This window comes from Eubalaena glacialis, chromosome 2 (genome assembly GCF_028564815.1).
Source record: "Eubalaena glacialis isolate mEubGla1 chromosome 2, mEubGla1.1.hap2.+ XY, whole genome shotgun sequence".
Taxonomy (NCBI): domain Eukaryota; kingdom Metazoa; phylum Chordata; class Mammalia; order Artiodactyla; family Balaenidae; genus Eubalaena; species Eubalaena glacialis.
In genome coordinates this window covers 76,779,986-76,898,457 of record NC_083717.1, presented here as the reverse complement: position 1 = coordinate 76,898,457, position 118,472 = coordinate 76,779,986, and the positions used below count along the sequence as shown (strand labels likewise).

Here is a 118,472-nt window from a genome sequence, read left to right as displayed (position 1 = left end):
TACTATGATTGCGTTGCTGTTGATTTCCCCTTTTATGGCTGTTAGCATTTGCCTTATGTATTGAGGTGCTCCTCGGTTGGGTGCATTAATGTTTACAATTGTTCTATCTTCTTCTTGGATTGATCCCTTGATCATTATGTAGTGTCCTTCTTTGTCTCTTGTAATAGTCTTTATTTTAAAGTCCATTTTGTCTGATATGAGAATTGCTACTCCAGCTTTCTTTTGATTGCCATTTGCATGGAATATCTTTTTCCATACCCTCACTTTCAGTCTGTATGTGTCTCTAGGTCTGAATTGGGTCTCTTGTAGGCAGCATATGTATGGGTCTTGTTTTTGTATCCATTCAGCCAGTCTATGTCTTTTGGTTGGAGCATTTAATCCATTTACATTTAAGGTAGTTATCGATATGTATGTTTCTATTACCATTTTCTTAATTGTTTTGCTTTTGTTTTTGTAGGTCTTTTCCTTCTCTTGTATTTCATGCCTAGACAAGTTAGTTTAGCATTTGTTGTAAAGCTGGTTTGGTGGTGCTGAATATTCCTAGCTTTTGCTTGTCTGTAAAGGTTTTAATTTCTCCATCAAATCTGAATGAGATCCTTGCTGGGTAGAGTAATCTTGGTTGTAGGTTTTTCCCCTTCATCACTTTAAATATGTCCTGCCACTCCCTTCTGGCTTGCAGAGTTTCTGCTGAAAGATCAGCTGTTAACCTTATGGGGATTCCCTTGTATGTTATTTGTTGCTTTTCCCTTGCTACTTTTAATATTTTTCTTTGTATTTAATTTCTGATAGTTTGATTAATATGTGTCTTGGCATGTTTCTTCTTGGATTTATCCTGTATGGGACTCTCTGTGCTTCCTGGACTTGATTGATTATTTCCTTTCCCATATTAGGGAAGTTTTCAACTATAATCTCTTGAAATATTTTTTCAGTCCCTTTCTTTTTCTCTTCTTCTTTTGGGACCTGTATAATTCGAATGTTGATGCATTTAATGTTGTCCCAGAAGTCTCTGAGACTGTCCTCAATTCTTTTCATTCTTTTTTCTTTGTTCTGCTCTGTGGTAGTTTTTTCCACTATTTTATCTTCCAGGTCACTTATCTGTTCTTCTGCCTCAGTTATTCTGCTATCGATTCCTTCTAGAGAATTTTAAATTTCATTTATTGTGTTGTTCATCACTGTTTGTTTGCTCTTTAGATCTTCTAGGTCCTTGTTAAACGTTTCTTGTATTTTCTCCATTCTATTTCCAAGATTTTGGATCATCTTTACTATCATTACTCTGAATTCTTTTTCAGGTAGACTGCCTATTTCCTCCTCATTTGTTTGGTCTGGTGGGTTTTTGCCTTGCTCCTTCATCTGCTGTGTGTTTCTCTGTCTTCTCATTTTGTTTCATTTACTGTGTTTGGGGTCTCCTTTTCTCAGGCTGGAAGTTCGTGGTTCCCATTGTTTTTGTGTCTGCCCCCAGTGGCTAAGGTTGGTTCAGTGGGTTATGTAGGCTTTCTGGTGGAGGGGACCGGTGCCTGTGTTCTGGTGGATAAGGCTGGATCTTGTCTTTCTGGTGGGCAGGACTGCGTCAGGTGGTGTGTTTTGGGGTGTCTGTGACCTTATTATGATTTTAGGCAGCCTCTCTGCTAATGGGTGTGGTTGTGTTCCTATCTTGTTAGTTGTTTCTCATAGGGTGTCCATCACTGTAGCTTGCTGGTCGTTGAGTGGAGCTGGGTCTTAGTGTTGAGATGGAGATCTCTGGGAGAGCTTTCACCGTTTGATATTACATGGAGCCAATGGTGGATATTACGTGGTCTCTGGTGGACCAATGTCCTGAATTCGGCTCTCCCACCTCAGAGGCACAAGCCTGACACCCAGCTGGAGTACCAAGACCCTGTCAACCACACGGCTCAGAAGAAAAGGGAGAAAAATGAAAGAAGGAACGAAGGAAAGAAAGAAAGGAAGAAAGAAAGAAAGAAGGAAACAAAGAAAGAAAGAAAGGAAGAAAGGAAGGAAGGAAGAGAGAAAGAAACTAAAATAAAGTTATTAAAATAAAAGTAAATTATTAAAAATAAAAACAATTAAAAAATAGTAAATAAAAGAAAGAAAGAAGAGAGCAACCAAACCAGAAAACAAATCCACCAATGAAAACAAATGCTAAAAATTATACTAAAAAAAAAAAAAGAAAAATAGACAGACAGAACCCTAGGACAAATGGTAAAAGCAAATCTATACAGACAAAATCACACAAAGAAGCATACACATACCCACTCACAAAAAGAGAAAAATATATAAAATATATATTAAAAAAAAGAGAGCAACCAAATCAATAAACAAATCTACCAATGATAATAAACTCTAAATACTAAACTAAGATAAACATAAACCAGAAACAAATATGATGCAGAAAGCAAACCCCAAGTGTACTGTTTCTCCCAAAGTCCACCGCCTCAATTTTGGGATGATTCCTTGTCTCTTCAGGTATTCCACAGATGCAGGGTACATCAAGTTGATTGTGGAGATTTAATCTGCTGCTCCTGAGGCTGCTGGGAGAAATTTCCCTTTCTCTTCTTTGTTCACGCAGCTCCTGGGGTTCAGCTTTGGATTTGGCCCCATCTCTGCGTGTATGTAGCCTGAGGGCATCTGTTCTTCGCTCAGACAGGACAAGGTTAAAGGAGCAGCTGATTAGGGGGCTCTGGCTCACTCAGGCTGGGGGGAGGGAGGGGTACGGAATGTGGGGCGAGCCTGCAGTGGCAGAGGCCAGCGAGACGTTGCACCAGCCTGAGGCGCGCGGTGTGTTCTCCCGGGGAAGTTGTCCCTGGATCACAGGACCCTGGCAGTGGTGGGCTGCACAGGCTCCCAGGAGGGGAGGTGTGGATAGTGACCTGTGGTCGACCACAGGCTTCTTGCTGGCTGCAGCAGCAGCCTTAGCGTTTCATGCCCGTCTCTGGTGTCCGCACTGATAGCCGTGGCTCGCGCCCATCTCTGGAGCTCGTTTAGGCGGTCCTCTGAATCCCCTCTCCTCGCGCACCCTGAATCAACGGTCTCTTGCCTCTTAGGCAGGTCCAGACTTTTTCCCGGACTCCCTCCCGGCTAGCTATGGTGCACTAGCCCCTTCAGGCTGTGTTCACGCAGCCAACCCCAGTCCTCTCCCTGGGATCTGACCGAAGCCCGAGCCTCAGCTCCCAGCCCCTGCCCGCCCTGGGGGGTGAGCAGACAAGCTTCTCGGGCTGACGAGTGCTGGCCGGCACCGATCCTCTGTGCGGGAATCTCTCCGCTTTGCCCTCTGCACCCCTGTTGCTGCGCTCTCCTCCGTGGCTCTGAAGCTTCCCCCCTGCCCAGCCCCCATCTCCACCAGTGAAGGGCCTTCCTAGTGTGTGGAAACTTTTCCTCCTTCACAGCCCCCTCCCAGAGGTGCAGGTCCTGTCCGTATTCTTTTGTCTCTGTTTTTTCCTTTTTCTTTGGCCCTACCCATGTACGTGGGGAGTTTCTTGCCTTTTGGGAGGTCTGAGGTCTTCTGCCAGCATTCAGTAGGTGTTCTGTAGGAGTTGTTCCACATGTAGATGTAGTTCAGATGTATTTGTGGGGAGGAAGGTGATCTCCACGACTTACTCCTCCGCCTCTTGAAGGTCTCTTCCTCCTTACTTTTAACTGTGACTTCTGCATCTCTCCCCTGGGGCTTTTTCTTCTCTTTATCCTTTAGATATTGGTGTTCCTCAGGACTTTATCTTTGGCTTTATCTTTTCATTCTTCACTTGCATGATTATTTTTTACTACCTCCAAATATCTATGACTCACTAGGCTGTAAACTCCATGAAAACAAAGCCTGGGTCTGTCTTGTTCTGAATTCTACCCCACTGCCTAGCACATAGTCAGCACTTTTCCTGCACCTGTGCCCCAAGCACCAGCCCTATATCCTAGTTGCATCATGTGCCAGCTGTGCAACCTTGAGTAAGTTAAGGCATCTGTACAACAGTTTCCTAATGTTTACAATGGGGAGAGTAGTAATACCTACCTCAGAAGTTTGAGAGTTACATAAATTAATAGAGGTAAGGCACTGAGAATATTGCAAGGCATATAGCAAGCACTGTAAAATTTTAGGTGTTGTTACATATCTAACTTATACTAACCAATGCCTTCCTGTCTTTACATGGCCACACCAAATTCGATATCTTTGCATATTTTATTCTCTCCATGTGGAATTTCAATAATTCATTTTAAGACACTTTTTTTTTGTTAGGATTTTGCTTTCTGTATAAAAGAGGGATCAGAGAGGAAAAGCACTTAGAAAATCCACTTTTGGGGAAAAGAGAACAGTGGAAAATGGTATTTACAACTTAAGGCATTTAGAAGGCATGTAATAAATGTCACTTTCCTTTCAAATGTAAAGGAATAGATATTGTTAAACATACGGCTCAGGTTTCTACTTTGTAAAATCTTCACTAACTTCACCACTAGACAAACTTAATATATACCATGTCCATACTTATAAAGTAGCTATATCAAACTGTATTGCATTTGTTTATTTTAAATCTTCCCTAATTCTTAAAGATAATAATGAATCACATGTTATAGGGGTTTCGAAAACAGAACCTCAGAGAGTTAAGCAAATATATATTCAACAAATGTTTATTGAATCTTAATGCCAGAATAGGATCCATTTTACTAATTTATTCAAAACCTAGGAGTGACCCCCCTCCCCACTTCCTATAATCCTGATATCTTATTCTAACATTCAAGATGCTCCACAAAATTCATTTGTCCAAACTTTTCTCTCTTCTCCTTTCAATGAAACTTCTACTCCACACTATCAAACTACACTTGGGAACTCCAAGCTATCTTCAACTTTCCCCCTTCCATGCTTTTTGTCACCTCGGTTTCCTTTCTGCTTATAGAGTATATTAAAAAAAAAAAAAAAAAAAAAAAGACAATGGACCAAAAATGGAGTCACTTATGCTAAGCCCCATGTCAACAAACCAAGATTCTTAATTGTTTCAGTTCTCCCAGAAATGGAACCTTTAACCAGTCAATCAGGAAACACCTGATCAGCACTTGTTAGGTAATGTGCCCAGTAGTGCCCTGCTATCCTGTAAACAAAAGTAACTTTGCAATAACCAACACCTTTTTTTGCCTAGTATCACTTCCTTGTTTTCACTCCCTTCTGCCTATAAAAGCCTTTCATTTTGTAGAGCTCCTCAGAGCTCCTTTCTATCTGCTAGATTGGATGCTTCCTGATTCAAATCAAATTTTGTTCAAATACACTCTTAAAATGTTTAATATGCCTCAGTTTACCTTTTAACATGTAATTCATATATAGTCTTAAAGTGCTGGTTACAACCTGGTAGCTCATAAACCAAATTAGACTCACAGACAAGTTCAGTTTCATTTGTAGTTAAATTTTTTTTTCTTAATTATATGTCACTATTCAACAGTTAGGAGCTTTCATGTTAAAACCTAGTGCCAGATTTTCTGTGAAAGCTGAAAGGTTAAGCAGACTTAAGTTGTTGCAAAACAGGAGTTGGCTAAAACTGAGTAGAGGCTGCCCTCCTTGGATGGGGCTGGTCTAATGTCACCCCAGTCTGCACTACCTCTGTCAGTATTTGACCTTCTGATGCTTGATTTAAGAATTAGACCAAGTTCCAAATAGTCCTGTTTTCCTAGATCCCTGGGGCCCCCTAATCTCAATCACATTTTAGTCCAAAACACCTATTATTTATATCCTTCATCTGCAATTAATCATGTTACTTTATAGAAACTCTCATATTATTATTTTGATGTTACAGAGGGCTTAGATAAAGAGGCTTTGAGGCAAAGCAGAGGGCACTCAAAAAACTTTACAGGGTGGCAATGATAATTATTGGTTATTCATTCAACAAATATTTGTTCTGCTCCTGGTTTGGGGTTTTGCAGACCACCAAGGCAATATTCCTGATGCAGTGCCAGGCACCAAGATAAGCAATTCTCATACATGATCCCATTTAACTCTTTGCAACAATGCTATGAAGTAGGTTCCCATTTTACAAATGAGGAAGCAGGAGCAGACCAGACTTCTAAACCAAGTATGTTTCACTCCGAATCTTGTTGTCTAGTCTTTTGAATTACTGGATAAATTCATCCTTATTATCACTGCCATGGTCCAGAATCTACTTCTTGGCTTCGAAGGTCAAGAAGCTTGATTTCTCTCACTGCAACCTGAGATGATCAGCTGACAAAGACTAGCTCATAGGAACTAAACCCTCAAGGGACTTATGTCTTGATCAAAATGTCACCTTATTGTTTTACAAGTGAGACATTCATGTTAGCAAGTCAATACATTCTTTTTTTTAAATCTTCGACGCTTCAGAAGGGAAGTCACAACTGAAAGTGGCTTAGGTAAGCAAGGCATCAGTGCAGAATAAATTAATTGAGTGATTTTACTGACTAGTTCATCCAACTATCCAACTGACTATGCCACACAAGAATCTATCAAGGTACCAGACAGGTACCAGGCCGTCCACCTGTTCAGGTGCCCCCCAACCTTAGATGGTGATTGAAGCATATTGTGACGAACCCTTATGTTTTGGGATCTTCTCTAGATTCCACGCAGACTACCATCTCCCTTTCTGTAATTATTATTTTCTTTCTTCAGTATAATATAATTGATTAGGCCACAAATTCTTATGCCTATTCAGACTTTGATTTAATTTCCAGGCCTTACTTTTGCTTCTTTTGGACTTGGAAAGAATTCCGTTTTCTAAGGGAACTATGACAAATAGCTAAACTGATTCATTTTTGACTGTTTTGGTTTTTTAATTCTCACTTTTCTGGGAAGCACCTTGTAGTAGCCCTTACGCACTGCTTCAGGTTCCCATTTTTATTTCATTTGCAAATGTTTATGTTTTGTCTTCCTAACCGGATTGTAACCAATTTGAGGGCAGTGACAACAATAATGTATTTGAAGAGCTTTACTATCTGTTCCCATTTTATTCACAAAACCACATAGCAGGGCTTCCCTGGTGGCGCAGTGGTTGAGAATCTGTCTGCCAATGCAGGGCACACGGGTTCGAGCCCTGGTCTGGGAAGATCCCACATGCCGCGGAGCAACTAGGCCCGTGAGCCACAACTACTGAGCCTGCGCGTCTGGAGCCTGTGCTCCGCAACAAGAAAGGCTGCGATAGTGAGAGGCCCGCACACCGTGATGAAGAGTGGCCCCCACTTGCCACAACTAGAGAAAGCCCTCGCAAAAAAAAAAAAAAAAAACCACATAGCAAAATCATTCATGCTAATATTTTTTCCCATGCTTTTTTTTTTCTTTTACAAAAGATGAAAACTGAAGTTAGGAGAAGTAAATTGACCTACCCAAGCTTATAAAATTAGTCAATGGCAAGACCAGGTTCTAGTCCCAGTTCTTGTAGTCTCTGTTCATCACACTTTCTACTCTTGGTTCGTTGGCCAAAAAGTTCTGTAACATCTTACGGAAAAACCCAAATGAACTTTTTGGCCAACCCAATACATTAGGCTGCTTCCGCATGACCATGCTTAATATTCTCTTCTGAGCCCCAGAACACCACATTGTAAATATTGAATAAATAATCACAGAGGTTTTTTATTGTAATTATAAGCCAGTGAGTCATAATTCTTATTATATGTATGTTAACATATCAACTATATGTCTCAATAATGCAAATGGTTATTATCTGATATTGTTCTAGATGAGTATTTCTCAACACATGGCCAGTGGCATATCAGCATCAGAGTCACTTAGGATGCCTGTCAAAACGGCAGATCCCTGGGTTTTTCTCCAATTTTGTTGAATGAGACTTCCTGGGGATGGAGTCCAGAAATATGCCTATCAACAGGTTTTCCACCTAAGAGTTAATCATGCTGAAGTTTGACAATCACTGTTCCAAATAAACATAATGAGGGATAGAGCGAATATAAAATACCAGGTTCTCTAGGAAAGGCAATGTCAACATATAAAAATATATATATTTCAACATATAAAAATAATAGAGAAGAGGATACATTTCCTTGATTCTAAGATAACCTCAATTGTGAGATACACCATCGATTCAATAATAGTTTTTGAAGAAAAGAGCATTAAATCCTCAAAAAATATTTAATTCCAAACCTAGAAAATTTTACATATTAAGAAAGTGAAACTTAGACCTGAGGAAATTCAGTACTTATATTTTAAATGGTGTAGTAAAAACAGAGGAGTTTGGCGGTGGGAAGTTGGACATGGTCTGAGTAGACTTTGAAAGCTAAGAAGAGAGAGGACACTTTAAATTAGGGAAACAAAATGAGCTAATGATTTGGATAGGTATAATTAGTGGAGTGACCAAACCAAATCTTATAGAAAGAAGGTTGCTATTACATTTTAGTAGCTGGTAAGGGTGGTTAAAAAGAATAAGGACAGATTAAGAAAAGCTTTTACTGCCAGGTCAACTCATGATATTCAGTAGTTAAGGAAGTGCCTTCAAAGGTTTTTCAGCAGTAGGTGGAACTAATGAAAGCACTGTTTAATCTAGCAATATCCACAATGTACTCAAAGGAAAAGAAATTGTAGAGAAATCAGTTAGCAGGTTTACCCCAACACTCTCACTAACCTAGAACAGCACCAGAGAGAATGGAAAGCAAGGCTTGGATAAACCATTGAAGAAAGTCAAATCCTGACTTGACTTGCACTTCTGGAAATATATCTGAGGAATATAATTATAAGTACAGATATAAAGATTCAGTTCCAGGGACTTCCCTGGTGGTCCAGCAGTTAAGACTCCACGTTCCCAATGCAGGGGTCCCAGGTTCGATTCCTGGTCAGAGAAATAGATCACATATGCCACAACTAAAAATCCCGTAGGTCGCAACTAAAAAAAGATCCCGCACGCCACAACGAAGATCCCGCGTGCTGCAACTAAGCCCTGGCACAGCCAAATAAATAAATATTAAAAAAAAAAGATTCAGTTCCAAGGACACTGATTGCGGTGAAGTTCATAATAGTTAAACAATGGAAATGATCTAAATATTTAAGAAACAGGGATTGGTTCAGCCACATAGTGGAATATTATTAATTCACTAGGAATGTTGCAGATGAATGGATATTAACGCATAAAAATGTTCACGATATATTGATAACTGAAACAAATGTGTTTAGAATGGTCTAATTCTTGTTTACAAAAATATGTGTTCAGATGCCTAGAAAAGTTTGGGAAGGATAGACATACAATGAAGTATCACTAGTGTTATTTCTAATACTTCATTCTACATAGTGCAACGAAGGGTGTTTTTTATTTTCCTCTTTTTGCTTATCTTGTTTTCTAATTTTTCTAAAATGAATATGTTTTGGTTTTCTACTAAAAAAGCAAAATTAATTATTTCTTTACATTAAGCATTTTATATTAAAAAATAGGACTTGTTGACCATGAGGAAACTAAAACAAAACTACTTGAATATTTTAAGCCTGGGTGACAGAGACTGATACTAATATGGAAAAATGTGGGAAGGACAAGAACAAAAAAGCATTTTGAGATCAGGATTATATACATATCTCAAGGGAGAGTGTATAGAGAAATGGCCAAAAGACTAACTTTGGAGCAGTGTGGCGTTCTGGGAGAGTAATGAAAAATAACATTGGCTATAGAAGATGAATTTAGAAACCTTTTTCTCTTGCTAAGGTTTATTTATTGGCAGTAGGAATGAGGAGGAGAGGCTTCGCTTAATGCTAGAATAGTAATTCTCAAACTTTGTCGTGTATCAGAATCACCTAGAGGTCTTGTTAAAACACAGGCCTCTTGTTGCTGGGCTTTACACCCAGAGTTCCTGATTCTGTAATCTGTGTGGGATTAGAGAATTTACATTTTTAACAAGAACCTAGGTGATGTTGATACTAATTCCCAAACCACATTTTGAAAACAATCATACTAGAGTTGAGAGAGATCTGGTAAATTGGTAGGTTGACAGGGGAGAAATTTGTTTGAGGAGAGAAGTCCTAAGGCATGAGATGTACTTGATTCAACAAGAAAACCTGAACCAGATGAGCAGAGCCACTTCCAGAGCCTCTTTCTCACAAGGCAGAAGAGCCCTGATCATGGAGGAGCAAGGGGGCTCTAGGGAAGGAAACTGGGTTGGGATGGTACAGTGAGAAAGAGCTGGAGTGTGGGGAATTTAAAAAAAACAAAAACAGAAACAAACCTTAATAGCTGGTGTAATACCAGGGGAGCAAGGATTCTGAGTTGAAGGTGATGGACTATATTCCTTTAATTCATTCCTGGTGAAACCTATCTGGACCCATATTTAGGTCCCACTTTTAAAAAAGACTACATAAGTAAAATTGAGAAAACTGTTTTATTAATACTGTAGCATTTTAGAGCTACAATAAAAGGGAAAAGAAGGTCATTTCCCTCCAGTCACCATCATACATCTTTAACACCACCAGAACAGACTAGCATCTGGTGAAACAGCATGTAGTAGAAGCAGCACCTGGTAGAATATCATAGGATTGAATTTGTTTCTGAACAGGTGTGGGACTCCTCATGGGGGCTCTCAGAAATAATTAAATAGGGGATGTACTTTACAGGAGGCTGGAGTTTCTGCATAGTCAGTTGAGGGCCAGAGCCAGGGCAATTTGAGTTACGTGGAAACCCTTGATTTTTTTTTTAATCTTCTTATTTAATTAATTTATTTTTTAACATCTTTATTGGAGTATAATCGCTTTACAATTGTGTGTTAGTTTCTGCTTTATAACAAAGTGAATCAGCTATACATATACATATATCCCCATATCTCCTCCCTCTTGCGTCTCCCTCCCACCCTCCCTATCCCACTCCTCTAGGTGGTCACAAAGCACAGAGCTGATCTCCCTGTGTTATTCGGCTGCTTCCCACTAGCTATCTATTTTACATTTGGTAGTGTATATATGTCCATGCCACTCTCTCACTTCATCCCAGCTTACCTTTCCCCCTTCCTGTGTCCTCAAGTCCATTTTCTACGTCTGCGTATTTATTCCTGTCTTGCCCCCAGGTTCTTCATATCTTTTTTTTTTTTTTTTTTAGATTCCATATATATGTGTTAACATACGGTATTTGTTTTTCTCTTTCTGACTTACTTCACTCTGTACGACAGACTCTAGGTCCTTCCACCTCACTACAAATAACTAAATTTCATTTCTTTTTTATGGCTGAGTAATATTCCATTGTATATATATATGCCACATCTTCTTTACCTATTCATCCGATGATGGACACTTAGGTTGCTTCCATGTCCTGGCTATTGTAAATAGGGCTGCAACGACCATTGTGGTACATGACTCTTTTTGAATTATGGTTTTCTCAGGGTATATGCCCAGTAGTGGGATTGCTGGGTCGTATGGTAGTGCTATTTTTAGTTTTTTAAGGAACCTCCATACTGTTCCCCATAGTGCCTGTATCAATTTACATTCCCACCAACAGTGCAAGAGGGTTCCCTTTTCTCTACACCCTCTCCAGCATTTATTGTTTGTAGATTTTTTGATTACGGCCATTCTAACTGATGTGAGGTGACACCTCACTGTAGTTTTGATTTGCATTTCTCTAATGATTAGTGATGTTGAGCAGTCTTTCATGTGTGAAACCCTTGATTTTAACTCAGAATTTTATCACTCTCTCTTGGGTAGAAAGCTAAGAGAAGAGGAGTAAAGGTATATATGCCCTGTACCTGTGCAATAATCTGCTCAGAGCCAATTTTGATTCAGCTAACAATAAAGAACCATCACAATTTTAGTAGAACCATCAACAAAATAAAAGCAAGATATTTGAACTATAGCTCTAATAGGTTTATGCAGGATAAAGTGAGGAACACAAAACCATAGGCTGGGGAATAACTAGAACGCTGTTACACTCTAGTAAGAAGGTGATAAGGACTCAGCTAGGAAGTGGCTATAGATGAATGAAATGGTAAAGGGGTGTCTAATATCAGCAAGACTTGATAGATGAGATGATAGTAAATAAATTAGGGTAAAAGTCAAATATAGCATCAATTTTTCTGTCATGGTAGCTAGAAAAGCTATGATCCAACTATGAAAAATAGAATTTTAAAAGAATTATCATTTTGAGAGTTAGAGATTTTTTTTGGATTTCTGAAGCCTGAGGTAATAATCAGTCTGTGATTTTAATTAGGGGAGTATAGCTTAATTCCTCTTTAATTATCTCACACTAAAAGATTTTTTCTCATCTGAATCTTTTTAAGTTACTGCTTGTACTACTCCTTTAGTATTAATTATTAATTAACTTGTATTCTCAATGACCAATTCATGTGACTGTCTTATTTCCCAAAGCAGAGTTTGCTCTCCCAAAGAATAAAACCAATGTTTTACACCTGTATCCCCCATATCTCATACTCTGGCACTGTAACTCCATACTGACTAAGTAATACTATTTTATATCACATGGTTCAGATATTCTTTGAAAAATATAAAGGATATATAAAAAATTATGATCAATATTCTGAGATGAAAGGTCAGGATGCCATCAAACAATATAAAGGAACTAGAAAGAACTCGTGTAAATTTAATATACAATAGTGTCAATAAACAATGCATTTAAAATAATTGAAAGATAAATTTGAGGAAATCTCTTAGAAAGAAAAGATAAATAAAATTAGATAAAAGATAAGATTTATAAAAGAAATGAAAAAAGAAATTTCCCAGAACTGAAGGACATGTTTCTACATTGAATGTGATCACCAAATACCCAGCCCAATGAATAAAGCAAGACCCACCCAAAGGTATATCAAATACTGAAATGTCAGAACACCAAGAAGAAAGAGAAGATCAAATAAATGTCAAAGAAATAGGTTATATACAAAGGATCCAGAGTCCAATAGTATCAGACTACTCTACAATCACCTAGAAGCTAGAAGACAGTTGATCAATGACTAAAATGAAGAAAAAGTATCTCCAATGTTGAGTTTTATATCCAGCCAAACTATAAAATGTAAAGGTAGAATAAAGGTCTAGCTATTTTCAAACAAACATGACCTACAAAAATGGGCTTCCTATGCACTCTTTCTCAGGAAGCTGAGAATATGTTCCACCAAATCAAGGAAAGAGGGAGACAGGAGATCCAAGAAAGAAAGTAATCAACATGTAAGAGAGGAAGAAGGAATTCCTAAAACAACAGTAAAGAGAAATCCCAGGATGACAGCTGTGCAGCAGGCCTATAAAACAACAAGTCCAGATCAGAGCAAGAGAAGTGAGTGTTCCAGGAGAGATGTACCCAAGATTAAAATGGGTGTGAGAAGTAACTTGATATGGTTGACCGTACTGGTAAGTCGGCCTGAGTTAGTGGTAGGTGAAGAGTAAAGCAAACAAACAAAATGATGAGGCAATTGTTAATTCCAGGGAAAACAAAACTTTAACAAAAAAAGTAAACACAGTCACAGTAAAATACCTGATTTAGTGGTGAATAACATATATATAACTCTAGTGCTTTAAATTTTGAGTACTTTGATCAAAAATTTGAAATAATTGGGAGGTTGGAGCAAGAGAAGGAAGAATGGTGTGAGAGAAAAGAACCAAATCCCCATCTTTCATGGGAATAAATCAGTAAACAATATCTACAATTTTTAAATGAAGAAATCAGAGTGTAATCATGTTACTCAGAAATATGGAGATAAGGAGCTAAAAATATCTAGGAGTCGAATGGGACTGCTTCAGTGTGGAGGCATAGAGCAGAGAACTGCTTTGTTTGTACATTTGACTTTTAACACTATTGCATCTGTAACTCTGAAAAATAATTTAAGAATTTTGGATAGTAACCAGCTTATTTTAAAATGGTATATTTTATCTCACAATTAACTAAAGATGCAAATACGCAAAAAAGAATGAAACATGGGCTTCCCTGGTGGCGCAGTGGTTGAGAATCTGCCTGCTAATGCAGGGGACACGGGTTCGCGCCCTGGTCTGGGAGGATCGCACATGCCGCGGAGCAACTAGACCCGTGAGCCACAACTACTGAGCCTGCGCATCTGGAGCCTGTGCTCCGCAACAAGAGAGGCCGCGATAGTGAGAGGCCCGCGCACCGCGATGAAGAGTGGCCCCCGCTTGCCGCAACTAGAGAAAGCCCTAGCACAGAAACGAAGACCCCACATAGTAATCAAGCAATCAATCAATCAATAAATAAAAACTTTAAAAAAAAAAAAAAGAATGAAACATTTTCCAGTTTATTATCTTCCGACATTTGTCCCTAGATGCCACTCCCCACCTCCCCTAGAAAAATACTATGTACATTTTCACAAACTTAAATACATACATTTGGTCATCTTGACTTACATAATTGCTGACAACATATGAAAAGAAAAACTGGTTCTGTTTCTTTGTTATAAGTTATTAAATTATGCATGTGAACATTTGAAACATATGCTAATAAAAACTACCAGAGCAAGAAGGTTTATCTAAGTAGCATCTTTGAAAAATGGTGAAAGGTCATTATTTGAGATGCTTGTTTCATGATTTTTAGCTCTGCTATGGTTTCTGGCCTATAAATGATTCATTCATTCAATTTTTTTCATGTAATACACCTTTACAAATTTCCTTTTTATAATCCAGGCACCTTGCTAAGTTCTGAATTTCCTGAAATCTGTAATATTCTCACTTGTACTTAATGATCTTAAATACTGTAAAGTGCTTAATCTAGCAACATATATCTTAATCTGTTAACATTTGCAATTTTTTCAGGGTAAAATTCTAATTTGAACAATAGTATTTATTGCTTACAGATTGACATGGAGACCTAAATTCAATATTCTGAAGAAGCTTTCTATTATCTCTTCTAATTTTCCTCGTTGCCAAGAGTTGGATAAATATCATAACATTGTGTCACTGTAAAAAGGTGGAAGGAAAGGCATTTCACCTTTTTACAGTGTTGCACCTTTTTCCTGCATTGTCAGGAAACTGTACTGCCCAAGCAAATATTTAAAATGTAGCAATAAGAAAAAACCTCTAGACAGCAAACCGCAAGAAGATATGAGCCCTTCCTCTTATTCACTATGGCATCCCCAGTGCCAAACATAGTATCCAGCAATATAATGGGTATTGAAATATGTTAAATGAGTGAATGCAACACTGCTTACTAATTTCGTCTATCTTCCCTAATCAAAAGAGATACAAAAAGACCACATTCTATTAGGTATCAGGAATTTATATATCTGACTACGAAGGAAGACCCATCTTGTCAAGTTTTGGATCCCCAGAACCTAGAAAATATGAAAAGACAATAAAAAAAAAAAAATCCCTTGTCGGGAACAGATCGCAGTGGGTTAGAGTAGCACCCAAATCCCCTTTTATTTGTCACCAACAAAACTTCCAGCCTACTCTGTCTGCCCTCTCTGAAAACTGAATGGCCTTAAGAGGAGTAGATTCTCAATAGAAAAGTCACTTTTTCAGGAACAGGCACTTCCCACTCCATGCAAAATGAGGCCAAGTCAACAAAACCGCAAAGACTTGGCTAATGCAAGCACAAGCTAATTTATTATGATTGGCCCAAATTACCCACTTTTTTTTGCCGCGCAGGCCAATATCCACAACCGCACTGATGCCTCATGTAGGGCGAACGTTTTCACCAGTAGCTGGTGAGGAGCACGGTGTTTCTCAGCCAAAACCGAGGGAGACTGGAAATTGTGCAGTGCAGTAATCCAAACACCTCGAGTGGATCCCAGCCTTTAAAATCTATATCTCGTAAGAAATTCCTTCCATTTTCCATATTACAAGCTGGGGAAACAAATCTCCGGAGCTCTTCAGGGATGAGCTCTTTTTCAAATACTACAACCACTGCCACCTCCCCATCCTTCAGTCCAAGGTTACACACACGACCCAGTTCTGAAGGGTCACATCTAGCTGACCGCCTCCCGGCGGGCCTTTAAAGAAGCCGCGCGCGGTCGAGCTGCCCCAGAGTCCAACTTCCGGCCACAAAATGAGAGGATGTTTTCCTCCTGGCCACACCTTCCTAGCCTCGCCCTCCACGCCCCGCGCGAGCAAGAGCGCGCGGGCGCGCGGGAGGGGCGGGGCCGCGTAGCCGCCGCTGCGAGTTTCGCCCCCCCTCAGCGGCGCGCAGGAACGCCCAGGGCCCACGGACGGCGCGGCGGCGCGCGCGCGCGCTCCCGGTGCCCTCCTCCGTGACGTGCCTGGCCCAGGCCGCGCAAGGGCGCTCTAGCTGCCAGTGCCGCTGTCATGGCGTCTGAGGCGCTGTCTGAGGAGAACCCGCCGCGGTCTCTTTAGAGCGAGGGGCGGGCGGCTGGGTATGGAGAGCGGCCCCGAGAGCCTGCAGCCGCTAGAACACGGAGTGGCCGCCGGGCCGGCGCCAGGGACAGGCTCTCCGCAGGAAGGGCGACAGGAGACCAGGCTCGCCACTGGGGATGGTCCTGGAGTATGGGCGGCGGAGAGCAGCGGCGGGAAGGGGCAGGGGGCGGCAGCCGCCGGGAGGAGCCTCTCGGACTCGGCTTCTCCCGCCGGCTCGCCTCGGGTTCTCGTACCCTGCAGCTCCCTCCCGGGCTTGGACTTGAAGGGAAGCGATTTGGAGAGTCCTGCTGCCCAGAAGGCGCCTCTGACAGGGCAGCACAAGGTGACCGCCTCCCCGGAGGCAGCCGAGGCCGGAGCCGACCATGAGTTGGGTCCGGCCGGAGACGCGGGCGCCCTCCCGGATCCCGCCGGCACCTGCCGGGCAGAGTCGGCGGCCGCGGGCTCCGAGGAGCCCAGCAGCGGCGGCGGCCTCAGCAGCAGTTGCAGCGACCCGAGCCCTCCCGGGGAATCGCCGAGCCTGGACTCCCTGGAGTCGTTCTCTAACCTGCATTCTTTCCCAAGTAGCTCCGAGTTCAATAGTGAGGAAGGAGCTGAGAACAGGGTCCCCGAGGAGGAGGAGGGCGCGGCGGTGTTGCCCCGGGCTGTGCCTCTGTGCCGAGAGGAGGAGCAGGAGGAGGGGGAGGCAGCCCAGGTGCTGGCGGCCTCCAGGGAACGCTTCCCGGGACAGTCTGTTTATCATATCAAGTGGATCCAGTGGAAGGAAGAGAACACACCCATCATCACGCAGAATGAGAATGGCCCCTGCCCTTTACTGGCCATCCTCAATGTTTTGCTTCTGGCCTGGAAGGTACACTTCGCAGCTTTCTATTTCCTACAGCTTTCGGGGAGGGGGAACACGGGGCGAGGGTGCTGCTGCCTGTCAGCTGATGGCTTCTTCCTTTTTTCCCCCTCATTCATCAATCCATCCCTTTTTCTTCTTACATGCAACTCATTCTGAGACTCCCGTGTTGGAAGAGTGTTCTCCTATGTATGTCAGAAAGAATTGCCGGCAACCTCAGGTCTCTCTTGTAGCGTTTAGTGATGAGCGTTCAGCATTCAGCTATGGCTGATATACTTGGAAACAGACGGGACTAGGAGCATCCTAAACCCTTTGATTTGTTTTTTTTAACCTATATTTTTCTGTGTTATTCCTTCTTACTGACTTTATCACGTATGCAAAAGAGTGAAGAAATGGGGAAGATCATCTTCAGAAGTTACCATCAATCCGTGATATCAGGGAGCAAGTTTTGATGGTTACGTTTAGTCTGTTTTCCAACTCCTGCTTGCTCCATTTGGGTGTGGATACTTAAGGACATGGTGATGGGGAAGATGTGGCCCCTTAGACAAATTCCATTTAAGGAAAAGCAGTGGCCTGAGACCTAATTACCGTAACTTCTTGGTTTTCAAAGATTGTTTTTATTTTATGCATGATTTTTACTTGCCTCATTTCTTTGACTCTACTTAAATAGTCTGGCATTATTACCAGTAACCACACATCAGAATGTGTGAAGGGAGCTAAAATTATAACAACTAAAATAAGAAAAGATATATTCAAGTTAAAGGATCAAAAGAGGGAAGGGCCCTTCAAAAGGAAGTATATCAAGGACTCAATATATTGAGGACCTGTAAATGAAGTGTCTTATTTAAGCTTGCAGTTTTAGAGTGCTGAGAAGATGCATCTTAGAGTACATATTTTACTTTTAAATTGGGAATTGTATCTATAGATAAAATGTTCCCTAGAAAAAAATAACCTGGATTATTGTGACTAGTTAGGAAGAAAATCAAGTAAAGGAAACAGTGTTTATTAAGTCCCTTCATCTTCCTTTCTAGCAAGGGCTAATGCAAAAGAAATAAGATTAGATCTTACCAGTATCTAGTACATAATGGCACTCAAATGTTTTGAGTGAAAACTGCCTGCGCTTAAAGAGCTGTTGAGCTATTTGGAGTTGCAGCATCGACTTACTTGAAATTACTAAAGAACAATACAAGACAATACACTATAAATACTAGGTTATAGGAAGCAGATTGAAATGCATTAGACATCCCCAAAGGTGAAGTTTTCCTTTGGTCTGGCATAGTCCCAGAGAGCTTCATGGAATTTTTAGATCTTGAAGGAAGCTTTTAAGGAAAAGTAGGATTTAAAATAACAGGAAAATGGAATTCCTGGGAGAGGGAAGGGTATAAATAAAAGGGATGAAAATAAAATGGATAATGTGTGTGTGTGTATGTTTTGGATGACAGGAGTGGTAAGTTCATATTGCAGGATAATAGAAAATAAAATTGAAAAGGTGAAGAGCCCCTTGATGAAAGCCCTTGAATGTCAGACTAGGGAGTTAAATTTCATCCTGTGAGCCAAAGTCCCCAGTATTTCTGTCAGAAGGAGTAACAGTTTCCTTTAGGCTTTTCTCACTTCCTAGTTTCTACATAGTACTGCAGCGGTTCAGAGGAAAGAGCAAGTACCGTGGTCTCAAATATTTGGGGATAGATGAGCATTGAATTGGTCTTTGAAAGACAGCATACATTTGGGTTCCCACTATATGTGAGGTACTAGAAATACAAAGATGAGTAAGATGCAAGTGTGCCCTCATGTAGCTCGTTAGTAATGGGGAGACAGACATAGAAACAATAACCACATTGCAATGTAGAAGTTCTAAATATGCTGTGGAATTACAGAGAAAAGTTTAATTGGGAATGGAACATGTCAAGGGAAAGCTTCATAGAAGAGGTAACCTGTGTACTGGGTCTGATGGATGAGTAAGAGAAGTTCCTTCCATGCAGAGGGAATAGTGTGTTCAAAGATGCTGAAGCAGAAAAAGGTTTGTTCTATTTGGAGACTCCAACCTTGCTTGGAGTGCAGTGGAGGAGGAGAAGGAAATGGCAGTAGCAGGAAATAAAATTGATAGGTGGGTTAGACTCTGAATGAGCAGGCATGCTAAGGAACTTCGAGATTGTTTTATAAATCTTTGGTTCTTAGCCTTTTTTCTGCCTCAAGGCTATTGATGCACACAAAAATTACTCATCAGTAATCATCAGTGACTGATGGGGAGATCAATTAAGAGAAGCAAGGTTGGCTAGAGCAGTGTTCTCAAAGTGAGCCAGGGCTTCTGAGGTCAGTACTGTTCATAATAGTACTAAGTTGTTTTTTGCCTTTTTCACTCTCATTCTTTCAGTGTCAGTAGAGTTTTTCAGGCTGTATGATGTGTGATGACATCATTGCTCTGACAGTTAACAGACTCTGTGCTCGTGCATTCTTGTGTTTAAAATTTTTCTCAATTTTTATTTCTAGTATGGTAAATCTTGATAGATATAATCCACTTAAACAAGAGCTCTTTGGGATCCTTAATAATTTTTAGGACTGAAGAGGGTCTTGAGACCAAAAAGTTTGAGAAATGCTATAGTAGAGAAAAATAGTAAATAGGGTATGAAGGTAGTTGTCAGATTTCAGAGGACCCATCATTAGGCATGTTTAGACTTTATATACAGCTGATAATAGGAAGCTACTATAAATTACTAGATAGAGGAATGACATAAAGAAAGGGGTCTTTTCATTTGAGATTAGACTGGAGGTGAGATTGTAGTGAGTGTAGCAGGAAGAATTGATGAGGATAGCTCTTTTGGATGGGAAATTCTCTGCCCCTTCTCTCTGATGAGGATAATGTCACAGCCTAAATGATGAATTGATTGCTATCTGGATATAGGAAATGAAGGATGTGATACTTTTTCTAATTGGGTAATAGAGATTGTTTGGATCATTCAAAAGGTAGAGAATGTGTTTTAGATGGGGAAGTTGATGTCAGAGTTTGGCTGTGTCAGGTTGGAATTGTCTGTTAGTGGGACATAAAAATATAAATGTTCATTGTGCCTCCTGAAACATAGACTGGGCCTCAGGAAAGACGTCAAAATTATGAGAAAAATTGAACTGGAGAATTATTGCATAGATATAAGTATGGTATCTGTGAGAATAAATGAATTCTCCAAAGAGAGTGGTGAATAGTTCTCAACTATTTGCCATCCCAGTATATGTGAGGAACTACAAATTGCTAGTATAAACATCCTCCCTCTATTTTCTCCCTCCCTCTTCTGTCCAGTTCTCCAGTAGACATAGAGAAAACAGAGGAATAAAGAGGAAAACAGAGGAATAAAGTTGTTGGGGAGAAGGGAATGCTAAGCCGTAAAGATGAGAGAGTGTAAAAGAAATCAGTATAGGCACAATTTGAGATGTAAATGAGAACTAGAGAGAGGACAAAGTCATGATAGTAGTGTGGGAGAGAAACTCTAATTTAAAAAAAAAAAAAAAAAGGTCAGTTATCATTGTCAAATGCAGCAGCATCAAGGAACTGGTGGAGTAGGAAAGATTTTGCCAAAAAGCACAGATATGAGAACAAGGTCACTAAAAAGTCAGGATAACATGGAATCCTCAGAATAGGTGGTAAAATTCTCTTCAGAGGAAAACAACAACAATCTTTTTTTCTGAAGTAATGGAAGGAAGATACAAAGACAAGGTCATGTTAAGATAGAGAGACATGAAAATTGAGGCCTCATTCTGCATTTTGGCAGAATAACAGATGAGCTCATCAGTAATAGCTATTGAACTTGCCAGTAATTAAGGAGAGAAGTTGTAAAGCATCGAAGGGTGAATTTCGTGAGAAAATTATGTTGTATTTTAAAGAAGTTCTCATCTCATTGAAGATTATGCCTAGGAATTTGAGGCATAAGCAGAAAGTAGTCAGTGGCCATGGATAAATTGGGGTATTCTTTTAAAACTTCTAGTATGTCAATTTTGCTTCCCCCCCGCCCCCCAAATAGTTCTCTCATCCCTGGAAATAGGAGCAGGAAGAATGACTGGTTAGGATTATCAAGTATTGGGCTTTTCAAGGGTTGATTCATGGAGTGTCAGTGGAATTAAGAATTGAAAGTAAAACAGTTGATCATCTTTTTTGGGGGAGAATGAAGTAATGAGAAAAATCAGTAAGGAATTTCCTAGCGGTCCAGTGGTTAAGGCTCTGCACTTCCACTGCAGGGGGCACGGGTTCGGTCCCTGGTTGGGGAACTTAAAAAAAAAAAAATCAATAAACTGAATACATTAGGAAGATTTGAGTGATTCAAAGGAAGTAAGTGCCATGATGATTCTGGGTGAGAGATGACAGTTAAAATTATCAAACATGGTAAGTACTGAGTTGGAAATGTTGGAGTTTTAATTAAAAGTGTTGGTTTAGGACTGATGGAAAGTAGGTGATTATTACTAATCTGTAAAAATAGTTGAGCTGTGATAATCCAACAAATCAAGAAAGAAGGAAATCTGTTCATTAAATTTAATTCAAGCTCAAATTTCTAACTCTCTTTAGCTGACACCAGGTAAATTGACCCAAATTGAAGTCTTAGAATACATTTTCATGTTGCTTCTTTATTTTAGACTGTTTTTGGTGTTTTTTAATAGTTTTTCTTTAATCTTTAATTTTATCTATCATAAAACAATGCCATTTATAGGTTTATTTGAGGGCTGTGGCCCAGTTAATCAGTTGTGTTTATAAAAATCAACAAGTCAGAAGATATATAAAATATAAAATTTACTTTCTGATGTTATTGGCCTATGTTACAAATACTGAAGCAGAGTGATGGGTACTTGGAAGTTCATTATGCTGTTACTTTTCGGCTGTTCCATATGATTCAAATTTTGCATTATGAAACATTTTTAAAAGCTTCTGCCTTAATATTTTTATGTTTATGAAGGTATTACTTTAATAATAGAGGGAGTCCCTGCTTTGTCACACTTTTGTTTTCTTATAGAAAGAATATAGGTTCTAAGGCCCACATACTCAAAATATATATATATATACACATACACATATATATATAACTTATACTGTACATTGTAATAGAAGACATATAGTATTGTAATATCTAATCATTATGTATCTAATTATTATGTAACATTTTAGTGGAAGACTGAATGCACTATTCTGATTTAAGATGCTGGAAGCACATCCCCTCTCCTCCCTAGTCCTTTGGGTGGGAAATTCTTCCTCTTCTTTCTTTGCTTAGCAGGCGCTGAGACGATCTCCTACTCCACATCAAGGGAGGAACAGCAGGATTCTTAAGCAAGTTTGTTTACCTTAGGTTTGTTGCTCCAGACATTAAACCTAGAAACTATCAATATAAAATAAAAATTGATACATTTGATTCAGTAAAAAACAAAAAACTTAAGGTTAAAAAAAAGAAAAAGGACAAAAAGATACCCCTTCCCCAAAAAAACTTCACCAGCAACTAAGTCAAGTCAAAACACACACTATAAACTAAGGGAATTATCTGCTAGATTACTGTATGTGTCTAAGGGCTAATTTCTTAATTTACAGAGAGCCCTTATAAATTAGAAAGAAAAAGATGAGTGACCCAAGAGCAAAATGAGCAAAAGGCCATTAGCAGAAAATTCAGTGAAGTTCAAGCGGACATATCCTCTGTCTCATTATCACCTGCAGAGGGTGAGCTTCTTACCAGAAAGCTTTTGCTCTAGTTCTCCCTCCCTCCTTGATGACTTTTCTTTTCTCATACCTTTTCACAGATACCTCTTCTTACTTTTGACTAGGTTTTACTTTCTTTTTTTACTTCCTGACTTATAGGAATATTGCAACTGCACAAATTTTCTCATATTCCCCTTTTCCTAAAGTAGGCACAAAGCTCTTTTGAGGATTTCCAAGTGTATTACCTATAAAAATGGAAAAACAGATGGTGAGCTGAAGATTCCATTTTAGCCTCTGCCCACCCTGTTTGTTTTTTAATATAGATCCTGTAAGAAGAGATTAAAAACTTCACACAGTGGTGGAGTTTTGTTTACACAAAAGGTGCAAGCAACACTTCCAAGGCTTTCATTTCCAGTCTCTCCTAAGAATTAGGATTGGTGTAATATCTCTGGGTTTGTCAGATAAAGTGGATATGGGCTGATGATATTATGAATACTCCCTGTGGTGGTTGTCCTATTAGTGATGTCCTCATTTTCTCCTCTCCCTTTGCTATGAGTAGTCCTTCAGTGGAAAACCTTCCCATTCTCCTTCCATCCTTATCTCTGTTAAGTCCCAGGTGAAGGGCATTTGAGCACAGGTGGTATCAGTAATCCTAGGGCTTTGAATAATAACAGTAAGTACTCGATTATTTTTATGTCCAGATACTATGCTAAGTATTCTACATGTATTATATGCATTTTCTCTTTTAATTTTCTCAACCACATCATGAAATCCTTGTGTAGATATTGTTCCTATTTTACATACATAGAAAATTGAGGTGCATAAAGTGTAAATAACTTACCCAAGGTAAGTTTATACCCACTCCAGAACCTGAGCTCTTACTTCAGATATTTGGTTGGAAAGTTAAAATTCAAGGTAAGAGTAAGCCTGGTGGACAATAGGCCTGGGACAAACCAGGGTGGAAGAAGAGCTAGTGATAAAGTCAGAGAAGCAGAAATAGACTTCATGATTCCTTAGAACAAATCCTGGGGATCTGTTCTTTGTACAGATTCCTTCTGTTTTTAGCCCCCTGTGTTTTATCCCATGTCCTCTCAATTGTCTGACACTTCCAATTTCAGAGCCTTTCTTGAGTTCTGTGGTGAACGAGCTTGCCTTTACCATCAAAGTTTATTAAGTATTTTCTTTGATATTTTCAGTAGTCAAGTTTTCTCTCTCCTGCCACTACCCTAGTTCAGGCCACTTTCATCTCTCTCCTGGACTACTTTAGTAGCCTTTTAACTGTTCTCTTGTCTTATCTTATTCTCATCTGTCTTTCAAGCAATTAATATAAATGTTTCACTGTCACTTTTTCTTTGGTTAGATTTTCAGCACGGTAAGCTTGCTGAGCTGCTTAAATATAAGTCCAGTGAAATTTGAACTAAAGATGCCTTTTTTTTTAAAGTTGTATTTATTTATATTTATTTTTATAAATTTATTTATTTTTGGCTGCCTTGGGTCTTCGTTGCTGCACGCGGGCTTTCTCTAGTTGCAGTGAGCGGGGGCTACTCTTCGTTGTGGTGCGTGGGCTTCCCATTGTGGTGGCTTCTTTTGTTGCAGAGCATGGGCTTTAGGTGCACAGGCTTCAGTAGTTGTGACTCGCTGGCTCTAGAGCGCAAGCTTAATAGTTGTGGTGCATGGGCTTAGTTGCTCCACAGCATGAGGGATCTTCCCAGACCAGGGCTGGAACCCGTGTCCCCTGCATTGGCAGGCGGATTCTTAACCACTGCACCACCAGGGAAGCCCCAAGATGTCTTCTTTTTTTATACATCTTTTACTGGGAAAATTTCACTGGAAAAACATTCTTCATTGTTCTAAAACCTTTGAATTGCGTATAAAATAGGACATTCTTGAAAATCTAATACATGTGAATATATCTGCAGTTTCTGATGGTTTTAGATAGTTTTAAATAGGCCTCGATATTACTCTGAGAATGGGGTCTAAGTTCTGATAAACATTGAGGGTAAGGGTGTTTCAAATTGGCCGAAGTTGAAAGTTGTCTCTTATTAAATTTTCCTGATTTGAAATACTGATGGCATGTAGAAAGTCAGTTAGATTTTTAGTATTTTTAAGTACAGTAATTATTCTTAATAATAAATGAATATTACCTATAAGAAATTAGAATATAAAGCATGATGTATAATAGCTTATAATACATGTTTATTTGCTGGAGCCAGAATTAAAGGCATGTTGAAAGGATCCTTAAGTTTTTTAGCCCTTAGTTTGAAAAAAGCTGCATTTCGTCTCTTTGATTCCCATTAATAATACTTACAATATAATTTCTTTACAATTTCAACTTAAAAAAATTACGAATACTATATGATTTGCCGCATATTCAAAATCAGTGAAACTTGAACTGAGAAGAAATTTTTTTTTGTGTGGACACGCTGTGCTGCTTGCAGGGTCTTAGTTCCCCAACCAGGGATTGAACTCACACCCCCTGCAGTGGAAGTGTGGAGCCCTAACCATTGGACCACCAGGGAATTCCCAAGAAATTGTGTTATTTAGTGATCCTTTTTACCATAAGTAATGCAAAAACAGACTACAGCACAGGAATCAAATAATTCACGGACAAATTAAAAATATTTGTCTCCTGAGACTTCCCTGGTGGCACGGTGGTTAAGACTCCATGCTCCCAATGCAGGAGGCCCAGGTTCGATCTCTGGTCAGGGAACTAGATCCCACATGCATGCCACAACTAAGAAACATGCATGCTGCAACTAAGGAGCCTGCGAGCCACAACTAAGGAGCCCATCTGGTGCAACTAACTAACTAACTAACTAAATAAATATTTTTAAAAAATTTTGTCCCCTGAGTTCCAACTCAACTTTCTGTTTGAATGTCAAACTAAATTTCACAGTTACGAAGCAGACATCATTTTCTTCTACAAACTTACCTTCCCTTACCAAATGTCTTATTTTTATTAAATGTATGGATCTTAAGTTTTAGAGTTCCCTGAGCCTTAGAGTCAACTTCAATTTTTCTTTTCGCATCATCCTCCACTTTTCACTGGTCACAAAGTTCTGTCAGTTCTTCATTTAAAATATATTTCACGGGACTTCCTTGGAGGTCCAGTGGTTAAGACTCTGTGCTTCCACTGCAGGGGGCACGGGTTTGATCCCTGGCTGGGGAACTAAGATCCCACATGCTGTGCGGCACAGCCAAAAAAAAAATACACACGCACACACATATATATATACATATATTTCAGATAATGTTTTATATAAGATTTCATTGAAAGAAAGTGTTGCTGTTTTTAGAAGTCTGTATATTAATTTTGTATCCTGCAGTTTTACCAAATTCATTGATGAGTTCTGGTAGCTTTTTGGTGGTGTCTTTAGGATTTTCTATGTATAGCATGTCATCTGCAAACAGTGACAGTTTTACTTCTTTTCCAGTTTGGATTCCTTTTATTTCTTTTTCTTGTCTGGTTGCTGTGGTTAAGACTTCCAATACTATGTTGAATAAAAGTGGTAATGGAAATTCCCTGGTGGTCCAGGGGTTAGGAATCCGCACTTCCACTGCAGGGGACACAGGTTCAATCCCTGGTCCGGGAACTAAGATCCTACAAGGCACACTGGGTGGCCAAAAAAAAAAAAAAAAAAAAGTGGTTGAGCATCCTTGTCTTGTTCCTGATCTGAGAGGAAATGGTGAAATGCTTTTCACCATTGAGTATGATGTTAGCTGTGGCCCTGTCATAAATGGTCTTTATTATGGTGAGGTATGTTTCCTCTATACCCACTTTGTTGAGAGTTTTTATCATAAATCGATGTTGAATTTTATCAAAAGCTTTTTTGGCATCTATTGAGATGATCCTATGATTTTTTGTCAATTTGTTAATGTGGTGTATCACATTGATTGATTGTTGCAGAGCACGGGCTCTAGGGCATGCTGGCTTGAGTAGTTGTGACACGTGGGCTCCAGAGCACAGGCTCAGTAGTTGTGGCACACGGGCTTAGTTGCTCCGCAGCATGTGGGATCTTCCCGGACCAGGGCTCGAACCCGTATTCCCTGCATTGGCAGGCGGATTCTTAACCACTGCGCCACCAGGGAAGCCCCAAACTGTGTATTTCTTGAGTACTTATTAATTGGTATTCTAATTAAACATTTAACGATGTTCTTTGGCTGGTCATTTTCATACTTACCATTAGCTATATAAACTGTTCCTTATTTCTTTGTTATTACTGGGTCCCCTGCATTTCTCTCCCCCCTCTCCCCTACATCAAAATTATAGGTATCAAAATCTTGGCATATCACTTTTGAGATGTTTTACATTTCTGTTCAGGATATTAACACTTTAAGCAGGTTTTGTTATTTTTATTTTTGGTCTCTCGAGTCTATTCTCAAGTACACTTCACTCTTCGAATGACTAAGAATTACAGAATAATTGGGCTGAATTAATGACGTTTTATCCTATAGTTGAATATTTGGAGTTGTAGTAGGTATTTCCTTTTGTTAATTTAAATATTCTTTTGTTAATTTAAATGTTTAATATTAAATATTTTATTTAAATATTAATTTTAATAGAAATCTAGTTAGAATAATAAAATATTTATAGGATAGGACATAATTTATTTTCCTAGATAATAAAAGCTTCATTTTATTTGGACTCTATTAATTTGAAACTGTGTGTTAATATGTACTGAGAGGTTTTGCTGAAATTTTAGGAAGAATATTTAAACTACTTAGAGTACCTTCCAGGTGTCCTTGAATACATTAATTTACTTGTAAATGATATGTTATAGATTATTACTAAAAGAGGACCATCTGAGAATCTAGGTCATACTTCATTTGTTTGTCTGTTTTTCATCATAAGATTTAAAATTTAGAGATTCAGACAGAATGCCACAATTTTAAATTCTGTATCCTTAGCTAGCTTTCCCATAACCTGTTTTTTCTTTAATAGACTCTAAAGAGACAAAGGAAAGAAAGTCTTAGGATCATTAACAAAATCTTCAGCATTTGCTTCTGTGGTGATGGTGGTAGAGGGAAGCAAAAAGAGAAGCAAGCATTCAGGAAGATCATTTCGTGGTTAAAAAAAATTAAGATCTGTTGATGGCTCCAAAGTATTAGTGGGAGGGAGGCAGGCATTTCTTCACTATTATACTCTTTTGTCCCTAGCTTTAGTGAACATCCAGAATATTTTGTTGGCTAAGATTCGGGAAATGAATATACCAGTCAGTATGCTTGGGAATAGTTAAAATATTTGCGTATTTGTTGTCCCACTTCTAAAGTCTCTTTAAAGGTTGTCATTTCCTATTTCAAATGTTTGAAGCAAGACATGATAGGCAGTTGTTATTATTTGGAAATTTCAAGACTAAACCCTGAAATCATCTATTTGTAGAAATCTAGGGTTGTAGAATGTATTTCCCAAATACATATATACTTGTTAGTGCCTTGGTTTCTTATTGACAATTTTATAGTGGGATTACTACATTGACCAAAAGAGGATAAGCTATTTGTTTATGGGATTTTCTGGTGAATATATTTCTGCACTGAATTTGTCTGGAGTAAAAGAATATATAGGTCTCATTTAAGAAGCATTGTTAGGTGAAAATTGGACTTTCAGAGTGGTCTGACAGTTATTCAGAATGTAAATATTCACAGTGTATATAAACTACTGGTTTAAATATCAGACCTTCAAAGTGGTATTGAAACACCTTGATAAAATATTATCTAAAAGCAGTTAAAATCATCTAAAGCAGGGATCAACATACTTTTCCTGTAAAGGACCAGATAGTAAATATTTTAGGCTTTGTGGGCCGTATTGTTTCTGTTGCAAAGATTCAACTCTGTTATTATAGTGCAAAAGCAGCCAAAGACAGTACATAAACAAATGAGAGTGACACCCAATAAAACTTTATTTAGAAAAACAAGCAGGGGACTATAATTTGCCAATGAGTTTCAATTTGAAAAATATACTCTTTATGGGAACTCTCTGTACTTTCTGCTGAATTTTTCTGTAAACCTGAAACTGCTGCAAGAAAAAAGTCTATTACAATTTCTGGGACTTCCCTGGTGGTCCAGTTGTTAAGACTCTGCGCTTCCACTGCAGGGGGCGTGGATTCGATCCCTGGTCGGGGAACTGAGATCCCGCATGCCATGCGGCGCAGACCGAAAAAAAAAAAAAGTCTATTACAATTTTAAAAAATGTCCTAGAAAATAAGAATAATTTAGAAACAAGTAATGATCAAAACCTCCACGGCAACTCTTGGTTTTCACTGAGTGATAAAGCCACTGGATGACTAACTCATAAGTACCAACTGTCATGTATGCTTTCAGAGGGTCTAAAACTGTTCTGTTTTACAGGGATCTTTTTTAGCACTTACTTTATTCATTGATTAAAATAAACAAAAAATTGTGACATACTGTTACTACATTTGGTAACATAAAGATCCAGAGCACCTTCTTCAACACATTGTTGGAGAAATTGCTGATTTAAATGATCCTGAAATAGTAATTCCTGAGGAATTTTTAATTATGCTGCTATTCTGTCATTGCTATGTTAATTATTTTGTTCAAGTTTGCATCCTACAGTACTTATTTTTCTTCCATGAATATACCAAGGAGTATGCTTTTCAATAAGTCAGCTAAAATATTTACAATCATTGGCTGTAATATCTGTGTAATTCATCTGATAATTCATTTGAAAAATTCATTTAGACTGTGTTGCAGCTGACTTAACTTTTGAAACTTAAATATGACTATAACGTATATATCTACTTTTAACCTTTTTATTGTGACATATAGCGCATACAGAAAAGTACATAAAACAGAGATGTCCAGTTTAACAAGTTATCATAAAGCAAACAGTGGAACTACCATGCAAGTCAAGATATAGAGCATTGCCAGCACACCAGAGGCCTCTTATATGTCCTGTTACAACTATAACTCCTTTTATCCCTAGGGTTAACCACAGTCCTAATTTTTATAGTATCCATTTTCTTTTCTTTATACATGTACAGCTCTAAACAGTAAAGTTTAATTTTGCCTGTTTTTAAATTTTACAGGTTGACTCATATAGTATGAATCCTTCAGTTTATGACCATCCTTTATACTGTATTCATTTTAGCTACTCAACAAAATAAAATGGCCCAGGTAGACTGAAGTAATGGAATATTGACCTGTGTTAAGCCTGTCTTCAGTAAAACTGCTGCATGGGTGACCTGTCAAAACATGTTCGGTGCCTCTTCCTGCCCTTAAACTGTATTTTCTATTATGCAGGACACTGTTGCAGGTGCATAATGACAATCAGGATGGGTGACGAAGGGCATAGCACTTGGCTTTGAAAATAGATTTCTCATTGACTCTCTGAGATCTTGTATCACCCTGTAAATTTTATGGTGATAAGATTGGCTTTGTTGTATTAAAGATTAGTTACAAAGATTTTTAAATGTGAGTGTTGTATACCTATAGTAGATACATATAATACACATACATACTTGTGTTTCTGACTGAAGAAACACTTTAATTATCTAAAACATTTGATTTTATAGAAAAAATACTTTGTTTTTCAGGTGAAACTTCCACCGATGATGGAAATCATAACTGCTGAACAGCTGATGGAATATTTAGGTTAGTGTTGAAAAGTGAATGATTTTTATATCTCTTTCAAAATAAACCAAAGTTTTCAAAGCTAATATATTACCAAATTTCACCTTTTTGAGGCTATTTTTAAGTTATAATTTTTAATCTCTTAATTAAAAATTTTTATCAGTATGTTTCTGTTCTTGGATGCCTTCTTTCTGACCAGCATTAAAATTCTTTAATATAAATAAAGAGACTAGTGACATCTAGAAAACAACAAGGTACATATCAATTCCAATAAACTACAGAATGGGAAATGGCACAAAAACTCTAATGTTGAATGTAGGGAGTGTTTTAAAATATTGAGTAGACTTGAATTAAAACCCAGGAGGTGATTTAGAGCAGTGCTACCCAAAATATGATTCATGGACCTCTGCCAGTCTATAAAATGTTAGTTACCAGTCTGCAGTGAAATAGAGGCTTATACTAGAGTGTACAACGTTTTAGTCCATCTGAAATTTTTTGATAGCCAATTTTTCTTGATGAAGGAAGCAGTGTATTGAATTGCATTCTTATGCAAGATTCTTATTTCAAAACAGACCATAATACACAGTTTGTAGACCAGTTGCATTGAGTAGAACTTGTTTACAGAGCAGGTTGTTGTATATCACCCTGCGGTCTTTTACAATTTAGCAAATAAGAATTTATATATTTATACTATTTATACTATTACCAAATTGGAAATCTTAATCCATATTCTTACAGTTGTTTAGTAATTAAATTTTTATTTTAAAAAATCTTATTAGCTGATTAGTTTATTTATGCCATTCCAGACAACTAGCTAACTGATTTTTTTTGTGTGAGGTGTAGGTTTAGTGAAGTAATTGAGATTAGAGCTTTTGGAAGACCTTTTTCTTTATGTGATTAATGTCATTTAATCCCGTTCACTGGCTAGGGAAACTCATAGTTAAGTGTAGATTACTTTGAATATCTAGATGTCTGGAAATAGAATTTCTATTTAAACCTCTTTTACTCTAGCTTGGTGATTCTTAAACTTTGTGATTTCTAAATTATATTTCATGGAAAAGGCTGAAATATGCTTAGTGCTTTTGATGAACAGCCAGTATGACTGCCAAGGACTGTGCAAAGGGGAAGTATTAGGAGATGAGATTAGAGGTAATGGGATCATATCATACAGTACCCTAGGCTATTATAGCAACTTTGACTTTTGCTGTGGATGATTGGGAAGCCATTAAAGGATTTTGAACAGAGGACTGATGATCTGACTTTGAGTTTAACAAGAATTCTCTGGCTGTTATGTTGAAAATAGAACTTAGTGGTGTAAAGACAGAAGCAGGGAGATTGGTTAGCAAGCTGTTAAAACTGGCAAAAGATGGTGGTGGCTTCAAGCAGGGTAGTAGAAGTGGAGATTATAAAATATGGTCAGATTCTGAATATAGAGCTGACAGAATTTGCCGATGAGTTGAATGTGGAGTGAAAGTGAAGTCAAGGGTTACCCCATGATTTTTGGTTTGAACAACTGGAAGGACAGAGTTACCATCAACTGAAACAGGAAAAAATGGAAAGAACATGTTTAGGGAGGAATATCAGGATTTTGGTTTTGGGATGTTTATTGGCATTCAAGTGGAGATATCAGGGATGCAGTGGGATATATAAATGTAGAGTCTAGAGGAGAGGTCTCAGTGCTGTACAGTAAAACTTTCTGTGTCAATGGAAATGTTCTGTATCTGTGCTGTCCAGTTTCATAGTCACTAGGCACATGGGGCTCTTGATATCTTAAAATATAGCTAATGTGACTGAGGAACAATATTAAATTAAATTTAAATTAAATTAAATTAAATTTTTATTAATTAATTAAATTTAAATTTATATAGCCACATGTCACTTCTAGTTATTGTATTGGACAGCACAGATCTAGCCTGTAAATACACATTTGGGAACAGACAACATATATAAATGACAGACTGAGTCACAAATAATATGAATGTAGATAGAGAAGGGAAGAGATCAGTGGACTGAATCTTGGATGTGCCAGTGATTAGAAGCTGAGGAAAAGGAAGAATGGGTAGAAGCTCAACTATGTAGAAGAAAAACCGAAGACTGATTTCCTAGAATCTAAATGAAGAGTTTCAATGAAGAGTTAGAGATTAGTTGAATCAAATGCTGCTAATAGGCCATGCAGGATGAAGACTGAAAATTGACCATTGATTGAGCCATAAGGAGGTAATTGGTAACTTCAACGAGTCCACAGGATAAAAACCTGACTGGAGTGGGCACAGGGGAAAATTAGAAGCCCTTATATTGTACATAGCCAGTAGGAATGTAACATAATGAAGCTACTGTGGAAAACAGTTTGTCAGTTCCTTAGAAAGCTAAATATAGAATTACCTATGATCCTACAACTTACCCAAGAGAAGTAAAAACACATGTTCACACAAAAACTTGTACAGGAATGTTCATAGCAGCATTATTAATAATAGCCTAAAAGTGGAAACAACCCAGATAGCCATCAACTGATGACTGGATAAACAAACTGTAGTATATCCGTATAGTGAAACATTATTCAGCCATAAAAAGGAATGTATTGATACATGCTGTAATATGGATAAACCTTAAAGACATTATGCTAAGTCAAAGAAGCCAAGTCACAAAATACCACTTATTATATGATTCTATTTATATCAAATGTCCAGAATAGGCAAATTTAGAGACAGAAAGTAGATTAGTGGTTGCTTAGGACTTGGGAATATAGGGGGGAAATAGAGATTGACTGCTAATGGGTATAGAGTTTCTTTAAGGGGAGACCAAAATGTTCTAAAATTAGATCATGATGATAATTTCACAATCCTATTAATATACTTTAAAAACATTGAACTGTACACTTTAAATGGGTTAATTATATGGTATGTGAATTACATTTCTATAAAGCTGTTTTTAAAAAGAGAAAATTGAAGGAAAGGAATTGAAAAGAGTATTTTAGACAAATAGAAGTATTAGTCTTAGGCAGTACAGATACTTTATCCTTAGAAATAGGAGGGAAGATAGAACGTATTAAAAATAGATGCAGGTAGGTGGACAGATGTGGGTGTGGTAACTTATAGAAGGTCTTTTGAGTGCTTCTATTTTCTCAGTGAAACGGGAAACCAGGTCATCAGCTGAGAGTGAAGATGAAGGAGGAGTTGTTGAAGATGAGAAGGAAGGTATAAAATAGTTGCCTAGACAAGTTGGAGGTGAATGGGGAGATGAAGTATGATTCCTGGGCATTACCACTGGGGTTAGTGAGACCAGCCAACATTGGCGGTATGATTTCTTCAGTCACACTCAGCTGCATGAGTATAGGCCTGAATAGTGGAGGAGCAGGATTTAACCAGAGCTGGGTTTTTGCCAAGTGAGTATGTTGAAGAAAGAGACTAGGAAATTGAAGGTATGTGTAGAGAGTGGTTATAATGATGAGCTATAATATTTAAGTTGCATAAAGAGGAAATGAGGATATAAATACGTTGAAGAAAAATGTGATGGGATTTAGTGGATTGTAGGCCCTGATACAGCTGAAGAATTTTTGGAGCCTGGTAATAACAAAGTCGTATGATCATAGGGAATGAGTTTCTGAGATAAGGTGGAATATAAGATTTTTGTTGGAAAAGAGGTCAAGGAACAGAAAGTCCAGGGTATTAGATGGGTCATCTGTATGAGTATTGAAATTATCAAAAATTATGGCAGGATTTTTGTTATAGAGAGGTAGTGAGCTAGGAATGAGGCAGATTGACCTGAAAGTTGGTAGAGAACTATAACCAGGTGGGTGGATAATGGGTAGTATTATATGATAGCATGAGTTTTAAAACTGAGGAGTTTTAGGGAGGAGGGAGAGAAAGAATGACCATAAGGAGCAAGTAGATCCACCTCCAGGCTCACCGGTAAAGAAGCATGAGAGAGAAAAGACATCACTTGAGAGGGCTGCAGTGTCATCAAGGCAGAGCCAAATTTCATTTAGGCAGAAGATGAAGGAAACATTAAGAAAAGAAAATACTTAGAAGATTTGAGAGACCATGAGTTCCAGAGGACACTGAAATTCAAGATAGGAATTTAGGAGTCATTAGTATAAAAATGGTATTTAAACCTGTGGAAATTGATGAGATCATTAAGAGAGAAAGTATAGAGAAGAGACGTGGGTCCAGGATCATCTCCTAAAGTTTCCCAGCATGCACAGATTGGGTAGAGCAGTGTTTCTCCACCTTTTTTTCAGTATTGCCCCTCTAAGGAGCCTTTGTAGACATCTTTGTCCTAATCACTCACTCCAGGAAATTTTAATACCACAGATATACTGTATGTCTCTTCATGTTCTGTGGCCCTTTGAAGGCCACAAACCATTATAATATCTAAGATACTTTTGTCCCTACCCTCCAAGAATCAGTTTTTGCCCCCTTGGGGGTAACATCGCCCCTGCTGAAATGCATGGGTTAGAGCAGCGGTCCCCAAACTTTTTGGCACCAGGGACTGGTTTTGTAGAAGACAATTTTTCCACGGGGGTGGGGGGGGGGAAGTTTCAGCAGGGGTGACGTTTAATATACTGGGCTAAATAAAATATATTATTAAAATTAATTTTACTTCTTCTTTTTACTTTTTTTAATGTGGCTACTAAAAATTTAAAGTTACATATGGGCTTGCATTTGTGACTTGCATTATATTTCTGTTGGACAGTGCTAACCTTAAACTGTGCTGCCACTCCACAGCTTCTTATGTTATCCTGGCTCTGCTGTCTGTGCTATCATAGACCAATGCCATTTACCTAACCTCTTGCCTGCTAGTTATTACCATCACTCTACTTGCCTTTTTCTATTCTACCTTCTGAGACAAAATGAGCTCTTTTGCTGTTAGTTCCCGTAGCTAAAGAATGCAGTTGTAATGGCAGAGACCCATGAGCAGAGGCAGAGGGCATATGAATGGAGGTACTAATAGTATAAAAGGGTAAGATTGGAGTGGAAATAAAAGCATCATAAATTATAATACCTCTTCATTTTACAGATGAGGTAACCAAAGCTCAGAAAGATTAAATAATGTGTTCTCTCCATCTGGACACCTTCTAATATGATTTTTAAAATGCTGAAAGGCTAGTATTCTCAAAAGTATATCCCTTCTCCCTTTCCACCACTCAAGTGTTTTTGATAGAGTATTTTAAATTCCTACTACTTGTCTCTTCCTTTTTTTTTTCCTTTTTCTTATCCAGCAAATATTTGCTGATTATGTACTGTGGACAAGTTATTTGGAGGTGTCAACAATACAGTCAATGCGGCTGCATAAATGTACTAAGAAAATGTTAACATGGTATTTTTCTTGGAAAGAAAATAATTAGTGCATCTTGGTATCTTAAATTTATCTAACTGTTAGATTTTAAAAATCCCTGAGGAAGCAGGACATAGGGTAGAGAATTTTTTAAATTATAGGGAAAAAGAAAAATTGATGAAGTAATATTTAGATCTAGGGTAGCTAAAGAGGTTTGGAAGTCCTGGGCGAGGAGACTCATGTACAGGGACAGCATGAAAGTACTATGATCCTAATGGGAGGTGGGAGAGAAGTGAGCAAGAATAACGTGAGAAGAGAGATTCTGAAAACTCTGCCTCGCCAAAAGTAAACTTTATTTAAAGCCAATCCTGCCAAAACAAATTGTTTAATTTTCTAAGCTATTTGGATTTTGTTCTCTTGAGATTACTCCAGTTCTCTGGGGGAACCAGGGATACTTTTTCATTAATAAGCAAACACTAGTAGAAAGATTGTAAAGAAACCATTAAAGGTTTTCCTAGTACCTAGCTGAGGAACTACAGGGAATGGGAATTTTGATTGTCAAAGGTTAGAGGAGGAGGGAATTTTAATTTGGAAATTTCTGTTACTGGAGTATTAGAGCAGGGCCAAACATGGACATGGCTTGTTGGAGGGCTTTGGCCTCAAGAAAGCAACATGAAAGCTCCTAGTAAGTGCTAGGAGGTCTAATAAAGTGGGGAAGAAGTGTAGGTGGAAGGCAGAAAATGGTTAGGAAGATGAGGTAAAACACAACACAAACTAGAATATACACTATGATTTTAACCATCCAAGACAGTTTGTATGATGGTGAGACTAGCATTGTATTATATAGTAAGGAAAATAGTTGTTGGGATGATGGTGCTGTCTGACTTTTTAAAAGATAATTTATTTTATCTTTTGAACATAAATACTATAAAAGGAGGTCAATGTTGAAGCATTTTAATTTTGCCCACAGTTGACTGTGTCTCCTCTTTTCCAAATGCTCACCTGGGATAAGTTACCTACTACCTACTGCCAAACCCTCTCTTCCTTTTTTGGCCTAATGTAGCTGTCAGGTTTTTGTTTCTTAATATCTGTTTGTCTGAAATATCCCATTAATAGCAAAGTCTTATGGATTCTTTCTTTGAAATTCTTTCCTCTCTCTGTATACTGGTACTTCGGAATGTGATTTATTGCAAGCTCTTTTGTTTCCTCTACTCTCCAAATTAGCCTACATATCAGTGTTATCTTCTTAAAGCACCAATTTCATCCTTCACTTGTCTACTTAAAAACAGAAAGATTCCCTTACGATCTTTCACAAGCAGCCAAACTTACTGATGTATTATTTATGATTTTCTATAATCTGATCAAGGTTACCCATCCAGCCATATTTCCCACCACTCTGCAACATAAATCTTATGTATAAACCTCCTTATAAACTGCCAGTATAGCATGATGTTTCTTATATTTGCTTTTTCCATCATTCTTTCTCCCTCAAAGAATGCTTTTTCCCCTCACTGCCTTGGCAAGTTCTGCCAATTTTTCAGAATCCGCTTTAGATACTACCCCCTACAAAGGATATTTCTAAGTGCTACAGGCTTTATCAATATTTCTTTTCAAAATCACTTGGTACTTAAGGCATTTATTACATTTTACACTATATTATGCCTTATTGTTATTTTATTCTGTTTCCTGTATGTTCTTTGCCCAACCAAATTATTAGTTTTTTAAGGGAAACACTCATTTCCAAATACATTAACCTGTTGCTAAACACGGAATAGACTTTCAATAAATACTGTTTTTTTAAACATGTTTTATTTATTTATTTATTTATTTGGCTGTGTCAGGTCTTAGTTGCGGCATGCAGGATCTTCGTTGCGGCATGTGGGATCTTTCTTTGCAGCACACAGGCTCTTCACTGCAGCGCGCGGGCTCCAGGGCACGCAGGCTCAGTAGTTGCAGCGTGTGAGCTCTCTAGTTGTGGCACGCGGGCTCCAGAGCCCATGGGCTCAGTAGTTGCAGCATGAGTGCTCTCTAGTTGGGGCGCGCGGGCTCTAGAGTGTGTGAGCTCAGTAGTCGCGGCGTGTGGTTTTAGTTGCCCCACGGCATGTGGGATCTTAGTTAGTTCCCCGATCAGGGATCGAACCTGCATCCCCTGCATTGGAAGGCAGATTCTTGACCACTGCACCACCAGGGAAGTCCCTCAATAAATATTTTTGATTGAAGTAGTATTGTTGACCAATTTTGTTATAAAGGTTAGATAAGCTAGACAGAATTCTTAAGAGATGATTTATTTAGATATCTAAAACTGAAAGATGCTCCCTTAAAAACTCAAAATCAGTCTTTTAAAAATATCTAATTCTCTATTACAAACTTTCCTAAAAATACAGATGTCTATTGTTTCATATCACCCCAAAATTTAGTCACTTAGAACAATGAACGTTTATTATCATACAGTATCTGTAGGTCAGGAATCTCGGTGTGGCTAAGTGACTCTGGCTTAAGGTCTCTCATGAGGTTGCAGTCAGTGTGTCAGTTGGGGCTGCAGTCTTATCTCCAGGCCCAACTGAGGAGGATCTGCTTCCAAGCTTACTCACTTGGTTGTTGGCAGGATTCAGTTCCTCACAGGTTGTTGGACTGAGGTTCTCAGTTCCTCATTGACTGTGGCTCTCTGTGGCTCTCTCTCTAGAGGCTTCCTTCAGTTCCTTGCCATGGGCATCTCCAAAAGGCAGCTCAGAACATGGCAGGTGGCATTCCTCAGAGTGAACAAATGAGAAAGCACCATGACAAACTACACAATATTTTCTTTTATAATTTTGTAAGTGACATTTCATTAATTCTGTGGTATTTGATTCACTAGAAGTGAATCCAATCCACACTCAAGGGAAGGTGATTATACAAAGGTATGAATACCAGGCTATAGGGCTTATTGAGGTCCATCAAAGAGGCTGCCTTCCTTAGTCAGGCCATTCTTCTCTTGTCTAAAGATCTTTTCTGACCTCAGGAAAAGAGGAGTTGCTTATCTGAGTCTTTCCCAGTAATTATTCTATTCTTAGCACCTAAGCTTTAATCTATTATAGCATATCTAGGGTCATTTAGTATTGAATTATGTAATGCTCTGCATCCTGACCCTATTAAAGTTGTAGGAAAGCATACACTACAGTCTTTTATCAGGATAAATACAGAACTTAAATGAGATATAGGATACAAGTATAGCAAATATGTTCTCAATTATTTGAATAAATAATGTATAAAATTTACTCAAAGCGTAGTTTTCAGTTAAATGCTATATTAAAATCTCAACATGTAAATATACAATGTGCCATGTATAGTAAGGATTCAAAAATATTTTGTTAAATACACTTGCTTATATATTTCTGTGAATGAATTAATTTAGTGATTTAGAGTTCCTGTACCTATGGTGGAATAAAATTGTTATTAGTTAGATTTTGCCATCTTAAAGTTCTAAATAAAAGCAAAAATAATAATATATTGATGTTCATAGGAATTCCTTTATTATCAGAGTTGGAGAGATTAAAAGAATACTTTTTTAAAAACTTATTTATTTATTTATTTATCTTTGGCTGCATTGGGTCTTCGTTGCTGTGTGCAGCTTTCTCTAGTTGTAGCAAGCAGGGGCTAATCTTTGTTGCGGTGCATGGGCTTCTCATTTGTGGTGGCTTCTCTTGTTGCAGAGCACAGGCTCTAAGCGCATGGGCTTCAGTAGTTGTGGCTCGTCGGCTTAGTAGTTGTGGCTCACGGGCTCTAGAGCGCAAGCTCAGTAGTTGTGGCGCATGGGCTTAGTTGCTCCTTGGCATGTGGGAGCTTCCCGGACCAGGGCTCAAACCCATGTCCCCTGCACTGGCAGGCGGATTATTAACCACTGTGCCACCAAGGAAGTCCCTAAAAGAATACTTGATGCAGTCTTTAGAAGTTTATTTTGAATTTGAAAATAAAAGTTAATAAAACAATTTATCAACTTAGTGATTTGGGAGGCTGGCTGAGAAGTTAGTTCCATGTATCACTGTTTATATCAAAATTAATTCCAGATAAATTAAAGATTTAAACGTAAAAAAAGACAAACATAAAATTACATGAAGAAAGTATATGTGAATGTTTGTATACTCTGAAGAGGTGAAAATCTTTCTAACATGACATCAAACCCATCAAACCCAGAAGCTATAATAGAAGAATTTGACTATACTGAAATTAAATATTTCTGTATGGTGAAAAGTAAGCAAAAAACATCACCATAAAGTCAGAAGCCATTATGGGAAAAAAAAAAATTTACCATGTATAACAGGAAATGTTCTAATTCCTCTAACTGAAAAAGAGCTTTTATGGTTCAGTAAAAAAAAAAAAAATGATACTTGTATAGGCAGGCAATTCAAAGAAAAGTATATATAATTAATACATAGTTAAAAAGGCAAAACATGGATAAAAAGTTACTGCATATATTAAAATGATGCTACATATATTTAAAAGGTATCACTTATACTAAAAGTCATTTATAGGGGCTTCCCTGGTAGCACAGTGGTTAAGAATCCGCCTGCCAATGCAGGGAACACGGGTTCAAGCCCTGGGCTGGGAAGATCCCACATGCCGCGGAGCAACTAAGCCCACGCGCCACTACTGAGCCTGCACTCTAGAGACCGCAAGTCACAACTACTGAGCCCGTATGCCACAACTACTGAAGCCTGCACGCCTAGAGCCTGTGCTCTGCAACAAGAGAAGCCACTGCAATAAGAAGGCCGCGCACTGCAATGAAGAGTAGCCCCTGCTCGCCGCAACTAGAGAAAGCCCGCGTGCAGCAACGAAGACCCAATGCAGCCAAAAATAAATAAGTAAATAAATTTATTTTTTTAAAAGTCATTTATATATTAAAAAGGTGATACCAGATGAAAATACATGTATAAAAATATATCAATTTGGGGGAAGTATAGTTGCTTTACAATATTATATTAGTTTCAGGTGTACAGCATAGTGATTCAGTATTTTTACAGATTATACTCCATTAAAAGCTATTACAAGATAATGGCTATAATTCCCTGTGCTATACAATATATTCTTGTTGCTTATATATTTTATACATAGTAGTTTGTATCTCAATTCCATACCCCTTTCTTGCCTCTCTCTCTCCCCTTTCCTCACTGGTAACCACTAAGATACCAATTTTTTAAATGCAAAAAAAATTTTTGCTTACTTCTAAGAATGACAAACATTTAGAAGACTGATGACACCCATTCTTGGAAAGGTATTTGGGGTAATAGTTATCTTGCTGATAGCAGTGCAACTTGGTAAAAACCTTTTAGAGCTTTATTGTAGTGACATGGAAAGATGCTTAAATATAAAGAGGAAGAAAAAGAAAGTTCAAAACATAGGATGTACACTGAAAAAAATATGTGAGACCTTAGCTAACAGTTAACATTGACTTTCTCTGAATAGGGGGGGTCAATATTTTATGTTACCTATTGCTACAATTTATAATTAAAATATATTACCTTTGTAATTAGAAAAAAAGTAATATTTTTAAAAGGCAACTTTACAATTTCTTTTTACAGGAGATTACATGCTTGATGCAAAGCCAAAAGAAATTTCAGAAATTCAACGTTTAAACTATGAGCAGGTAATAGATACAATTTTTGTTATATTAAGATAGTTAATTTTTACTTACAGATATATTCATTGGTCTCTATCAGTGGATTTTTTTTTGAATTTTTGAATTTTATTTATTTTTTTATACAGCAGGTTCTTATTAGTTATCTATTTTATACATATTAGTGTATATATGTCAATCCCAATCTCCCAATTTATCACACCACCACCACCCCGCCCCCCCCACATTCCCCCCTTGGTGTCCATACGTTTGTTCTCTACATCTGTGTCTCTATTTCTGCCTTGCAAACCGGTTCATCTGTACCATTTTTATAGGTTCCACATATATGCGTTAATATACGATATTTGTTTTTCTCTTTCCGACTTACTTCACTCTGTATGACAGTCTCTAGATCCATCCACATCTCTACAAATGACCCAGTTTTGTTCCTTTTTATGGCTGAGTAATATTCCATTGTATATATATACCACATCTTCTTTTTCCATTCGTCTGTCGATGGGCATTTAGGTTGCTTCCATGACCTGGCTATTGTAAATAGTGCTGCAATGAACATTGGGGTGCATGTGTCTTTTTGAATTATGGTTTTCTCAGGATATATGCCCAGTAGTGGGATTGCTGGGTCGTATGGTAGTTCTATTTTTAGTTTTTTAAGGAACCTCCATACTGTTCTCCATAGTGGCTGTATCAATTTACATTCCCACCAACAGTGCAAGAGTGTTCCCTTTTCTCCATACCCTCTCCAGCATTTATTGTTTCTAGATTTTCTGATGATGCCCATTCTAACTGGTGCGAGGTGATACCTCATTGTAGTTTTGATTTGCATTTCTCTAATAATTAGTGATGTTGAGCATCTATTCATGTGCTTCATGGCCGTCTGTATGTCTTCTTTGGAGAAATGTCTATTTAGGTCTTCTGCCCATTTTTGGATTGGGTTGTTTGTTTCTTTAATATTGAGCTGAATGAGCTGTTTATATATTTTGGAGATTAATCCTTTGTCTGTTGATTTGTTTGAAAATATTTTCTCCCATTCTGAAGGTTGTCTTTTTGTCTTGTTTGTGGTTTCCTTTGCTTTGCAAAGCTCTTAAGTCTCATTAGGTCCCATTTGTTTATTTTTATTTCCATTACTCTAGGAGGTGGATCAAAAAAGATCTTGCTGTGATTTATGTCAAAGAGTGTTCTTCATATGTTTTCTTCTAAGAGTTTTATAGTGTCTGGCCTTACATTTAGGTCTTTAATCCATTTTGAGTTTATTTTTGTGTATGGTGTTAGGGAGTGTTCTAATTTCATTCTTTTACATGTAGCTGTCCAGTTTTCCCAGCACCACTTATTGAAGAGACTGTCTTTTCTCCATTGTATATCCTGGCCTGCTTTGTCATAGATTAGTTGACCATAGGTGCGTGGGTTTATCTTTGGGCTTTCTATCCTGTTCCATTGATCTATATTTCTGTTTTTGTGCCAGTACCATATTGTCTTGATTACTGTAGCTTTGTAATATAGGCTGAAGTCCGGGAGTCTGATTCCTCCAGCTCCATTTTTTTCCCTCAAGACTGCTTTGGCTATTCGGGGTCTTTTGGGTCTCCATACAAATTTTAAGATTTTTTGTTCTAGTTCTGTAAAAAATGCCATTGGTAATTTAATAGGGATTGCATTGAATCTGTAGATTGCTTTGGGTAGTATAGTCATTTTAACAATATTGATTCTTCCAATCCAAGAAAATGGTATATCTCTCCATCTGTTTATGTCATCTTTTAAAAAAAAATTTTTTTTTATATCAGGTTCTTATTGGTTATGCATTTTATACATATTAGTGTATATATGTCAATCCCAACTGCTTTTGCTGCATCCCATAGGTTTTGGATTGTCATGTTTTCATTGTAATTTGTCTGTAGATATTTTTTGATTTCCTCTTTAATTTCTTCAGTGATCTCTTAGTTATTTAGTAACGTATTGTTTACCCTCCATGTGTTTGTGTTTTTTATGTTTTTTTTGCTGTAATTGATTTCTAATCTCATAGCGTTGTGGTCGGAAAAGATGCTTGATATGATTTCAGTTTTCTTAAATTTACCAAGGCTTGATTTGTGACCCACAATGTGATCGATCCTGGAGAATGTTCCGTGTGCACTTGAGAAGAAAGTGTAATCTGCTATTTTTGGATGGAATGTCCTATAAATATCAATTAACTCTATCTGGTCTATTGTGTCATTTAAAGCTTGTGTTTCCTTATTAATTTTCTGTCAGGGTGATCTATCCATTGGTGTAAATGAGGTGTTAAAAGTCCCCCACTATTGTTGTGTTACTGTCGATTTCCTCTTTTATAGCTGTTAGCAGTTGCCTTACGTATTGAGGTGCTCCTGTGTTGGGTGCATATATATTTACAATTGTTATATCTTCTTCTCTGATTGATCCCTTGATCATTATGTAGTGTCCTTCCTTGCCTCTTGTAACATTCTTTATTTTAAAGTCTATTTTATCTGATATGAGTATTGCTACTCCAGCTTTCTTTTGATTTCCATTTGCATGGAATATCTTTTTCCATCCCCTCACTTTCAGTCTGTATGTGTCCCTAGGTCTGAAGTGGGTCTCTTGTAGACAGCATATATATGGGTCTTGTTTTTGTATCCATTCAGCGAGCCTGTGTCTTTTGGTTGGAGCATTTAATCCATTCATGTTTAAGGTAATTATAGATATGTATGTTCCTATTACCATTTTCTTAATTGTTTTGGGTTTGTTTTTATAGGTCCTTTTCTTCTCTTGTGTTTCCCACTTAGAGAAGTTCCTTTAGCATTTGTTGTAGAGCTGGTTTGGTGGTGCTGAATTCTCCTAGCTTTTGCTTGTCTGTAAAGCTTTTGATTTCTCCATTGAATCTGGATGAGATCCTTGCCAGGTAGAGTAATCTTGGTTGTATGTTCTTCCCTTTCATCACTTTAAATATATTGTGCCACTCCCTTCTGGCTTGTAGAGTTTCTGCTGAGAAATCAGCTGTTAACCTTATGGAGTTCCCTTGTATGTTATTTGTCGTTTTTCCCTTGTTGCTTTCAATAATTTTTCTTTGTCTTTAATTTTTGTCAATTTGATTACTGTGTGTGTCGGCGTGTTTCTCTTTGGGTTTATCCTGCCTGGGACTTTCTGCACTTCCTGTACTTGGGTGGCTATTTCCTTTCCCATGTTAGGGAAGTTTTTGACTATAATCTCTTCACATATTTTCTTGGGTCCTTTCTCTCTCTCTTCTCCTTATGGGACCCCTATAATGCGAATGTTGTTGCGTTTAATGTTGTCCCAGAGGTCTCTTAGGCTGTCTTCATTTCTTTTCATTCTTTTTTCTTTATTCTGTTCCACAGCAGTGAATTCCACCTTTCTGTCTTCCAGGCCACTTATCCGTTCTTCTGCCTCAGTTATTCTGCTATTGATTCCTTCTAGTGTATTTTTCGTTTCAGTTATTGTATTGTTCATCTCTGTTTGTTTGTTTTTTAACTCTTCTAGGTGTTTGTTCTTTAATTCTTCTAGGCCTTTGTTAAACATTTCTTGCATCTTCTTGACCTTTGCCTCCATTCTTTTTCTGAGGTCCTGGATCATCTTCACTATCATTATTCTGAATTCTTTTTCTGGAAGGTTGCCTGTCTCCACTTCATTTAGTTGTTTTCCTGGGGTTTTATCTTGTTCCTTCATCTGGTACAAAGTCCTCTGCCTTTTCATTTTGTCTATCTTTCTGTGAATGTGGCTTTCCTTCCACAGGCTGCAGAATTATAGTTCTTCTTGCTTCTGCTGTCTGCTCTGTGGTGGATGAGGCTATCTAAGAGGCTTGTGCAAGCTTCCTGATGGGAGGGACTGGTGGTGGGTAGAGCTGGGTGTTGCTCTGGTGGGCAGATCTCAGTAAAACTTTAATCCACTTGTCTGCTGATGGGTTGGGCTGGGTTCCCTCCCTGTTGGTTGTTTGGCCTAAGGCGACCCAGCACTGGAGCCTACCCGGCTCTTTGGTGGGGCTAATGGCAGACTCTGGGAGGGCTCACGCCAAGGAGTACTTCCCATAACTTCTGTTGCCAGTGCCCCTGTCCCCACAGTAAGCCACCGCCACCCCCCGCCTCTGCAGGAGACCCTCCAACACTAGCAGGTAGGTCTGGTTCAGTCTCCTATGGGGTCACTGCTCCTTCCCCTGGGTCCCAATGTGCACACTACTTTGTGTGTGCCCTCCAAGAGTGGAGTCTCTGTTTCCCCAGTCCTGTCAAAGTCCTGCAATCAAATCCCGCTAGCCTTCAAAGTCTGATTCTCTAGGAATTCCTCCTCCCGTTGCTGGACCCCCAGGTTGGGAAGCCTGATGTGGGACTCAGAACCTTCACTCCAGTGGGTGGACTTCTGTGGTGTAAGTGTTCTCCAGTCTGTGAGTCACCCACCCAGCAGTTATGGGATTTGATTTTATTGTGATTGCACCGCTCCTACCCTCTCATTGTGGCTTCTCCTTTGTCTTTGGATGTGGGGTATCTTTTTTGGTGAGTTCCAGTGTCTTCCTGTCCATGATTGTTCAGCAGTTGGTTGTGATTCCGGTGCTCTCGCAAGAGGGAGTCTCAGTGGCTTTTTGGGCATATTCTTTGTTTTCTCTTTTTACACCCTTTTAAAAATGTAAAAACCATTCTTAGCTCACAGCCTTATTTGACCCACAGGCCATACTTTGCTGATCTCTCTTTTATGTGAACCTATATGCAATGTAGAATGAAACATAGATATCGTTCTACACACCTATGTAGAATGATAACTTGGTATTTTCCTTGAAAAAATTGACTTTCAAGTGAATTTGTTATTGATTTATCTTTCCTCATTTGTGTATATTTTACAGTTAAATTATATGTAGGAAACAGTTCAGCAAATGATGTCTGGGGTATGTCATTAGGACTAAATCTGCTGTTTCATAGTTTCAATGTGTCTACATTGCTTGGCATGTTCTTTAGAGATACTATTCTGTAATATAGGAGGGGACCACTGGGCTCAAAATTATTGGAGCTGTAAGAAAGCAAGCAGAGCTTCATTTTCTTCAGTATTCTTCCTTTGTTAGACAATGGAAGTCAAGAAGAAGTCAGGTTCTTACAGTGGAAGAAGTATCAGGCAGGGAAGAAACAGACATCATTGGAACCTTTATGTTTACTTTCAAAGTAACCCTTACTACATACTTTCACCAGTATTCAAATGGCAAAAAGAAAACAAAATTCATTTGGTATTGCAAAATTTCTTGAATTTGAATGTTCAGATAATCTAGTCCTAATAAAATGGAAAAGCCAGTATGTTGCATTGCATCACTGTGTAAGGTAGGAAATCCATAGCTAAAGCCAAATAGGTATGCCAAAACATTTAAATTCTATTGGAATTTGTAGCTTAAAGCAAGGATTTCCAAACACTTTTCACAATGGAAACTTCTTTTCAAATGAAATCTTAGGCTAACCTTCAATATATAAAACCAGTAAATATTTTATAAGTATAAAGTGTTATGGTTAAATTTATATCGTTTATTTATCAAATTTGTATCATTTCTTATTGAAATCAACAAGGCTATTATGATTAATACAAAAACTTGAAATTAGAAATTATGGATCATAGTTGCAGTTTCACATTAACCTCAAAATTCATTTTACTTCTGTTGCACAGTCTTGAGAAAATACTTTTTAATTATTTATTTTTTTAACATCTTTATTTGAAGTATAATTGCTTTACAATGTTGTGTTAGTTTCTGCTGTATAACAAAGTGAATCAGCTATATGTATACATATATCCCCATATCCCCTCCCTCTTGCGTCTCCCTCCCACCCTCCCTATCCCACCGTTCTGGGTGGTCACAAAGCACCAAGCTGATCTCCCTGTGCTATGCAGCTGCTTCCCACTAGCTATCTATTTTACATTTGGTAGTGTATATATGTCAGTGCTACTCTCTCACTTCGTCCCAGGTTACCCTTCCCCATCCCCATGTCCTCAAGTCCATTCTCTATGTCTGCGTCTTTATTCCTGTCCTGCCCCTAGGTTCATCAGAACCATTTTTTTTTATTCCGTATATATGTGTTAGCGTACAGTATTTGTTTTTTGAGAAAATCTTGAGTGATGAGTATTTGCAAATGATATCAGCCCTTTGTTTCAAGTCTGTTTTGCAGTCTCAGGATATGTTTCCATTAAGGTGATCTAGACTCTTGGAAAATGATTGGAAGTAAAGTTTTGCTTCAAAGTTGAAACAGACACTAACAACCACTTGCATTTCTTATAAACATGTCAGACAGAAAGTACCCTGCATTTAAAATAAGCTCTAAAACTATTTATAATGTATTGTGATTGCATTACCATTAGTTTTGAGGATAGTATGTACCAAGCTGATAAGACTGAGTCTAAGCTGGTGTTTAATGTTCCACAGGTGTGACGTAACAATGTTCTTTTTGTATGGTTTTGTGTGAGCAGAAATGTTTAAGCCTAAATTTTAGAAAGACCAATGCAGAGCTGCAGTCTTCCTAATTAAAAACCCTTTTACCAGAAATCATAATATAAACAAAGAGCATATTTTTTTCAGTTTTGCTTAATGATGACAACACAAGAAAATACTGTGTGTGTGTGTGTTTATGACAGGTTTTTATATGACTGCAAATATATTTTTAAAATATAGCTTATATTTAAATTTAAAATTTCACCACGTTAAGAAAAATTCTAAGAAACAGTTGAACTACTGGCTTAAAGGAGTAGTAATCCTTTCTTGTAAGCACCCATTTGGATTCAGGAACAAGATGGCAAAATACTCTTTTTAACTCTTTGTTTATAAATTTGTTTATTTTTATCAGTTTTATTTATGGAGAGTATTAATTGTATTAACTTAGTTATTTTAACATTATATAATCTATTAAAAACGTAGAAGATACATAAAGGTATAAGCTTGAGTCCAGGAGCTGTTAGAAATTATACTTCCCCCTGAAGGAAACTGGATGATTGGCAACTAAGAATTTAACAAATAGCAGAAAAAAATCAGTAGTATCAATAGTAGAACTATAATCCTACAGTGGCTCATTATTGTTACTATTTTCTGACATTCATCATTGTTATGACTTTAGGAGAAGTTTTAAAACACTGAAAGGAAAAAAATGTGAGCTGATTGTTTTCAAGGGTTCAACTTTTAGGAAGACTGAGAAAATATATTGTTTTAGGGGATTATACTTATTAGAGGTGAAACTGACAAAAGCCAAAGAGTATATAACAGTGTTATCCTGTTATAAATTCTTCATTCATAAATTTAAAACATTTGAATAATTTGTTTTCAGTCTGTATAGTCTCTTAGCATGGAATTTTATAAGTTAATTGGTAAAACAGAACTTTGTTATTATGACCTAAATTTGTCCTTCTCAGATTTCAGTGAGAGTCCCTAATTTTAATATAAAAGGATTTATTTCATGTTCACCCTTTCTACTATAAGCCCTCCAGTAGGCTATAGTCTACTCCTATTTTATATCTTTAGTATGTAGCACAGTGTCTGATTAACAGTAAGGATTCAATAAAATTTTATCAAATTTTATATATTGGTTTTTATTTGTTCCATCAAATATACCCTCTAAATTATGTCCATATTTAATATATTAAAGCATTTAGAAAAACATGTTTTAAAATAATCTTCATTACACACTTACATGACCGTGTTTATTGAGAAAACTGATGTGGACAGAACGACTCTTTAATTTGACCAACAAGTCTTTGTGATCCAGCCTCTTTCTCTCACACTTCATCTCCCACCATTTACATTGATACATAATTATTACCCAAAGTCCATAGTTTACATTAGGGTTCACTCTTGGTGTTTATACATTCTTTGGGTTTTGAGAAATGTATAATGACATGTATGCACCTTTATAGTATCCTACAGAATAGTTTTCACTGCCGTAAAAATCCGCAGTGCTCTGCCAGTACATCCCTCCCTCCTCCTAACCCCTGGCAACCACTGATCTTTTTACTGTCTCCATCGTTTTGCCTTTTCCCACTGTGTCATTTGGAATCATACAGTATATTTCAGATTGGCTTCTTTCACTTAGTAATGTACATGTAAATTTTCTCCATGTCTGTTCATGGCTTGATAGCTCATTTCTTTTTCTTTCTTTCTTTTTTTTAAATTGTGGTTAAAAAACGTAATATAAAATTTATTCTCAACCATTTTTAAGTGTACAGTTTTGTCGTGTTAACTGTATTTATATTCTTGTGTAACATCTCTAGGACATTTTCATCTTGTAAAACTAAAATTCTATACTCGTTGAACAACTCTCCAGATCTCCCTCCCTCCAGCTCCTGACAAGTACCATTCTACTTTCTATTTCCATGATTTTGACTACTCTAGATATCTCACATAAGTGGAGTCATACAGTATTTGTTCTTTTGCAGCAGCTTATTTCACTCAGCATAATGTCCTCAAGTTTCATCCATGTTGTAGCATGTAATAGGATTTCCTTCTTTTTTTTTTTAAGGCTGAATAATATTCCATTGTATATGTATACTATGTTCCCTTTATCCATTTATCTGTTAATGAACATTTGAGCTGCTTCCACCTCTTGGCTGTTGTGAGTAATGCTGCAATGCATATGGGTGTACACATATCCCTCTTCAAGACGATGCTTTAAATTCTTTCAATTCTTTTAGGAATATACTTAGAAGTGGGAGAGGCCTTCCTCTTTGACTAGAAATTTTGTCTTTGGACTTCCTAGTCTAAAAATAGGTCCCTCACCCCTCTCACTCTGTACATCCTTATCCTGTTCAATTTTTCTTACTAATACTTGACTTTATAATTTATGTATTTGTCTCTCATAGTAGAATGTTAGTTCCATGAGATTAGGAACTTTGTTTTATCCACTATTTTATCGTTAGAACTCATACTAGTACCTGGCACATAGTAGGTACTTAATAATAAAAATTGAAGGGATGAATAAATTGGATAAATGGAAAATTTGTAGTAAATGTGCCTGCATTTAAATATCTTTTTTGTTGTTGTTTGATTTTCCTCATTTTTTCTCTTCCCCTTTCTATTTTCAGAATATGAGTGATGCTATGGCAGTACTGCACAAACTACAGACAGGCTTGGATGTAAATGTAAAATTCACTGGTGTTCGAGTGTTTGAATATACACCAGAATGCATAGTATTTGATCTTCTTGATATTCCTTTGTACCATGGATGGCTAGTGGACCCTCAGGTAAGTAGAAAATCTTAAATTATATGAACACAAATATAGTAAAAATCTATTAATTTGGCAAATTAATCTAGATTTATATTTTCTGATACTTATGTTTTTGTGCTTTTACATGAAATTAGCCACATTGTGAGGTTAAGAGCACAGTCCTCCAGACTGCTAAATCTGCCCAAGACTTCTGACTATAATTTCATGGAGTTAGAGGCCAACTACGAAGCTGAGTCCACATCCTCAACAACACTTGTTATTGTTATCTTTTTGATTACAGCCATCCTAGTAGGTGTAAAGTTGTATCTCAGTGTGGATTTGTTTGCATTTCTCTAATGACTAATGATGTTGATCATCTTTTCATGTGCTTATGAGCCATTTGCATATCTTCTTTAGAGAAATATCTGCAGATCTCTTGCCCAATTTTAATTGGGCTATTTGTCTTTTTGTTACTGGGTTCTAAGAGTTCTTTGTATATTTATAATATATAAAGTATGTAAGTATAGAGTATATAGTTTTAGTGCTTAATTTAGGAGTATGATCCATTTTGAGTTGATTTGTGTATATGGTTGGGGAAGGGATCCAACTTTATTCTTCTGCATGTGGATATTCAGTTGTACCAGCCCCATTTGTTGAAAAGGTTATTCTTCCCCCCAGTGAATTGTCTTGGCAGTCAGAGTGATCTTTGTGAAATAAACCCTCCCCTTTATCCCTGCGCCCTACTCTTTTCCTTAAAAGCCTCCAGTGTAACTAAAATAAGATACAAAATCTTTTTGTTTTTTTACTTTTTATTGGCGTATATTTGATTTACAATGTTGTGTTGGTTTCAGGTGTACAGCAAAGTGAATCAGTTATACATGTACATATATCCACTCTTTTTTAGATTCTTTTCCCATATAGTCCGTTAGAGAGTACTGAGTAGAGTTCCCTGTGCTATACAGTAGGTCCTTATTAGTTATCTATTTTATATATAGTAGTGTGTATATGTCAAGCCCAATCTCCCAATTTAACCCTCCCCCCACTTTGCCCCCTGGTAACCATAAGTCTGTTTTCTACGTCTGTGACTCTATTTCTGTTTATTTTTAATTTTATTATTTATTTATTTTTGGCTGTGTTGGGTCTTCATTGCTGTGTGCGGGCTTTCTCTAGTTGTGGCAAGTGGGGGTACTCTCTGTTGCCAGGCGCGGGCTTCTCATTGCAGTGGCTTCTCTTGTTGCGGAGCACGGGCTGTAGGCGCGCAGGCTTCAGTAGTTGCAGCACGCAGACCCTAGAGCATGCGGGCTTCAGTAGTTGTGGCGCATGGGCTCAGCAGTTGTGGCTTGCAGGTTCCAGAACACAGGCTCAGTAGTTGTGGCGCACGGGCTTAGTTGCTCCACAGCATGTGGGATCTTCCCACACCAGGCCTTGAACCCGTGTCCCCTGCACTGGCAGGCAGATTCTTAACCACTCCACTACCAGGGAAGTCCTTTATTTCTATTTTGTAAATAAGTGCATTTGTACCATTTTTTTAGATACCACATATAAGCGACATCATATGATATATGTCTTTATCTGACTTCAGTCAGTATGACAATCTCTGGGTCCATCCATGTTGCTGCAAATGGCATTATTTCGTTCTTTAAAATAAGATACAAAATCTTTATTAGAGTTTTTATGATATACTGCGTGATCTAGACTCTGCCTCCTGTCAAACTTCACCTCATGTAATTCTCCCACCTTTTTACTACCCTCCAACAACACCAGCTGCCTTTCTATTTTTCAGACATACCAAGCTCATTTCTAGCTCGGGTTTTTGTACTAGCTGATTGCCCACTGTGGAACACTGTTTTACTACCCTAACACATTGTTCTCCCAGATCTCCCCATTTCTAGTTCCTCATTATTCAGGTCTTAGGTCAGATATCACCTTGTTAGAGAGGCCTTCCCTTGTTGAAATTAGTCACCCTCTTTTCCCCCAGTCATTATCTAGAATTATTATTTATTTATTTACTTGATTGACTCTCATCTTCCAGTAGAGTGCATGTTTTTGTTGTTTTTTTTAATTGATTAATTTATTTATTTCATTTATTATTATTTTTTTGGCTGCGTTGGGCCTTCGTTGCTGTGCATGGGCTTTCTCTAGTTGCAGCGAGCAGGGGCTACTCTTCGTTGCAGTGCGCAGACTTCTCATTGTGGTGGCTTCTCTTGTTGAGGAGCATGGGCTCTAGGCATGCGGGCTTCAGTAGTTGTGGCATGCAGGCTCAGTAGTTGTGGCTTGTGGGCTCTAGAGCGCAGGCTTAGTAGTTGTGGTGCACGGGCTTAGTTGCTCTACGGCATGTGGGATCTTCCCGGACCAGGGTTCGAACCCGTGTCCCCTGCACTGGCAGGCGGATTCTTAACCACTGCGCCACCAGGGAAGTCTGAGTGTACGTTTTATAAGAGCTGGGCTCTTATTTCTCATTGTTAAGAACAGTGCCTGGAACATAGTAGGTTCTCAATAGATATTAACTGATGGAATGAAACATGCATGCATGCATGCATTACCTATAGGGGAGGAGAGATCATAATAGCAAGGATTTGGTAGTGTTTCTTCATCCCTGTCCTTTGGTAAAGGTAACTGGTATTCTGGTCAGTGAAGGGTGGCTTACTGTAAGCAGGGCATCTGTATTTTTTTTGGCACTCTGTCTCTGAGAACATCACTGAAAAGTCTAAATATGTCCAGCATCTGAAACCTCCAAGGTGAGTCATGTTGGATCCTGGCAGATGGCAATGCCAGGTAGCCTAGATTCTTGAGGAGGATGAACTTATGACCTAAGGAACTTAAGCCTGAGTTCTTAAAAACTGGACTCAGATCATCCCTCTGACTGTATGTGTAGCTACATATTGCCTGGCAAACAGTTGAATTCATATGCTTAAAGAAAAAAAGGTACTCTAATATAGGACAGAAAATTTTCATCAGACTTTTCTGGTCTACACAGTGGTTTTCAAACTCTTGGGCCTGAGAGCTGTGCTTTTTATCTATTTTACTTACTTGTTTTGTGACAGAAGGATTCTGATGCTGAGAAAGAAAACAGAACAAAGCAAAATTTGAAATCCATAGGTCTCTATGAAATATCTCTCAGAACTGGCTAGTTCTTTGTATTATGATTATGTGTACTGCAAATAATTATCTTGCAAATAAATGTCAGTCATTCTCTGGATGGTGGGCGGGCACCATAGTTCAGCCACGGGAAGGTGTTTCTCCATTATTAATTGATAATTAACTCTTTAAGAGCAGCATTGGGGGCTTCCCTGGTGGCACAGTGGTTAAGAATCCGCCTGCCAATGCAGGGGACACGGGTTCAAGCCCCGGTCCAGGAAGATTCCACATGCGGCGGAGCAACTAGCTCATGAGCCACAACTACTGAAGCCCGCATGCCTAGAGCCTTGCTCTGCAACAAGAGAAGCCACCAAAATGAGAAGCCCAGACACCACAACAAAGAGTAGCCCCCGCTCACCTCAACTAGAGAAAGCCCACGTGCAGCAACAAAGACCCAACTCAGCCAAAAATAAATAAATAAATAAATAAATTAATTAATTATTTAAAAAAGAGCAGCATTGGAAGTCAGATGACAGTGGAAATCATACATTCAATGTGCTGAAAGAAGACAAATGCTAACCTATTTCCTATTCCCAGAAAAATTATCTTTCAAGAATGGAGAGAAATAAAGTCATTTTTAGATTAATTAAGATAGTTTCCTGCCAGCAGACTATCATTAATGGAAATTCTATGCAAGGATTTTGAAAAGAAGGAAAGTGATCCCAGATGGAAGAGTGAACAGAGAGAAAAATAACATGATAAATATAAACGATTGTTGACTGTATTAAATAATAACATTATCTTTTGGGGTTTAAACAACATTAGCATATGCAAAAATAATAACATAAGTTGGGAGAAGGGTAAAGTATTCTAAGGGCCTAGAATTAATTGTTCAAGAAGAGAGTATTAACTTCTGAATTTGATATGATAGGGGTAGATGTGATAGATCCTATAACTTCTCTGTCCAACATGGTAGCCAACTGTTGCTATTTAAACTTAATTAAATATTTACTTCTTAAGTTTCACTAGACACATTTCAATTGCTCAGTAGCCACGTGTGGCTAGTGGATGTCTTACTGGGCAACAAAGATTTGGAATATTTCCATTATTACAGTGTACTCTATTGGATAATGGTCTTTTGGAGTAACCGTGAAAAGAATAGAAAACATAGTGGATAACTTCTATATTAGTAGAAGGGGGAAAATTAATCCTAAAAGAAGGAAGAAAGGGTAAAGGAATGGTAGATTTAATAAATTCAAATATATGAATAATTATAGTAAATGTCAATAGGACTAAATGCTCTAGTTAAAAGACAATGATTCTGAGGCCGGATTAAAATATATATAGTTGCTGTTACAAGAGACATATATAAAACAGTTTGAAGTTAAACAGATAGATTGCAAATAAAAAGAGAAAAAAGAGATGCCATACTGTTGCTAATCAAAAGAAAGCTGGTGTATCTATAGTAATATCAGAAAGAATAGACTTTTAAGTCAAAAAGCATTACTAATAATAGAATGTTTAATTTGCCAAGAAGATATAATCATTTTAAATTTGTATGTGCCTGGAGACACCTGGAAAGTAAATACCCTGATTGACTGTTTATTCCTTGGACCCATGGGAATTGCCACAAAGAATAAAGGTCAGTTTTTAACAATGGAAAACAAAATTTGTATGCATCTAATAACATAACCTCAGAGTACATAAAGCAAAATTTAACAGAATTATAAGGAGAAAGAAACTGTCATACTGGGAGATTTTAATATACCTTTCACTGTAATTGATAGAAGCAGAAAAGAGAACCTAATGAACATACATTCTTTAAAAACAGTTAATGAACTTTTTGTTTTTGAATAATTCCAAATTTACAGGAAAGTTGCAAACATATTATTCAGAATTCCCATACATGCTTCTCAGTTTCCCCGAATCTTACATGACCATAGTACATGTGTCAAAACTTAGAAATTTAGTGTTGGTACATTACTGTTAACTATATTCGTCTTCGCATTTCACTAAATTTTTTGTTGTTGTTGTTCCAGAAGCCAATCCAGGGTATCACATTGCATTTTAATCATTGTATCTTCCTAGTCTCCCCTTGTCTCTGCCATTTTCTCAGTCTTTCCTTGTTTTTTATGAACCTGACTATATATTCTTTTCATCCACTCATGAAATTTACAAAAATTGACCTAATGCTGGACCATAAAGCAAGTTTCAACAAATTTTTAAGGATTTAAAATATGTGAAGTACAGAATAGTCTCTGACCACAGTGCAAGTAAACTAGAAATCAGCAGAAAAAAACAGTAGGGACTTGTCTGGATCAAAAAATCATAATGAAACTTAAAGTATATTTTAAACTACACAACAACTAAATCTATATCAAAACTTGTGAGATTTAGCTGAAACAGTTTTTTTTTTTAGCTAAAACAGTTTTTAAAGGGGTTTTTAAAGCCCTAAAATCGAATATTAAGGAATAATGAGACTGAAAATTAATGAGCTTTATATCTATCTTAAGAGCAAAAGTATTAAAATAGAAGGTAAATATATAATAAAGAAGATTAACAAAGCTAAAATTCTTCAAAAAGGACTTGAAGAGACACTTCACAAAAATGGATACCCAAATGACCAATGAACGTATGAACTAGTCATCAGGGAAATGCAAATTAAAACGTAAATGAGATACGACTACACACCCATCAGACTGGCTGACATTTAGAAGTCTGACAATACTAAATATTGGAGAAGATATGCAGTATAGAGAATTTTCATTCCATGCTAATGAAAATGTAAGTTGACTACCTCCTTTGGAAAGCAGTTTGGAGTTATCTAGTAAAGTTGAGGATAAGACTCAAGAATTTGACAAGGCAAATTCCCTAGAGAAACTGGATTTGTGAAACAGGATAAATGTACAGGAATGTTCATAACAGTATTATTTGTCATCACCCCAAACTGAAAACAACTTGAATAGCCATCAAAAGATGAATGAATAAATGTATTATAGTATATTCATACTATGGAATGCTATAGTACAATGGAAACAAAGAACAGCTGCATACCACTACATACAACTACCTAGTATGTTATATTTTTGCTTATTTGGTTTATTGTTTGTCCTTTCTCTAGAATATAAACTTTATGAAAGCATAGACCATCTATTTTATTCACTGCTGAGTCTTCAGTTTCTCTAACAGCACCTGGTGCATAGTAGTGCATAAAAGGCATCCAAATGAATTAATTGAATGAAATATTAATGTAGAGATCCTGCCTATGAAATTTGAAATCTTTGTATTTTTCATTGCTAGTCTATAGTAGTACAACTGATTTTTATATATTGATCATGTATTTATTATTCTAGGTGTATTTTTGTGGATTCCTTAGGATTGAAAATTCAGTTCTTTGGAAAGACAATGAAGTTGAGTCACTAAAGAAAATTGCTGTAATCAGTAAAGGTGTTACAAAAAATAATGAAAATATAAAGGGATTGTGCTCTCAAACTGCTTCTTAAGAGTCTAAGTTTTCATTTTAAGTAAATGAAAACTGAAAGGCATATTCTTTTGTGTCATTTACCTAGAATCATAGCCAAAAGATCCACTTTCAAAGAAACGGCTTTATTTGGCTCTGTATCAGAAGGTTGACAAGTGAATACATTTGTGTGTTTTAAGCTAACATGAACTGTTTAAGATATGTATGTAACATTTTCCACAGTTTCCTGCTTTAATTTATTCAATTAACTGATCTTTAGCCAACCGTCAGTCCCACTTGGATGGTTAAGAGGCTTTTACCATCCTTGAATTTTGCAGGAACAAAGAAAAATTATAACCTAGAGAAGTTGTTCTCAAACTTTGCTAGGCAGCAGTGGAATGAAAACTTAGGCACTTGAGAAACAACTTGAGTTTTGAATTCTTTTAGCTTTTTAAAAGGCTCCCAGTTTGAAAACCACTGCCCTTACTATTGTGCAGATCTGTCAGTTCTCGTGGTATTCAAAGAGTAGGTATTCATGAAGATCATTTGGATGTGGAAAGAAAACATTGCCTCTCTTATTTTTTATCTCATTGTATTAATTTGTGTTAATTAATATATTAATTAATTAAGTACATGTAAATAATTTACAAATAAATATATTTTAGGGATGGGAGGGCAATCAAAGTAAGTTGTTTAGACAGCAGATATCTATTTTGCTTCAATAGTAAAAGCAAAGTATATGGAAGGAGAGTAGAGATGCCCAATTTTATTTTCCTATACCTTAAAACTTTGAATTTATTTTTCTACTGTACCTTCACAGACAAAGATCAAATAAGAATCATGAGGCAAATATTTTCCCTTATTAATATATATTAACTTTTCTTTAGGAAAATAACATTAGTTATGTCTGCTCATATCTCCACTATGCTAGGAACTAAGTAACAAATAAAATGGGAAACCCTGTTTATCCCATAAATTAACATCTTTTAGATTTGCCTTGCTTTACAATCTTTTTTTTTTTTTTTTTAATTTTATTTATTTATTTATTTATTTTTGGCTGTGTTGGGCTTTCTCTAGTTGGGGTGAGCGGGAGCTACTCTTTGTTGCGGTGCACGGGCTTCTCATTGCGGTGGCTTCTCTTGTTGCAGAGCATGGGCTCTAGGCCAGCGGGCTCAGTAGTTGTGGCTCGAGGGCTCTAGAGAGCAGGCTCAGTAGTTGTGGCACACGGGCTTAGTTGCTCCACCACATGTGGGACCTTCCTGGACCAGGGCTCGAACCCATGTCCCCTGCATTGGCAGGTGGATTCTTAACCACTGCACCACCAGGGAAGCCCGCCTTGCTTTACAATCTTAAGAAATAAAGTTGCATATAATAATTCCATTTTATTATTTTTTGCATAATTGAAATATGGCTAAGCAATATTGTTCATAATACGTTATTGTGAGCCATAAACAAAACTGGAAACTGTTGGGTGTTGATTTTAGTGCTGATTTTCTTTTTTCATAAGTAATACTTTTATATTTAGTATTATATTAGAATAAAACCCTCAAGAGTTATATGGGTTTCTTTGTTATTGTTTTTAATTTTATCATGATTAGTGAGACAGTTGTTTGTTTTGTAGATTGATGACATTGTAAAAGCTGTTGGTAACTGCAGCTACAACCAGCTAGTGGAGAAGATCATCTCTTGTAAGCAGTCAGACAACAGTGAGCTGGTTAGTGAAGGTGGGTGAGTGTTGCTATTATCTGACTTACTCTTGGCAAAGTAACTTGTCTTAAAATTTAATATCTTTCAAATGTCTTAAATACAACTTCTAAAAAATAAAAGTGATTCTACTTGTGAGAATTAAAAGAAGTAATTATTCATAAAGGTACCAGTGAAAGGTTTTTCCTAGAACCCTTTTTACTTGTTTTGTAAAATCACTCCTGGATTCTAATAAAAGTCTTTGGAATCACTTGCTATCTTTGATATAATCAGTTACCCAGGGGTTACTGATAATTACTCTTTTAAAAAAGAGTTATTATTTGGGAGTACTGAGGGAACTTTATAATTCATCCTGAATACTTCTGTTGACTGAGATGGGTATTATGGTACTCAAGTGTTCATTTTAGTAGAGCTCTACCTTATATTTCAGTACAATATAGTATATTAAAGCTCTATTCTGGATCAGAGTACACCTTTGATCATCAGTTTCCCTAATCCTTAGCTAAAATTAAAAATTGCTAAATTCATCAACATAGAAGTGGTTTTTTTGTGTTTGTTTGTTTGTTTTTTAAGCTGTGTTCCAGTCAGTGAAGGGAAGAGCAGATTTGAAACCAGAGTGCTTTCAGGAACCATAGCATTTGGGTATAACTTCACCATCACCCACTTCACTTTTTCATAAATATACACAAATACTGAGACTGCTGTTCTCCTCAGTTTGAAGGGTTAACAAAAGAAAGAGAAATCGTGAGAAGCAGACACACAGTTCTTTCACATGAGGTATAATAAAAATTTATTATCGTCACTACATTTTAAAAAATTAAAACCAAATGACTACAAGAGTACCTAAGAACATATGAAAGAAGATGTGTACATGGATCTCATACTATATTGATTAATATGAACCCAACTAATTACACTACTCAATTATCCAGAAGTTTAACATATTTATGCACGAGGCCAGTAGCAGGAAAATACAGAGTGTGTTAGTTGAGGCTCATCTAGTCTTTCACTTGCAATAAACACACAGATATTCAGTGATATTGATCATTGATTTGTGTGACGCTTCTTTCACTACAACCTAAGGCAGCAAAGTTTAAATTTTAGGGGAGAGAGGAGCAACAAAAGTTGTTACAAAAAATGTTTTCCCTCAGTTAACAAAATTCCACTTACTAGAACTTTCCATTCTTTATCCAAGCTCTCATTACTGTAAATATTCTTAGAAAGCAAGCTATAAAGAAAGTATCCATCTGTGGATTCCTACTTTCTCAGTAACTTTCAGTATGCTATTCAATAGTAATTGAGAGAACAATAGGGTCCAGAAAGTGTTAACAGATGGAATGATAGCCAATAAGTGATATTTGGATGCATATATTTATAAGGTAAGAAGCTATGGGAAACACTAATGTTAACAGCATTTTCACCAAGCTAGGCTGCAATGTAACAGGGGTAGGACTTATTACACTAGCAGAATGAACAACAACCAAAAAACAGTCCCTTCATCACTTCTCCTTTTTCTCAACGTGGTTTTACAACTATTATTATTATTTCTCTGGTATTGAATCCCTGGGATAACAAAAAACTATAGCTAATTTGTATAGAATTGATAACTTGAGAAGAACATCTTGGTAAAAGCAAGTAGGAATCTTCCTCTTTAGTGGTATAGAATTTTCAGGTAATATATATCAGAGCTGATTAATTCCTTGATATATAAATTTCATAATGGTGAAATTCTGCTTATCATATTTCCATACATAGTCAAGGAAAAATTATATATGAAATTCAGTACAATTAAAAAGCTAAACTAGTTTTTTGTTTATAAGAAATTACAAATATGTAGTCTGTTTGAAATAAGTATTCAATCCCAATGGCTACTTGTATAAGGCACTATGAAATCATTAAGGAAATAAAAGGCCACAATGGACATTTTTTCTTATATAATATAGCAATTAGCTTTTTTTCCATTTTCTTCATCATATTTTCTTGGGTATATTGTTCAACCAAAGTAGTCTGCTTTCTTTTTCTGTTTAGCCTACAACTGTAACTTTCCTTCTGAATCATAAAATATCCCAAAGTGGTTTATTTCTAATCCTTCTTTATTAAAAATTATTAAACTTTGGTCTTAGATGATTTTTTAAAAATTCAAATATTTTTATCTCCATAAGGTGCAGAATACAAGAAATATGTTTACTATCATTCTTTTTTGATGAAAAAGAAATATTATTTAGTTAATAGTCAAATAGAATTAGATATTCTTTCAACTTCTTTCAGAGAACGTTTATTTTTTTCTGGTGGCAATACCTTGTAAGTAAAAGTACAGAACTTTTACATGTACATAGAATATTTATTATTTGTTACCTCTTTTGGATATTAATACTTTTTTGAATCAAGTTATAATGATGGGTTGTGGCATGGCAGCAAAAATCAACAAGGAAAAAAATAGCACAGTACCAGTTTCCAGACTTCACGATAACTGGTCATTTAATTCCAGAAGATCTCTTAGGAATAATTTCTTCTTTAACAGTTGTTTCTAGGTAAAAAAAAATATGCTTAAGGAAATTATTCCAGCATATTCACTTATTCGAGCTCACTTATTGAGCTTTTATTATGTGCCATAAACACTGAAGATTATAGTTTGAGTTCATATTATTTTTGATTAAATAATATTGATTTCCTTTTCTTTTTCTTTCTCTTTTATTTTGGAAAAACTCAAACCCATAAAACTGGAATAGCACAATAAATATATGTACCTATATACATATTTGTACATATATATGTTTCATCTAAATTCACCAATTATTAGCATATTGAATTTTTACTTTATTCACACACACACAATTTTTTTCCTAAATCATGTGACAATTAATTGCAAATATAGCACTTTATCCATTAACTCTCCAATATTTGTCTCCTAAGAACAAAGAATTTTCCTATGTAATCACAATGCAGTTATCTCAGGAAATTTAACAGTGATACAATACTATTATCTAATATACTGTTTATATTCAAAATTCCCCAGTTGTCCCAGTAATGCCCCTTATAGCTTTTAAGTTTTTTCAGTGTAAGTTTCAATCAAGTATCATTTAATTATCATATCAATTTAGTCTCCTGTAATCTAGAACAGAAGATCCCTATCCTCTTTTCTTTTCTTTTTTTTTCTTTTTGGTCTTTTGTGGTATTTACTTTTCTTTATAGTCCAGGCTAGTTGTTTTATAGAATAGTCCTCAATTTGGATTCATCTGATTGTTTCCTCATTAGTAGATTTGGGTTATATATTTTCCGTGGGAATACTACATAGGCGACATTGTGTCTTTCCTAGTGCATCAAATCAGGTGGCACATGATGTCTGATTATCCCATTGGTGGTGATGTTCAAATAGGATTAAGGTGATATTTACCAGATTTTTTGTTGTTGGAAAGATGCCCTTTGCCATTTGTAATTAATAAGTAATCTCTGATATTATGTTTTGAAACTCCATAATTTGTTTAGTTATGAAAAGTTGAAACTAGATTAGGCTTTTGAATATTCCACTAAAATCACACAGGTGTCACTGTTTACAAGTTGGTAGAAGAATTAGGAAACATTTTTCTCTCTAAGTCTGAATTAGTCTACGCTCTATGGTTTGGGGAGAAATAAAGTTCAGTTTGCATTTATAATAATCAGCACTAAATTTTATTAATTAATACCAGTTAAGTTCCAGTCTTCACTTTGCCATAATTAGTTTTATGTCCTTGAGCAAGTCACTTATTCTCTCTGAATCCATGTCCTGTTCTCTAGAAACAAGCAGCTGAGAAAGACTTTTCTAGTGGTAAACTTTTGAATTTCATACGTGAAAGTAACATTGTGCTATATCTCCACTGAATTTTTGTATCTTTTTGAAAGGGTTTTGTAGAGAGTATGTTGTATGAATGAGGTAAGGGAGGGACATTTAGAAACATCTTTCTGAAGGAAGTGTTTAGTTACATGGATATTATAGACAGCAGTGGTACTTCTCAGCACAGGCATAATGCTTACTTTTTAAATGCTATATAATAGAAAATGCTTTAGTATATAACTAATACATTCTACTCAATGACTTTGTATTTAGCAAAGTAATGATAATAATTGAGGACGGGTCTTATTTCTAAATGTATAAAACCAGGAAGTTGCAAATGAGCTATAAATTTCCTTTGGCTGTGGCCTTCTGTATAACTTTTTGTACTTCCCGTCCTACATTACCAATTCCTTGGAATAGTATGATATATTGGTAACTTTTTACAACCACTTTGCAGCTTGAAGTGCTATGGCTTGACACTAAAAGTGAGGGAGTGGAATAAATCTATATTATGCAGCTGCCTCTGGCCCTACCAAGTTTCTACCAAGTTTATTTTCAAGTTTTTGTTGAGTCATCAGTTTCTTAACACAGATTCATCTTTGCTCCCTATATCTGCACCTCCCTGCTCACTTACAAAACTTTTTAAAGCATTCTCCTCCCCCCTATTCCTTTTTAAAGAAAGGGAGCAAAAGGAGGAAGGAAGAGAAAAAAGGAAAGAGAGAAATATAGGCTTTTAAAATATTTATACAACTGATTCTCATTATTACTGATAGTTATGTTCCATGAAGTTGCTGTGAACACTTAATTAGTGAATACCAAACCACTGCTCATAGGGGAAACACAACATTAGGTTCCTGTGAGCCTCTGGTCACAAGATTTTCATCAACTTATCAATATATAACCTTGTTTTTTGTGTGTTTCTGTTGAGAGACACCTTATTTATTTATTTTTTTTAACATCTTTATTGGAGTATAATTGCTTTACAATGGTGTGTTAGTTTCTGCTTTATAACAAAGTGAGTCAGCTATACATATACATATATCCACATATCTCCTCCCACCCTCCCTGTCCCATCCCTCTAGGTGGTCACAAAGCACGGAGCTGATCTCCCTGTACTATGCGGCTGCTTCCCACTAGCTATCTGTTTTACATTTGGTAGTATATATACGTCCATGCCACTTAGAGACACCTTGTTTAATATATATTATTGATTCAGTAACATTAAACATATCCAACAGCTCTGTAACTCATGCCTGGCTGAAGCTGCAAAAATATGCATTGTCTCTATAAGGCACATCACAACCTTTGTGTGCTTAGGAACACTAGCTTCAGCATTATGCTTGGGGGCCATTTTACACAGTAAAAATCACTCCAAAGAAGCACAGAAATTTCACAAAATGTGAAAAATGTGGCATTAAATAGAATGTGAAAATGACATTTGTTCACAGTATGAGAGCTGAAACAAGAAGGTGACACACTATTGCCTATTTGGACTTCAGTGGGGAATGTGTGTGTTAGGTGACTCTATTTTTTTGCTGTTTTGCACATATTCAGGAATGACCCTGAAAGTGCAACAAGTATTGATTTTTGGAGTTATAAATTTTAGGTAGTAGGCAAATTAGCAGATATGAACCCGTGTGAATAATGAGGATCAACTGTATGTATAGCTTTTAAATTAAACCCCAGAAGGTTTCTTTATATTTCATTATGTTTGAAAACAGAAGAGATGATTTCTATTTCTGAACTTGATATATCTACATAATGAGTAGCATATGTTGGAGGAGATTAGGATAAAAATATCATCAGTTACCGCACTATTTTCTGTTCAGTTTTATGCCTACTTTTAGTTTTAAGGCAAGAATTGAGCAGTTTGTGAATTGAAAATTATCTAGGATCTTTGTCAAAATCTTAAGCAACTCAATTTCTTGAGGCTACTTTTAATTTCTAAACACCTACCCACTGGGGAAGTAGTTGTTAACTTTTGCTCCTACCCACTTTTTAAATTGCTAACCCTTACCTTCTTATTGTTTTATTGGGTTTTAGTTTTATTGTGTGTGTTTCTTTTATTGCAAGGCACATGAAATCCTTTGCGGAAGTCGGTGTGGTATAAGTAAATACATTTATTGATAAAAAGAATTTCAGATAACTGTTTCTTTAGCCTGGAAATGTCTATAGACACATCTTCCATCGCAGAATTAGGAAAAAAAAAATCTCCAATTTAGGGCCATCATGTTATAGTAGAAAGAGTCTTATTTTGATTGGCCTTTCTTCATACTTGGAACACAATGTAAATAGAAAAGCTTTTAAATTTTGAAATTATTCTTCCATCTAATATTATGCATTGGTTCCTAGGCTTTGTAGCTGAGCAGTTTCTAAATAACACAGCCACTCAACTGACATACCATGGATTATGTGAACTAACTTCAACGGTTCAGGAAGGAGAACTTTGTGTGTTCTTTCGGAATAATCATTTTAGCACCATGACCAAATACAAGGTATGATACAGAAATAGCTACTGTTATTCTAAACTAAAGGAGCTTGATTTAGAGATGTCTTATGATCTGCTTCAAAATAAAAAATTTTAGCATAATATTCTTTAACCATCAAATTATGAAGGTAATAATTAATTCTTTAGGGTGGAATGGATTAGCAATTTGTTACTTAAAATCAGTTTTTTGTTTTTATTTAGGTCTCAACTCCATTTTCACAGATTACTGCATTAAAATGTATTTATTATTTTCTTTCTAAGAAAAAAAAAGATAAACCCTAGAGTTAGAACTAGGATGACTGCTAATGATGGATGTTTACATTTGAGGGCTAAAGGAGTTTAGAGAAAGAATCAAGATTTGTCTTTATGATAGTGTTTCTATTATTAAGTTATCAGTGTGACTTTAAATTCTTTTTATCATGTCATTTATGGCTTTGCCAAAATAATCTTACTGATTCATTCCTCTTGTTATCTCTTCAATGCTTCCATTTTTACAGCTGCCACCTAATACAGGAGTTTATCAACTTATCTCTAGACTTCTGTGGCAGAATACTGCTCTGATCAGGTCAATAATATTGCAAAAATGTTAGTAGCACCCAGTGCCTAGAGGATAAAAACACAAGGTATTTTCTACTATCCCCTTGTGTCAACACTTTGCTTCAGCCATAATGATCTGTCTACTCATTAATAGTCCTCCATCCCCATACACACTTTATGCTTTCCCATTTTGTTTCTTACTCCTAATCCCTATGTGAACATTCTCACTCCTTTTTGCCTATCCAAATTTCACCTATCTTTTAAGAAACATTTTAAATACTAACTCTTCAGTAAAGCTACTTCTTCTCTCCTTAAATCAGTGGTTCTCAACCCAGATTGTATGCTAGAGCTGCCTAGGGAGCTATTAAAAAAATACCAATGCCCAGAGCCCACCACCAACTCAATTAAATCAGAATCTGTAGAGGTGGGACCTGAGCAACAGTATTTTTAAAATGTTTTCCAGGTGATTTAAATATGCAGCTAAGGCTCTGGATCACTACTCTACCCTTCCTCCTTTACTTGTTATGGGCCATATTGTCCTTACTTTGCCCTTATTGATGAGTACCTAGTTAACAATTTTCTTTCCATGTAAATGTGTCTCATTTTTCTAAATGAAAGTAGGCTTATTGAAGTCAGGAATCTGACTTTGTATTTCCTTCAACACTTTAATCAGTGAATTGCACAAAGTAGTGTAAAATAATGATTTGTTTGCTTATTTAAGAATACTCTATAGCCCTAGCTCTCCTGCTCCCCTGTTAGTTATAGCAAGGGTTTGTTTGTATTGTTCCCATATTTAAGCTAGATGTGTGCTAGGTATGGGCCCAGATTTATCCATACTCCTCAAAAATCTAAGGCCAAAGAACCACAAAATCAGAATTATTGCTACATAATAAATACTGCTAAGTCATCTCGCTTTACCTGATCTCTTCAAGTCCACATTTTATTCATTCATTCAACAAATATTTATTGAGCATGATTATGACTGGGTACTTAGCTAAGTATAGGACTGCAGTCTGAGCAAGACAGCTATAGTTCCTGCCATTTAAGGACCTCCTAGTTTGACAAGGGACAGATGTTAAATAATTACACAAGTAGGTATCATTTCTGTTGAGATACACTCTGTGAAGGGTACATACAACATGCTGTGAGTATTTTATTAGGACTTATAACCTATTTGAAGATGTCAAGAAAAAAAGGGGGGTGGTGTGGTTAACTAAGCAGATGGAACATGTGTGCAAAAGCCCTGAGGAGGGAAATAACCTAACTTTTTAAGGAATTCGAAGAAGGGCTATGTGACTGAAGCATAGAAAATAAGAGGCATGATGTAAGGCTCAAGAAATAGATATCAGATCTTGTAGAGTCCTAAGTTAAAAGGAGAAATAGGGAATTCTCTGGCAGTCCAGTGGTCAGGACTTGGCACTTTCACTGCCAGGGCCTGGGTTCAGTCCCTGGTCAGGGAACTAAGATCCCACAAGCCAAGCTGTGTGGCCAAAAATAAATAAATAAATGAATGAATGAATGAGAGAAATAGACTTTGGTCTCCTGATGGTCTAGTCGTTCTTTTTGTTCTCTCTCTCTCTCTCTTTTTTTTTCTCCGCAGGGGTGAGATAGTTCAGTTGAGAAAACAACGTCTCTGGCTGTCATGAGTGGTTGTTTTACAACCTCCCAAAATTGAGCTTTAGACGTTCCCTTTTTTTTTTTTTTTTTTAATCAAGGCCATATCCCTGACCTGGAAGTCCTTTACTCGTCACCTAGGTATTCGCAATCTTCCTGTGTGGTTGGGAAGGGTGCACCTCTCCTGGAGCACTTTCTGCATTGGGTCTGTTTCTGGACTGAGTATGCATTTCCGTGAGATAATGATAGCCGAGAGAATGTGTGCATTCTGCTATTTCTCACTTCTAAGTTTTTCTCAGTAAACCTTATTCTATAGCTAAAAAGTGTATCACTAGTGGTGTGTATCTCCCTGCCCCTTGTGTAACATTAAGGTGCTTTGGACTTTGGGGCAAGAGTGGATGTGTATTTAATTAGGAGACTATTGTAGGAGGGCGAGTAAGAGACTACAGTGACTTGAACTAAGATGTAGAGAAATGGAGAGTAGACAGATTCCATAGACATTTAGGAGATATAATCAACCAGATTTGGTGATTAAGATGAGAAAAATAAGAAAGAGGATAGAAATTATTTCAAGCATCTTTTCTGACCACAATGGTATGAAACTAGAAATCAACCAAAGAAAGAAAAATGAGAGAAAAACAATTACATGAAGACTAAACAACATGCTACTAAAAAAAGAGTGGGTAACAGTGAAATCAAAGAGGATATTAGAAAATATCTTGAGACAAATGACAATGAAAACACAACTTTACAAAATCTATGGGATGCAGCAAAAGCAGTTCTAAGAGGGAATTTCATAGCAATACAGGCCTTCCTCAAAAAACAAGAAAAATCTCAAGCCATCTAACCTACCACCTAAGAGAATTAGAAAAAGAAGAGCAAACAAAATCCGAAGTCAGCAGAAGGAAGGAAATAATAGAGGTCGGAGAGGAAATAAATAAAATAGACATTTTAAAAGATAGAAAAAATCAATGAAACCAAGAGCTCTTTTTTAAAAAATTAATTAATTATTTTTAGCTGTGTTGGGTCTTTGTTGCTGCACGTGGGCTTTCTCTGGTTGCAGCAACCAGGGGCTACTCTTCATTGCGGTGCACGGGCTTCTCATTGCGGTGGCTTCTCTTGTTGTGGAGCATGGGCTCTAGGCACATCGGCTTCAGTAGTTGTGGCACTCAGGCTCAGTAATTGTGGCTCACAGGCTGTAGAGCGCAGGCGCAGTAGTTGTGGCGCATGGGCTTAGTTGCTCTGCGGCATGTGGGATCTTCCTGGACCAGGGCTCAAACCTGTGTCCCCTGCATTGGCAGGCGGATTCTTAACCACCACGCCACCACGGAAGCCCCAAGAGCCAGTTTTTTGAAAGGATAAACAAAATCGACAAACTTCTAGCCAGGCTCTCCAAGAAGAAAAGAGAGAAGACCCAAGTAAACAAAATAAGAAATGAAAGAGGAGAATTAATAGCCAATACTGCAGAAATACAAAAAAATCATAAGAAATACTATGAATAGTTATATGCCAACAAATTGGGACAACCTAGAAAAAAATGGACAAGTTTCTATAAACATACAGCTTGCCAAAGCTGAGTCAAAATAATTTGGGGCTTCCCTGGTGGCGCAGTGGTTAAGAATCTGCCTGCCAATGTAGGGGACACAGGTTCGAGCCCTGGTCTGGGAAGATCCCACATGCCGCAGAGCAACTAAGCCTGTGCGCCACAACTGTTGAGCCTGCACTCTATAGCCCGTGTGCCACAACTACTGAGCCCGTGTGCCACAACTACTAAAGCCCGTGCGCCTAGAGCCCGTGCTCCACAACAAGAGAAGCCACCGCGATGAGAGGCCCATGCACCGCAACGAAGAGTAGCCCCTGCTTGATGCAACTAAAGAAAGCCTGCATGTAGCAATGAAGACCCAAGGCAGCCAAAAATAAATTAATTTTTAAAAAAAGATAATTTGAACAGACTGATCACTAGAAGTGAAATAGAATCTGTAAAAAAAAAAAAAAAAACGAAAAAACAAAACCCAAAAAACCCCCTGCAAACAAAAGTCCAGAACCAGATGGCTTTACTGGGGAATTCTACCAAACATACAGAGAACTTATCCTTCTCCAACTATTCCAAAAGATTGAAGAGGAGGGAACACTACCAAAGTCATTCTATGAAGCCACCATCACCCTGATACCAAAAATCACACAAAGACACCACAAAAGAAATTACAGGCCAATATCTTTGACGAATATAGTTGCAAAAATCCTCAACGAAGTATTAGCAAACTGAATCCAACAATACATAAAAAGGATCATACACCATGATCGAGTTGGATTCATTCCAGGGTTTCAAGGATGTTTCAAACACATGCAAATCAATTAATGTGATGTGCCAAATCAACAAAAGAAAAGACAAAAACCAAATGATCTTCTCAATAGATGCAGAAAAAGCATTTGATAAAATTCAACATTGATTCATGATAAAAACTCTCACCAAAATGGGTACAGAGGGGACACATCTCAACAATAAAAGCCATTTATGGGACTTCCCTGGTGGTCCAGTGGTTAAGAATCTGCCTTCCAACGCAGGGGATGTGGGTTCAATCCCTGGTTGGGGAACTAAGATCCCACATGCTGCAGGGCAACTAAGCCTGCGCGCCACAACTACTGAGCCCCTGTGCTCTAGAGCCCGCATGCCACAACTAGAGAGAAGCCCATGCGCTGCAACGAAAGATCCCGCATGCCACAACGAAGATCCCGCATGCCACAACCAAGACCCGACCCAGCCAAATAAATAAATAAATAAATTTTAAAAATAATAAAAGCCATTTATGACAAACCCATAGCCAATATAATACTCAATGGTGAAAAGCTGAAAGCCTTCTTGCTAAATTCAGCAACAAGACAAGGATGCCCACTCTCACCACTTCTATTCAACATAGTATTGAAAGTTCTAGCCACAGCAATCAGACAAGAAAAATAAATAAAATGTGTCCAGATTGGAAGGGAAGAGGTAAAATTATCTTTGTATGCAAGACTCTATACAGAAAACCCTAAAGCCTCCGCACAAAAACTGTTAGAACTAATAAATGAATTCAGTAAGGTAGCAGGATTAGTATACAGAAATCTGTTGCATTTCTTTATACTAACAAATATCAGAAAAGGAAAGTAAAAAAAAAAAAAAGTGTTTAAAATTGCACCCCCCCCCAAAAAAAAACAACCTAGAAATAAACCTAACCAAGAAGGTGGAAGACCTATACACTGAGAACTATTAAACATTGATAAAGGAAACTGAAGAATATTCAAAGAAATGGAAAGATATCCTGCGGTCTTGGATTGGAAGAATTAATATTGTTAAAATGGCCATACTACCCAAAGCAATCTACAGATTTAATTCAGTCCCTTTCAAATTACCTGTGACATTTTACACAGAATTAGAATAATCCTAAAATTTATAAGGAACCACAAGAGACTCAGAATTGCCAAAGCAATCCTGAGGAAAAAGAACAAAGCTGTAGGCATAATCTTCCCAGACTTCAGACAATACTGCAAAGCTACAGTAATCAAAACAGCATGGTATTGGCGCAAAAACACATATGGATCAACGGCCAGAATAAAGAACCCTGGAGTAAACCCACACACCTATGGTCAATTACTCTTCGACAAAGGAGGCAAGAATATACAGTGGAGAAAAGACAGTCTCTTTAGCAAGTGCTGTTGGGAAAGCTGGACAGCTGCATGTAAATCAATGAAGTTAGAACATTCCCTCACACCATGCACAAAAATAAACTCAAAATGCCTTAAAGACTTAAATATAAGACATGACACCATAAAACTCCTGTGCCAACAAATTGGGACAACCTACAAAAAATGGACAGTTTCTATAAACATACAGTTTGCCAAAACTGAATCAAGAAGAAACAGATAATTTGAACAGACTGATCACTAGAAATGAAATAGAATCTGTAAAAAACAAAACAAAACAAAAAAACACCCAAAAAACAAAAAAACTCCCTGCAAACAAAAGTCCAGGACCAGATGGCTTTACTGGGGAATTCTACCAAACATACAAAGAAGAACTCATCCTTCTCAAACTATTCCAGAAGATTGAAGAGGAGGGAACACTACCAAATTCATTCTACGAGGCCACCATTACATAGAATAAAACATAGGGGAGACATTCTTTGACATAAATCACAGCAATATTTTCTTAGATCAGTCTCCCAGGGCAAAATAAATAAAAGTAAAAATAAACAAATGGAACCTAAACAAATTTAAAAGCTTTTGCACAGTGTAGGAAATCATCAACAAAAAGGCAACCCACGAATGGAAGAAAATATTTGCAAATGATGTGACGAATAAAGGGTTAATTTCCAAAATATACAAAGAGCTCATACAACTTAATATCAAAAAAACAAACAACCAAGTCAAAAAATGGGCAGAAGACCTAAATAAACATTTCTCCAAAAAGACATACAGCTGGCCAACAGGCACATGAAAAGATGCTCAACACTGCTAATTATTAGAGAAATGCAAATGAAAACCACAATGAGATATCACCTCACACTGGTCAGAATGGCCATCATCAAAAAGTCTACAAATAATAAATGCTGGAGAGGGTGTGGAGAAATATTAATATGTGGGAATATTAATATTCCCACTGTTGGTGGGAATGTTAATCGGTTTAGCCACTATGGAAAACAGTATGGAGGTTCCTTAAAAAACTAAAAATAGAACTACCATATGATCCAGCAATTCCTCTCCTGGGCATATATCCGGAAAAGACAAAAACTCTAATTCAAAAAGGTCCATGCACCCCTATGTTCATAGCAGCACTGTTTACAATAGCCAAGACATGGAAGCAGCCTAAGTGTCCATCAACAGATGAATGGATAAGGAAGATGTGGTGTATATATACAATGGAATGTTAACCATAAAAAAGAATGAAATATTGCCATTTGAAGCAACATGGATGGACCTAGAGATTATCATGCTGAGTGAAATAAGTCAGACAGAGAAAGACAAATATTGTATATCACTTATATGTGGAATCTAAAAAATAACATAAATGAGTTTATTTACAAAACAGAAACAGCCTCACAGACATAGAAAACAAACTTATGGTCACCAAAGGGGAAAGCGGGGAGGAGGGATAAATTAGGAGTATGGGATTAACAGATACACAGTACTATATGTAAAATAGAAAAACAACAAGGATTTACTGTATAGCAGGGAACTATATTCAATATCTTGTCATAGCCTATAATGGAAAAGAATCTGAAAAAATACGTGTAACTGAGTCACTTTGCTGTACACCTGAAACTAATACAGTATTGTAAATCTATTATTCTTTAATTTAAAAAAAGAAAGAATGATTTCTGGGTTCTAAGCATGAACAACTGGATGAATGATGATGCTCTTTATCGAAACGCAGAACACTGGAAGAGAAAAATGATGTGAACTTCCAGAACTGTTAGAGCTGCTTCTGAGGCATCCCTCCAAGTGGAAATGTTGGTTAAATGGTTCAGGACTGGAATAAGTTTTGTGTACAAATAGGGAGAGGGAGAGTATGAGATTTACAAGAAAAATGTGGAATTTGAAGAAAAGAGAAGGCCTAGGACAGAGATTTGAGGAGTGCCAACATTTAAGGATCAACTAGTGGAGTATAAACTGGCAAAGGAGACAGAAAGAAAAGAACAAAAGGAAAATCTAAAGAATATAGTATCATGTAAACCAACAAGGAGAGAGTGTTTCAAGAAGAATGGAGATCTCAATTGTTAAATGCTATTGAAAAGATGAGTAAGATAAGAACACTTGGGGGGAAAGTATTCATTAGGGATATGGATTTCATTGATATCTTTTAGAGAATGGTGGAAGCAGAAAAAAAAAACTCATTGAATTAGTTAGGAAATGATTGGGGTCTCAGATACTAGAAACAGATTATAGGCAACTTTTGAAACAGTTTGTCTGTGAGGAGGCACAGACATAATGGCTCATAGCTATAGTAGAGTGTGGAATCCAGGGAAGGTTGTTTTTGTTTAATATGAGAGACTTGACCATGTTAAAATATTGAAGGACTCAATAGAAATGTTGAAAATTTAGGAGAGGAGATAATGTTAGAAGCCTCCAAGAAGGTGAGATTCCAGAACAAAAAAACCAACACCATTCTTTACAAGGTAGTCTGGTTTTGGTTTTTTTTTTTTGTCTGCGCCACGTGGCTTGTAGGATCTTAGTATCCCAACCAGGGATCGAACCTGGGCCCTCGGCAGTGAAATCAATGAGTCCTAACCACTGGACCACCAGGGAATTCCTGGTAGTCCTATTTTTATAGAAGGGATAAATGGAAACAACTATCCTGGTGGCCAGTCACTAGGGGGAAATGGTATTATTTTCTATAGTGACCACCAAACTGAAACAGTAGCACTGTTTTTTACGAAAAATTGGAAACTTACAGAAAAATGATGAGACTAATTTAATGTGTTCCTATTATACTCGTCACCTACTTTTAACAATTTTGACATTGTATTATTTTTTATCTATTTTTATATTTTTGCTTATACTTAAATATGTATCTCTAAACAAGAACATTTCCCTTTCAAATCACAGTACCATTATTGCATCTAACAAAGTTATCTATAATTTTTAATATCATCTCATACCCAGTCCATATTCAGATTCCCCATTTGTCCCCCAAACGGTTTTATGGATGGTTTGTTCAAACCAGGATCTAATCAAGGACCTTGTGTTACATTTGGTGAAGTAAGTCCTTTTTAGACATAAATCCTGTGTTTTCCAGGAATCTTTTGGGTCTTTGGGCTATTTGTATCTGCCTCATTATAATCCTCTCAGTTCTATTTCCTATATTCCTGTTGAACTTTCTTTCCAGTTCTGAGGGTCTTTAAATTAGACACTGCTTTACTCTGGCAAAGTACCCAATGAGTACATTCTTTATAAGAGTCAGAGACACTTTCCTTCCTAATTGACCCAGTGACTGATAACCGACTTACCACAAAATCTATAGCACTTCTTCGGTTGTTGGTGTAAAACTAGAAGCCCTAAAGGAATACTTAATACAATTTAAGGAAGGGGTTCCTCCATTTGCTTGATAAGGAAATAAGATGGAAGATTGTGCCCTTGTTCTATTAAACCTGTTCAGCATTAAAACTATTATTCTGTACCACTAATTGCTGGGTTGTTAGAGTTTCTGTAGTTCTTTATAAACTTGAGCCCTAGGGAATCTATAAGGATATAAGTAAGGAAAAACTAGAAAGCTGCTTTTTCCAACAAGATATGCCTACTTTTACTGCTGCATTAGATCTTCATAAGGACTTCTAACATTTCACTGTTGAAGGACCCTGAGATTTTTAGGGCCATTTTATGCATTCATATTTAATGATCACTTTATTTTGCATCTTCCTGCCCCTGTGAACTCTTTGGAACAACTAGAGTGTAAACACAGTTCATTCCATGGAATTCTAGATATACTTTCTTTTTTAAAAAAAATATTTATTTTATTTATTTATTTATTTTTATGACTGTGTCAGGTCTTAGTTGTGGCACGTGGAATCTTTGATGGGGCATGCAGGATCTTTTTTTATTTTTAATAAATTTATTTATTTATTTTTGGCTGTGTTGGGTCTTCATTGCTGTGCTCGGGTTTTCTCTAGCTGTGGCAAGCAGGGGCTACTCTTCGTTGCAGTGTGTGGACTCCTCATTGCGGTGGCTTCTCTAGTTGCGGAGCACGGGCTCTAGGTGCACAGGCTTCAGTGTGGCACGCAAGCTCAGTAGTTGTGGCTTGCGGGCTCTAGAGCGCAGGCTCAGTAGTTGTGGCACACAGGCTTAGTTGCTCTCAGGCATGTGGGATCTTCCTGGACCAGGGACTGAACCCGTGTGCCTTGCATTGGCAGGCGGATTCTTAACCACTGTGCCACCAGAGAAGTCCCACGGGATCTTTAGTTGTGGCGTGTGGGCTCTTCATTGCGGCGCATGGGCTTCTCTCTAGTTGTAGCATGTGGGTTTTCTCTTCTCTAGTGGCGCGCAGGCTCTAGAGCACATGGGCTCTTTGTTGTGGCGCACGGGCTCCAGAGCACGTGGGCTCTGTAGTTTCAGTACGTGAGCTCTCTAGTTGAGGTGCGTGGGCTTTAGTTGCCCTGCGGCACGTGAGATCTTAGTTCCCTGACCAGGGATTGAACCCGCATCCCCTGCATTGGAAGGCGGATTCTTTATGACTGGACTACCAGGGAAGTCCCTCTAGATATACTTTCAACAAAAAATAAATTTAATATCTGGATAGAATATTTTCTACTACAGATAAATAGTGTCTATAACTAGGGACCTATAATAATAATAATCTGCCAGTCTGTAATAAGTTGGCAATCAGTCAAAAGTATCTATAAGTGTATTATTCTATTAGTGGGGCTTATTTTTACTGTGATTTGCAGAAAGGATCTTTATACTTTTTGGTACCCGTATCGTATCATATGCCATTATTATCTCAGGACCAAGACCAACAAGGAAGAAGTCTGTGTTGGGACAAAAAGGATTACCTAGGAAATGGAATCTCTAGTTTCTTTATAGGTTGTACCAATTTCCTTAGCAATTTACTAAATTCTACCTTGTGTGTAAAATATTTTTGTCATCTAAATTCTTTTGGAACTCTAGAGATGTATGAGCCATGGACTTTTGTTTGACCAAAGGGAAGGTATGTGTCTCCTTTAACATCCTCTAGTACTATATCTCTGTTCTAACTCCTGTATCTAGACTTTGGATAGAGGCAGGGGCAAATTCTCTTGTTCGGTTAAACTTTTTGGTGACTCTCTCAAACCATATTTCTAAAACTGGACAAAGTATTCTCTGTTTACTAGCTTTATGATTCCATTTCCATAGACTTTTTTTTTTTAATTAATTTTATTTTTATTTATTTTTGGTTGTGTTGAGTCATCGTTGCTGTGTGCAGGCTTTCTCTAGTTGCGGCGAGCAGGGGCTACTCTTCCTTGCTGTGTGAGGGCTTCTCATTGCGGTGGCTTCTCTTGTTGCGGAGCATGGGCTCTAGGTGCACGGGCTTCTGTAGTTGTGGCACGCGGGCTCAGTAATTGTGGCTCGCGGGCTCTAGAGCGCAGGCTCAGTAGTTGTGGCACACAGGCTTAGTTGCTTTGCAGCCTGTGGGATCTTCCCGGACAAGGCCTTGAACCCGTGTCCCCTGCATTGGCAGGCAGATTCTTAACCACTGTGCCACCAGGGAAGCCCTCCATAGACTTTTTTTTTTTTTTGCAACTGTATTATAACTTTATTTAACTTGGTAAAAGCCAAAATTGATGGTTCTTAACATGGTATGTGGAGATCAAAATTAAAGAATACAAAGTACCTTAAAAAAAAAAGCATTCAGCTCAATCCTGGTTCCTTCAATATTACTGCCAAACTTCTGTGAAAGAAGCCTTGTAATAAAGACTAACAGCAACATGGAAGATGATTTAAAAAAAAAAAAAGTTCATTTATCAATTTAACAATCTTGAAAAAAAGAAAGTGACTATAATACTTGATGACAGACATCATGTTTAAGTAGAAAACACAAAGATTAAAAAAAAGTAATATCTCTGAAAATATTGCACAACTTCAGGTGTTTCCTCCAAATTTGCTTTATGTAATTGGATATAAATTAATGAACAAAAACTTAAGCAAGATACATGTAACAATTTAACAGAACCTGATAATCTAATTTCTTTCAATTTTTCTCAAACTCATCATGGGGCTTATAAGAAAATTAACCAACATAGATACTCCTACAGTTGAATGTCAAATCTTTAAGTGCTTATGACATACTAAATTCTTCTATAATGCAATTATGAAGAACCCTTCAAGAGACTTGTGTTTTGTATGTAGAAAAGTGTTAAAGTCAAATGTTCAACTCAATATAAAATAATAAGAAACATTTCTGATTTGTTGGGTTGAGATTACTTCTCCTTTTGCTAATGAATGATTTTTTAGCTGTAATATCACGGAGTTGAACAAATATGTCACCTTTGAGTACTTTAAGAAAAATAAACACATGCTAAATGGATAAAACATTACAACTACATCCTTACTAGGCCATCTCTACTTCTAACACTTCAGAAGCTTAGAGATTTGGTGTTCTTACATTAACTGCAAGAAAAAGATAAAAGAGAAATTCCTTCTTTTTTGAGATCACAACTATGAAGTCATGTGGTTATACAAATTCTGCATTTGTGTGCAAAACATGAAACACATTTATCTTAATTCTCCCTGCTTAGAATTGTCAGTCAACTAGCAGGACTGTCCTTCCAAGAAACAGAAATGGAGATGTGTTTTACATAACTTCAATAACCTCAGCACTACAATACAGGGAAGGAGGTCACAGGAAAGAATAAATCAAAATTGTTACAACTGAGAAACTTTTCTCAGTTTAACCATGGTGCCACTTTCATTTTTACATAAGCATGGTGGCATAATTCAAGCTCAATAAATCAGAATTCTTAATGTTTAAAATTTACCTTGACTTTTAATTATCACCATATTAACAACCAAAATAATTAGGTGAAACACATAAGAAAGGGTAATATTAAATCCCACTTTACTAGAGTTGGTTTCTTGACACATTAACTCATTTTTTTTATAGAAAAGGGATAGTGCATCTCAGCTTGCTTACACACTAGGAGATCACTTTGAATTCTGCATTTCCTAACTGCAAACAGATATAGCACTTATAACAGGTTATAAATAAACGGGTTTTCAAGCATAGAGCCAGCCCCAACTATAATAATACACTATTTAAAAAGACCTAAGGCAATGAATTACATTTCCAATGGAAAAAAAAGAACTGTACAAACAAGCTTAAAACTACTTTTTTTGTGCCAGTGTTATAAAATGTAGCTTTTAATAAAACCTTGACCCAAATGCCAGCAACTTGAGAAAAGAATTTGGGTGGGGGGAAGAAGAAAGTTATTTCATTTAGGAAAAACAGCTACTATCTCTTTCCTAATCTTCGACATACACAATTTAAACTTATACAGCTGCTTTAACACTTTACACAATTCCTATGTACTGGAGCAGTAACAAGATCTAAATACAATTATATTTTTGAACACTGGGTCAAGGCTTTACATAAAAATACCTTCCTACTTTTCCCCCTAAGTTTCTAAAATATCACATACTTTTCCCCAACATCTGCAGCCATTCAGGAATATTTAGGAAACTTTTGTGCATGATCTTAATCCCTAATCCCTGACTCTCTGGGCTCAGTGACAAAAGATCAAAACCACCAAAAATGATGGTTCACTTGAAGTCAGATGAGAGACCCTGGCTCAATTAGTCTCGTAGGACGACAGCAGTGCTGCATCAACTGGCTCCATGCAGGAGGGGCATGTGAAGGATCTCATCAACCAGTCGTCTGTACAGTCCAGATGATAGACGTGCATGCACGGCAGAAATCGAATTGGGTCCCCGTGAACAAAGTCCATCATACAGATCACACACTCCCGGATCTTTTTTTCTGATCCATCTCTTCCAGGTTCATAAACTCCTTTAGGCAAATGCTGTGTAAGGCCTATTCTTTGAGCTATCCTAATTTGTTCCTCTTCAGTCAGCTGAGTTGCTGGGCGAGTCTGGCTAGGTGTTGGATGATAGACCGGAACTGGAACTTGTTCCTGATACGGCGGCGGCTCCTGATCCTGCTCCGTCCCCTCGCCAAAGCTAGCCCGGTCGGACTGAGACTCGTGAAGCAGGGAGATGTCATCCGAAGTGGGGGACTTGAGGCAGTTCCCCATCTTCCGGGGCTGGGGTGTGTGATCTGTGCGCTGTTTTGACAGTCTTCTCCCCTCCATAGACTTTTTAATTAGGCCTTCTGTCATCGCAGAGTCACAGAGGATGTGTGAATTAAATTGATTTTTTCCCTATTATACTTTTCTCCTATTCTTAATTATTATAATAATTTACCAGTCAACTTCACACTTCCCAACTGTGTATGGATCTGTGGTTTTGATTGCACAGCCTCTCATGACATTTTCTCTGACAACAGATACTTGACTTCCTGTTTTTGGAAACTCCTCTTATTTCTAGTTTTGTGGTTTACCATTCCTAAACTCTGGACAAGTACCTCTTCCATTACTAGCAAAGCAATCAAGTCCAGCTCTTGTTAGTTATTCGTTGTAATAGCACTCTCCATGAACCCTTGATTAAACTATTCTTCCCTCACCTGTCCATTGGCAAAAATACATATACCCCTAATTTCTATCTCGTATGTTACCTTGCTCCATGTAATTCCATCTAATGTCGTACAGTTAAACTGGGCAGATCATTTTGGCAAATCCACATTGAGTACATGATCCTACGAAGATCTGTGCTTTTCATCAGCATAACTAAGATTAGGATCTGAAAGTAGCAGGAGGAGATGCTAGTGAGGGTGCAGATGCTTTCAGGGCCATTCTTGTGGTTCTAAATAGTGAGATGACTTTTTAACCAGACAGGAAATTTGAAAGTATAAAAATGGGCTGTAAATAAATGCCCACTTTCCTAGAAACAGACCCATTTTGGTCTGTTCTGCTTCGGGATTCTTATATAATTCTATATCCAAGATCTAGTTATTCCTTTTTATTTTAATGATCCTCCTCTGCTTCTCTAATACTTCCTGCTTGCTCTTTTTTTTTTAAATAAAATTTTAAATTTATTTGTTTATTTTTGGCTGCGTTGGATCCCCGCTGCTGCACGCGGGCACTTTACAGCCGCGGCAAGCGGGGGCCAGCCCTTGCTGCGGCACGCGGGCCCCTCACCACGGTGGCCTCTCCCACCGCAGAGCACAGGCTCCAGGCATGCGAGCCTCAGTAGCCGTGGCCCACAGGCTCAGCAATTGTGGCCTAAGGGCTCTAGAGCACAGGCCCAGCAGTTGTGGCACACGGGTCCAGTCCAGTCGCTTCGCGGCACGTGGGATCCTCCCAGACCAGGGATCGAACCCGCGTTCTCTGCACTGGCAGGCAGACTTCCAACCACCGCGCCACCAGGGAAGACCTCCTGCTTGCTCTTGAGTAAAATAAACTACTGATTCCTTGGCCTCTGTCTAGATCACCTAGCTTCTAGATCTTTGGTTAAATAACGACATCTGCCTAGTTCTTTCCCCATCGTGACTCCCCCTTGATCATCCCTTTCCCATATCAACTTTTATATCCATGTCTTGACTGTTTCCTCTACCTCTTGGTTTTAAATTATTGACAACTCACTGGAGTATATTCGAAACCAAGGTGTTTAAGGTTGGCTTTTATTAGTTTGCTTTTTTACTTTACATTTAGGGATTAGAAGTGAGAGTAGTTTAGAAGGAGATACAGTTCAAGATAAGTACTAAAGCCATATTAAAGAGATAAAATAAGTTTGTCCAGTCACTTTTCTCTTTGACTAAGACTATGGTGGGAATTTTTTTTTTCCACAGAAGGCTACACTTAAGTAAAAATTCACTTAATTTAGATATTTTTAAAAGGTAGTTGATACATCAAAAATTGTCACTTTCTTTTTCTTTTTTTTTTGGCCATGCCATGCGCCTTGTAGGATCTTAGTTCCCCGATGAGGGATCAAACCCATGCCCCCTGCAATGGAAGCGTGGAGTCCTAACCAATGGACCACCAGGGAATTTCCGAATTGTCACTTTCTTTTAAAAAAATTTTTTAGAGATGGGAAGGGGAAAGAAATGTGGTAACAGAGTAAGAAACGTGATTCCACAGTACAGGCAGAGAGATCCATCTTTTCCTTTTAAATAAGAGGCAGGAAAAGGAGATAGATACAGAAACCGAGATAGATTTAGGGGCTGTTCATGTGCCCTGCATTATACTAAGCATTTTACGTTATCTCATTTAATTTTCACAACTTCCCACTTTACATCTGAGAGAACAGGCTTAAAGCCCTGAGTAACTTGCCCAAGACCACACAACTTGTAAACAGCTCCAGTCTGACTTTTAACTTCACACCCTCAACAGCTCTGCCTCTCTGGGTGGGTAAGAAAGTTACTCGTAGGTGAGACTGATGTTTGTTAAGTAGGAGTAAAGTTCATCTTTCAATTTATAAAATTCCTTAGAAATCCTATCGTCTCACTGCTTCTGTATCACTTTATAAGAAAAGAAAACTAAGGTCCAAAGACTTTAAATAATTCAAATCCAAGCTAGTTAACCAGAAATATTCAGGCAGTGCTTTCCTCTGTATTTTAAAGGCTGGAATTACTTAATTTTTGTATTACATAATCAGGTGTTCTTCTATTTTACCAATCTACAAAATGTGATAGTATTATGTATATTGTTAATAAAAGTAATGTATATACTCTATATAGAATTATCAGAGTATTTTAGAACAGGTTTTCGTTCAGTCTTTTGTGATTTAATTGCCCATTTTAAAAAAAATTATAAAAACTATCTAATGTCATTTGTTTTTATGTAATAATAAACATACATTTTATACATTAATAAACAATTTATTAATTTAATATATGCATTCTGTATTTTTTTGTGAAATTAATATTTTAGAGACTGGTGAGTGAGATTAGGCAGAAGATTTAAGGCTTAGAAAAGAAAGCTTTGTCTAGATAATATTAACAGAAGTGCTGGGATACAAAAGCAAGAAATATTCTTTTTTTTTTTTTTCCTTTTTGGCCGCGCCATGCGGCTTGCAGGATCTTAGTTCCCCAACCAGGGATTGAACCCGGGCCACAGCAGTGAAAGCGCCAGGTCCTAAACACTGGACCTCCAGGGAATCCCCAAGAAATATTCTTGATGGTGATTTAATTGTAGACTCTCAGGAACAAATGGACCTAAAGTATTCAGTACTATACTGACACATGCTTTGTTATGTTAAGTAATAACCAGCATTGTTGACAGTGGACCAGTTACAGGCTTTTTTTGATAAATGTCAAGATCTAAAAGAGGAAGAAATTGAGGCTGATGGTCCATGAGAAGACAGGTCACCTATACCAAGAAATGGATACTTTTAGTTAAAACTTTTAAATATTCATGTGCTATGGATGATAGTAGCTTTCAATAGAAACGCTCCCAGAATTTACCTATCCTAAAGTGTCATTTGGAGGAAAATTATTGATAAGATTATAGTTCCTTTCCAACAAACAGCCAATCTAATATATGATCTATACAAAATAAACTGTAAAACTTAGATATTATATAATATGTTGAAACGCATTGTGATAAGTATAAAGAGAAGGGTCAGATCTATTCAGTGGAAAATTAGTTTTTCTCTTAAATTATCCCAGAACAAGGTAGACCCTAACTGGTTATTAAAAATATGTTAGGTAATGAGACTGCATGGGTGAATAAAACATGGCTGTGGTCCTCAAGGAGCTTAAAATGTATGAAGAGAGATGATTAAGTAAACAGACAACTGCAACTCAATGTATAAAGTGCTATAATACTGTTAAGTCCAGGATTCTATGAAGTCACATAAAAGGGGCACTAATACCAGAGTAAGGTGGGATCGTTACTACCCATGATATGAATCCTCAAGCATAGTGCTAAGCATATGGTAGGCATTCAATATTTGATAAATTGGAACATACCTGATTTAAAAAACAAAACAAAACATGAGCCTGGACTTAATATTTGCTTAAAACAATGTCTTTAAACTTTATACCAAAATGTGTTTCCTTATGAATCCTTTTCATGTTGCAATAGTAATTTCAGTGACCTTGTAAATTAATCAGTACCTACAGCTGATTCTTGAATGTAACTGCTACTAGACAACAGGAAAGACTTTGTACTTTAGGAGGAGCTGTGTCCCATAGTGCTGGACACATAGTAAATGTTCAAAAATAACAACTACTTAGTTTTTTTTAAAGCTTCAGAATTTATTCAGTAATTCTCTACCCTCACAACCAAATTCTTTAAAGGAATTTCTTATTATTAATTATTAAGATTGTGTATAAGTGAGAACTTGAAAAGTATGATTCTTGTGCAATAATAAACACTATATTAACCAGTGGGAACTCTGAACAAGTAAATGAAAGTCTTGTCCTTGGCAAATCTGAAATAAAAATGGCTTACAAACGTTATATGGTATACTAGGGACACTTTACATATGATTGGAGTTAAAACTAATGCATATGAGCAATTAGAGATCAATGCTAAATTCTATGGTAATGACTGTAAATACATTATGACTTCATTGATTAATTCAATAAATATTAGGCTCCAAATTTATGATACAGCCTACAGTAGGCCCAGAGATAGATTAAAAAATACAGTCTGGGGAACGAGGAAGAAAACATAATCATTGTACAGTGTGATTTAATGCTACTATAGAAAAAGTACAAAGTACTGTTGGTGTACAACAGTTGGTGTTGTCATATGTGCTTAATTTTTTTAAAAAACAGGCAATATGATATAATTTTATTGTGACTGTGTCTTATTTGTTATCTGATGTATTTTTTAGGAACTTGTATAGTATTTTTCTATTTTGTGAAATGAGATTAAAAAACCCCAAGGGCTATTTATAAGTTATGAATTAGTTGAACATGCCAAGAACTCCTATTTCTCATCATATTGTAGTGTACCTTTTATAAACTATATTCAAAGCCAAGTAGATATAATTCAGTGAGCAAATAAGATAGCTACTTGGTCAACTATTTAGTATGTTGTGCAGATCTAACTAGTAGGAATAATTATATGTTTTAAAAAGATTATACAATATCTCTTAAATATTAGCTAGCTTTGATCAATTTAACAGTCCTTTTTCTTATTTCTTATTAAGGGTCTACTGTATTTGTTGGTAACAGACCAGGGGTTTCTCACTGAAGAAAAAGTTGTTTGGGAAAGCCTACACAATGTTGATGGTGATGGAAATTTCTGTGACTCAGAATTTCATCTGCGACCTCCTTCTGATCCTGAAACTGTATACAGAGGACAACAAGATCAGATAGATCAGGTAAATTTGTTGTTTTATCTTCTTCATATTGTTTAAAGTGCTCATTCCTTTCAAATGTGAATTTAGTTATCCAAATTTTTGAACTAAAGATTTGTTCATTAATATACTTGTGAAAAAAAAAAAAAAAAAAATATATACTTGTGAAATTTTCCTGACACTTCCTAAATAGGTAAGTTATTATTCTACATGTACATTAATTGTACACTTTGGTTCAGAAGGCCAGATTATATTGAACTGTGAAGGTCATGGTAAAGAGTTTAAATTTTATTCTAATTGTAGTAGGGAAGGTATGCCAAGTATTAAACATGGAAGTGACATGATCTACTTTACCTTTTTTTAAATTGAGGTAACATTAGTTTATAACATTATATGTTTCATGTGTATAACAGTATATTTCTACTTCTGTAAAAAAATATGGAATGCTTCACAAATTTGCGTGTCATCCTTGCATAGGAGCCGTGCTAATCTTCTCTGTATCGTTCCAATTTTAGTATTTATGCTGCCGAAGTGAGCACTACTATACCTTTTTAAAAACCTGCTATGTGGCAAATGCATAGGAAGGACACGGTTGTAAGCAGACTAGCAGTCCAAGCAAGAGGTGATGATGGCTTAGCCTTGGTGGTAGAGATGAAGAGACAAGTACATATTTGAGATCTATTTTGGTTAGTCAGAAAAAGTAGAAAAGAGTCTTGAAGATAGCATACACTGGATAAAGAGTAGGGGGGTGTTCTAAGCCTTAGAGTCCAAGGTAAGGAGGAACAGACACTTACAGCAGGAGCTGCACTACTGAGCAGAATTCTTATTTAGAACTGAGACAGATGAGATTTTTGCCTGCTATTGGTTGGTAGGCTTAGAGCCACAAGTGTGTTTATTACTAGAAGTATAACAGTGATGTGACATTTTCCTCAACTGAGGCAGAAATATGTTTATGTTAAACAGTTGGCACATGTTTCGCTGATAACAATTTAAGTGCATAGAGGCTGTGTTCATTTAACCATTATTCATTGAGCAGTTGTATTGAGCACTATAACTACGTCCTGGGGACACAAAGATAAATCATTCAGTCCTGTCCTCAAAGATTCTGCAGTCTAGTTGGGGGGGCAGGTATTTGACCAACTAATATTATATGTTAAGTTCTATAATGGTAATTTGAATAGCAAGCTATGAATGGACGAAAGAATACTCGGTTCAAACAAATGCTGATCTTTCTAGGACTCTTGGCTTTCCTTTGACAAACAGCCATAATAATCAACATACTCATTTTCCTTCAGAAGATATACAGGGGCATGGTTTTTTAAGTGTTACTTAAGAGAAATATACAGGATTTTTCTAACCACTGTATGTAAAAAATAGTGGCACAGGAATGAAGTAAAGCAATAGATTGCCACAGTAATCTAGTCGTAAGGTGTTGAGAATATATGTATGATATTGTCTTTAAAAGTAGCAAGGAAGGGACTTGGCAAAGAGCAGAGTTTGAAGAACTGAGGAGAAAAATTTGAAGGACAAATTCTTGATGTCAGTAAGATAATCATGCTAGATAGTACAAGGTCTTCACAGGCAACAACCTTTTACATATCCTCTGTGGTTATTTAAAATTCTCTTATTTTGAGGGTAGATTGGGGGAGGTGCACAAGAGTAGTCAAGTTTCATTCAGCACTAATTCTTTTTTTTTTTTTTTTTTTAGCACTAATTCTTAATAAAAGTGGATGTTATGTTAGATAATATAACTTTTGACCAAAGATGCATCACTTTCTCTCATAGGAAATAATCTGGGTCTGTGTGTAGGAGGAGAAGGGCATAGTTAAGTAACTGAATATGATTGTATGATGGACAGCTATGTTGGCTTTAAAAATCATCTTTTGGAAGAATATTTAATAAATAATCTTGGGAAGTTCTTATGACTTTTTTTTAAACAGAAGACTTTTATGGCATTAAATGGAAAAGAAAGCAGATTATGATAGTTTCAGGGGTTGGGAGATGGGAGATGTGTTTGTGTTTGTGAATATAGAAAAAAATGATTAATATATAACAATTATATATTAATTGTTAACAGTAGTTGGCTCTGTGTAATGATATTATGGTAATCTTAACTTTCTTATTTATGCTTTTTTCCTTTGTAACAATTTTCTACAGACATGTGGTTTTTTTTTTTAAGCTTTTCTGAATGCCTTATATACTGCTTCTAGAAAGAATTCCAAATGAATATTTAAAATATTTATAACAATGGCAACATCACTGAAATAATTTCATACCTCCCAAACAGAAATAAATAGAAAACTTCTATTTTTACATTTACCCTCTGGTATGTTTTTTAAAAGCCACTCTCATAGGTTTGTAGATATAACCCCTATATTCACACACGTTAGTTCTTGGATAAAATCTCATAGCTAAAAATGGTTATCATTTAATTTCTTAGGACTATCTTATGGCATTATCTCTGCAACAAGAACAGCAGAGCCAAGAGATCAATTGGGAACAAATACCTGAAGGAATCAGTGATTTGGAACTAGCAAAGAAACTCCAAGAAGAAGAGGATAGACGAGCTTCTCAATATTACCAGGAACAGGAACAAGCAGCAGCAGCTGCTGCTTCTGCTTCTACACAGGCCCAGGTAAAAACTAGTGTTCTGATTCTTAAATATAATGATCACTTTAGCAATAAAGAAATTTGTGCTGAGATAAAAACGTTTAAGTTAGGTATTGACTCTGTTAGCATTTTTAGCATCCATGGATTTTATGACATTGTCCTAAGTTTGTGATTATCTTAATATATTTCTAATTTAGTTAAATTTACTTTTTCTGAGGTTCTGATGGGAAGATTTTCCAAATTTATTAAGTTCTTAATAGCTTCAAACAATATAAACCAATTTGAACAAATCTTTCCTATCAATTAGAAGGCAGTATGAGGTACTGCTGGAAAGAGTATAGACTTTGGAGCCAGATAAATGTGGATTTGCATTTTCTGCTTCTGTCTCCCCTTACTAGGTGCAACATGGACAAAGTCCTCTACGTCTCTTAGCTTCATTTTCCCTATCTGGAAAAAAGAAGATAATACTTAACCCTTAGGTTTGTGGTTAAGAATAAATAATGTTAGCATTTAATCCAATGTTTGACATGTGCTAAGTATTCAACAAAGATTAGCACCTTTCCACTTTCACCAGCTAAATATTTTAAGTGCTGAAAATGTAACTAAGGGGGTTTCTATTTCTTAAATCTCATTTCATTAAATGAAAAAAATATTCCCCTTCTTTTATGTTTGTACCATGCTAGAACTATTCCTTTGATTTGGGTATTCAAGAAAGCTTGATGCCCTTTAAGGTCTGATGAAACTTTAAATATAGAGGTCTCTATTAAAATAGGTATAACATTTCTATTTCTAGAAATATTGACTACTCCAAGCTTAAAATTTAAAACCTACCATGTTATGATTAGCTTTTCACTAAAAAAGTTCTCTCATTTCACAGAATACACATTTCACACTCTGAGTCCTCAGGGTTTTTTTTCCCTCCTTTTAAAATCTGTTTATTATAGTATTTAATGAGATCTTGGAGAACTATTGTAGCTTGCCAAAAGGTGTCACCTTCTTTAACATTTCCTAAACTTTAACATAAGTTATCTTGAATTTGAGTCTTCAGGCAATATAACGCTATATGTTATTTATTGTTTGAAGTTCCATTTACTTAGAATAATGGATACATTAATTATATCTATTCTGAATGATAGAGGCAGTTATTCAGATACCATATCACATAACAAGTCTATACACCAATAGCCTTTTTCCATTAATAATTCCTTTCACTCCTGTAGTTTTTCTTTCTAGATAACTATGCTTAAGCATCTTGGAAAAATTGTGGTAATTTTTTCCTGTTTATTTTTCTTAAAGCAAAGCCAGCCAGCACAAGCCTCTCCATCGAGTGGCAGACAGTCTGGGAATAGTGAACGTAAACGAAAGGAACCTCGAGAAAAAGATAAAGAAAAAGAAAAGGAAAAAAATAGCTGTGTCATTTTGTAACAAGTGTGGATCTTGTTGGAACCATCTGTATGTCTTCAGAAACAAAACCATAGGCGGAAAGGAAGAAAAACCGATAAATACCGTCTGTGCCTGATTTCCCAATGGATTTTGTTCATGTTTTTCAGGGGAAAGGTTGTTACTTAGTTACAATCAGACTTTTTCAAGTCACACAGTACTCTTTATGAGCTGGAGTTTCATGTTACAAGTTGAAAATGCTGTGTGTTGTCATTCATGAAAAATAATGCACTTGTAGCCAAATAAGCAAATCACAGCAAATTTGTGTCATAGTGACATTCATAACTCATATCAGTTAGTAAGCTATTTCATCTTCTGTTCTAACAATGAATAGAGGTAATTGATTTTGTCTGATTCCTTCCTCAAATCTAAATATTAGCACAATAATTTCTGAAATTAATTTTTACAATGTTAAATTATGATCTAATCCATGAGAAACCAGGGGTTTAATATAGATTTAAAAAGAAAAAGACAAGACAAAAATAACAAGAATAAATAACCCTCAATTGTATATTGGACTAGTTCAGCCCTTGAACAGCTTTACCTTTCTTTAGGAATGTACATTTTAGATATATCTTGAGAACTGATAATGGAGCTTGGATTTAATTTAGATAGAAAAAAAAAAGATTTGTATTTCTTTTCCAATAAAAAAAAATTACATAACACCAATATTCATCTTATCAAAATCAAATCTTAATAACTTTGTAGTGTTATAAAATTTGAGGAATTTTGAAATCTTTAATATAGGTTACTTGGACCACAGTTACTATTTATTTATAGTGTGATAAGTGAGTATAAAGAGGAAACCATGTGGATGCTAGGCCTTGTAAATATGGAGATGTAGAAATAGAAAAGGAGATAGTTCAGTGTCTATCTTTTTCTAGAATTACCTTGAACCTTAAATTTTAAATCATGTTTATTTTCTAGAAAATTAAGTATACTTATTAAAACCAACAAAAAAGCACATTTTTGAAAGGATGTTAGATAATCTCTGAGTCTAGTGGAAAAGCATTAGTAAAAATCTGTTTGAGGATAAGAATTTGGAGGAATTTATGTAGAAGCAATCAGATTATTCTAACTTATGAGAACCAAATAAACCTATAACATCTTATAGTGTTTCTAGGATTCAGAAAGAATATTTATTGAACTTTATTATGAGGCAACACATATTTTCCTGTATTTCTATAGTTTGGAAAACTATCCTTAATAGTCCTTTTTATATGCTTTATATTTAAGAGTTTGTTTTAGTCATTTTTGAAAAGACTATTGCTGCTGCAAGTAGTTACGTGATTTACATTCTAAGCCTCAGTAAATTTGTTTGTTCAAGAGCATCTTAATCTAACCTGAGCATCCACTTGGAGAATGCTTTTTGTGGTCTGGGATGACAAAAGACTACAAAAAAAATGTGGTCTTGATTTCTTAAGCTATGTCCTTAACATTCTCCGTGATCCAGGACCAGATATAAGATAAATCTATATGTAAAAAGTAAAGTCTTATTTATGGAAGAAATTATTCTAAGGGAAATATCCAGGGTCAAGCTGTATCTTTTACATCCTTCTATACTGCATGTCTGTTTATGTTATACCATTTGTTATTCCTTCAAATTTCATATGCTAGCATGATAAGTCATCAGAGAACCTGTTTGGGGTATAAAACTTTCATACAAAATATTTGGTGAGTCTCTTGATAATAACCCAGAATATGTGTATGTTGCTAAAGTAATCAGATGTACTACAGAATTCTCTGTTGGCTCAAACAAGTTGATTTTTAGGCCAAGTTTATTCTTGATATCACTCTGTTGGTTAAAGGAGGAAACTCAAACCTCAGGGTTTGTTTTTCCCAGAACAGATAATAGTGACAGTGCATTATATTTTATTAAGAAGCAAAACAATAAATCCTGAGAAATTAAAAAAAACATATTTGAGGCATATTTTTCCATAATTATATACTTAACTATTTTTTGCCCTTGAAAAATATATGTGTAGAAGGTATTCTTCTGTTAATTGTTACTGTCTTAATTTGTTCCAAAGATAACACTGCCATTCTGCAGTCCCATTAGAAGAAAAAAAAAAATTCACTCAAAACCAGCAGTGCTGCTATCAGATAAGTAAATGTCAGTGTATACTTATAAGAAATAACTAAGAAATGTAATGTGTTTGTTAATTCAACCTTTTTCTATGTAATATTTCCCAGTCAGGCTTTCTTACATTCCTGGAATTCAGTTTGATATACCAAGAGTAATAATGATAAAATGTTTACTTTGAATACTGTGGGGGGAAAATTAAATGTTCAATTCTATTTAAAAAAAAAAAACAAAAAACTTCTGAGAGATACTGTTTTCCCATCCTTGAAAGTTATAAAGAATTTAGAGCTATTATGTCTTTATTTTGCTCAAGTCAACAAATTACATATTCAGACATTTCATTGTTGGTTTAGGTACACTGGAATTTGATAGTGGTATATTAAAGTCTTTCCTTCACAGTATTTTGTAATGCTTGAAAACTGTTACATGTGCACTGCTAGTAGAAATTAGAACTTAAACATTTTTGTTTTTAAGATTTATAGGCTAGATTAGAGACACATTTGCATCAACCAGTCACCTCTTTTGCAACCAGAGCTAGCAAAAGAAGCAGATGAATGAATGGATATGGTCATTGAACTGTCTGATACTTCAAAGACTTTTCCTTAAGGTTAGTGACCAGTCTTTGTTAACAGTATGAAAATTTTCTTCATGTTAATCCCATTGAATCAACAACGCTGTGATTTATAATATGTTATCAACACTAAAAAATGCATCGTGTGTGTGTGTGTGTGTGTGTTTCTGAAGCAAGGATCCATGACTTCTAATAGATTCTCAAAGGAGTCTCAGATTTAAGAATCATCATCACCAAGCTGTTTGAGGCAGCTAAAATTGGAATTGGCTGCTTCCTATAATATGCTGTTTCAATGTGCATAGGTAAAGTAACTTATTTCATGTTTCAAGATGTGAAGTTAGTAGTTGAATGAGACATAGATTTAAGGTTAGGATTAGTCTTTGGAATATATGTATATATTTTTTGTCTAAAATTTCTAGTATTTGACTACTTATGTTTTGAATTCTTCCTCATACTTCTTGATCTCAGCTTAATTAAGCAAGTTACTGTCAGAGATTAGTTGACTGAACCCAACATTAACCATTTTGTACTTTCACAAAACCTTAACACTTTGTTTTTAATGAATCACCAACTCAGTTCACTAAGAGACAGAAGATCTTGAGAGGAAAGAGGACTAGAAGTAAAATATATATTTAAGGAAAGAACTATCATATTAATGTTGGCATATAAAGCAGATATTTGTAAAATTCTGCTGGAGAAAAATCAAGGCAAGAATTTCTAGAACTGTCCTAAAACAATCTCATTTATTTAAAATTTTTTTTAAAAAAAGCAAAAAGCAAATTGATTGTATTTCACTTAACTTTCCTATTCAATGGAGTTATTGTAAAACATGATGGAAAGCTTATGGCTTTTACCTATCACAGAATATTTGGGCATACAACTTAAACTATAATAATACATTTACTAATGTTTGATAAAGTAAGATGGAGGCATTAAAGATGGCATATAATTTGTATTTTAAGGTATGGGAAATGTGAAATTCTGAATCATTTTGTCTAAAAACCTGGCTTTTATCTCGCCTTTGGCAAATTTACCATGCCTCAATTTACTCTAAATATCTAAAGGATGCTCATTTTTAGTCCTTTGCACCTTGGAATAAAGGACATAGTATAAGCACAGGGTATTATTGAAATAATCATAAATATTACACACATCTTTTGTTCTTGAATGTGTAGATTTTTTCCCCCAATGACAATATTTCTAAAGCCAGTTTTTTGTTTTTTGTTTTTTTAATGCTGTCAAAGTTTGTAGAATTATCTTGTCTTTGAGCATGGCATCATCTCTTCCCCCAATTTTTTTTTTTTTTTTTTTTTTTTTTGCTGTGCTGCACAGCATGTGGGATCTTAGTTCCCTGTCCAGGGATCGAACCCGTGCCCCCTGCCAGGGAATTCCCTCTTCCCCAAATGTAGTATTTTACAGTTGCTTTTGTGTTCTGTGGGCTATAGGATCAAAACCAAGAGTATTTTGGGAGTATAAAAGCATTAAAAATCTATTTTTTTTTGATATCTTTCATATTTCTAAATATTTAGATTCTCTTTGCCTCTTCATGGAACAAAGTACAATGGGATCAGGTTACTAATACATATATGTAAACATTTTTGCATGGATGGAATTCATTTAGATCTCTTAAGTACTGTCCTTTTTAGGGCTATTTAAATTATTTCTGTTTTTTAAGTGTAAAATGTTATTTGATAATATACAGTTAAATTTCTTTTAGAAAGTGACCGAAAATAGTAAAATAACTAACCAGAACCAGAGTTCTTAGGTCCTGTAGTAATTGAGTGTCCTTTTTTACTGATGTCCAACACTTCTAAAGCTCTTGGGAAAACATAAAAAATTGTGGTTACTCTTCTCTAGTGACACTTTAAAACTAAAATTATAATTGAAGGCTTCTTGAACAAAATATACTGCAATATAGAGATAATGCAGGCTAAGGGACAAATTGCAGGACCCTGATAAGTTTAACTGATTCTGAAGATCTGTCTAAATTTTAACTCATGCATGTCTTACTTAATCCCATTGTTTCTGCCATTAGAAATTAGAGTTTAATAAATTGCGATACACATATATATTTTTACATGAAGGATTCTAGTTTCTAATTTCACTTTTCTGATCTCAAAAAAATTCAACTCAAAAAACAGGGTAAAAGTCTTCAGCTATTGCCTCAAGTTTAGCTTTATCCTGTTGAGCTGAGAAAGGACGAGATTTGTATTTGTCTGCTTATAATAGATTTTTTTTAGGGCATGGTACTATCCCAGATAAGGTGTTGAAATACCATGGCAGAAACATAAAACCTAAGCTTTAAACCACAGTAGATTTAAAGAACAAAAAGTTGTAGTGTTATTCTATAATGTCTCTACTTCATCTGATATTAATTCTAAGAATTCCTTCAAATCACTTAGTAATTTGTCACCATTAACTTTACAAACCTTGTATCTATCCTAACTGTAATATCCTATCTTGAGAGGCAGGGGTGCCTCCTAGATTAGAGGGTGGACAAAGCAAAATTCTTCTGAAGGTGATCCTGGCTTATTTGGCTCTAGTAGTCACAGCTTTAATAGGAATTCAGGAAACTGAAATACCCATTTAAATTCCCAAATCAGTGACCTGTCCAAATGAGCATTATAACTGAAATACCCTGCAGAGCAGTTCTAACTAATGAAATGTATTGTAAGACTAAGATTGGCATTTAATCTGTCCTGTATGTCTCTCAATTTTGTCAGTTTTTGTTGTTTTTTACATCGTGGTTGTATGAAATAACCATTTTTTTCCAGGGTATATAGATGACGATTTGAAAAGCTTCCAGTAGTTTTTGTTTAAATGCTATCTTCTCAGTAAAATGACAACTATTGTTTTCACACATCCACATATCACAAGTAGGACAATATGATCAGAGATTGATGTATGATTGCTACCCAACAATCAGCAAAAGGGATAATCTTCACTTGTGAAACTTCAGAGGTACCCTGAAAGTCATTTCCTAAAGTTAGTGCATGAGTCTTTTTTCCTTGAATTGTGCAGAATAATTGGCTTTTGGCACATATTTGGAGGAGTAGCAAGTGAAATGGTATAATGACTGCAGAGAAAGTGATCTTGAAATACAACAAGAAAAAACAAATTTTCTTCTTCCACTTTATTGCCCAGCTATTCGGGTCAGGAGGTTGCTATGATAGATCTCTATGCCAGGCCAAGAATGGCCAATTGAAATAGAGTTCTCAAAGAGTTTAAATATATAGATTGTGTACGAGTGCCTATTTTTTTTTCTCCTCCTTTCCTTTACTATCTTAATGCCCTGTCTACTTCTGAAATAATTCATCTGTTTTGCTTTATGACCAGCTTTAATTCTAGTTGTAGAATAATAGCAACCCTAGAGATTGATAGAAAAGAGCATTGAAATACATTTTTTGAATAAAGATACCTAAAAGCATCTACCCAGCTTAGGGTTGAACTGAATTTCTATGAAAGAAAGTTATTGTTTTATATGCTAATTATGCTAAAACTTTGATTTTAAAAAGTAAGTCTTAAGTTTCAGAAATTTCATTTTTGGAGGATACTCCTAAAAAAGGCATATTGAACACAGATGGGAAAATATAAAATATTTCTGAAAGAATTATTCAGTATTATTCAACGTTTAATTTCATGTTTGTCATTGTACCACAAGGATAGCGTCATTCTTGGATTAAAATGTTGGATTTTTGTTAATATACTTAAATCTGTAACCAGTGGTAACACCCTTAGTATTTTTTATTATAGATTATATTTTATTTCAATAAACTTTGATATTTAGACCAAAAAGTCTTTCTGCTATTTATATTAATCTCATTAAGCTACTTCTTACAAATGTTAAGAGTGGGGAAATGGGGAATTGACATTAATTCACATTTACTTAGGATTAACTCTTAACATACTTGGACCAACTCTTGATAAAGACAGTGCTTTTCCCTCAAGAGACAGTGAACAAAGAAACAATTAACTCTAAATTATATAATAGTTAACTACCTGATCCCAGTGGTAGATTTGTTATATCTGATACTTCTATTCTCTTGGAGGACTAAGTTAGCAAGAACTGAGGAGGGAATATTTTCTCTTTACACCATGCCAATCCTAATATAAAGTTTTTTGTCCAACAAAGTTTTTGTCAGCCGATGTCTGGCATTTCTCTGTGAAAGCTCTCTTTCTTTCTTTCTTTCTTTTTAAATTAATTATTTATTTATTTAGGCTGCACCAGGTCTTAGTTGCAGCATGCGGACTTCTTTTTTGCAGCATCCAACTCTTAGTTGTGGCATGCGGACTCCTTAGTTGCGGCATGCATGTGGGATCTAGTTCCCCGACCAGGGATCGAACCTGGACCCCCTGCATTGGGAGTGCAGAGTCCTACCCACTGGACCACCAGGTAAGTCCCTGTGAAAGCTTTCTTAGACTCCCCAGCCTTCTAGACAGAATAATCATTCCACACAGTGTTTTGACGACTTCTCCTCATTTATAGCACTTAAGCTAGACTATGAGCCTTTTAAGAACAGGGATCATGTTTTATTCATCTTGATTTTCTTGGCAATATTACATGATCATTGGCACTTTAAACGAACCTAATATCTACTTAGAGGAATTTTTTAAAATACCTATGTTATGTGGTAAGTTATTGCTTGCCTGTCCTTTAAATAAGTAAGATAAGTAAGTTGGGTTATTTAATCAGTTTTCCCCTTTAGCATAGAAGTTATATAGATAGAAGGAACCAAAATCCTTAATCTGTTTCCCGCTACCCCCTGACTCCCCTGATTTTCCGTGGGTATCATCCTGTATCCTCCTAGGCTGCTTGGGGAACAGCAGCCTCAACAAAACTAAAGTAAGCAGCCTTCTTCTTTCCCCATTTCATACCCTTTTTACAGGGTCTCTTTCCTCACTTTATATTATCCTATGAAGTACATACCTATTAATTTGTTGGAGCTGAGATTTGAAGCCAAGCAATCTGACTCCAGAGACTGTGTTCACAAATATATCTGGAAGGGGACAGATAAATCTAGGTCAGGTCTGTGTTCAAATTCTGACTCTTGACTTTTTAAGACACATCTGTTTCAAACCCTGCAGAAATCTTCAAAATCAGGCCTATTAGCCTCCTTTGTACTCACTAGTCTTAAAGCCAGTTAGTTCTGCACAGCCTCTTTTCTCAACTGTAAAACAGAATAATTTCTCTCTCTTAAAATTGTTATAAAGATTAATGTACTTAAATTGTCAAATACATAATAAACACTCAATGAATTATAACAGATTGTGGATAACAGACTAGGGATAACTTTTTTTCTTACCAGCCAAGAACTTTAAATGTGAAAAAACACCCCTTTAAATTAGGAAGGCCCCTTAATCCTTATAAAAGTAAACATTTTTTGATTCTCTCCCAATTATAATGCTGATCCTACCATAAGAACTGAGATCAACCTGGACTCAGGATGGCCCAGAGTGAAAAACATGGAACAAACAAAACTTCAGAATACATAAAATAATATAATCATAAATTCCAGATAAGACTTTGGAAATTGTGACATGTTCTCCTTGGAGATTCATTAGTTTACTCATTCATCAAGGAAGATTCAGGAAGTTAGACTTAATGGGAAGGACCATATTTGGACAGTCAATGATCTATATTTAAAGCTATGGCATTAAATTTTAAAATTAAGTGCAGTAGAAGTCAAGAGCATAGGACCAAGAAAGTCAGCCAGGCTGAAGTCAGCACCTTCAACAATGTCAGGGTCATGTAGGGGAGTAAAGAATAATTTTCCTTCTACTACCCTTCTAAGTTCTTGGCTGGGGCCTTGTACAGAAGACAGATTAATAAGAGAAAAACAAATTTATAATATGTTTACATGGGAGATAGGGAAAAATTAGTAACTCACAGAGGTAGCTTAGAATTCTGGCTTAAATACCATTTCAGTTAAAGACAAAAGAAAGTGTGTGTGTGGGAGACCAGTTATGCAGAAGTAACCATGAAAAGTACAGTAAACAAGAGCAAGGTTTGTTATGCAGATTAAAGTCTTTAAATTGGTGCCTTCTCCATTGATTAGATTCTCTTGTGATTTAGTCCTCTTTCTGGTAAAGGAAGATTTCCTTTATAAGTATAAATTTCCATTACAAAAAAGCAACTTTGTTTTCAGAGCTTCTTCTGTATCTGCAATTTCTCCAAATAATTCTTATTGCAAAGAGGCATATTTTGGGGTGGCATATTCTGCTACCCTTCAATCAACTCAGGCAAAAAGTGACAGCATTTAAAGGATTCTTCATCCTTTTGAGGACTTTTCTTTGGGCTGCCAACTTTACTAAATAAATCACTATAAAGAAGTGGTGATACTTTAAATAAAATATAGTAGCCTCTGAACCCTGGCGTTCCACTGAATGTCCTAGTCCTTAAAATATGGAACTACCTGGTTACTAATAAGTATTATATCAGCAGTACTCCCTATTTATTGGAATATTATCATGTATCAGACATTGAACTGTTTATATTCTTATTCTTAATCCTCACAACAATTTTAAGAGATTGATACTATCACAGTTAAGGAAACAGAAACTTGAAAGATTAAGCAACTTGCAAAAAGTCAGTGCTAGTGGCAACTTGAAATTTAAAACTGAACCTGTCTAATACTCTATAGTCCATTCTCTTTACTTCACAATTATGGAAGCATTCACAAATTTGCATACCTAATATGTTCCAATGACCTCCTTCCTTTTTAAACCACTTCTTGTATTTCTGATATTTTTCATCTACATTTCTGGTATCCAATCAAAATTTGAAGCCTGGGATCACTAAAGATTTGCTCCTCTTCTAGATGTGTCGTGGTTTTAGTCCTTACAGTTAGGTCTATGATCCATTTCAAGTTAATTTTTCTTTTTCTTTTTAATTGAATAAATTTGATGTGTAACACTGTAAGTTTAAAGTGCACAGCATGTTACTTTGATACATTTATATATTTAATATGATTGCTCATAATACGCTTATATTACCTAATTATAGTGCAATATTATTGTCTATATTTATTACACTGTGCATCAGATCTCTATGGCTTATTTGCTACTTGTTACAAGTTTATGCCATTAAGCACCATCACTCTTTTTTTTTTTTTTTTTTTTAATTTATTTATTTTGGCTGTGTTGGGTCTTCGTTTCTGTGTGAGGGCTTTCTCTAGTTGCAGCAAGCAGGGGCTACTCTTCATCGTGGTGCGCGGGCCTCTCACTATCGCGGCCTCTCTTGTTGCGGAGCACAGGCTCCAGACGTGCAGGCTCAGTAGTTGTGGCTCATGGGCCTAGTTGCTCTGCGGCATGTGGGATCCTCCCAGACCAGGGCTCGAACCCGTGTCCCCTGCATTGGCAGGCAGATTCTCAACCACTGCGCCACCAGGGAAGCCCAAGCACCATCACTCTTATTCCCCACCCATCACCGTCCCCTAGTAACCACCATTTTACTGTTTTTTACAGTTTTAACTTTTTTAGATTCCACATGTAAGTGATATTGTACAGTTCTTATCTTTCTCTGTCTGACTTATCTCAGCATAATTTGCTCAAGGTCCATCCATGTTATTGCAAATGAGAGAATATCTTCCTTTCTCATGGCTGAGTTATATTCTGTTGTTAATATGTACATATCTTTTTTATCCATTTATCGGTTGATGGGTATTTGGGCCGTTTCCATATCTTGGCTATTGTGAATAAAGCCACGATAAACATGGGAGTACATATATTTCATCTGAATCCTGTTTTCATTTTTGAGGGGTATATACCCAAAAACAGAATTGCTGGATCCTATGGTAGATCTATTCTTAATTTTTTTAGGAACCTCCATATTGTTTTCCATATTGGTTGGACCAGTTTACATTCCCATGTATAAGGGTACCCTTTACATCACATCCTTACAAGCACCTGTTGTCTCTTGTCTTGTTGGTGATAGCCATTCTAACAGGTGTGTGATGATATCTCATTGTGGTTTTGATTTGCACTTCCCTGATGATTAGTGATGTTGAACACCTCTTCATGTGTCTGTTGGCCATTTTGATGTCCTCTTTGATAAATGTCTAGTTCAGCCCATTTTTTATTTGGATTGTTTGGTTGTTTTGTTACTGAGTGACCAAGTTCTTTGTATATATTGGATATTAACCCCTTATCCAATACATGGTTTGCAAAAATTTTCTCCCATTCTTTACATTGTCTTTTCATTTTGTTAATTGTTTCTTTTGCTGTGCAGAAGATTTTGAGTTTGATGTAGTCCCATTTGTTGATTTTTTTTCTCTTTTAGTTTGTGCTTTGGCATCATACCCTCAAAATTATTGCCAAGATCAATATCAATGAGATTCTTCCACATGTTTTCTTCTAGGAGTTTTATGGTATCAGATTTTAAAAATTCAAAAAATTCATTTTGAGTGAATTTTTGTGAGTGGCGTGAAATATAGGGGTCCAGTTTCATTTTTCTGCATGCATTTTTCCAGTTTTCCCAGCACCATTTGTGGAAGAGACTGTCCTTTCCCTTTGAGTATTCTTGGCTCCCTTGTTGAATATTAGTTGATTGTATATGTTGGGGATTAATTCTGGACTCTCTATTCTGTTCCATTGGTCGATGTGTCTATTTTTGTGCCAGTACCATACTGTTTTGATTACTATGGCTTTGTAGTATAGTTTGAAATCTGGACGTATAATACGTCCAGCTTTGTTCTTTTGTCTCTGGATTGCTTTGACTATTCAGGGTCTTTTATGGTTCAACACAAATTTAGGATTGTTTCGTCTATTTCTGTGAAGAATGTCTTTGGCATATTGATGGGTAATGCATTGAATCCGTGAATGGCTTTGGGTAGTATGTCCATTTTAACAATATTAATTCTTCCAGTCCATAAGTATGGGATATCATTCCATTTGTTTGTGTATTCTTCAATTTCTTTCAGTAAAGTTTTGTAGTTTTCATTATACAGATCTTTCATTTACTTACTTAAATTTATTCCTCAGTATTTTATTATTTTTGATGCTATGTGAATGGGATGGTTTCATTTCTTTTTCAGATACTTCAGTGATTTCGTATGTTGATTTTGGAAGGCAGCTATGCTCACCACTGTACCACCAATGCTACACTGTATGTTGATTTTGTATCCTGCCACTTTACTGAAATTGTTGACTAATTCCAAGTTTTTTGACCAATTCTTTGGGATTTTCTATATATAGGATCATATCATCAGCAAATAATGACAGTTTCACTTCTTTCTTTCTGATTTGGATGCCTTTTATTTCTTTATCTTGACTGATTGCTCTAGCTAGGACTTCCAGAGCTATATTTAATAGGTGTGGTGAGACTGGGCATCCTTGCCTTATTCCTGACCTTACGAGAAACATTTTCAATTTCTCACCATTTCATTTCTAATTTTATTTGAGTCATCTCTTTTCTTCTTAGCCTAGCTAAATGTTCATCAATCTTGTTTACCTTTTCAAAGACCCAGCTCTTAGTTTTGTTGATTTTTCTATTGTTTTTATGGTCTCTATTTCATTTATGTCTCCTCTGACCCTTACTATTTCCTTCCTTCTGCTGACTTTGAGCTTAATTTGTTCTTCTTTTTCTAGTTCCTTGAGGTGTAAAGTCCTATTATTTGAGATCTGTCTAATTTCTTAACAAATGTGTTTATTGCTATAACTTTTCCTCTCAGAACTGCTTTTGCTGCATCCCACAATATTTGATATGTTGTGTTTTCATTTTCATTTGTTTTGAGACAACTTTTAACTTCCCTTTTTCTTCTTTGATCAAATGAAGTGTGTTGCTTAGTTTCTACATATTTGTACATCTTCTCACTTTCCTCTTATTGTTGATTTCTATTTTTTTTACCATTGTGTTCAGAGAAGATAGTTGGTATGACTTCAGTCTCCTTAAATTTACTAAGATTTGTGGCTAATCGTGTGACCTCTCCTGGAGAATGTTCCACGTGCACTTGAGAAGAATGTATTCTGCTCCTGTTTGGTGGAATGTTCTGTCTATTAAGCTCATTTGTTCTAACATGTGGTTCAATTCCAATGTTTCCTTGTGGATTTTCTGTCTGGAAAATGTATCCCTTGCTGATAGTGGGGTTTTGAAGTCCCTAACAATTATTGTATTGTTGTCTATTTCTCCCTTAAATCTGTTATTAATTGCTTAATGTAGTTTGGTGCTAGGGTGTTGGGAGTGTATATATTTACAGTTGTTGTATCTCCCTAATGTATTGACCCCTTTATCATTATTTAATTACTTTCTTTGTCTTTTCTTACCCTTTATGACTTGCAGTCTTCTTTTGTCTGATATAAGTATGACTAAACCTGCCTCTTTTCATTTCAATTTGCTTGAAAGATCATCATCCATCCTTTCACTTTGACCCTATGTGTGTCTATAAAGCTGAAACGAGGACTTCCCTGGTGGCACAGTGGTTAAGAGTCCACCTGCCAGTGCAGGGGGACACGGGTTTGAGCCCTGGTCCGGGAAGATCCCACATGCCGCGGAGCAACTAAGCCCGTGCACCACAACTACTGAGCCCGCGTGCCACAACTACTGAAGCCCGCATGCCTAGAGCCCATGCTCCGCAACAAGAGAAGCCACCGCAATGAGAAGCCCGTGCACTGCAACAGAGTAGCCCCCTCTCGCTGCAACTAGAGAAAGCCCGCATGCAGCCAAAAATAAATAAATAAAAATAAAAGTAGAATCTGTAATTTTAAAACTCCCTGCAAACAAAAGTCTAGGACCAGATGGCTTTCCTGGGGAATTCTACCTAACATATAAAGAAGAACTTACACCTGTCGTTCTCAGACAATTCCAAAAAATTGAAGAGGAGGAAACACTACCAAATTCATTCTGCAAGGCCACCATTACTCTGATAACAAAACCAGACAAAGACACCACAAAAAAAATTACAGGCCAATATCTTTCATGAATATAGTTGCAAAAATTCTCAATGAAAAATTAGCAAACCAAATCCAACAATACATAAAAAGGATAATACACCATGATCAAGTTGGATTCATCCCAGGGTTGCAAGAATGGTTCAAGATACGCAAATCAATCAACAAATGTTCATTGACATTAATGTTAACACCACATTAACCAAAAGATAGACAAATCTGCATGATCATCTCAATAGATGCAGAAAAAGCATTTGACAAAATTCAACATCCGTTTATGATCAAAAACTCTCACCAAAGTGGGTATAGAGGGAACATATCGCAACATAATAAAGGCCACTTACAACAAACCCACAGCCAACATAATACTCAACAGTGAAAAGCTGAAAGCCTTCCTACTAAATTCAGGAACAAGACAAGGATGCCCACTGTCACCACTTCTATTCAACATAGTATTGGAAGTCCTAGCTACAAAAATCAGACAATAAAAAGAAATAAAAAGTATCCAAATTGGAAGGAAAGAAGTAAAACCATTACTATTTGCAGATGACATGATACTTTATATAGAAAACCCTGAAGTCTCCACACAAAAACTATTAGAATAAATAATTTCAGCAAGGTAGCAGGATACAAGATTAATATACAGAAATCTGTTGTGTTTCTATACACTAATAATGATATATTAACAAAAACAAACAATTGGGCCCTAATTAAACTTAAAAGCTTTTTCACAGCAAAAGAAACCGCAAACAAGATGAAAAGACAACACTCAGAATGGGAGAAAATACTTGCAAATGAAGCAACTGACAAAGGATTAATCTCCCAAATATACAAGCAGCTCATGCAGCTCAATATCAAAAAAACAAACAACCCAATCAAAAAATGGGCAGAAGACCTAAATAGACATTAGGCTGAGTAAAAAACTGAAACTCATTAGGTTGGGTTAAAAAAATTTTTAAAAAAAGATAGTTTTAAACTGAACAGTTCCCAGAGGTATGCAGGGCAATAAGTTTAAGCTTCAACCAGCCAAAGCAGAGAGTTCTGGGTGATCAACTAGGGCGTACATTGTTGACCACAAAGAAGCCACCCCACAATATTATGATTAAACTATCCCTTGAATGAACAAATCCTGAAAACAAAGCTAATATTTATCAAACTGATCAACAAATAACTTAAATGCCTTATGTTCCTTGAAGGAAGACAACAAAAGCCAGACATTCAACAATACAGCATTCATAATATTCAGCATCCAGTCAAAAATTATTAGACTTGCCAGAAACCAAGAAAGTGTGATCCCTAACCAGGAAGAAACCTCAAATGAAAGGGATTGTAAGAGATGTTAAATTAGCAGACAAGGACCTTAAATACTATTGTATATATATGTATTTAAAGGCAAACATGAACATAATAAAGAGAGAAATCAAAAATATTTTTAAAAAACCAAATAAAGCATTTAGAGATTTAAAAAAAATGTGAAATAAAATTTTCACAGGATAAGATTAACAGTGGATTAGACATTGCAGATGAAAAGACTGGTAAACAGAAAAGCAAAAAGATTAAATGAATAAAAAAATAAACAAGTTCAGTGACCCTCGAAGCAACATCATCTTAGAAAATACATGTAAATGAAGTCTTAGAATAACAGTATGGAGTGTAGAAAAAACAAAAAAAGATGGCCAAAATTTTCCAATTTGATTTAAAAAAATAAAAGTTACAGAGCCACAAAGCTCAACAAATCACAAATAGGAAATACACACACCAACACACATCATAATCAAATTGCTAAAAACCAGTGATAAATAGAAAGTCTTAAAGCAATCAGGAGAGGAGAGGGGGAGGAATATCTCATCTTTGCACCTCCCCACCCAGAATACTTATTAAAGTTATCCAATAATGCAAGACCCCTAGACAGTGTGCTGGCACCTTAGTAGCTGTCACCACATAACACATGCCAAGGGACTGATACTTTGGACAAAGGGCTCACTGTGTTGTACCAAGGAGAGAGATTCCTTTGGTGCTAAGTCCCAACCCAGATCCTTTGGAAAGGAAAGACAGCCACCTAGGAGTAGACCATGCCCCTTCCCTTCCTTTTCCCATAACCACCTAAAAGGTTGGCACTATGAGTCATCAGGCAGAGATACAAAGTGAAAGCTGTGGCTTCCCCCATGAAGCAAAAGGCAGATCTGTAGCACAGTAGTTTCCATCTTTTAAAAATACCATGGTATTTCTGCAGCACGGCAAAGGGATTAGTTCAAACCTAACTTAAGCCAAGGGTCCTTAAACCAGACAACCATTGCCACGAGAGAAGTCCCTAAGCCTAACAATACTGATTTAAGGCTCTCTGGAGGAAAAAAATATGAGCAGACTAAAGGACCCCCCCCCCAGTATATCCAGTGTCAAAGGAAGGAAGGAAAGGAGAGAAGGAGGGAAGAAGGGAGGGGAAAAGGGGGGGAAGGAGGTGAAAAGGAGAAAGAGAGGGAGGGAGGGGAAAAGTCAAGGAAAGAGAAAGAAGGAAAGAGAGGGGGGAGGGAGGGAGAGAGAGAAAGAAAAAGAAAGAGGAGGGAAGGAAATGAAAGGAAAAAGAAGAAAGAAAAGGAGAAAGGAAAGGAAAGGAGCCTGGATACAGGAGAAGCTAATAAAACAAATGAATACACACACAAACACACATTATTAAACTGAAACAAAGATTCATAGTTTGAGCCAATTGGAAATCCAAAATTTGCTAAAAGAACTTATATAACAAAAAGATAAAAACAGAGCTGATTGGCTCTTGTGCCTCTACAATGTGCAGGTTCTGAATCTAACATTTACTAAAATGTACCAATTCGCACAGCTTCATGGACTTAACACTGGGGTTCAAATTAGTTATACCTGGGGATCTCACTAAATTTGAACATGGTACCCCAATAATCATAGGAGAATAACTAAATATAAAGCAGAGGGAAAATAGTTATGCCTCACTTAAACTATAGCCTTGCTTAAATTTCCCATAGCCAGCACACGCATTGCCCTAAAATATTCCAAAGTGAGCATAGACACCCACTTTAAGTCTTTGGCACTTACAAATTGGCATGACAAAATGAGACCCCACAGACTACTAGTTAAAGTAGTTAATGTGGCCCAGTGAGGGTTAAATACATTTTCCATGGATGGAAACTTATTATATAAGACCGAATTAATGAACAGGTTATTGCTCCCACTGCTTCTCCATTTGACAGCCTACTTTTGCCTGTTCTTAAACCTAGAAAAAAATCATGATGCCTCAGAGTGCCTTACTGCAGTCTTAATTCTTGTGGTCCCATCCATTAAGGCCTGCATACCCAATACTGAATATTACTGAAATTACTAATGCCATCCAATCAGAGACTGGTAAATATTTAGCTACTATAGATTTCTCTAGTATGTTCTATTTGGTGCCTATTTACGCAGCCTCTCAACCACAGTTCACCTTCACTTTTGAAGGGACGTAATACACCTTTACTAGGCTAACCATGGGGTCTCTCAACATCGTTGCCATCACACACAATCTTTGCAGACAGTATCTTAACTGCATTCACCTTTCTCCAGGAGCATCAGTATTACATTGCATTGATGACATCCTCCTCTCAGGAGATTCATTTGACATATTTATTAAGGACACACAAGTCCAACATCTTTTAGTCCTTTTTGAATTCTGAAGGCAACATATTACTCAATTACAAGTTTTACTTAATGTCACTGATGCCACTACTTATAAATCAGCCCATCTTAAATGGGGTTCCCTTCAACAAAAGGCTCTAGAATCTGTCCAAACTAAAGTCAACAGGCACTTCCTTCAGTGCCTTTAGAGATTCCTTTGCTGTAGAGGCTTTGACAACTCCCCACATTCCTCCTGGAGTCTCTGGACCACCTAAGACGGCCATAAATTGTCCATAGGCTTCTAATGCAAGAAACTACCCTTCTCAGCCTCACGCTATATATACCATTAGAGCAGAAATTGCTGGTCACATACTGGGATATCCTGGAAATACAGGCTCTCACAGGCCCTGAGCCTGTGACCTTCAGTACCCAACTGCCCATTATGCCTTGAGTCATGGAAGCAGCACCCCACAAGCTTGGCACTGCTACTGAGGCCTCCGTGATGCAGAATGGAGCCAAACCTGGGCCCACTGGTTTATTCCTGGCGTATTCCACCTGAAAGAGAAATGGCGTTTTGCTCTCAGTCCCTTACCAGATGTCACTCCCCCTCCAGACCGCTTGGCCCCCTGGGGAGCCACTTGGGATTAACTGAGTGAACAGCAATGGTGAGCTCACAGAGTGTACAGCATTGCCACCATCATAAGTGAGGGAGCTCAGTGCAATGTTGCTGCTTCACCTCTTAACTGAGATGTCCCGATGAAGGATGAGACAAAAGGGTCAGCAAAACTGGCCAAATTGCAGGTAGTCATCTTAGCACCAAATGCCCCAGTCAGCAAATTGCCCCATCTGCACATTTTTATAAACGTTTGGGCCATTGCCTAAGAGTTGCCCCCTCCTGTCGAGGTGAAGAACTCAGAACCTCTTGCCTTACAGATATCCAAGATATAAATCAAAGTCACACATGCCTCTACATATATTAAGGTCATAATACAGAGCCTCACCAGACACTCATCCCCTTCAAAGTTCCAGACATTACTGATAGTCACCAAGGCACACATTTCACTTCTCAAAATACATACTTCTGGGCTCTGGGAAAAGGCCCTCAACTGCACTTTTATCTTCCCAAAGGTCCTGGACAGCCAGTTTAATGAGAGACATAATGGTCTCTTCAAATAACGTAATTTTACTCTAGTCTGCAGATAGACCCCTAAATGGGTCTCTATCTTGCCCCAGGCCTTAATCTCTCTTAATTTAAGTCTCCTTGGATAACTTACACCTTATACCAACTTAAAACAACTTTCCAATGCTTTTTCCTATCTTTAGAGGCTATGTTTTTCCTCTATGTATATGAAGACTCATTATATATGAGGCCCTTTTAATAATGTCTCCCTGTATCTTTATGGATTTTCAATTCTGCCCCCAACCCCATAAGGGTAGGAGGCTAGATCAAGGATGCATAGTCCTTTTGGACCCATTAACTATGGATTATCTGTCAGACTAGGCACCTGCCCATCGGATAGGGGACCTTTTGAGCCCGAAATTCCACTACCTGAAATCTTCTTCAATATCCAGATAATAAAGGGGTGGGTAATTCTTCTGAGCTCTCACTCCAAGCCCCTCAAGGAAATAAAACTTAGTTGTCCAGGGCCATTTCCATAGACAGTGTGGACTACCAAGAAGGGAAATAGAAAATCCCACTTAGTGAATAAAAATTACATTCAGAGATAATAGTAAAATCAACACCACCATATCCCATAATGATGAAATCAAAATCAATATCAGGCAACAAAAGCCTGCCAAGTGCAGCTGCGCACCATTCCATTGGCTATTTGTTTTGTTACTTTTGGTCTGTGTGCTTTTGTTGGTTTGCAGTCTGGAGGCCCAAACCCTCCAAGTAAGTCACTGTTTCAACCAAACACAGCAAATGTTGAGGCCTGCATACCATCAAGTGTGACTAATGCAAGCTCTGCAGCCCAAAGGTCCTGCCAGCTTGTCTGCCAACAATCAAACCAACTCATAAAGCAAAAGGCCCATAATAATTGGCTTAATTGGAGGACCTGCCTGCAGTTTAATTCTAGATCTCTAACCACCTCAGCCATGGATATTTAAATAACAAACAACCTGACTGTTAATAACATGCACCTAAATCAGGCCATAAGATTTAAAACCTATCTGTTGCAGAATTCCCTTCACCACCCATCTGGGGAAAACCTTGGACTGTTGGGAGTTTTTAGACTTGGCCAGCCCTATATGGGGGTTTAAATGTGCCAACTGGGTTCTGGTACTTTGGCCCAATTATGGCAGTATCATGGATGCCAGCATCCCTTTTGCTAGCTGTGTACCCACAAAGCTTCTTGACTTAAGCTTGCAGGTAAAGCTCCCAGGCCCAACATTGCCTTCAAATTCCACAAGCAGCTTATTCTTCTTATACCATAAAGTCAGAATAACGTGAGCCCTATCAATCTGAGTGGGTATCCACTTAGGAAGGATGCACCAGTCCCACATCCCAGATGCCATTGCTGTGGTCCAGGAGTTCACCACTAGATGACATCGCCTCAGACACCATCTCTCCTGTCCAAGATCTGTGCACCAAACGCTGAGACCACTGCCCAAGCTATGCCCATGGGTGGCCTCTCCTAAGCCACTGACAAATTAGACACAGGTCACTTATTGCTTTTCCTCTTTTGCTGTGAGGGGTCCTATTATGTTTCCTGAGCTTGCTGTTTATGTGGCCCATGATCCTAGTATACTCCTTGCTCTCTGCCAAAATATATACCTTTATACTCCCATGTCTAATGGGAAACCCTGTTTCCCAGATAGCACTATAATCTGTGTCATTCTAAAAATTAATGAAAATTATTGCTTTCCCCAGGAGGCAACTACCTCATATGAGTCCACTCCCCACTGCATACTCCTACTCCCCACTCTGGCTTGCCACTTCTCACCCTGCATGTCTGACCATGGCTACCACATTACCCTTGCCCCTTGGTTACAAATACTACTGACATTTATATATACCCTATTGAACTCTCAGTTCATTCCCTCCAACAATATAACTGCAGAACCTACCACCATGACCCAAGAAATACACCAAGATATTGTCATGAAAAATATAACTTAGACTTTTAACATACCTGACAACTCCAAGATATTGTTAGAGACCTCAGAAATTTCAGATCTGTTTTCACGGCTAATGCCATGTAAATGGGGAACTTAGTTATGGCCAGCCCATTAGGACTCCTTGTACTTCTGTTTTCTTCCTTTTCACTCTCACAATAAAATATTTTCTATGCCATTCAGGGCAACTTATGCTCTACTCTCTAAAATTCTCCTCTACTATTCAGGCCACTCAAATACCCCAAATAACTGAACTCGAAACTGATGATAAGACATTAGGGGTCAATTGTAATATTTTTTAAAATGCTATCTTAAGATATTTTTTATTGAGGTATAATCGACAGATAGGAACTGTACATACTTAAGGTGTACAGCTTGATGTTTTGACATTGTGAAATGATCACCACAACCAACTAATTAACATATCCGTCACCTCACATAGCTACCATTTTTCTTTTCTTTTCCTTCCTTTGTAGTGAAAACACTTAACATCTACTCTCTCAGGAAATTTCAAGTACACAATACAATATTGTTAACTACAGTCACCATGCTGTACATGAGATATCCAGAACTCATTCATCGTGTATAACTGAAACTTTGTCCCCTTTGACCAACATTTCCCTATTTTCCCCTTCCGTCTGTCCCTGGCAACCATCATATTCTCTGCTTCTATGAAATTGACTATTTTAGATTCCATATATAAGTAAGATCATGCAGTATTTGTCTTTAAGTGTCTGGCTTATTTCACTTAGCATAATGTCTTTCAGGCTCATCCATGTTGTACCAAATGGCAGGATATCCTTCTTTTATAAGGCTGAATAATATTTTATTGTATATATGTGTATACACACACACACACACACACACACAATTTTCTTTATCCATTCACCCATCAGTGAACATTCAGGTTGTTTCCAAGCTACAGTAAACATAGGAATGCAGATATCTTCTTTAAAATATATATCAAGAAGTTAAAAACACTCTTGATCAATTTTAAGCCCCTGGCTAGTGGCAAGTCAGTTTCCCTTCTTGAGTGGCTAAATCCACACCCAACCACTTCCCTTACTGGGCTCTCACACTCCAGGCCACTATGCACCCAACCTAACTGCCCTGGGACAAGGTACCAGACAAGTAAGACAGTCCCTATGCCCCTAGTTAAATCATTCAAATTAGCCAATCCACAGAAGAGTCCTGAAACCTAACTGACCACACCTCATTTACCATATATAGGCTGCCCCCTACAGCTCTAATTTGTTGTTACCCTCCCTGGGTGCAGTCTCTCATGGTACTGCATGGAAGCTTTTTCTTGTTCAGAGCTGTAAGTAACAGAGTTCTGCCTTTCATCTATCCAAGTATCATTGTATCCCACCATCAAAAGAATCTTTAAATGTTATAAACAATTAGAAAACGGCCTATAAAAAATGATCTAAGCTTCTACCTTAAGAGGAAAGAGCAAATCGAACCCAAGTAAGCAGACAGAAATAATGAATGATAAGAGAAGGAAAAAATGGATAGAATATAGACAAATGATAAAGAAAATAATGAAACAAAAAGCTGGTTCTTTGAGGGTAGAAAATTTTTTAAATTACTTTAGCCAGGCTGACCTAGAGAAAAAGAGAAAAGACACAAATGCCAAGAATGAAAGAGGTGACGTCACTAGAAACCCTACAGCCATTAAAAGGACAATAGGGAATGTATTAATAATTTTCTGCCAATAAGTGTGATCACTTACATAAAATGGATAAATTCCTTGAAAGACACAAGTTACCAAAATCAGTTTCAAGATGAAATAGAAAATCTTAGTAGCCTTATGTCTATTTAGAAAATTGAGTCTGTACATTTAATACCTCCTCAAAAGAAAATTCCATGCCCAAATGTCATCACTGGTAAATTCTATCAAACATTTAAGAACAAAATAATACCAATCTTATACAAACTCCTTCAGAAAAAGGCAAAGGAGGGAACATTTCTCTATTACATTTATGAGGCCAGTATTACCTTCATAAGCATTACAAGAAAAGAGAACTACAGACTAATATTCCTCATGGAAACAACACAAAAATCTTTAACAGCAACAATAATAACAACAAATGAACAAAGAATGAAGACTCAAACTTTCTGATTTCAAACCTTGCTACAAAGCAACAAAAATAAATGTTACTGCCATAAGGATAGACATATTGATCAATGGGATAGAATTGAGTTCAGAAATAGAACCATGTCTATGGTCAGCTGAATTTGACAAGGTGCCAAGACTGTTCAATGTGGAAAGGATTATCTTTTCAACAAATGGTGCTGAAACAACTGATGATACACATGCAAAAGAATGAAATTTGACCCTTACCTCATACTGTATAAAAAAAATTAACCGGGCTTCCCTGGTGGCACAGTGGTTGAGAATCTGCCTGCCAATGCAGGGGACACGGGTTCGAGCCCTGGTCTGGGAAGATCCCACATGCCGCGGAGCAAATGGGCCCGTGAGCCACAGCTACTGAGCCTGCACGTCTGGAGCCTGTGCTCCGCAACAAGAGGCTGCGACAGTGAGAGGCCCGCGCACCGCGATGAAGAGTGGCCCCCGCTTGCCACAACTAGAGAAAGCCCTCGCACAGAAACGAAGACCCAACACACCCAAAAATAAATAATAAATAAATTAATTAATTAAAAAAAAAAATTAACCCCAAATTGATCTACACCTAAATGTAAGAGCTAAAACTGTAAAACTCTTAGGAGAAAACATACTGGTAAGTCTTCATGACTTCTGGTTTGGCAATGAATCCACAGAAATGACACCAAAAGCATAAGCATCAAGAAAAAGAAGTAGATTGTACTTCATCAAAATTTAAAACTTTTGTGTTTCAAAGGATACCATAATAAAGTGAAACAACCACCCACAGCATGGGAGGAAATATTTACAAATCATATATCTGATAAAGGACTTCTACCTAGACTATATAAAGAATTCTTACAACTCAATAAAAAAAGGCAAATAACAATAAAAAATGGACAAAAGGTCTGAAGAGACATTTCTCCAAGGAAGATGTACAAATAGCGTATTAGCACAGGAAAAGATGCTCGGCTTTATAACTTATCAGAAAAATACAAACCAAAACCACAACGAGATACCATTTCACATCCACTAGATTGGCTAGAATAAAAAGAGAGTAAATATTGTAAGAAAAAGGAAAAATCAGAACTTGCATATACTGTTCATGGGAATATAAAATTGTGCAGCCAATTTGGAAAACAGCACGATAGTTCCTCAACATAGAGTTACCATATGGCCCAGCAATTCCACTACTAGGTGTATACCCAAGAGAAATGGAAACATATGCCCACATAAAACATGTTCAGGAATGTTCATAATAGCATTATTCACAATAGCTAAAAGATGAAAACAAACCAAATGTGCATCAGATACATGTATAAGTGAATCACATTACTGTACACCTGAAACTATCACAACATTGTTAATCAACTATACTCCAATACCAAATAAAAAGTTAAAAAAAAGAGAGAAAACAAATGTCCATCAACAAACTCTGAATGAATAAACAATGTGTGATATAACCATACATGTAACATTTTTCAGGCATAAAAATGAAGTATTGATACATGCCACAACAGGGATGAACCTTAAAAACATTATGCTAAGTGAAAAAAGCCAGTCACAAAAGATAATATATGATTTCATTTACATAAAATGTCCAGAATTGCCAAAACTATAGATAGAAGGTAAATTAGTGGATGCTTAGGATTAGAGGCAGGGGAGGGAAATGAGTGAGTGAGGTGACAATTAAAAAAGAGTACAGGGACTTCCCTGGTGGCGCAGTGGTTAAGAATCCGCCTGCCAATGCAGGGGACATGGGTTCGATCCCTGGTCCGGGAAGAACCCACATGCTGCAGAGCAACTAAGCCCATGGGCCACAACTACTGAGCCTGCTCTCTAAAGTCAGCGGGCCACAACTACTGAGCCCGCATGCCACAACTACTGAAGTCCACGCACCTAGAGCCTGTTTCTCTTGTTCTCTGCAACAAGAGAAACCATTGCAATGAGAAGCCCGCTCACCGCAAGTAAAGAAATCCTGTGTGCAGCAATGAAGACCTGACACGGCCAAAAATAAAAATAATTAAAAAAAAAAAAAGTACAGTTTCTTTTTTTCTAAATATAAATTTATTTATTTATTTTTGGCTGCGTTGGGTTTTCGTTGCTGCGTGCAGGCTTTCTCTGGTTGTGGTGAGCGGGGGCTACTCTTTGTTGCGGTGTGCGGGCTTTTCATTGCGGTGGCTTCTCTTGTTGCAGAGCATAGGCTCTAGGCGCACGGGCTTCAGTAGTCGTGGCACGTGGGCTCAGTAGTTGTGGCTCGCGAGCTCTAGAGCGCAGGCTCAGTAGTTGTGGCTCACGGGCTTAGATGCTCCACAGCATGTGGGATCTTCTCAGACCAGGGCTCGAACCCGTGTCCCCTGCATTGGCAGGTGGATTCTTAACCACTGCGCCACCAGGGACGCCCCAGGGTTTCTTTTTGAGGTGAAAATTGTAGTGATCGCTGTACATACCTGTAAATGTATTAAAATCATTGAGTTGTACACTTTTTTTTAGATTTTATTTTATTATTTTTAAAAACTTTTTTATTATAGAAAATTTCAAACATATATAAAAGTGGAAGGAGTAGTGTAATAAACCCCCATGAATCCATCAATTAGCTTCAAGAATTATCAACACATGGCCCATCTCATATCATCTATATCATTCTCTTGTCCCCTCTCCATTTTTTTTTAAATAGTAGGTCCTTGTCGGTTATTCATTTTAAATATAGTAGTGTGTACATGTCAATCCAAACCAAATAACTGGGTGAATTGTGTGGTATATGAATTATCTTTCAATAAAGCAGTTTTGAAACAAAAAAAAATCCTTAACAAAATTGCAGTAAATGAAATCCAGCCACACACACACACACACACACACACACACACACACACACTCCATAACCAAGTATGAATTTTCCCTGGTATGCAAAGTTAACATTTTAATATCAGTCAATGTAATCAGCATATTAGCAGAATGAAGGGGAAAATCTATATAGATACAGAAAAAGCATTTGACAAAATTCAACACCCATTTGCAATAAAAACTCTTAGCATATTAGGAATAGCAGGGAACTTCCTCAGCCTCATAAAGGGTATAAATGAAAAACTCACAGCTGACATCACACTTAATGGTGAAAGACTGAATGCTTTTCCCCTAAAATTGGGTACTATGCAAGAATGTCTGCCCTCACAACTCCTATTCAACATTCTATTGGTGATACTAGCCAATGCAATAAGGCAATGGGGGAGGGGAGGCATTTAGGTTGGTAAGGAAGATATAATGCTGCCTTTGTTTCCAGAAGACATGACAGTGTACATCAAAAACCTTGCAGCATCTCCAAAAAAGCTAGTAGAATTAATAAGTATATCTAGCAATGGCACAAGATATAAGGGCTCAGCATACAAAAATCAATTATGTTTCTATGTAGCAGCAGTGAACAATCAAAAATTAAACATTTTAAATACCATTTACAATAGCATCAAAAATATTAAATACTTAGGGATAAATTTAACAAAAATTGTTTAAGACTTATACACTGAAAATTAAAACACATTGCTGAGAGGTTTTAAAGAAGGCCTACTAAATGAAGAGATACACTAATTATAGTTTGGAAGATTTGATATTGTTTGTAAGTGTCAGTTCTCCCCAAATTTATCTACACATTCAACATAAATCATTCAAAATTCCAGCAGCATTTTTTGGTAGATATTGGTAGGCTGATTTAAAAACTTACATGGAAATGCAAAGGGGTGAAATAAAGACTATGGTATTAGTGAAAATATAGACATACAGATCAATGGAGCAGAATAGACTTACATATATAGGGTAAGTTGATTTTTTTTTAAACAAGGGTGCTAAGATAATAAATGGGGAAAAGATAGTGTTTTCAGCAAATTATACTGGAAAAACTAGATATCCATATAGAAAAAAAAAATGTACCTCACCCCTTCCATGTATGCCATACATAAATCAACTTCAAATAGATTTTATCTAAATCAAAAAACTAAAACTATACAAGTTCTGGACAAAAACATAGGAGAAAGGCATATGTGATCTTTGGGTAGGCAAAGATTTCTAAGATAGGACAAAACGTATGCATGAACCTTGAACAAAAATTGATAAATTGAACTTCATCAAAATTGAAAACTATTCTTCATCGCAGCAAGATCTTTTTTGACTCACCTCCTAGAGTAATGAAAATAAAAACAAAAATAAACAAATGGGACCTAATTAAACTTAAAAGCTTTTGCACAGCAAAGGAAACCATAAACAAGACAGAGACAACACACAGAATGGGAGAAAATATTTGCAAATGATGTAACCGACAAGGGATTAGTCTCCAAAATTTACAAACAGCTCATGTAGCTTAATATCATCAAAACAAAAAACCCAAACAAAAGATGGGCAGTAGGCCTAAACAGACATTTCTCCAAAGAAGACATACAGATGGCCAACAAACACATGAAAAGACGCTCAACATCACCAATTATTAGAGAAATGCAAATCAAAACTACAATGAGGTATCACCTCACACCAGTCAAAATGGCTATCATCAAAAAATCCACAAGCAACAAATGCTGGAGAGGATGTGGAGAGAAGGGAACCCTCCTACACTGTTGGTGGGAATTTAAATTGGTACAGCCACGATGGAGAAGAGTATGGAGGTTCCTTAAAAAACTGAAAAAAGAGCTACCATATGATCCTGCAATCCCACTCCTGGGCATATATCCAGAGAAAAACATGGTCCAAAAGGATACATGCACCCCGATGTTCATTGCAGCAATGTTTACAGTAGCCAAGACATGGAAGCAACCTAAATGTCCATCAGTAGAGGAATGGATAAAGAAGATGTGGTAACTATATACAAAGGAATATTACTCAGCCATTAAAAAATGAATTAATGCCATTTGCAGCATCGTGGATGGACCTAGAGATTGTCATATTGAGTGAAGTAAGTCAGAGGAAGAGAAATATCATACGATACCGCGTATACATGGAATCTAAAAATAAATGAAACAAATGAACTTATTTACAAAACAGAAACAGACTCACAGACTTATAGAACGGACTAATGGTTACCAGGGGGGAAGTGGACAGTTAGGGAGTGTGGGATTGACATGTTATCACTGCTATATTTAAAACGGATAACCAACAAGGACCTACTCTGTAACACAGGGAACTCTGCTCAATATTATGTTACAACCTAAATGGGAAAAGAATTTGAAAAAGAATAGATATATGTATATGTGTAACTGAATCACTTCGCTGTATACCTGAAACTATCACAACATTGTTAATCAACTATATTCCAATATAAAATAAAAAAGTTAAAAATAAATAAAATGATAAATTAAAAAAAAACAAATGTTACTTTGTTTATCCTCTTATGTACTAAAGAAACAAAGTCCATATTTTTCAAAACCTTGTATCCTGTTAAATATCAACTTTTCCTTAATGATTAAATCCCTATTGATCTTTTTTAAAATAAATAATTAAATAAATAAATAAATATAAAAATATTTTACTGTTAAAAAGTCCTAACCACCATCTGAGTCTTCAGCGAGTTGTAGTAGTAACATCAAGGATCACTCATCACAGATCACCATAAGAAATATAATAATAATGAAAATGTCTGAAATATTGAATTATTAAAATGTGACACAGAGACATGAAGTGAGCAAATATTGTTGGAAAAATGGTGCCAATAGCCTTGCTCAATTCAGGGTCGCCACAAACCTTCAATTTGTAAAAAAGCAGTATCTGTGAAGCACAATAAAATGAGGTATGCCTTACATAATAAAAAATATAAATATTACATATATATATACACACACACACATATTCCCAGCAATTCCACTCCTACATATTTAGTCAAGAGAAATGAAAACATGTGCACAGAATTGTACACAAATATTTATACCAGTTTTATTCATAATAGCCAAAAACTGTCAACTCAAATTTTAATCAATAGGTGAATGCATAAAAAATTGTAGTACACCCATACAGTGCAATACTATACAGCAACAAAAAGGAACTACTGATATACAAAGCAACATGGATGAATTGCAAAAATGTTACACTGAACAAAAGGAGCCAGATACAAAAGTAGAGATTATTTTATGATTGTTTATATGAAACTCTAGGAAACAGAATCTCTAGCGATAGAAAGCAGATAAATTGTTGCCTAGGGCTGAACATGTGAATTGTAATAACCAGGAAAGGGCACGAGGAAAACCTTTAGTGATGAAAATATTCTGCATCTTGAACATGGTAGTGGTTACTTGGCTGTATACACTTATCAAGACTCATTAAACTGTACACTTGAAATGTATGCATAATATTATTTGTAAATTTTACTTCAAAAATTTAAAAATTGTATTTCTACATACTAGCAACAAATGATGGAAAACTGAAATTTAAAATTCTATTTATAATAGCATCAAACATACTAAATATAAATATAACAAAATATGTGCGAGACCTATACACTCAAAACTAGACCTCGAGTTACCTCATTTGTCACTCACCATGTTCACCTTGAGATTTTATGTTTAAATTTTTTAAAATAGTTAAATAGAGTGAGAATTATAAAGTGTAATATTTTTGCTTCGTAAGTACAAAATTTAGTTAATGCAAAAAATACTTTATTGAACTGTAGTAATATCTTTTAAACTGAAAATTCTTTTTTAATCACTAATTTAAAACTAAAGAACAAATACAGGAAACGCTTATTATGGAAAATAGTTTTGTCATATAGAGGAGGAGATGTTTAGAAATTATTTGCTTTGTGGTATCAAATATATCACATATAAGTCACTGGTCATATCTCCCCTACACTGGATGAAATGACTTGAAGTGATCTTCTTCTAAGTACATGCCTATGTTTGAATCTTGGTTCCACCACTTGCTATCTTTATGATCTTGAGCAAATTGTTCCTTCGTTTCCACACGTTAAAATGGGAATAATAGCAGTACGTATACCTAAATCATAAGCCTGTTGTGGGAATTAAATGAGTTAATGCATGTAAATTACCTAGTACAACGCCTAGCACATGGTAAGTGCTCAATAAATACTAACTTCTGTGATGACAGTCAAGCTCATAACATATTTACCATGCCTGACAAACGTTAAGCTTGAAGTATTAGTTACCTTATTATGTGACAAGACTTTTTTCCCCTTTAGGCTCCTGTGATTAGTTAGAATGACCAGAGTTGCCTATATTTGAATTTTTATTATAAGTTAGACAGGAATCATAAAAGCCATAAATCTGTGGATAAAGAAATTGGGGACCATAAAGGTTAGATTATATGCTCCAGTTAGTAGGATCAGAACCAGACTCCAAGACTTCTAACTCTGGATCTAGTCTCTTAATCTTGGTATCTATCTATAATCCTTTTTAAAGGTGACTCTCCAGTTAATAGAGTAAAAACAAAGTACTTCTTATCTAAATAATACATAGTATTAATATTTCAGAGCTCAACCAAGACAGTTCTGAAAGCCCTGGACACAAGTTCCTAAAGCTGATGCCGAAGTTCCCCTTCCCCTACCCCAAGTGATTCAACTATATGAAGTTATTAATCATCAGTTAACTACAAAATTACATTAATCAGAGCATCTCATCCCACTGGCAAAAGACGGTGTTTCTGAAACTAAAATGACGTGTTGGAGCAGTGATGAGGAAAAGTCTACTACTCAGAAAATTGTCAGCTGCTCTTCAAAGAGCGTTTGGTTCTTCTTACTCTGAGCTATATCTCCATAGTGATTCTCAACCTCAATTGTTCCTTATCTTACAGAATAATATTTTAGAATTTTTAGTCTTATTGTCGTATACTTAAGGAATGCACCATATATCTTACTTGTCATGGCATCTGATCTGTCTCCGCTCCACTCCATCTCCCAAATGCCTGGCAGCATATGATGAGTAAATTTATGAATTAATATATGCTGATGGATATCATTAGAAATTTTAGAGAAGGAAAACTGTCTTTATCCAAATGACTGGTTATTGCTTGAGCTTTTGATGTACTTAGGCAGTCTCTAATAAACCGATAAAAATTTAACTATTGAGCAGATTTCATATTCTTGCTTCCTAACCCCATTGGCAAATCCAAGTGGGAAGCAAATATATGATTTGGTGAGCTTGGAGCTGGAGCA

General features: G+C 36.7%; 2 protein-coding genes and 1 non-coding gene across 3 annotated transcripts; 1 reads left to right on the top strand and 2 right to left on the bottom strand.

The window, feature by feature from the left end:
- The first annotated feature begins 16,136 nt into the window (after positions 1 to 16,136).
- On the top strand, positions 16,137 to 88,096 carry MINDY2 (MINDY lysine 48 deubiquitinase 2). The gene is made up of 9 exons (XM_061182072.1): positions 16,137 to 17,075; positions 30,279 to 30,336; positions 41,145 to 41,209; positions 50,225 to 50,383; positions 58,507 to 58,609; positions 64,753 to 64,895; positions 83,759 to 83,932; positions 86,349 to 86,543; positions 87,815 to 88,096. The coding sequence occupies exons 1-9, from the start codon at positions 16,230 to 16,232 to the stop codon at positions 87,941 to 87,943; spliced, it is 1,872 nt and encodes a 623-aa protein (XP_061038055.1). The 5' UTR covers positions 16,137 to 16,229; the 3' UTR covers positions 87,944 to 88,096.
- Positions 78,334 to 78,852, bottom strand: LOC133085157 (RING finger protein 11-like). The gene has a single exon (XM_061182071.1). The coding sequence runs from the start codon at positions 78,850 to 78,852 to the stop codon at positions 78,334 to 78,336; it is 519 nt and encodes a 172-aa protein (XP_061038054.1).
- Positions 84,341 to 84,447, bottom strand: LOC133085878 (U6 spliceosomal RNA). The gene has a single exon (XR_009699676.1). It is a non-coding gene; the product is annotated as a U6 spliceosomal RNA (small nuclear RNA).
- Positions 88,097 to 118,472: the final 30,376 nt, after the last annotated feature.

Excerpts from the sequence above, each read along its gene's own strand:
- LOC133085157 (XM_061182071.1), bottom strand. The coding sequence starts at position 78,852 with ATGGAGGGGAGAAGACTGTCAAAACAGCGCACAGATCACACACCCCAG.
- MINDY2 (XM_061182072.1), top strand. The coding sequence starts at position 16,230 with ATGGAGAGCGGCCCCGAGAGCCTGCAGCCGCTAGAACACGGAGTGGCC. Across the intron at positions 17,076-30,278 it reads TTTTGCTTCTGGCCTGGAAG|GTGAAACTTCCACCGATGAT; the intron begins GTACACTTCGCA and ends TTTGTTTTTCAG. Across the intron at positions 64,896-83,758 it reads GCACCATGACCAAATACAAG|GGTCTACTGTATTTGTTGGT; the intron begins GTATGATACAGA and ends TTTCTTATTAAG.